This window comes from Bufo bufo, chromosome 1 (assembly GCF_905171765.1).
Source record: "Bufo bufo chromosome 1, aBufBuf1.1, whole genome shotgun sequence".
NCBI lineage: Eukaryota > Metazoa > Chordata > Amphibia > Anura > Bufonidae > Bufo > Bufo bufo.
The window spans coordinates 23,757,192-23,901,370 of record NC_053389.1 but is presented as its reverse complement, the minus strand read 5'-3'; the positions used below and the strand labels follow the sequence as shown (position 1 = coordinate 23,901,370).

Below are 144,179 nucleotides of genomic sequence, written 5' to 3'. Positions count from 1 at the left end.
CCATTGAATAACTCAGGTAGTTGATTTTTAAAGTGGAAAAACACTTTTAAACTTTAATCAGAACTCTGCTTCGGTTCAGAGGTTCTAGACGGGACCGAAGTCGAGTTCGGTTTCAAGTTTTAAAGTGTTTTTCAACTTAAAAAATCAACTACCTGAGTTATTCAGTGGTGTCTCGCGCAACTTCATGAATAACTAACTTTGGCTCCTCGGAGCCCATACATTCTAAGACTGTACGTAGATTAATCACTGTACAGTATTAACCCTAAGTTTTAAACGAAGCGACTTCGGATGAAGCCTCCAACACTCACTGCCCTCGACACCAACAATGGCCTAACAGACCTGCACATTACACCGCCCCGCGGATCTGTGAGGAGCAGCATTTACCGCTACAAGGGGACTCCCTGTACAATGCTTTAACCCTTTTCTGACCACCCAAAGTAAATATACAGTCCTGATCAAAAGTTTAAGACCACTTGAAAAATGGCAAACAATCCTATGTAGCATGGCTGGATCTTAACAAGGTTCCAAGTAGAGCTTCAACATGCAACAAGAAGAAATGGGAGTGAGACAAAACATTTTTTGAGCATTCAATTTAACTAAAATAACGAATAAACTGAAACAGGCTGTTTTTCAGCTGATCAAAAGTTTAGGACCACACCTCCAAATAAAAACTAAACCCCCCCCAAAACAGAAATACAACTTCCAAACATGAACTCAGTAATGAGTAGCTCCGCCGTTATTGTTTATCACTTCCATAATTTGTTTCGGCATGCTTAATGCAAGCGTTTCCATGAGGTGAGTGGGAACATTTCTCCAAGTGGTGAAGATGGCCGCACGAAGGCCATCTACTGTCTGGAACTGTTGTCCATTTTTGTAAACTTCCCTTGCCATCCATCCCCAAAGGTTCTCAATTGGATTTAGATCAGGGGAACACGCAGGATGGGCCAAAAGAGTGATGTTATTCTCCTGGAAGAAGTCCCTTGTCCTGCGGGCATTGTGTAGAGTAGCGTTGTCCTGTTGAAAAACCCAGTCGTTGCCACACAGACGAGGGCCCTCAGTCATGAGGAATGCTCTCTGCAACATCTGGACATAGCTAGCGGTCGTTTGAGGCCCCTGCACTTCCTGAAGCTCCATTGTTCCACTGAAGGAAAAAGCACCCCAGACCATTATGGCGCCCCCTCCACTGTGGCGTGTAGAAAACCTCTCAGGTGGGATCTGCTTGTCATGCCAGTAACGTTGGAAACCATCAGGACCATCAAGGTTACATTTTTTCTCATCAGAGAATAAAACTTTCTTCCACCTTTGAATGTCCCATGTTTGGTTCTCTCTTGCAAAGTCCAAACGAGCAGTTCTGTGGCGTTCAAGGAGACGAGGTCTTTGAAGACGTTTTTTGTTTTTGAAGCCCTTCAGTCTCAGATGCCGTCTGATAGTCATGGGGCTACAGTCAGCACTAGTAAGGGCCTTAATTTGGGTCGAGGATCGTCCTGTGTCTTGACGGACAGCCAATTGGATCCTCCGGCTCAGTGCTGATGACATTTTTTTGGGTCTTCCACTTGACTTTTTTGTTCCATAACCCTCAGGATCATTTAACTCCTTTCCGACCGCCTAACGCACGGATGCGTCCTGGCGGAGGTCGATTCATTCCTCCTGGACGCATCCGTGCGTCATCTCGCGAGACGCGAGATTTCCTGTGAACGCGCCCACACAGGCGCGCGCGTTCACAGGAACTGCAGGTAAGCGAGTGGATCTACAGCCTGCCAGCGGCGATCGTTCGCTGGCAGGCTGCAGATGCGATTTTTTTAACCCCTAACAGGTATATTAGACGCTGTTTTGATAACAGCGTCTAATATACTTGCTACCTGGTCCTCAGGTGGTCCCTTTTGCTTGGATCGACCACCAGAGGACACAGGCAGCTCTGTAATAAGTAGCACTACACCTCCCCTGTCACTTATTAACCCCTGATCACCCCATATAGACTCCCTGATCACCCCCCTGTCATTGATCACCCCCTGTAAGGCTCCATTCAGACGTCCGTATGTTTTTCACGGATACATGGATCGGATCCGCAAAACACATACGGACGTCTGAATAGAGCCTTACAGGTGGGTGATCAGTGACAGGGGGGTGATCACCCTATATAGACTCCCTGATCACCCCCCTGTCATTGATCACCGCCCTGTAAGGCTCCATTCAGACGTCCGTATGTTTTTTACGGATCCACGGATACATGGATCGGATCCGCAAAACACATACGGACCTCTGAATGGAGCCTTACAGGGGGGTGATCACCCCATATAGACTCCCTGATCACCCCCCTGTCATTGATCACCCCTATGTAAGGCACCATTCAGACATTTTTTTTGGCACAAGTTAGCGGAAATTTATATTATTTTTTTAGTTTTTTTTTCTTACAAAGTCTCATATTCCACTAACTTGTGACAAAAAATAAAATCTCACATGAACTCACCATACCCCTCACGGAATCCAAATGCGTAAAATTTTTTAGACATTTATATTCCAGACTTCTTCTCACGCTTTAGGGCCCCTAAAATACCAGGGCAGTATAAATACCCCATATGTGACCCCATTTTGGAAAGAAGACACCTCAAGGTATTTTGTGAAGGGCATGGTGAGTTCATGTAAAATTTTATTTTTTGTCACAAGTTAGCGGAAAGGGAGACTTTGTGAGAAAAAAAATATATATAAATTTCCGCTAACTTGTGTCAAAAAAAGAAAATTTCTATGCACTCGCCATGCCCCTCATTGAATACCTTGGGGTGTCTTCTTTCCAAAATGGGGTCACATGTGGGGTATTTATACTGCCCTGGCATTTTTAGGGGCCCCAAAGCATGAGAAGAAGCCTGGGATCCAAATGTCTAAAAATGCCCTCCTAAAAGGAATTTGGGCCCCTTTGCGCATCTAGGCTGCAAAAAAGTGTCACACATCTGGTATTGCCGTACTTAGGAGAAGTTGGGCAATGTGTTTTGGGTTGTCATTTTATATATACCCATGCTGGGTGAGAGAAATATCTCGGCAAAAGACAACTTTTCCCATTTTTTTATACAAAGTTGGCATTTGACCGAGATATTTCTCTCACCCAGCATGGGTATATGTAAAATGACACCCCAAAACACATTGCCCAATTTCTCCTGAGAACGGAGATACCAGATGTGTGACACTTTTTTTGCAGCCTAGGTGGGCAAAGGGGCCCACATTCCAAAGAGCACCTTTCGGATTTCACAGGGCATTTTTTACACATTTTGATTTCAAACTACTCCTCACACATTAGGGCCCCTAGAATGCCAGGACAGTATAACTACCCCACAAGTGACCACATTTTGGAAAGAAGACACCCCAAGGTATTTCGTGATGGGCATAGTGAATTCATGGAAGTTTTTATTTTTTGTCACAAGTTAGTGGAATATGAGACTTTGTAAGGAAAAAAAAAAAAACATTTTCCGCTAACTTGTGACAAAAAATAAAAAGTTCTATGAACTCACTATGCCCATCAGCAAATACCTTACGGTGTCTACTTTCCGAAATGGGGTCATTTGTGGGGTGTTTCTACTGTCTGGGCATTGTAGAACCTCAGGAAACATGACAGGTGCTCAGAAAGTCAGAGCTGCTTCAAAAAGCAGAAATTCACATTTTTGTACCATAGTTTGTAAACGCTATAACTTTTACCCAAAGCATTTTTTTTTACCCAAACTTTTTTTTTTTTATCAAAGACATGTAGAACAATAAATTTAGAGAAAAATTTATATATGGATGTCCTTTTTCTTTTTTTTAATTTTACAACTGAAAGTGAAAAATGTCATTTTTTTGCAAAAATTTAGTTAAATTTCGATTAATAACAAAAAAAGTAAAAATGTCAGCAGCAATGAAATACCACCAAATGAAAGCTCTATTAGTGAGAAGAAAAGGAGGTAAAATTCATTTGGGTGGTAAGTTGCATGACTGAGCAATAAACGGTAAAAGTAGTGTAGTGCAGAAGTGTAAAAAGTGGTCTGGTCATTAAGGGGGTTTAAGCTAAGGGGGCTGAGGTGGTTAAAGGGTTTCTACCACCAGAAATACTGTTATGTAGCTGACTGATATAGCGATGCGCTAATGTCAGCACTACATAACAGTATGTTTCTAACATTAGTCCCTGCAGCCATTTTTGTAAAAAATGCACTTTTATTATATGCTAATGAGCCTCTAGGTGCTATGTGGGCGTAAAATCAGCACCTAGAGGCTCTGTCCACTCACCCATTATCCCGCCCAGGTCCTCTGTTCTGCCTGCCCCGCTCCTCTTGATTGATGCCACTGTTCCCTGCATCGTTGGTGAAATCCTGCGCCTGCGCCGTTCACTTAGGCGCAGTGAGTGAAGGCCGCTCTCCTGTTGCCGGCTTCCTCACTGCGACGTATCCGGCGCAGGCGCAGTGAGGAATCCGGCACCATCATTCACTCACTGCGCCTAAGACAGAAGTTAACGGCGCAGGCGCGGGATTTCGGCAACGATGCAGTGGACCGTGCCATCAATCAAGAGGAGCTGGGCGGGCAGAACAGAGGACCTGGGCGGGATAATGGGTGAGTGGACGGAGCCTCTAGGTGCTGATTTTATGACCACATAGCACCTAGAGGCTCATTAGCATATAATAAAAGTGCTTTTTTTTAACAAAAATGGCTGCAGGGACTAATGTTAGAAACATACTGTTGGGATTCGAACCCGTGACCAGCCACATCCCAGGCGGTAGCCCTGCTTACTAGGCTACCGTCCTCTCTGGACATTCCTCCCTGAAACCTATTATGTAACCTCAGTCTTGCCAAGCCTTGCTCATCACCCTTGATTCCCCACACCTGGTACTTCCCTATATAAGTCCAGCCCCGTGCACTCTAGCTTGCTGATTATTGAGCTCCTGAGCCTTGATCAAGCTTCTCCTCATCTGCTGCTCTTCCTACTACTGGAAGTCCACTGCTGACCAGGAATTGCCTACCGACTACTCTTCTGCTTTGTCCCTACCTACTGAACTGCTACCACCGTTGCCATCCGGATTGTCTGACCACGCTTACTGCCGCCTGCCCTGACCCACCGCCTGCCTACCGACTACGCCTCTGCCAGACTTCCTGCACCTACTACCTGCCTGCGGTCCTTGCCACTGGGCTCCACTCCTACCTCCAGCCAGCGGTCCTCTGACTCAGGTGAGCCTGTAGGACTGTTGAAGAATAATCAGCCACATGGCAAGGCTGTTCTTCTCTCTCGTGCAGTAGCCTGGCTACACCCTCTCTTATCTTCACCAGCAGTGGAAATAGAACTAGACATCTTGAACAGCCCAGCCAGAGCACTCCTTCTAGGACATAAACAGGTCCTCCCAGGTTCATTGTCTCACTACCCAATTATTAAAGATACTATTGAGGCATGGAAGTGGCTCTCCTACTCTCATTGCTCCATCCCATTCCCATCTCCTCTACTATCAGTAAAGGATGTCTTAAATACGGCCCCAGTTACTTTGAGAACTTCGACTTCCCAAAGGATGATGACCTCCTCAACCTCTATAGTCTCTCTGGCACTACCCACGGGAGAGTGGATGGACTTAGAAGCCACAAATGCTCTGCTTAACCCTCATCCGCGGGACTTTCTTTCTGTTGCTTATCTCAGAGCTTACCTAAATCAACATATCAAACTGGGTGATTTAATGCGCCCTCTGGTATGGATTGAGGCATTGATATCCCTTCACCCTGCACCCAGAAAGCTTACCTCACAGATGCATGCTTAAACTCCTTCACTGTATTTGCAGCTACCACTTCTGCAGGAAGGCTATTCCATGCATCCACTACTCTCTCCGTAAAGTAATACTTCCTGATATTACTTTTAAACCTTTGCCCCTCTAATTTAAAACTATGTTCTCTTGTAGCAGTTTTTCTTCTTTTAAATATTCTCTCCTCTTTTACCTTGTTGATTCCCTTTATGTATTTAAAAATTTCTATCATATCCCCTCTGTCTCGTCTTTCTTCCAAGCTATACATGTTAAGGTCCTTTAATCTTTCCTGGTAAGTCTTATCCTGCAATCCATGTACCAGTTTAATAGCTCTTCTCTGAACTCTCTCCAAAGTATCAATATCCTTCTGGAGATATGGTCTCCAGTACTGCGCACAATACTCCAAATGAGGTCTCACTAGTGCTCTGTAGAGCGGCATGAGCACCTCCCTCTTTCTACTGGTAATTCCTCTCCCTATACACCCAAGCATTCTGCTAGCATTTCCTGCTGCTATATGACATTGTCTGCCTACCTTTAAGTCTTCTGAAATAATGATCCCTAAATCCCTTTCCTCAGATACTGAGGTTAGGACTGTATCACAGATTTTATATTCTGCTCTTGGGTTTTTACGCCCCAGGTGCATTATCTTGCACTTATCAACATAAAATTTTAGTTGGCAGATTTTTGACCATTCCCTCTAGTTTTCCTAAATCCTTTTCCATTTGGTGTATCCCTCCAGGAACATCAACCCTATTACAAATCTTTGTGTCATCAGCAAAAAGACACACCTTACCATCGAGGCCTTCTGCAATTTCACTGATAAAGATATTAAACAATATGGGTCCCAGAACAGATCCCTGAGGTACCCCACTGGTAACAAGACCTTGGTCTGAATTTACTCCATTGACTACAACCCTCTGTTGCCTGTCCCTCAGCCACTGCCTAATCCATTCAACAATATGGGAGTCCAAGCCCAAAGACTGCAGTATATTGATAAGCCTTCTATGTGGGACAGTATCAAAAGCCTTACTAAAGTCTAGATAAGCGATGTCTACTGCACCTCCTCCATCTATTATTTTAGTCACCCAATCAAAAAAATCAATAAGATTAGTTTGACATGATCTCTCTGAAGTAAACCCATGCTGTTTTTCATCTTTCAATCATGGGATTTTAGATGTTACCCAATCCTCTCCTTAAGTATGGTTTCCATTAATTTCCCCACTATTGATGTCAGGCTTACTGGCCTATAGTTGCCCGATTCCTCCCTACTACCTTTCTTGTGAATGGGCACAACATTTGCTAATTTCCAATCTTCTGGGACGACTCCTGTTACCAGTGATTAGTTAAATAAATCTGTTAATGGCTTTGCTAGTTCACCGCTGAGCTCTTTTAATAGCTTTGGGTGTAACCTATCAGGCCCCTGTGACTTTTTTTGTATTGATTTTAGACAGCTGACTTAGAACCTCTTCCTCTGTAAAGACACATGCATCAAAAGATTCATTAGTCTTCTTTCCTAACTGAGGTCCTTTTCCTTCATTTTCCTTTGTAAAGACTGAACAGAAGTATTCATTGAGACAGTCAGCTAGTTCTTTATCTTTTTCCATATACCTTCCTTCTTTTGTTTTTAATTTGGTAATTCCTTGTTTTAGTTTCCTTTTTTCATTTATGTATCTGAAGAATGCCTTATCGTCTTTTTTCCCTGATTGAGCTAATTTCTCTTCTGCCTGTGCTTTAGAAGCTCTTATAACTTGTTTGGCCTCTCTCTGCCTAATCTTGTAGATTTGCCTGTCATCCTCGTTTTTTTTTTTTTTTTATAATTCCTAAATGCTATCTTTTTGTTTTTAATGATTTTGGCCACTTCTGCTGAGTACCACAGTGGTCTCTTCCTTTTTTTGCTTTTACTGACAAACCTAATGCAATTTTCTGTTGCCTTCAATAGTGCCTCTTTTAACCACCTCTGGACCGCCGAACGCAGCGACGCGTCCTGGAGGTGGTTGATTGATTCCTCCTGGACGCATATATGAGTCCTCTTGCGAGACGCAAGATTTCCTGTGAACGCGCGCACACAGGCGCGCGCGTTCACAGAATCGGAAGGTAAGCGAGTGGATCTCCAGCCTGTCAGCGGCGATCGTTCGCTGGCAGGCTGGAGATGTGATTTTTTTAACCCCTAACAGGTATATTAGACGCTGTTTTGATAACAGCGTCTAATATACCTGCTACCTGGTCCTCTGGTGGTCCCCTTTGCTTGGATCGACCACCAGAGGACACAGGCAGCTCAGTAATATGTAGCACCAAACACCACTACACTACACCCCCCCTGTCACTTATTAACCCCTTATTCACCCCTGATCACCCCATATAGACTCCCTGATCACCCCCCTGTCATTGATCACCCTCCTGTCATTGATCACCCCCCTGTAAGGCTCCATTCAGACGTCCGTATGATTTTTACGGATCCACTGATAGATGGATCGGATCCGCAAAACACATACGGACGTCTGAATGGAGCCTTACAGGGGAGTGATCAATGACGGAGGTGATCACCCCATATAGACTCCCTGATCACCCCCCTGTCATTGATCACTCCCCTGTAAGGCTCCATTCAGACGTCCGTATGATTTTTACGGATCCACTGATACATGGATCGGATCCGCAAAACACATACAGACGTCTGAATGGAGCCTTACAGTGGGGTGATCACCCCATATAGACTCCCTGGTCACCCCCCTGTAAGGCTGCATTCAGATGTCCGTATGTTTTTTACGGATCCACGGATACATGGATCGGATCCGCAAAACACATACGGACATCTGAATGGAACCTTATAGCGGGGGGATCAATGACAGGGGGGTGATCACCCCATATAGACTCCCTGGTCAACCCCCTGTCATTGATCACCCCCCTGTCATTGATCACCCCCCTGTAAGGCTAAATTCAGATGTCCGTATGTTTTTTTACGGATCCACGGATACATGGATCGGATCGGCAAAACACATACGGACATCTGAATGGAGCCTTATAGGGGGGTGATCAATGACAGGGGGGTGATCACCCATATAGACTCCCTGGTCACCCCCCTGTCATTGATCACCCCCCTGTCATTGATCACCCCCCTGTAAGGCTGCATTCAGACATTTTTTTGGCCCAAGTTAGCGGAAATTTTTTTTTTTTCTTACAAAGTCACATATTCCACTAACTTGTGTCAAAAAATAAAATCTCACATGAAGTCACCATACCCCTCACGGAATCCAAATGCTTAAAATTTTTTAGACATTTATATTCCAGACTTCTTCTCACGCTTTAGGGCCCCTAGAATGCCAGGGCAGTATAAATACCCCACATGTGACCCCATTTCGGAAAGAAGACACCCCAAGGTATTCCGTGAGGGGCATATTGAGTCCATGAAAGATTGAAATTTTTGTCCCAAGTTAGCGGAAAGGGAGACTTTGTAAGAAAAAAAAAAAAAAAATCAATTTCCGCTAACTTGTGCCAAAAAAAAAGAAATTTCTATGAACTCGCCATGCCCCTCATTGAATACCTTGGGGTGTGTTCTTTCCAAAATGGGGTGACATGTGGGGTATTGTTACTGCCCTGGCATTTTAGGGGCCCTAAAGCGTGAGAAGAAGTCTGGGATCCAAATGTCTAAAAATGCCGTCATAAAAGGAATGTGGGCCCCTTTGCGCATCTAGGCTGCAAAAAAGTGTCACACATCTGGTATCGCCGTACTCAGGAGAAGTTGGGCAATGTGTTTTGGGGTGTCATTTTACATATACCCATGCTGGGTGAGAGAAATATCTTGGCAAAAGACAACTTTTCCCATTTTTTTATACAAAGTTGGCATTTGACCGAGATATTTATCTCACCCAGCATGGGTATATGTAAAATGACACCCCAAAACACATTGCCCAACTTCTCCTGAGTACGGCAATACCAGATGTGTGACACTTTTTTGCAGCCTAGGTGGGCAAAGGGGCCCAGATTCCAAAGAGCCACTTTCGAATTTCACCGGTCATTTTTTACAGATTTTGATTTCAAACTACTTCTCACGCATTTGGGCCCCTAAAATGCCAGGGCAGTATAACTACCCCACAAGTGACCCCATTTTGGAAAGAAGACACCCCAAGGTATTTCGTGATGGGCATAGTGAGTTCATGGAAGTTTTTATTTTTTGTCACAAGTTAGTGGAATATGAGCCTTTGTAAGAAAAAAAAAAAAAGAAAAAAAATCATAATTTTTTGCTAACTTGTGACAAAAAATAAAACATTCTAGGAACTCGCTATGCCCCTCACGGAATACCTTGGGGTGTCTTCTTTCCAAAATGGGGTCACTTGTGGGGTAGTTATACTGCCCTGGCATTCTAGGGGCCCTAATGTGTGGTAAGCAGTTTGAAATCAGAATCTGTAAAAAATGGCCGGTGAAATCCTAAATGTGCTCTTTGGAATGTGGGCCCCTTTGCCCACCTAGGCTGCAAAAAAGTGTCACACATGTGGTATCGCCGTACTGAGGAGAAGTTGGGCAATGTGTTTTGGGGTGTCATTTTACATATACCCATGCTGGGTGAGATAAATATCTTGGTCAAATGCCAATTTTGTATAAAAAAAATGGGAAAAGTTGTCTTTTGCCAATATATTTCTCTCACCCAGCATGGGTATATGTAAAATGACACCCCAAAACACATTGCCCAACTTCTCCTGAGTACGGCAATACCAGATGTGTGACACTTTTTTGCAGCCTAGGTGGGCAAAGGGGCCCACATTCCAAAGAGCACCTTTCGGATTTCACTGGCCATTTTTTACAGATTTTGATTTCAAACTACTTCGCACGCATTTGGGCCCCTAAAATGCCAGGGCAGTATAACTACCCCACAAATGACCCCATTTTGGAAAGAAGACACCCCAAGGTATTTCGTGATGGGCATAGTGAGTTCATGGAAGTTTTTATTTTTTGTCACAAGTTAGTGGAATATGAGACGTTGTAAGAAAAAAAAAATCATCATTTTCCGCTAACTTGTGACAAAAAATAAAAAGTTCTATGAACTCACTATGCCCAATCGCGAATACCTTAGGGTGTCTATTTTCCGAAATGGGGTCATTTGTGGGGTGTTTGTACTGTCTGGCCATTGTAGAACCTCAGGAAACATGACAGGTGCTCAGAAAGTCAGAGCTGCTTCAAAAAGCGGAAATTCACATTTTTGTACCATAGTTTGTAAACGCTATAACTTTTACCCAAACCATTTTTTTTTACCCAAACATTTTTTTTATCAAAGACATGTAGAACAATAAATTTAGAGAAAAATTTATATATGGATGTCGTTTTTTTTTGCAAAATTTTACAACTGAAAGTGAAAAATGTGATTTTTTTGCAAAAAAATCGTTAAATTTCGATTAATAACAAAAAAAGTAAAAATGTCAGCAGCAATGAAATACCACCAAATGAAAGCTCTATTAGTGAGAAGAAAAGGAGGTAAAATTCATTTGGGTGGTAAGTTGCATGACCGAGCAATAAACGGTCAAAGTAGTGTAGGTCAGAAGTGTAAAAAGTGGCCTGGTCATGAAGGGTGTTTAAGCTAAGGGGGCTGAGGTGGTTGAGTAGTCCCATTTCTCCTGGACTCCAATGAAACTGTTCCAATCTGATAGGGACTCGTATACCACTAATCTAATTTTAAAAAATTCAGTTTTTCTAAAATCTAAAACTTTTGTTTTTGTGTGGTGTGACTCAGTCACTGTACTTATAGTAAACCACACTGACTGGTGATCAACAGATCCCAAGCTTTGCCCTACAGTAATATCATATACCAAATTCCCATTTGTGAATACTAAATCTAAAATGGCCTCCTTCCGGGTTGGCTCCTCAACTACTTGCTGTAGAGATAATCCCAGTAGGGAATTTAGAATATCTGTACTCCTGGCAGAACTAGCTATTTTGGTTTTCCAGTTTACATCTGGAAGATTGAAGTCTCCCATAATGATAACTTCCCCCTTCAATGTCATTTAAGCTATTTCCTCAACTAGTAGATCATCTAATTCTTGGCTAGGTGGTCTATATATCACACCTACACGAGTTACCTTATGATTATCAAGCTGCAAGGTAACCCAAACTGACTCTAAATTGTTCTCGCTAACTTGTATCAAATTAGATTTTATGCTATCTTTCACATACAGGGCCACCCCTCCCCCTTCTTAACTTCTCTGTCTTTCCTGTATAGAGAGAACCCTGGTATTGATATATCCCAGTCATTACTACCCTTGAACCACGTCTCAGTAACAGCCACTACATCTATATTCTCAGATGCCATTATAGCCTCAAGTTCATTGATCTTATTCCCTAAACTGCGAGCATTTGTAGACAAGACTCTGAGCTTGTCATTTCTTAACCTTTATGCAACTGGCATCTTCTGGCATTGTTCCGGGGGGCAGTCGGACTGCTGGATTATCACTCTTTTGCCCCCCTTTCCTAGTTTAAATGTTCCTTAGCAAATGACGCAAGCAGGGAGGTTTTAAAACCCTGGTCCTGCCCATTTTCACAGTTCACTGCCCATACCCCTGAAGACGCCAAGTGTTTGGCGAAACATGTCAGGGGCAGAGATTAATATATGTCACATTTTAGCCAGCTGATGCCTTGCAAAATAACAAGTCCAGTCAGGATCATACAATGAGCATATGGTGAACGCTAGGAGAGCTGCCACTACCTGCAGGTAGTGTACCGTGATACAAACAGTGCACACTAAATAGAGTCTGGAGATCCAGCACTCAGATAGTGGAGTCAACTAGGTAGCCTATGGTATAGACTGCATCTCCAGTGTTTTTACAGCCACAAATAGACGTTACCAGCCATAATGCAGACACAGCTGATAGTTTTAAATGTGTATTAGGTCTAATTAGTGTATTTTTAATGGATAAACAATAAATGTTAAATTTTAGATACGCTTATAACACGTGTCAACCCAGAGACAACCACTGGTCCTAGTGACCAATTGTAAATATTTTGTTTCTTATGTCTCAACACGTGTGAGAGGGTTAAATGTAAATTTATAGAACCTGAAATAAAAGCACAACAATTCCTGCACAGAACCAGGTCTGCCATTGCAAAGAGGGGAAAAGAATTTAGACAAACAAATCTTACTTGTTTAGATTGTATGCAATATAATTGGTGTCTTCCCAGGATATGTGGCTGCAGGGGCAGTTCACCTGGGTACCGCTCAAAGAGTAAAGTATATGTAACGAAGGGGAGCAGTAACAATTTAAAATATAACTTTTAATATGTCTATTCTCCCAAGAGGGAGTAAAAGACCCCTTACAAACAAAAAAACACAAAAGACAGACAAGGCCCCTGGAGAGAAGTGCCACGTGTGTATAGCTACGGACACATCCAGGTGCCATCCTCCCTAGGCCTGTGGTAGTTGACACGAGGGCCTAAGATGGAGGACGCATGTGATTCCTAGTGTCTATACGGATAAGACGGTAGGAAGTCAGGTGATTAAGAAATGGAAAAGTCTTACCAGATCTTAAGGAGGCCTCACTTGGATAACCGCATGTAATGGGTTAATGCAGGAGGAGGTCACATGGAGCAGGTAGGTACTCCATCAGATGTCCATGGGTAGGAGAAAACAGACATCTGAGGTGTCCAGACGGCCAGGTACTAGAGTAGCCTCAATAAGAAACTAGCCCTAGTGCCTCCCTACTTGACCTATCCTGGCCCTAGTGACCTAACACGGGGTCCGTGCCCCGCAAGGGGTGGTCCCGTCTGGAACCTAGCCCTGATATGGAAACCCTAGGTAACCCTATCAAAAGGGTGACTAGGGGCAGGATGCTATGTATCAGGGCCGGAAAAGATACTAAGTTAAACAGGTCTCAAGGACCATAATAAGGTAAGCACAAAAGGTGCGTGTCTGATATGTCAGCGTGTCCCGACGCGTTTCTTAATATAACATATCTTTAGTGCATATATTTAAACCAGAGGCCCCAAAAGTCATCAGGGGACACGGGGCTTAAGGCTCCTGTCAGTCTGTATAATGCCACTGTAATGAGTAACCCAGTGTAGCAAACATATGGGGGTATTTATTCAAAAGAAGTTACTCCACATAGAAAGAGACTAATGACAGTGTGAGGCATGTGAATGGTTTACCTGAAAAAAAAACATAGACAAAAAGCAATGCAAGTGAATATCTAAGTCTAGGTACCCATGCTGCCCACAAAGTGGTGGGTGCGAGTAAGTACTCACATAACTGCTGGAGTGGTGTCGGCCAATGTCCAGAGTTGGCGGCATGGAGATTCACCACGTCCGTCCTAGATTGCACGCCTAGCTAGTGTGCATTGGCGCGCTGTATTTCAATAAAGAACAGGGGAGAGACGCCGGTCAGTGCGCCTGCGCCGAGTATGACGTCGCCCCACGTGACCGGATCAAGTCACATGATCGGGCCAGACGGGGGTGCGGCGTTCCCACAAGGCGCATGCGTCAGAGGAAACGGCGATGTCGGGTAAGGCCGAAGGGGAGGCACTCATTGTGACGCAACTGCGTCAACACGCCTACCAGGCCGCCCGATGGGCGCGACTAAGAGGGGGGGAGTGAACATAGGTCCCTCGAACAGCCCCAAAAGCGAGGCGCCGCTTGTAGCATACAGGGAGTGCAGAATTATTAGGCAAGTTGTATTTTTGAGGATTAATTTTATTATTGAACAACAACCATGTTCTCAATGAACCCAAAAAACTCATTAATATCAAAGCTGAATATTTTTGGAAGTAGTTTTTAGTTTGTTTTTAGTTTTAGCTATTTTAGGGGGATATCTGTGTGTGCAGGTGACTATTACTGTGCATAATTATTAAGCAACTTAACAAAAAACAAATATATACCCATTTCAATTATTTATTTTTACCAGTGAAACCAATATAACATCTCAACATTCACAAATATACATTTCTGACATTCAAAAACAAAACAAAAACAAATCAGTGACCAATATAGCCACCTTTCTTTGCAAGGACACTCAAAAGCCTGCCATCCATGGATTATGTCAGTGTTTTGATCTGTTCACCATCAACATTGCGTGCAGCAGCAACCACAGCCTCCCAGACACTGTTCAGAGACGTGTACTGTTTTCCCTCCTTGTAAATCTCACATTTGATGATGGACCACAGGTTCTCAATGGGGTTCAGATCAGGTGAACAAGGAGGCCATGTCATTAGATTTTCTTCTTTTATACCCTTTCTTGCCAGCCACGCTGTGGAGTACTTGGACGCGTGTGATGGAGCATTGTCCTGCATGAAAATCATGTTTTTCTTGAAGGATACAGACTTCTTCCTGTACCACTGCTTGAAGAAAGTGTCTTCCAGAAACTGGCAGTAGGACTGGGAGTTGAGCTTGACTCCATCCTCAACCCGAAAAGGCCCCACAAGCTCATCTTTGATGATACCAGCCCAAACCAGTACTCCACCTCCACCTTGCTGGCATCTGAGTCGGACTGGAGTTCTCTGCCCTTTACCAATCCAGCCACGGGCCCATCCATCTGGCCCATCAAGACTCACTCTCATTTCATCAGTCCATAAAACCTTAGAAAAATCAGTCTTGAGATATTTCTTGGCCCAGTCTTGACGTTTCAGCTTGTGTGTCTTGTTCAGTGGTGGTCGTCTTTCAGTCTTTCTTACCTTGGCCATGTCTCTGAGTATTGCACACCTTGTGCTTTTGGGCACTCCAGTGATGTTGCAGCTCTAAAATATGGCCAAACTGGTGGCAAGTGGCATCTTGGCAGCTGCACGCTTGACTTTTCTCAGTTCATGGGCAGTTATTTTGCGCCTTGGTTTTTCTACACGCTTTTTGCGACCCTGTTGACTATTTTGAATGAAACGCTTGATTGTTCGATGATCACGCTTCAGAAGCTTTGCAATTTTAAGAGTGCTGCATCCCTCTGCAAGATATCTCACTATTTTTGACTTTTCTGAGCCTGTCAAGTCCTTCTTTTGACCCATTTTGCCAAAGGAAAGGAAGTTGCCTAATAATTATGCACACCTAATATAGGGTGTTGATGTCATTAGACCACACCCCTTCTCATTACAGAGATGCACATCACCTAATATGCTTAATTGGTAGTAGGCTTTCGAGCCTATACAGCTTGGAGTAAGACAACATGCATAAAGAGGATGATGTGGTCAAAATACTCATTTGCCTAATAATTCTGCACGCAGTGTAAACTACAGCTAGGGGGGGTGGAGCTGAGCAAGGATAATTAGTTTAGGAACCTAGTAGCTACTACACCAATCATCCCCCAGAGGTGAGATATTAACCCCTCAATTATGTGACAGAGTGGGACATTTTGGTGGGCTAACGTCCTAGCTGAACTGGAAAATAAAAGAGATGGGCAGCCAAACAAGAGGACATAATATTGCAAGCTCAAGAGAGCTAGATAGAACACCATGAATGGAAAAGTGCACAGGACTGGCGCAGCTCCATTCATGTATAAAGCCAAACTTGACAGATGCAACATATAGTGAAGGAAGATCATATATAGCAACCAAAGTGTAGTTGTTCGTTAAGGCCATGGGGGTGGGATGTATTGAGTTTAAAGATCCACCAGCATTCGCGCTGGAGGATCCGTCTATCCCAATCACCCCCACGAAATGGCTTATTCACCCGTTCAATTCCCATAAACTTGATGGCAGAGGTACGGCCACCGTGTAGAGAAAGGACATGTCGGGCTACCGGCGTGTCCCTTCCATTACGGATATCTCCCAAGTGCTCACCCATCCTTTTTCGGTGGGAGGAGACAGTGGTGTTCGGAGACACACCTTGTAAGTCTGTCGGACACGTTGCCCTTTGGTCCCGCTACATAGATGACATATTTGTCCTGTGGAGCGGGACCGAAGGGCAGTTTGATAGCTTCGTCCAGGAGTTGAACACTAACTGTATCGGACTGAAGTTTACCTCCTCCATCATGAGGGATAACCTCCCCTTTTTAGACATTGCCATCTCTAGGGATGACGTGGGCGGGTTGAAAACCACGATATATCGTAAACCAACGGCAACGAATTCACTTTTGAGGTGGGATAGTTGCCATCCCGCGCCACTCAAACGGGGTATTCCCTATGGGCAATACATTCGTCTTAGACGTAATTGTTCGGAATTGAGCGAATTCAAACAACAGGCATCGACTATGAGAGCTAGGTTTTTAGAACGGGGCTATCCAGATAAAATATTAAAACTGGCATATCAAAAGGCTTTGGCACGTAGTAGAACCACTCTCCTTCATCCCTCAAAACGTCCCAGCATAGTCTCAACAAAAATAATAAGGCTTATTGGCACCTTTGACTCGGCCGCAACCCAAGTGAAAGACATTCTGGGTCGCAACTGGGAGACCCTTTTGATGGACCCGGACCTAGCCGAGATCCTGAGCCCGCACCCCTCAATAACATTCAGAAGGGGGGCCAACCTAAGGGACAAATTAGTACACAGCCATTTTAGTCCCGCTGCGACCCAAGGGACATGGCTGGATAAAAACACCACGGGCTGCTACAAGTGCGGCCACTGTAGTTTCTGTGAATGGTTGGTCAAGGGCAAATCCTTTGCGGCGAACCCTCCGGATAATGCCCACACGATCAAACAGTTCATCAACTGCCGTAGCGTAGGAGTGATATACCTACTCAGCTGCGAGTGTGGCCAACGCTATGTGGGCAAAACCCGGAGGGAACTCCGAAAAAGGATGGGCGAGCACTTGGGAGATATCCGTAATGGAAGGGACACGCCGGTAGCCCGACATGTCCTTTCTCTACACGGTGGCCGTACCTCTGCCATCAAGTTTATGGGAATTGAACGGGTGAATAAGCCATTTCGTGGGGGTGATTGGGATAGACGGATCCTCCAGCGCGAATGCTGGTGGATCTTTAAACTCAATACATCCCACCCCCATGGCCTTAACGAACAACTACACTTTGGTTGCTATATATGATCTTCTTTCACTATATGTTTCATCTGTCAAGTTTGGCTTTATACATGAATGGAGCTGCGCCAGTCCTGTGCACTTTTCCATTCATGGTGTTCTATCTAGCTCTCTTGAGCTTGCAATATTATGTCCTCTTGTTTGGCTGCCCATCTCTTTTCTTTTCCAGGTCAGCTAGGACGTTAGCCCACCAAAATGTCCCACTCTGTCACATAATTGAGGGGTTAATATCTCCCCTCTGGGGGATGATTGGTGTAGTAGCTACTAGGTTCTTAAACTAATTATCCTTGCTCAGCTCCACCCCCCCTAGCTGTAGTTTATGCTACAAGCGGCGCCACCTCGTTTTTGGGGCGGTTCGAGGGACTTATGTTCACTCCCCCCTCTTAGTCGCGCCCATCGGGCGGCCTGGTAGGCGCGTTGACGCAGTTGCGCCACAATGAGTGCCTCCCCTTCGGCCTTACCCGACATCGCCGTGTCCTCTGACGCATGCGCCTTGTGGGAACGCCGCACCCCCGTCTGGCCCGATCATGTGACTTGATCCGGTCACGTGGGGCGACGTCATACTCGGCGCAGGCGCACTGACCGGCGTCTCTCCCCTCTTCTTCATTGAAATACAGCGCGCCAATGCACACAAGCTAGGCGTGCAATCTAGGACGGACGTGGTGAATCTCCATGCCGCCAACTCTGGACATTGGCCGACACCACTCCAGCAGTTATGTGAGTACTTACTCGCACCCACCACTTTGTGGGCAGCATGGGTACCTAGACTTAGATATTCACTTGCATTGCTTTTTGTCTATGTTTTTTTTTCAGGTATACCATTCACATGCCTCACACTGTCATTAGTCTCTTTCTATGTGGAGTAACTTCTTTTGAATAAATACCCCCATATGTTTGCTACACTGGGTTACTCATTACAGTGGCATTATACAGACTGACAGGAGCCTTAAGCCCCGTGTCCCCTGATGACTTTTGGGGCCTCTGGTTTAAATATATGCACTAAAGATATGTTATATTAAGAAACGCGTCGGGACACGCTGACATATCAGACACGCACCTTTTGTGCTTACCTTATTATGGTCCTTGAGACCTGTTTAACTTAGTATCTTTTCCGGCCCTGATACATAGCATCCTGCCCCTAGTCACCCTTTTGATAGGGTTACCTATGGTTTCCATATCAGGGCTAGGTTCCGGACGGGGCCACCCCTTGCGGGGCACGGACCCCGTGTTAGGTCACTAGGGCCAGGATAGGTCAAGTAGGGAGGCACTAGGGCTAGTTTCTTATTGAGGCTACTCTAGTACCTGGCCGTCTGGACACCTCGGATGTCTGTTTTCTCCTACCCATGGACATCTGATGGAGTACCTACCTGCTCCATGTGACCTCCTCCTGCATTAACCCATTACATGCGGTTATCCAAGTGAGGCCTCCTTAAGATCTGGTAAGACTTTTCCATTTCTTAATCACCTGACTTCCTACCGTCTTATCCGTATAGACACTAGGAATCACATGCGTCCTCCATCTTAGGCCCTCGTGTCAACTACCACAGGCCTAGGGAGGACGGCACCTGGATGTGTCCGTAGCTATACACACGTGGCACTTCTCTCCAGGGGCCTTGTCTGTCTTTTGTGTTTTTTTGTTTGTAAGGGGTCTTTTACTCCCTCTTGGGAGAATAGACATATTAAAAGTTATATTTTAAATTGTTACTGCTCCCCTTCGTTACATATACTTTAGATTGTATGCACCTCCAGATTACCTCCTGAATATCTCCAATGCACTTGCAGACCAGCACTTGATTAGACCAGCACTTGATTAGTAGTGATGTCGCGAACATAAAATTTTCAGTTCGCGAACAGCGAACGAGAACTTCCGCAAATGTTCGCGAACTGGCGAACCGGGCGAACCGCCATAGACTTCAATAGACAGGCGAATTTTAAAACCCACAGGGACTCTTTCTGGCCACAATAGTGATGAGAAAGTTGTTTCAAGGGGTCTAACACCTGGACTGTGGCATGCCGGAGGGGGATCTATGGCAAAACTCCCATGGAAAATTACGTAGTGGACGCAGAGTCGGGTTTTAATCCATAAAGGGCATAAATCAACTAACATTCCTAAATTGTTTGGAATAACGTGCTTTAAAACATCCAGTGTGTGTATACGATCAGGTATGATGTTGTATCGATCAGGTAGTGTAAGGGTTACGCCCGCATCACAGACATTGACAGACCAAACTCCCCTTTTAATGCACCGCAAACAGTTCATTTGCACAACCGCAAACTCCCCATTTGCACAAGGTTGGATACCAAGCTAGCCACGTCCCGGTGATGTCATTGAAGGTTTCTTCCTCCACCCAGCCACGTACAACACCAAGGGTCCCCGAAAGGTCAATTGAATTGATTTTTCGAACGGGGAGATGGTTAAAAAAACGCTGGCTCCCTCCCCTTTGTTTTTATCCACGGTGACTGCGTCTGCGCCGTGCAATTTACTGTCACACCCGATATGAGTGGTATTTTCTGTAGTACTATTCTCATCAGTTTAATCCCTCTAACGTCCCCGACTCCCCAATCTGGGGGCCATTTATTAAACAGATTTTTCGGACGGGGAGATGGTTAAAAAAACGCTGGCTCCCTCCACTCTGTTTTAATCCACGGTGACTGCGTCTGCGCCGTGCAATTTACTGTCACACCCGATATGAGTGGTATTTTCTGTAGTACTATTCTCATCAGTTTAATCCCTCTAACGTCCCCAATCTGGGTGCCATTTATTGAATAGATTTTTCGAACGGGGAGATGGTATCAGTGGTTGGCACTGGCAGTGGGCACACTACAGTCAGTGGAAGCGGGCCTGACACACACTGGCAGCAGGCAAGCAACTGAAATTACACTAAAGTGTAAAAATTAAATGCCTTATTTATCGGCAAGCTACTGTGCCACCCGGTATGAGTGGTTGGCACTGGCAGTGGGCACACTACAGTCAGTGGAAGAGGGCCTGACACACACTGGCAGCAGGCAAGCAACTGAATTTAGACTACTGTCTAAAAATTAAATGCCTTATTTATCGGCAAGCTACTGTGCCACCCGGTATCAGTGGTTGGCACTGGCAGTGGGCACACTACAGTCAGTGGAAGCGGGCCTGACACACACTGGCAGCAGGCAAGCAACTGAATTTAGACTACTGTCTAAAAATTAAATGCCTTATTTATCGGCAAGCTACTGTGCCACCCGGTATCAGTGGTTGGCACTGGCAGTGGGCACACTACAGTCAGTTGAAGTCGGCCTGACACACACTAGCAGCAGGCAAGCAGCTGAAATTACACTAAAGTGTAAAAATTAAATGCCTTTTTTAAGCAAAGTCCTGTGCCACTCGGGATGACAGGGGTGGGCACTGGCAGTGGGCACACTACAGTCAGTTGAAGTCGGCCTGACACACACTGGCAGGCAACTAACCTTAGATTAAAGTGTAAAAATGAAGTGCCTTTTTTTTAAGCAAAGTCCTGTGCCACACGGGATGACAGGGGTGGGCACTGGCAGTGGGCACACTACAGTCAGTTGAAGTCGGCCTGACACACACTAGCAGCAGGCAAGCAGCTGAAATTACACTAAAGTGTAAAAATTAAATGCCTTTTTTATGCAAAGTCCTGTGCCAGCCGGTATGAGTGGTGGGCACTGGCAGTGGGCACACTACAGTCAGTGGAAGTCAGCCTGACACACACTGGCAGGCAACTAACCTTAGATTAAAGTGTAAAAATTAAGTGCCTTTTTTTAAGCAAAGTCCTGTGCCACACGGAATGACAGGGGTGAGCACTGGCAGTGGGCACACTACAGTCTGTGGGCCTGCAGCTCCTCACACACAGGCAGGCCAGGCAACTGCAATATGTATATAAAGGAAAAAAAAAAAGCAGACTAATGTTGCAGCCCTAAAAAGGGCTTTTTGGGGTGCTGTCAGGACGCTGTCCTTACAGCAGAGATCAGATGAGTCTTTCAGGACTGGAGTGGACACTGAATTCACTAGCCTAGCTATCGATTTCCCAATTAAATCAGCAGCAGTTACAGTCTCCCTCCTCTCACTAAGACTGCAGCTTCAGAATGAATCTAAAATGGATGCTGTGCAGGAGGTGGGAGGGTCTGGGAGGGAGGGTATGCTGCTGATTGGCTGGAATGTGTCTGCTGACTGTGAGGTACAGGGTCAAAGTTTGCTCAATGATGATGTATAGGGGGCGGACCGAACATCGCATGTGTTCGCCCGGCAGAGGCGAACGCGAACAAGCTATGTTCGCCGGGAACTGTTCGCCGTCGGATAGTTCGGGCCATCTCTATTGATTAGCAGCCTTTCACGGCTTTTTTGCTTTATTAGCAGCCTTTGAACTACTTTCACGGTTTATTGCTCGGTCATACAACTTACCACCCAAATGAATTTTACCACCTTTTCTTCTCACTAATAGAGCTTTCATTTGGTGGTATTTCATTGCTGCTGACATTTTAACTTTTTTGTTATTAATCAAAATTTACAGAATTTTTTGCAAAAAAATGAAAATTTTTACTTTCAGTTGTAAAATGTTTCAAATAAAACTACATTTATATATAAATTTTTTCTCTAAATTTATTGTTCTACATGTCTTTAATAAAAAATAAAATGCAATAAGTGTATATTTATTGGTTTGTGCAAAAGTTATAGTGTTTACAAACTATGGTACAAAAATGTGAATTTCCGCATTTTGAAGCAGCTCTGACTTTCTGAGCTCCTGTCATGTTTCCTGAGGTTCTACAATGGCCAGACAGTAGAAACACCCTACAAATGACCCCATTTCGGAAAGTAGACACCCTAAGGTGTTCGCTGATGGGCATAGTGAGTTCATAGAACTTTTTATTTTTTGTCACAAGTTAGCGGAAAATGATGATTTTTTCTTTTTTTCTTACAAAGTCTTATATTCCACTAACTTGTGACAAAAAATAAAAACTTCCATGAACTCACTTTGCCCATCACGAAATACCTTGGGGTGTCTTCTTTCCAAAATGGGGTCACTTGTGGGGTAGTTATACTTCCCTGGCATTTTAGGGGCCCTAATGCGTGAGAAGTAGTTTGAAATCCAAATGTGTTAAAAATGCCCTGTGAAATCCTAAAGGAGCTCTTTAGAATTTGGGCCCCTTTGCCCACCTAGGCTGCAGAAAAGTGTCACACATGTGATATTGCCTTACTCAGGAGAAGTAGGGCAATGTGTTTTGGGGTGTCTTTTTACATATACCCATGCTGGGTGAGATAATCATCTCTGTCAAATGACAACTTTGTATAAAAAAATTGAAAAAGTTGTCTTTTAGAGATATTTCTCTCACCCAGCATGGGTATATGTAAAAAGACACCCCAAAACACATTTCCCTACTTCTCCTGAGTACGGCAATACCACATGTGTGACACTTTTTTGCAGCCTAGGTGGGCAAAGGGGCCCAAATTCTAAAGAGCACCTTTAGTATTTCACAGGGCATTTTTAACACATTTGGATTCCAGATTTCTTCTCACGCATTAGGGCCCATAAAATGCCAGGGCAGTATAAATACCTCAAGGAATTCCGTGATGGGCATGGTGAGTTCATGGAAGTTTTTATTTTTTGTCACAAGTTAGTGGAATATGAGTCTTTGTAAGAAAAAATAAAATAAATAAATCATTATTTTCCACTAACTAGGAACTCGCCATGCCCCTCACGGAATACCTTGGGGTGTTTTCTTTCCAAAATAGGGTCACTTGTGGGGTATTTATACTGCCCTGGCATTTTAGGGGCCCTAATGCGGGAGAAGTAGTTTGAAATCCAAATGTGTTAAAAATGCCCTGTGAAATCCTAAAGGTGCTCTTTAGAATTTTGGCCCCTTTGCCCACCTAGGCTGCAAAAAAGTGTTACACATGTGGTATCTTCGTACTCAGAAGAAGTAGGGCAATGTTATTTTGGGTGTATTTTTAAAAGTCAACTTTTCCCATTTTTTTTATACAAAGTTGTCATTTTAGAGAGATATTTCTCTCACCCAGCATGGGTATATGTAAAAAGACACCCCAAAACATATTTCCCAACTTCTCCTGAGTACGGTGATACCACATGTGTGACACTTTTTTGCAGCCTAGGTGGGCAAAGGGGCCCAAATTCCTTTTATGAGGGCATTTTTAGACATTTGAACTCCAGACTTCTTCTCACGCTCTAGGGCCCCTAAAATTCCAGGGCAGTATAAATACCCCACATGTGACCCCATTTTGGAAAGAAGACACCCCAAGGTATTCCATGAGGGGTATGGCGAGTTTATAGAAGATTTTTTTTTTTGGCACAAGTTAGCGGAAATTGATTTTTTTTTTTTTTTTTCTCACAAAGTCTCCCTTTCCGCTAACTTGGGACAAACATTTAAATCTTTCATGGACTCAATATGCCCCTCAGCGAATACCATGGGGTGTCTACTTTCCAAAATGGGGTCATTTGTGGGGTGTTTCTACTGCCCTGGCATTTGAGGGTCTCCGCAATCATTACATGTATGGCCAGCATTAGGAGTTTCTGCTATTCTCCTTATATTGAGCATACGGGTAATGAGATTTTTTTTTTCGTTCAGCCTCTGGGCTGAAAGAAAAAATAAACGGCACAGATTTCTTCATTCGCATCGATCAATGTGGATGAAAAAATCTCTGCCAAAAAAAAAAAAGGAGGGGAAAGGCGTCTGCCAGGACATAGGAGCTCCGCCCAACATCCATACCCACTTAGCTCGTATGCCCTGGCAAACCAGATTTCTCCATTCACATCAATCGATGTGGATGAATAAATCATTGCCGAGATTTTTTTATTTTTATTTTTTATATACAAAGTGATTGCCAAAGCATATGAACACCGCGCCCCTCAGCTCATAAGCCTCGGCAAACGTATCTTTTTTACTGCAGAGGAGAAATCTCATCTTGCAGCGCCTCATACACAGACTTTTGTGTAATCTGACAGCAGCGCAATGCTTCTGTCAGAATGCACATCAGTGCTGCAGCTGGTTGATCGGTTGGTCCACCTAGAAGGCAAAAAAAAAAAAAGGAATAACCAGGCCGCAACGCAATAAATTTATTAACATTAAGTTTATATAACATTTGAACGGAACATTAACTTTTATAAACTTTATTTAACTTTTTGAACAGAACATTACCTCTTTTGCTTACCGGTGTTTTTTTTTTTTTTACCTTTATAGGACAAACCTCTCCTTCCCCATGGGACAATGTGCAAAGCGCAAATCGCCCAGAGATGTGGCGAAGTACATTATGCCCTTTTTCCCAGGTGAAAGGAGAGGTTTGCAGCAGCTGTGAGTGAAAGGGCCCTAACAGCCCTGTGTGCCTGTCCTTTGTAACGCAATCCCTATGCTAAGTGTACCTGTGTGTGGTACTTCCGGAAACACTCCCCTAAGAATAGGGCAGGGTGGTCAGGGCAATCAGTGACAAAAAATAAAAACTTCCATGAACTCACTTTGCCCATCACGAAATACCTTGGGGTGTCTTCTTTCCAAAATGGGGTCACTTGTGGGGTAGTTATACTTCCCTGGCATTTTAGGGGCCCTAATGCGTGAGAAGTAGTTTGAAATCCAAATGTGTTAAAAATGCCCTGTGAAATCCTAAAGGAGCTCTTTAGAATTTGGGCCCCTTTGCCCACCTAGGCTGCAGAAAAGTGTCACACATGTGATATTGCCTTACTCAGGAGAAGTAGGGCAATGTGTTTTGGGGTGTCTTTTTACATATACCCATGCTGGGTGAGATAATCATCTCTGTCAAATGACAACTTTGTATAAAAAAATTGAAAAAGTTGTCTTTTAGAGATATTTCTCTCACCCAGCATGGGTATATGTAAAAAGACACCCCAAAACACATTTCCCTACTTCTCCTGAGTACGGCAATACCACATGTGTGACACTTTTTTGCAGCCTAGGTGGGCAAAGGGGCCCAAATTCTAAAGAGCACCTTTAGTATTTCACAGGGCATTTTTAACACATTTGGATTCCAGATTTCTTCTCACGCATTAGGGCCCATAAAATGCCAGAGCAGTATAAATACCTCAAGGAATTCCGTGATGGGCATGGTGAGTTCATGGAAGTTTTTATTTTTTGTCACAAGTTAGTGGAATATGAGTCTTTGTAAGAAAAAATAAAATAAATAAATCATTATTTTCCACTAACTAGGAACTCGCCATGCCCCTCACGGAATACCTTGGGGTGTTTTCTTTCCAAAATAGGGTCACTTGTGGGGTATTTATACTGCCCTGGCATTTTAGGGGCCCTAATGCGGGAGAAGTAGTTTGAAATCCAAATGTGTTAAAAATGCCCTGTGAAATCCTAAAGGTGCTCTTTAGAATTTTGGCCCCTTTGCCCACCTAGGCTGCAAAAAAGTGTTACACATGTGGTATCTTCGTACTCAGAAGAAGTAGGGCAATGTTATTTTGGGTGTATTTTTAAAAGTCAACTTTTCCCATTTTTTTTATACAAAGTTGTCATTTTAGAGAGATATTTCTCTCACCCAGCATGGGTATATGTAAAAAGACACCCCAAAACATATTTCCCAACTTCTCCTGAGTACGGTGATACCACATGTGTGACACTTTTTTGCAGCCTAGGTGGGCAAAGGGGCCCAAATTCCTTTTATGAGGGCATTTTTAGACATTTGAACTCCAGACTTCTTCTCACGCTCTAGGGCCCCTAAAATTCCAGGGCAGTATAAATACCCCACATGTGACCCCATTTTGGAAAGAAGACACCCCAAGGTATTCCATGAGGGGTATGGCGAGTTTATAGAAGATTTTTTTTTTTGGCACAAGTTAGCGGAAATTGATTTATTTTTTTTTTTTTCTCACAAAGTCTCCCTTTCCGCTAACTTGGGACAAACATTTAAATCTTTCATGGACTCAATATGCCCCTCAGCGAATACCATGGGGTGTCTACTTTCCAAAATGGGGTCATTTGTGGGGTGTTTCTACTGCCCTGGCATTTGAGGGTCTCCGCAATCATTACATGTATGGCCAGCATTAGGAGTTTCTGCTATTCTCCTTATATTGAGCATACGGGTAATGAGATTTTTTTTTTCGTTCAGCCTCTGGGCTGAAAGAAAAAATAAACGGCACAGATTTCTTCATTCGCATCGATCAATGTGGATGAAAAAATCTCTGCCAAAAAAAAAAAAGGAGGGGAAAGGCGTCTGCCAGGACATAGGAGCTCCGCCCAACATCCATACCCACTTAGCTCGTATGCCCTGGCAAACCAGATTTCTCCATTCACATCAATCGATGTGGATGAATAAATCATTGCCGAGATTTTTTTATTTTTATTTTTTATATACAAAGTGATTGCCAAAGCATATGAACACCGCGCCCCTCAGCTCATAAGCCTCGGCAAACGTATCTTTTTTACTGCAGAGGAGAAATCTCATCTTGCAGCGCCTCATACACAGACTTTTGTGTAATCTGACAGCAGCGCAATGCTTCTGTCAGAATGCACATCAGTGCTGCAGCTGGTTGATCGGTTGGTCCACCTAGAAGGCAAAAAAAAAAAAAGGAATAACCAGGCCGCAACGCAATAAATTTATTAACATTAAGTTTATATAACATTTGAACGGAACATTAACTTTTATAAACTTTATTTAACTTTTTGAACAGAACATTACCTCTTTTGCTTACCGGTGTTTTTTTTTTTTTTTACCTTTATAGGACAAACCTCTCCTTCCCCATGGGACAATGTGCAAAGCGCAAATCGCCCAGAGATGTGGCGAAGTACATTATGCCCTTTTTCCCAGGTGAAAGGAGAGGTTTGCAGCAGCTGTGAGTGAAAGGGCCCTAACAGCCCTGTGTGCCTGTCCTTTGTAACGCAATCCCTATGCTAAGTGTACCTGTGTGTGGTACTTCCGGAAACACTCCCCTAAGAATAGGGCAGGGTGGTCAGGGCAATCAGGACAGAAATAGCGGGTGTCACGCCTTATTCCACTCCTGCTACAGACACGACATTTTTTTTCGGGGTGGCGGTCGGTTTGAGGTACCAGCAACGACACTGGGGAAATGTCGCTCGTGTAGACGGCTCACTACACTGGTGGTTGGGGCCACGGAACCTCCTGGATACAGGAGGTTCTCGATGATCTCTTTCTGAAATTTGAGGAAGGATCCTGTTCTCCCAGCCTTACTGTAGAGAACAAAACTATTATACATAGCCAATTGAATCAAATATACAGACACCTTCTTATACCAGCGTCTGGTGCGTCGGGAAACTAAATAGGGAGTCAACATCTGGTTATTGAAGTCCACCCCTCCCATGAGCGCATTATAGTCGTGGACTGAGAGGGGCTTTTCAATGACACGGGTTGCTCGTTCAATTTGGATTGTCGTGTCTGCGTGAATGGAGGAGAGCATGTAAACCGCGAGCAGTTCTTCGTTACACAAGGCAGCCCTCTCCCCCCTTGCAAGACGGGTGGTAACGAGCCACTGGGAGAAGCCCCGGCGACTAGGTCGCGCGGTGCCACAGCAGTCAATCTGTTCTAAAAACAAATGCCTGAAGAGGGGCACACTTGTGTAAAAATTGTCCACATAAAGATGGTACCCCTTGCCAAATAAGGGTGACACCAAGTCCCTGACTGTCTTCCCACTGCTCCCGAGGTAGTCAGGGCAACCGACCGGCTCCAGGGTCTGATCTTTACCCTCATAGACACTAAATTTGTGCATATAGCCTTGTGCGTATAGCCTGTGGCCCTTTCACAGAGCTTATACAATTTGACCCCATAAAATGTATAAGGGACTCGTCTATGCAGATGTTTTGCTCAGGGGTATACAAATCTGAAAATTTGGTGTTAAGGTGGTCTATGAGGGGCCGAATTTTGTGGAGCTGATCAAAAGCTGGGTCGCCTCTGGGACGAGAGGTGCTGTTGTCGCTAAAGTGCAGGAAACGCAGGATGGTCTCAAATCGTGTCCTGGACATGGCAGCAGAGAACATGGGCATGTGATGAATTGGGTTCGTGGACCAATATGACCGCAAGTCATGTTTTTTTGTCAGGCCCATGTTGAGGAGAAGGCCCAAAAAAGTTTTAAATTCGGAAACTTGGACGGGTTTCCACCGGAAAGACTGGGCATAAAAGTTTCCCGGGTTGGCGGCTATAAATTCAGTGGCATATCGGTTTGTTTCTGCCACGACTAAGTCCAAGAGCTCTGCAGTCAAGAACAGCTATAAAAAAAACAGTGCCGATCCGATCTGAGCTGTCTCAACCCGAACTCCAGACTGGGCGGTGAAAGGGGGAACTACTGGTGCGGCTGAAGTTGGGGGCTGCCAATCAGGGTTTGCCAGCACCTCAGGGACTCTAGGGACTCTACGAGCCTGTCTGTGTGGTGGCTGCGATGGGGGAACTAATGCACGTGCCACCGTACCAGCTTCAACTGCCCTTCTGGTGCTCGCCACTTCACCATGTTGTACGGCAGTGCTGGTACTAGGTCCAGGATGGGCTGCGCTGCTGGTGTATGCCTCACCACGTAATCCGACAGCGCCAGCCCCACTCTGCTGCCCTTGAAGCGGATCCTGCGCAACCTGTGGTCTAGCAAACACGGGGCCGGGTACGCCTGGTGGTATCAGGGACCTCAACCTCCTCGTCCGAACTTTGGGTCAGACTGCCACTGCTTTCTACAGGCTCATATTCTGACCCGCTGGATTCGTCAGATGAGGGTTCCCATTCCTCAACCGACTGGGTCAGAATCCTGTAGGCCTCTTCAGAAGAATACCCCCTGTTTGACATTTGGACTACTAAATTTAGGGGTATTCCCTGAGACTACCCAAGAAAAAAAGCAAGCCTGTCTTACAAATGGGAGGCTAGCAAAGTACAGGAAGCCACTGCGATTGATAAAAAATATCAAAACAGATTTTTTTATCCCCGCAGTGCGTGTAAAGTGAATGTGCAGTGATCAAAAAATAAATACATTTTTGTCACTGCGGCGGGGCGGGCGTGATCGCCGCAGCGCTTGTAAAATGATTGTGCAGTGATCAAAAAATAAATACATTTTTGTCACTGCGGCGGGGCGGATGTGGGTGAACGCACGTCTGGGCGACCGATCAGGCCTGATCGGGCAAACATTGCGTTTTGGGTGGAAGGCGAACTAAAGTGACACTAATACTATTATAGATCTGACTGTGATCAGTTCTGATCACTTACAGATACTATAAAAGTACCAATGCTGATTAGGCTATTTTCACACTTGCGTTCGGGGTTCCGCTTGTGAGTTCCGTTTGAAGGCTCTCACAAGCGTCCCGAACGCATCCGTACAGCCCCAATGCATTCTGAGTGGATGCGGATCCGCTCAGAATGCCTCAGTCTGGCTCCGCTTGGCCTCCGTTCCGCTCAGCAGGCGGACACCCGAACGCAGCTTGCAGCGTTCGGGTGTCCGCCTGGCCGTGCGGAGCCAAACGGATCCGTCCAGACTTACAATGTAAGTCAATGGGGAAGGATCCGTTTGAAGATGACACAATATGGTGCAATTTCAAACGGATCCGTCCCCCATTGACTTTCAATGCGTCTGACTAACTTTCACACTTAGTTTTTTTTCTGAAATATAATGCAGACGGATCCGTTCTGAACGGATACCATCATTTGCATTATAGGAGCGGATCCGTCTGTGCAGACACCAGACGGATCCGCTCCGAACGCAAGTGTGAAAGTAGCCTTAGCGATACGCTAATTAGCGAATCAGTGACTGCGGTGCGGTGGGCTGGGCGCTAACCGACGCTAACTACCTAACAAAGGGGCCTAAACTATCCTAAACCTAACCGTGAATACTAGTGGAAAAAAAAAGTGACAGTTTACACTGATCACTTTTTTCCCTTTCACTAGGTGATTGACAGGGTTGATCAAGGGGTTAATTGGGGTGATGGGGGGGGGGGTGATCTGGGGCTAAGTGTAGTGTTTGGTGTACTCACAGTGATGTGTGCTCCTCTGCTGGGACCAACCGACGAAAAGGACCAGCAGAGGAGCACAGAAGCCATTTAACACCCTATATTTATAAATATAAGGTGTTAGATGGCTTGTGATTCGATTTTTTTAAAATCACCAGCCTGCCAGCGACGATCATTGGCTGGCAGGCTGGTGACGAAATACTCCTCTAACATTTGCCGGCCCGCAATGCGCATGCGCGGGCCGGCTCTGCCTGAAATGTCGCGAGAGGACGCGCCGGCGCGTCCAAGAGGAATAAGCATGGGATATATGGGAGCTTGCCGAGCTCCAAAGCCGCCACCAAGTTACGGCCATTATCAGACACAACCATGCCTGGTTCTAGGTTGAGTGGTGAGAGTCACAGCTCAGTCTGTTCTCTTATCCCCTGCCACAACTCTGCCGCCGTGTGCTGTTTGTCACCTAGGCAGATCACCACGGCCTATTGCCGCTTCCCCACTGCAGTGCTACACTGCTTCCAGCTACCAACTAATGACTGACTGGTGCTGCACGCGGATACTTCGGAGGTGGAAGTGGAGGAGGAGGCGGAGGAGGAGAAGTGGGTGTTGGAGCCACTAACATAGGGGGTGGCGGAAACCGTGATGGAATTGGGGCCCGCAATCCTTGCCCCAGGGTACGAGTCGCTCCTGGACTCCACAACATTCACCCAGTGTGCCATCAGGGAAATGTAGTGGCCCTGGCCGAAAGCATTTGTCCATGTGTCCGTGGTTAAGTGGACCTTCCGAGTAACTGCGTTGATCAGGGAACATGTGATATTAAGGGACACATGTTGGTGTAAGGCTAGCACGGCACACCTTGAAAAATAGTGGCGGCTGGGGACTGCGTAACGAGGGACGGTCACCAACATCAGGCTGCTGAAGACCTCAGTGTCCACAAGCCTAAATGGCAACATTTCAAGGACCAGTAATTTGGAAAGCTGCGCATTTAGTGCTATGGCCTGTGGGTGGGTCTGGGTATTTGCGCTTGCGTTCAAATGCCTGGGGTAAGGACATTTGGATGCTGCGCTGGGACAGGGAAGTGGATGTGGTCGCTGATGGTGCTTGCAAAGGTCCAGGTGCAGGGCGGGAGGCATCCAGGCCTGCGCCTTCGACAGGGGATAGGCCAGCACGTAACATAGGAGAAGAAGAGGAGGCATTGGTGTGACCCGCAGACACAGATTGTGGACCCAGGCGTTCGGCCTACCTATTAGGGGATTTGGGGGATTTCTGTAAACTGCTACACCAGGGTAATAAATATTAAGATTTGTTTTGCTGTTAACCCTTGTTGTATCACAGAAAAATAATGGACTAAAATGAAAAATCTGCAAAAACAAATTTTTAAATATCACCTCCATTTTGTATTAATTAATGTGGAACTCCTAAAGGGTTAAAAGAGTTTATAAAATCAGTTTAGACTAATTTGAGGAGTGCAGTTTCTAAAATGGATTTATTTATGGGTGGTTTCTATTATGTAAGGCCCTCAAAGTTACTTCAGAACTGAAATGGTCCTCAAAAAAGTGGGTTTTATAAATTGTCTTGAAAATTTGATTCTAAAATTCTACGCCTTCAAATATTCCAAAAATAAAATAAAATAGACATAAAGTAGACATGTGGTGAATCTTGATGAATCACTATTTTTTGAGGTATCACTACCTGTCTTACAAGCAGAGAAATTCATATTAGAAAATTGCGAATTTTTTAAACATTTTCATTAAATTGTCACTTTTTTTTATAAATAAAGAAAAAAAAATATGGACACAAATTTACCTTACATGAAGTGCAATGTATCTCGGGAAAACAATCTCAGAATTGGTTAGATAAGTAAAAGCGTTCCAAAATTATTAGCATGTATGTAAATTGACACATTTCTGATTTGCAAAAACAGGCCCGAGCAGGACAATGAAAACTGGCCTGGGGTAGAAGGGGTTAAAGTGGGTTATTATTTATTTCAAAGCGCCATTAATCCCACAATAACATAGGGATACATAATATCAAAATACAATAAACATGAAACTATAAAGGTACTTTCACACTTGCGTTGTTGGATTCCGGCAGGTAGTTTGGTCGACGGCGTTGCCTGCCGGATACGGAAATCCATATGCAAACGGATAGCATTTGCATCCGGATTCGGGTACGGATACGGCTGACAAATGCATTGAAATACCGGATCCGTCTCTCCGGTGTCATCTAGAAAAACGGATCCGGTATTTTTCCCCCCACATTTTTAAAGGTCTGCGCATGCGCAGATCGGATCCGTCAATGCGGCACTAATATATTTAAATGGAAATTAATGCAGAATCCGACATTCCGGCAAGTGTTCCGGAAATTTGGCCGGATAAAAAAACGCAGCATGCTGCGATATTTTCTTTGTCCAAATACCGTGAAGATACTGAACGGATTGCTTTCCATTCAGAATGTATTAGGACAAACTGATGCATTTTTTTCCCGGTATTGAGCCCCTAGGACGGAACTCTATACCGGAAAACTTTAACGCTAGTGTGAAAGTACCCTTAACTAAATGGCACAGGTGGGGGGGGGGGGGGGGGGGAGGACCCTGCTCGCTAAGGCTTACAATCTACAAGAGGGTTAACAAGAACCTGAGATATTGATGGATATATTCTAGTTTTCCATGCTTCCATGGCCATGGCAATCTCTCAGTCATATCTATGTGCAGCACCACTACCCATTCTTCATTTATGGCCCCCAGCACCGGGCATGTCACACAGATATCTGCCTAGTCATTTCACTTCTCTGCATCCCACCGATCCTCCAGCTGTGACATTGCTTCCCACAGGACAGTGTCTCGCTCAGACCGGAGAGAAGGCTGGCACACTGCTAGGATTTATAAATATCTTCTTTTTTTTTTTTCTTGGAACGGTGACATTTTCTTTTTAACGGCTTCGTAGCACATTCTTCATGTGTATACAATCCTTATCTGCTGCGTCTAGTTATGGCGGAGAGCGAGCCTATGTCAGATAAATTACGTAGCAATTTGCACGACCAGTAAGTCCTTGGCACTGCAGCCTCCTGTGCATTTGTTATTTCCCATTTTATTTTGCCTGGGATTTATTATATATAAAACAAACTTTTTTTTGTTTGTTACTGGGGGGAGATTTCATTTCATCAACGTAATTAAGATCCTCCCATGTTCCACCCAAAAACCTTCTCATCACGTCCTGTCTTCAGGAGCAGAACCATGAGCTCCCTGTATGGAATCCTCTGCCTCCTCTCGGCTCTTGCAGCAACAAGTAAGTGAGACCTGAATTAGTTGTCTTTTCCTATTTAGTTGCTTTGTTTTATGGATTTATTCATATTATTATCAATGATAACAGTCATGCGTTGGACAGATCTTCCCTTTCTCCCGATCATGGTGTGAGCTGGGATATACTGAACATTATTCTCAGACGCCACTGATCTCATTAACAAAGCAAAATAAAGAAATGTAATGGCAAATTTTGTAATAAGTGACCAGTGTGCTGACTGTTTGACATCTTTTTTAGGTTGCTCTAACTGTTATGCGGGTATTTCTATAATGACACGATGCCCAACCAACAACAACGCTTGCCCATCAGGAGAGGAGTGCCCAGGTGGTACTGGTGAGTAATATCTCCCTCAAGGCTCTGTTCTGGTGCAGCAAACCCCTGAGGGCAGACAAAGCGGAGAAGGGGAATGGCGGTAGCTCTGACTAGATGATGATTGATGCTTAAAACACTCAACATAGAGAAAACCGACTTCATTCTCTTTCCCTCATATCATTCAAGCCCGTCACCATACTTGTTAATCGCAGTTATTGGCTCCACACTTTCTACCTTCACCCCTAAGCCTATATCACCTCTTACAGCCTCCACAAACATTTCTCATATATGGTCCTTCCTCAATCCCAAATCATCTAAAGTGCTAGTGCATGTCCTCATTATCTCCCGACTAGACTACTGCAACATCATCTTCGGTGGCCTCCCATCTCACACTAGTCTATCCCTTCAATCTATGTCCCCAGGATTATCTCCATAGAGCCAATTACATGTTATTGGAGGTCTCCTACAGCAGGTCAGAAATATACCATTGTGCAAATTATGACTGCTGTAGTTTTGCAAAAAAAAAAAACACTTTTATATGTTTGCAAATGAACTGTGAAAAGAGCCCAAGAGGAAGCAACATAGTGAACCAGTCACAGAGTAGAGCGGATGGCAACAGCAATGGCGGTAACAGCACAAGATGGTGGCAGTAGGAGAAGATGGCAACAGGTGTGTGGCATTAGGCAGGTGACAGCATTAACAGGGCCGGTTCCAGGTTCATGTGGGCCCTTGAGCAATAAATCTCAGTGGGCCCCCTTTTGGCATTTTTATACATTTAACCCTGTTGCTCCCACACTGTATAAAGACCCCCAGTGGCCTATATACAGTATAATGACACCCCAATGCCCTCACACACAGTGTAATAACCCCCAGTGGCCCTCCATTCAGAATAATGACCCACAGTCACCCCCGCCATTCATAATAATGACCCTCAGTGGCCCCCAAACTGGGGGTCATTATACTGAATGGAGGGTCATTGGCGATCATTATACTAAAAGGAGGGCACTGGGGTCATTATACTATGTAAGAGTCCTACTGTTAAAGGGGTTGTCCTCTTTTTACTACTGATGACCTATCCTCAGGATAGGTAATCAATATCAGATCGGCTGGGGTTCTCCGGCAACCCCGACAATCAGCTGTTTGAAGAGAGGGCAGCGCTCATATGAGAGCTGCCTTCTCTGCTCTGTTCACCTGCTTGTCGTAGAATTTGCAGTGATGAACAGGTAAACAGAGCAGAGAAGGCAGCGCTCATACAGAAAAAAAAAAAAAAGCGGACAACCCCTTCAAAGACATACTTGGAAAACATTACATACAGTGCTACAGAACATACAGGGTCATACAGCACCACATACCTCTTCCATCCAGGGACTTCTCTTCTCTGATGTAGATATTCTGTTTCCTCTTCTTCTCCTGTCAGACCACACCACTATGGTGACTTCTTTCAGCTGCACCTCGTCTCTGCAGAGTTTAACAAATAGACATCTTACTTTACGACTTTTCCATCACCCTCCCACCTTCTCAACACCCCATCCTGCCACCCCCAATACTGTGTCTGCTGTGCTTCCCAATACTTTCCTGCAGAAACAGTCTCCCTGAAAATACTGGTACCACACCCCTTTATATTGTGTGCTAGTACAAAATTCCCCCCTTCCTTTCAGATCAGACCCTAATATAAAACCCTAAATGAGATCCCCCCCATCTCAGACCAAACCCCCTTTAGACCTCTATGTCAGACCCCATATAAGACCCCAGTTTTAGACCTCAGATCAAACCCCCATTAGACCTCCATGTAAGACCCCAACCCAATATCAGACCTCAGATAAGACCCCCATTAGACCTCCAGACTCCCACTAGACCTTCAAGACCCCCATTATACCTCCAGACCCACATATCTGACCTCCATTAGACCTCCAGACCCCCAATCAGACATCCAGACCCCCCATAGACCACTCCAGACCCCCCAGTCAGACCTCCAGACCCCCCATAGACCACTCCAGACTCCCCAGTCAGACCCCCAGACCCCTATTAGACCTCCAGACCCCCCATAGACCACTCCAGACTCCCCAGTCAGACCTCCAGACCCCCCATAGACCACTCCAGACTCCCCAGTCAGACCTCCAGACCCCAACCCCCCATTAGAACTCCAGACCCCCATATCTGACCCCCCATTAGACCTCCAGACCCCCAAATAAGACCCCCATTAGACCTCCAGACTCCCACTAGATCTCCAGACCCCCATTATACCTCCAGACACACATATCTGACCCCCATTAGACCTCCAGACCCCCAATCAGACATCCAGACCCCCCATATACCACTCCAGACTCCCCAGTCAGACCTCCAGACCCCCCATAGACCACTCCAGACTCCCCAGTCAGACCTCCAGACCCCCCCAGTCAGACCGCCAGACCCCCCCCCCCCAGGTAGACCTCCAGACCCCCATTGAGACCTCTCCAGACCCCCCATTAGACCTTCATATCAGACCTCAGATCAGACTGTAAAATAATAAAGTAACTTACCTCTCCTGCCGCCACTATCCCTGTCCTGGCTTTCTTCTCTTCTCAGGGCCCACGCTGCAGTCACCTGACCTCCTGCAGCATCAGGTCAGAATGCGCTCTGTACGTCCTGACGCTGCAGGCAGCCAGGACACAGCAGCGTTGGAACTGAGAAGAGCAAGAAGGAGGAGGGGTAAGTACTGTACAGCGCTCACAGCGCTTCTCTCCCCCTCCTCCTGCAGACTAGTGAGAGCTTCCATTATGCAGACTATGCCGGCGCTCCAGCAATGAGCGTTTCTATCTGTATTGATGGAAGCGCTTATAGCAGCACAGTGGAAGCGGGTGTGCCAGGTGCCGACGCCAGCCCTGAGCAATAAAATAGTGGCTGAAGCAGGTGGGCAGAAGTAACGGGCCATTTTTCACAATGTTCTGGTGTGGCAGCACACTGCAGTCAGAACAATTCTGCCAGAATGATCTAGTCTAATGCATCAAGCACCAGTGTGTGTAATCCTGGCTGATCCACGGCTGATCCACGCCTGATTCACTTTTACAAAGGATAATCTCTCAACATTTTGTATTGAGTTCTTCTTGGGGTGACTATGGCCCCCGCCGCACTGTGCACCCACTCCAATGCCACACTGCTGGCCAGGCAGAAAAGCTTGTCCAGGACAAACTAGGTCAGTTGCAGCCACAAATCAAGTTTGGCTGCCTTGTAGAGACTCAAGACTTAAGTTGCTGCTGATGGAGCTGGTGCTGGTCCTGCCGCCCCACCCCCTGCAGCATTCATAGCAGTGGAGCGTAAGCTCAGGGCATCTCCCCTGAAAGACCTTCGTTATGATGGGCGATGGCACACATAGGCAGCGACCAACCGACTACATAGGATATCTTGATAGTAATTGAGATTATCATCCCTCTCAGTAGGTGGAAAAAAGGCTCCCATTTTGGCCCTGTAGGGGCCATAATTTGGCTGTTACTATACAAGCAACTGAGCATGCATCTGTCCATTTGCATAAGGTCCTCATGCTTCTCATCGTCCTCTCCTGTCACTTGGGCAGATAACTCACCTGTATACAATTCCTGGATGTTAATGTCCTCATCCTCCTCCTTGGCCAGTTCAGCCTCCATAGGGCCCAGGTGGCCATGAGATGTAGGTGCCACGTCTCCTGTCCACTGGCCAGTCAGATTTATCAACATCTGCTCAGGACGTGAAGGAGTGGAATGACATCATTCATCCTGTAGTCCTTTGGCCTCCTCAAAGGGCCTGAACAAACAGCATGTGTCACGCATGATTTAAAAGTAAAAGTAATGGTAAAGGTTTAAAAGTAAAGGTTTAAAAGTAAAACTAATATCAGGAAGTATTACTTTACTGAGAGAGTAGTGGATGCATGGAATAGCCTTCCTGCAGAAGTGGTAGCTGCAAATACAGTGAAGGGGTTTAAGCATGCATGGGATAGGCATAAGGCCATCCTTCATATAAGATAGGGCCAGGGGCTATCCATAGTACTCAGTATATTGGGCAGACTAGATGGGCCAAATGGTTCTTATCTGCAGACACATTCTATGTTTCTATGTTTCTATGATCTGCCACTGGCTAACATATAAGTTACACAGGGGAGTACTCCTGTCCACCTGCATTATCAAGAAATCATTCATAACCTTATTCTGCTTTAATAGTCGGTCCAACATGTGAAGGGTGGGGTTCCAACATGTGGAAATGTCACATATGAGGTGATGTTGGGGAACACCATTCTGCCTTTGCAGCTCAAGGAGGATGTGTTTTGCACACTAATAGTGACTGACGTGCATACATAGTTTACTGGCCATTATCAAGACATCTTGCAGTTGGATGGAAGACTTCAGGAACAGGGTTACAACCAGATTAAAGACGTGTGCCATGCATGACTGCTGGATGACTCTGACAGCTCTATCCTGTTTCTGCGGCTGCTGCTACCACCACCTCTTCTTTTGCCATTACTTCTGCTGGTTCCAACAACATTTTAGCCACTGTCCGTTGTTTTGGAGGGCCCTGGTACCTCTTTGTTAGACATACTGTACAGTAACTTTATATGTAAATAAGTTATTCAATATCAATAACAGTAGTATTGGACACCATATTCACCCCAATTTAAGAATCAAAGTCTTATCTATGAAACAAGGTGTACACCCCAATGACAGTTAAATTGGCTTAATCACCCCAATTTGAAAATGAAGGCATAATAGAATTGCTTGTCTAATAAACAAGGTGGACACCCCAATAGCAGCTATATTATTCAGCTTATTCAGCTCAATTTGAGAATCAAGGCCTAATGGAATTGCTTATCTATTAACCAAGGTGGGCACCCCGAAAACAGTTATATTACATAGGTTATTCAACCAAATTTGAGAATGAAGGTATAATAGAATTGCTTATCTATTACTCAAGGTGGGAACCCTGATATCAGTTATATTAGACAGCTTATTCACCTCAATTAGAGAATGCAGGCATAATATAATTGCTTATTAAGCAAGGTGAACACCATTTAATTAGATACTTCTGTACCAGACTTATAGATGTACAGTACATGCAGTGACATAGGGTTTGGGGAGGCGGTTGCCCCTGGTGTCAGGCAGTAGAGTAGATTCCTGACCCCCTGCAATTCAGCCTCATAGGCTTCAGGCCACTAGGCCAGACATCTATGAGGCAGTAGAAGGGCACAGGCAGGTAGGGACCTGCGACTCACAATATAACATGACATTCCTAGGTCATGTGGTTTAAAAGCTGGTGTGTAGCACTGGCAGGCTGTAAGCAGAGAAGGAGCGGCCCAGATTTTTCCCCACGAGTACAAGGCAGGGATGGCTTTTTGGGATAAATAATGCTGGCTAGGAATCTTCTTGCGAGGCTGATCGCACACCATTAGCTCCCTAAAGACAGCAGATTCAACTACATGGTACAGCAGCAACTGCACCATCAGCAACTTGGCCAGGCGGGAATAAAGCTTGTGCATCATCGGATTTCTGGGTATCTAGAGTAGTTTACTGGCCGCGTTTTTCATTATCGATTTCAGACAAGGAAGCAGAGCGGGAGGAGGAGTCTGAGCGGGAGAAGTGGAAAAGAAAGATGAAGATGTGAAAGACATCATACTTCCCCCACAAGAGGGATCGGTAGAAGGAGGAAACAACTGCTATGGTGGCTGGCTGCCACCTCTGTTTGCCAATGGGATGTGGTGATGCCACTTTATGTGGTTCAATGGAGTTGTGGTACTTACATTTGTGTCTGCCGGCCCACATTTTACTTTGTGCTTACACAAGACAATGCTGTTATCTCCCAGGTCCTATCCAGCACACAATCATCCTCAAGGCCCTCATCCTTCCTTTTGCTTCTATCAGACTTTGGGATATCATGGTGGGATCTTTGGCACCCCTCTCCTGCTCTTCAACGACTGTCAATGTCACTGTCCGAACTCCAATAGAGCGGCTATAGAGGCCACTAATACTACTACTACTACTACTACCACGGACACGACTAAGCCTTGGGTCTGCAGCCTCCACCTACTCTTCAGGGCAGTACAAACACTGACTGCTTTCACACAAGTCATCAACAAGCAGACTTTCTTGCTTATCTGCCATTGTGCATGGTGGGGTTTTCTTGGCGCTTCTTCGGAAAAAATAAGGTGCCCCTCTAATAAGGGGCAGTGAAGACTGGGGGACTCCACTGAAAGCCTTCTTTGGGGCTGCAAGGAGGAGAAGCAGGAGGAACGCTGTGACTTCTGGCTCCACGGCATGGTGTCCAATACTGACATCACCTCCACGTGATCATGCTGTGACTCTTTCTCCTGAGCTATAATATTGCGCCTTTCAAAAGCCAGAAGGGACAACTGTGGCCGACTACTATTACTACTACTACTTCTGACCGGATAGTTTGTGCTGCTACTACCCCCATTCTGGCTCTGGGTCTTCTGTTTGGAACCCTTCCATAGCCCGAACATGTTTCGGCCTGTTAGATAATGTTGTGCACTATCCTGTTTATTGGTGTAGTAAATGCATATATACAGTAAAGACCAAAAGTTTGGACACACCTTCTCATTCAAAGAGTTTTCTTTATTTTCATGACTATGAAAATTGTAGATTCACACTGAAGGCATCAAAGCTATGAATTAACACATGTGGAATTATATACATAACAAACAAGTGTGAAACAACTGAAAATATGTCATATTCTAGGTTCTTCAAAGTAGCCACCTTTTGCTTTGATTACTGCTTTGCACACTCTTGGCATTCTCTTGATGAGCCGCAAGAGGTAGTCCCCTGAAATGGTTTTCACTTCACAGGTGTGCCCTGTCAGGTTTAATGGGTGGGATTTCTTGCCTTATAAATGGGGTTGGGACCATCAGTGGCGTTGAGGAGAAGTCAGGTGGATACACAGCTGATAGTCCTACTGAATAGACTGTTAGAATTTGTATTATGGCAAGAAAAAAGCAGCTAAGTAAAGAAAAACGAGTGGCCATCATTACTTTAAGAAATAAAGGTCAGTCAGTCAGCCGAAAAATTGGCAAAACTTTGAAAGTAAGGGCTATTTGACCATTAAGGAGAGTGATGGGTGCTGCGCCAGATGACCTGGTCTCCACAGTCACCGGACCTGAACCCAATCAAGATGGTTTGGGGTGAGCTGGACCGCAGAGTGAAGGCAAAAGGGCCAACAAGTGCTAAGCATCTCTGGGAACTCCTTCAAGACTGTTGGAAGACCATTTCAGGGGACTACCTCTTGAAGCTCATCAAGAGAATGCCAAGAGTGTGCAAAGCAGTAATCAAAGCAAAAGGTGGCTACTTTGAAGAACCTAGAATATGACATATTTTCAGTTGTTTCACACTTGTTTGTTATGTATATAATTCCACATGTGTTAATTCATAGTTTTGATGCCTTCATAGTCATGAAAATAAAGAAAACTCTTTGAATGAGAAGGTGTGTCCAAACTTTTGGTCTGTACTGTATATGCTGCTAATTTGAATATAATGAACAACCCAAAAACAATAAAATAATTGATTATAAATATGTGACTATAGGCAAATGGATTTGGGTCTAAATTTGTTATCAGTGATGAGCGACAGGGGCAATATTCGAATTTGCAATATTTCGCAAATTTTTGTGCGAATATTCGTCATATATTCGCAAATTCGAGAATTCGTGTTTTCCAGTCATTATTTTCTTGATTGCGAAAATCGGCAATCAGAAAATTTGCGATCAGCACTACTCCTAAAGTCAAATATATTACAGCCTTCTCATTGGCCCACAAGCAAGAAGCAGTGAGGGATCATGGGTACTGATGAAAAAAATCTAGAATATTTTGCGATTACGAAGATATAGCACTATATTCTAGATATTCGCGAATTCTCGAAGTGCCAGTATTTGCAATAAAAATTTGCGATCGCGATCAACACAATTCGCTATCACTTCCAGATACTTTTGTGTGCTGCCCTATTGGTGTAGTAATCACGTATATATTGTGAGGTGTAGCTTTCTTTCCGGGATCATCCTCACAAATACCTTCGCAGACAACAGGTTTTTCATGTCCCAACTCGTGCTTTATTGCGACACAAGCACAAGCAAACGATACAAAACAAAATGAAAGCCTGCCGGCTATGCACTACCTAAACACAGTATATCCCTGACTCACCTAAGTCACCGTTCACATACACGTGAACCCATGCGACTTTCCCCAGCCTAATGTCAATCAGCCTCCTGGCTGTTTCAACACCGGTGTCTTTTGGAGAATTGTTGTCTAGTCGTCCGCCCGACGCTGACCATGCGACCTTTTTCCCTAGGCGTCGCAGGACCCCCCAAACCTCAGGCTAATCCCAGCCTCGTGGTCTCTCAGCGCTTTCAGCTCAGACCACACACAGAACCACTCCAGGCTTCTGTACAACAGAAGACACACTCCTCTCACTTTGAGTACAGCTTTATGCTCCGTTGATTGTGGCACCTGTTGCTGCCTCAGCCCTGACCACTGATAATAAAGATATAGATAATCCTGCCATTCCTCTCTCCTAACAGCCATGAGGCCTGTCACTGTCTCACAATATGTTGCTAGTTTGAATGTAATCAGTTTCCAATAAAAACTAAAATTGATTGGAAATATGTTTCTGAACACAGAAATAAAGGGAAACCGATTTATGCCTAAATGTGTTATCCCTCACAGATACTTTTGTGTGCTGGCCTGTGTATTGGTGTTGATCACCTACATAAAACAAGTCCTAAAAAAAAGATTCTAACAATGTGGAAATAGAATTCATGGAAGCTGACAATTGAGGCTTGATGAGTAAATAGAATTCACAGAGGCCTGATGCTCAATTTCTCATTATTACTCACATGTGGATTGCTGCCCTACCCTGTGTCTTCCACTAATGAAATATTTATGCTGGTTAAATTAAATTTAATAAGTCCTAAAACTTGACAGAGGCTTGACGCTCAATTTCAACTTAACACACATAGGTAGATTGCTGCCACATCATGGGTATCGCGGTAGTAATCATATATATATATATATATACTGCTTAATTAAATGGAGATCCACCCAAAAAATATAATTGCAACAGTGTGGAAACAGAAAATTTGTAAACGTCCGACTAAGTCTTGACACTCAATTTCCACTTAACACACACAAGTAGATTTCTGCCACACCATGGGTATTGCTGCAGTAATCATGTATATACAGTACAGACCAAAAGTTTGGACACACCTTCTCATTCAAAGAGTTTTCTTTATTTTCATGACTATGAAGGCATCAAAACTTTGAATTAACAAATGTGGAATTATATACATAACAAACAAGTGTGAAACAACTGAAAATATGTCATATTCTAGGTTCTTCAAAGTAGCCACCTTTTGCTTTGATTACTGCTTTGCACACTCTTGGCATTCTCTTGATGAGCTTCAAGAGGTAGTCCCCTGAAATGGTCTTCCAACAGTCTTGAAGGAGTTCCCAGAGATGCTTAGCACTTGTTGGCCCTTTTGCCTTCACTCTGCGGTCCAGCTCACCCCAAACCATCTCGATTGGGTTCAGGTCCGGTGACTGTGGAGGCCAGGTCATCTGGCGCAGCCCCCCATCACTCTCCTTAATGGTCAAATAGCCCTTACTTTCAAAGTTTTCCCAATTTTTCGGCTGACTGACTGACCTTTATTTCTTAAAGTAATGATGGCCACTCGTTTTTCTTTACTTAGCTGCTTTTATCTTGCCATAATTTCTTGACTAACAGTCTATTCAGTAGGACTATCAGCTGTGTATCCACCTGACTTCTCCTCAACGCAACTGAGGGTCCCAACCCCATTTATAAGGCAAGAAATCCCACTTATTAAACCTGACAGGGCACACCTGTGAAGTGAAAACCATTTCAGGGGACTACCTCTTGAAGCTCATCAAGAGAATGCCAAGAGTGTGCAAAGCAGTAATCAAAGCAAAAGGTGGCTACTTTGAAGAACCTAGAATATGACATATTTTCAGTTGTTTCACACTTGTTTGTTATGTATATAATTCCACATGTGTTAATTCATAGTTTTGATGCCTTCAGTGTGAATCTACGATTTTCATAGTCATGAAAATAAAGAAAACTCTTTGAATGAGAAGGTGTGTCCAAACTTTTGGTCTGTACTGTATGTTGCTCAATTAAATGGAAACCTCCAAAAAATGTAAATTGTGACCATGAGGAAACTTAAAATATATAAATGGATGACTGAGGCTTGACGCTCAATTTCAACTTAATACACACAGGTAGATTGCTGCCACACCGTGGGTATTGCTCGAGTATCAATGTAATGTATATACATTATATATACTGCTTAATTATATTGAACCCCACAAAAAAGGATTTTTATAAAAATTGGGGGAAAAATGAGTGTTTGCTTGCAGGTATCTGCTTTTGAGTTGCACTTGCACTTCTGATAGCAGGCACAGCCAGGCACACCGTCCCTGGCTCCCTAAGATTGTTTTTCCTGGCAGAAATTCTAATACCTAACCATCTTCACTCACAGCACAGCACAGCACAGAAAGGCATTCTTCTAGGACCCTCACTGCCTCATGCATCACTAATTGGCTCATCCAGGCTGTCTGCGAGCCTGTGAGAAAATCAGGTCAAGCCCACCCCCCACTTCCTCTCAGGGTGATGTGAGGTATTTTTTTCCCCCTGACATGTGCCCTAAAATGGTCACTACACACCATTTTAGTGGATTTGTCTGAAATGAACTTGGAAAGATTCAGGTTCATCTGCCATCCAAAGAATAGCAAAGTTCAGACAGAACTCAGTTTGGTTGCTCATTCTTTGAGCTCATTCAGGTAAAGGTATGTGTTTTTTAAGGATCCGCAAAACACGGCGGTGTACATCATGCATTTTTCAGAACGCACACAGCAATGCCTAGAAGAGCCTATTCTTCTCCTCAATTGCAAACAAGAATAGGAGATGCTCTAACTTTTTTTGCAGGGCCATGGAACGGAAGTACGGATGCCTAAAGCACACAGTGTGCTGTCGACATCTTTTGCGGCCCCATTGAAATGAATGGGTCTGCATCCATTCCGCAAAATTGATTAAGGGCTTTGATATAGCTGCTTCTACAAAATACTGATTGAGGGCTGCGACATACCTGCTTCCACAAAATACTGATTGAGGGCGGCGATATACCTGCTTCCACAAAATACTGGTTAAGGGGTTTGATATTCCTGCTTCCACAAAATACTGATTGAGGGCTGCAATATACCTGCTTCCACAAAATGCTGATTGAGGGCTGCGATATACCTGCTTCCAAAAAATACTGATTGAGGGCTACGATATACTCGCTTCCACAAAATACTGCTCTTCTCTAGGGACTTAGACTCAGGGTAATTTTGAAAATGACAGGCCGTTCAGTAACAGGCTGTTTCGCAGGGATGGTAGGGGTCGGGCAGGTGCACCAGGCCGGAGCCTAAGTGGGAAGTTGGAGAAGGCGCATGCGATTACTTCAAAGGGCGCACCAGAGTTGATTGAGTGGCCCGCTCACCCTTCCGCTTCTGCACCCTCCTCATCCTCTGTATCTGCACCCTCCTCACTCTCTGCTGTGTGCACCCCCAAAGACACCACCACCACCACCTTAGACCCTCCACTCGAGTCAGAGGAATTATTTTCCCATCCATTCCCAGACCTTACTGATGCGCAGCCATTCTTGACATCAGATGAGGAAGAGGAGGTAGCAATGGCTGCCACCCAGCGGTCTGACGACAGTACCCATATCAGCCCAAGGAGGGAGGTCCCCACTGTTGCTGCCTACTCTGAGATCTAAAATGTCAGTGGTGGTGAAGGTGACGATGATGACGTGACGATGGACGTCACATGGGTGCAAACACGAGAGGAAGAGGAGGGGAGTTCAGAGGGAGAGACGGAGCAGCAGAGAGGGAAGAGAAGAAGGAGAAGCAGGCAGAGCTCGCATGGCACAGGAGGCAAAAAGCAGACTGCAAATGTATCTGGAGTGAGCCATCCACCATGCACATTAACTTCAGGTGCTACCAGGATGCCGGCACATGGCTCCGCAGTGTGGGCTTTTTTTAACGTGTCTGCTGCTGACAATAGTGTTGGCATCTGCAGCCTGTGCTGTCAACACATAAATTGCGGTATGCCCAACACTCACCTAGGGACGACCGCCTTAAGAAGGCACCTGGCCTCCCATCACCGAGCCCAGTGGGAGCAACGCAGTCAGAACCCACAAGCCACACTCGCGGCGCTCCATGTCCTGCCTCTTCTCCTCTCTCCTCCCATTTGTCCTCCACTCCACCTTCCACTGTGCCGTTGTCGCGTTCATCTGGCAGAAGGCAGGCTTCCGTGGCCCAAATTTTCGAGCATAAAAAGTTGATGACTTGGATAACCCTCTTGCCCAACAGCTGACCGCTGGCTTCTCGGAACTGCTAGCCAACTACTGCCATATAAACTGATAGACTCGGAGTCCTTTAGAAAATTTGTGGCCATTGGCACACCACAATGGAAGGTCCCCGGAAGGAAACATTTCTCCCAGAAGGGCAACCCTGAACTATATGGCAACGTTCAGCGGCAAGTTAATATATCTCTGGCACACAGTGTCGGTGCCAAGATACATCTGACCGCAGACATGTGGTCTAGCAAACACAGGCAGAGAAGGTACTTAACTTTTACTGCCCACTGGGTGAACCTTCTGATGGCCTTCAAACATGTAACCCGTGGCTCCCGTGTGGATTTGGTGTTACTGCCAAGGATTGCATGCAGGCCTGCCTCTTCTTCTCCTCCTCCGTCTCCTCCTCAGCTAACTCCTTATTTTCCACTGCTACCGCCTATTCTGCTGCGCCCCCCCCAAGCTCCTCATAACCTATTTGACATCCCAGGTGAGACGTTGCCATGCTGTTGTGCCTGGAAGCCAAGAGCCACACCTGTCCTGCACTGCTTTCAGCTCTGCGGTCACAGGCCAATCAGTGGCTAACCCCACTTAATTTGACAGTTGGTAAAGTGGTGTCGACAACGGTGCCAATCTGCTGAGCGCGCTGAAACTTTAGGAGTAGTGCTTATTGCAAATTTTCATATTGCGAATTGTTTATCGCAAATTTTCCAATTGCTGATTTTCACAATCAAGAAAACAATGACTGGAGATCACGAATTCGCGAATATATGACAAATTTTTGCCTAAATATTCGCGAAATATCGCAAATTCGAATATTGCCCCTGCTGCTCAGTGGCTGCTCATGCTCAACACATGCAGACTTCTGCAGCCATTTGATGAGATCACCAAACTGGTCAGTCACAGCCAGGGCACCATCAGTGACATCATACCTTATGCCTTCTTTCTGAAGCGTGCATTGCGTCATGTAATTGATCAAGCCATCGAGGAGCAGGAGCTGGAAGATGAGGAAGTCGTAATACTGAATGAATTCCCACGGGGTCTACTCCATCTGAGACAAGCAGGAGTCTTAAGAGGAGGATAGTGGCTGGGGAGAAGAGGAAGAGGAGCAAGAAGAGCAGGCATTGAGGGGGACTTTAAACTTTTCGGGGACCCCTGGTGTTGTCCGTGGCTGGAGGGAGGAGACAGAGGACAACATGCTCCTGGGAGATGAGCAGGAGCTAGTGTGCTCCACCGCTTCCAATTTAGTGCAAATGGGGGCCTTCATGCTCCAGTGTTTGAAGAGGGACCCCCCCTATAAAAGCATAAAGGGCAAGCACCAGTATTGGGTGGCAACGTACTTAGACGCCCCGGTACAAACACAAAATGGCGGACATGTTACCAGCATCACAGAGGGCTGTCAGAATGCAGCATTTTCAGGCCTTGCTGCGAGAGATGCTGCATTCTGCTGTTGCGGGCACTGGCAGAGGAAATTCCATACACAGCGAAACAGTTGCGGGTAACAATCCTACCGCACATGCAAGAGGGCGGTTTAAAGATGTGTTGGTCACTTCGGATATGAGATCATTCTTGCAGCCAACATCGACAGCCGCCCTCCGGATCCAGCCTCAGGGAATGCCTAGACTGACAGGTGTTTGACTACATCGGGTTAACGGCCTATGTGAACGCTCTGAGAAGCAAGGTACCCTTGGACTACTGGGTGTGCAGGCTTGACCCCTAGCCAGAGCTGGCACAATTTGACATGGAACTCTTGGCTTGCCCCTCGTCGAGTGTCCTATCCGAAAGGAAGGTCAGCGCAGCAGGGTGGATCATGACCGATAAGTGCACTCGCCTAGCTCACGACAGTGTGGACTACCTCACATTTCTAAAAATGAATGAGGCATGGATCTCGGAGGAATTCAACACCTGTGATGACCGCGTGTAATAGAATTTTCTCATGCCAGCCCACATATATTCACCACGACCCAGAACAAAGAATGGTCCTTATCTTATGTATATACAGCACCATATAAAGCCTTTTCTGTCCAGTGAATGCCTATTTTTGGGAGCCTCTACTCCAGTGGCCTACAGTAAAAAACAATTCCAGTGACCGCCTAATGTACCTCCAGCCACATAATTACAAGTTCTTTTCTTTTAGGTCAATGTCTAATTTTGGGGGCCTGTACTGGCCTACAGTAAAATCTGTATCCAGTGACCGCCTAATGTACCTTCAGCCAACTAATCACACGTTCTTTTCTGTCAGGTTAATGCCTAATTTTTGTGGCCTGTACTGGCCTACAGTAAAATTTTTATCCAGTGACTGCGTAATGTACCTCCAGCCACATAATCACAAGATCATTTCTGTCAGGTGAATGCCTAATTTTTGTGGCCTGTACTGGCCTACAGTAAAAATTTTATCCAGGGACCGCCTAATGTACCTCCAGGCAAATAATCACAATGTCAAGTGCCGGAGGTCCCGGGGGTACCTTCAGGATGCATTGCGAGCAAGGCGTGGACAAGGCATCGCAAAGAAAGGGCATTCCCCCTCCGGGGAACACATGGAACCCTCTTCCGAAGGTGAACCTGGAGCCAACTGGAGCCGACTAGGAGCGCAGCCATCTTAACATGAACATAGAATAGAAACATGAACAGGCAAAGTGAGGTACAAGACATGGAACGGAACAGCAGACAACAATGCAGAACCAGGCAGCCCATACCGAGATGTAGATGGCAGGACAAAGCAAAGGCAAAACCTGGCAAAGCAAAACATAGGCAGACATGACAGAGCCAAAAGTGCATGACACCCACCGCGCATGGACAAGGACAGACATGAACAAAGACATAGCAGGGTACAGACACCCTCAAGGCATGGCATGGTGTGGCATGGACAGGAAGAGCAGAAACATAGCAGGGTACTGGACAGTCTGAATTAACAGTACTGACCCCCAGAATGCACACGAGAACAGGAACAGACTGAATTAACAGAACTGACCACAAGAGATGCAGACTGAGCCCTGAACCTCCACGGCGAAAGACAGAAGTAGCAGCCTAGCGAGCGCACCTAGAAGGACACACCCAGAAAACGAAGAGGGAGAATGACCCCATCAGAACCAAGCAGGAGGTACCTAATCAGGTCAGGGGTGAGAGGGGGCACAAACCACGTCATGGCGATCTGCATCTTGGCACACAAGTTCTGTTCTGTCAGGTGAATGCCTAATTTTTGGGGCCTGTACTCCCGTGGCCTAAAATAAAATTTATCTAGGCTCCAGCAGGGCACATTTTTGAGAATTTTCCTTTAAGACACATAAAAATGGCCCCTGATTCAAATACATATTTTTTGTGGGAATTGTTGCCAATGATCCACCTCTGGTATGTCACTGTCCATGTTGTGGGACTATTTGTGCACTTCTAGTAAGTATTTGGTGGCTGCAAATATGACCTGAAGGTTTTTCAGGTTCGCTTGCCATTAAAGTCAATGGGGCCCGCCACGAACGAGTGTGGTATGTGAACATTTGATCGCGAACGTGCATTCGCTTTCTTGAATCGTCCCGGCTAATGTTCGTCCATCACTACATATAAATACAGTCATGTGAATGAGCCTTTAGTCTACGGTGTCCTGTAAAAAAAAAATTATATCAAATACATGTAGGTTGGCTCAGAAATGAATCAAATAGTTATTTGCTAAAGCCCCATTGCTAAAACTGGAAAATTGGCCTGCTAAGGAAGTGCTGTAAACACTCTGATAATAAAGCCACACTGCATACACATTTATATATTATATTGTGACTGGCTAAGTCCTGTCCAGCACTGTGCTAAGGGGAAGTTGTCTGTGAAGGTTCTCATTTATCCAGGTCATGGTATATCTGTAAAGAATAAATCAAGGCAACTGGACGTACTGTAGATTTCTTGAAAACGTTTCACTCGTTCTTCCAACAAGCTTTCTCAATTCTGAGGGGAAGTTGTTCGGGAAGGGGGAGAAATTTAAAAATTTGCTATTAGTGTCTAGTCAGGTCTAGTTATATCTCTGAATGAGGTCATACATTGTAAGGTCCCCTGCACACAGGCATCTGAGCTGCTGTTTTTTGTCACACAAAAAAACCCACTATAGAAACAACTTGCATTTTTTCCTATTACACATACGGATTTTAGGACTTTGTAGCCAAACTATAGTCTAGTTGGAATGTGATGATCATCTCCATCACTGCATGACAATGCTTGACTTGACACATATGATGAAAAGGGGAGTGGGAGCAAAGCTGTGCCCTGCTGCAATTGGGGACAGGATGCTGTCCATGGAGGAGTTGGCAGAAAGGACAGATAAGTGTCTAGTGGTGGACCCAGGTTGAAACCAACAATGAAGTGACAAAAGTCCAGGCCTTGTTGCTGTTGTGCTGCCTCGAAAAAACATTGACCCAGTTGGCCGTGAAAGACATGTACTGTACCTGCCAATAACAGCAGCTCCAGATGTCCACAATGGCATTCACCTTGAGCATTGCAAATATAGCAAGGAGCGACCTATGTTCTCCGCTATGTAAAGGTACAAGTCAGGGAGGACTTTTTGGGAGAAATAATGCTGGCTCGGTATGTTCCAGAGAGAAGCAAATGTCATCAGCTCCCTAACTGGACAGACTAGGTAGCAGACTCCACTATATGATTCGACAGCGACTGCACCACCAGAAACTTGGTGAAGGAAAAATTAAGCTTGTGTACCATCGGATTGCTAGGAGTGTAAAGTTTTTTCTTGGCCACACATTCCATTAGCTGTGGCTAACATTGGGGTAAGGGAGTCTGAGTGGGAGAAGCAGAAAGTGATGATGACTATGTGAAAAACACTGCACTCCCAGTGGATGCAACCTGAATCCCGCAAAAGAAACCAGCAGAGGAGGAAACCCTTGTCATGGTAGCTGGTGGCTACCTCTGTTTGCCAATAGAATGGGATGATTCCCCTTTGTGTGGTTCAATAGTGCTGTGGTGCCTATGTTTGTGTTTGTTTCCCATAGCTTATTTTACTCTTTCAGAGCTTGCACAGGGCAATGCTGCTGTCTTCGGGCAGCATGGAAAAAACTGCCAGACAGCAGATTTATGCACAAAGCAAGCTGCTACTGAGCTTGCCATAGCCCTGGCACTTTTTGAGCCTGCAGCCCTTTTAATATCTGTGGTATGTCCAGTTCTTGAAGCAAAACTGGCCCTGGCAGTGCTTTTATAGGTTCTGGACATACTTCAACCCTGCTCTTTATTGCTAAGAGCACCCTGATCCATTTCCAACACACAATAGTCATTATAGTCCTCACCCTCCTCGTCACTTTTATATTTATGGTGGGATCCTTGATTCCCTTTCCGCCTTCTGACTTTGTGTTTTCTCAGAGTGCCACTGTTGCTACCATTGCACATACAATCACCACTACCACTACAGGTGCTGCTACTACCACCACCAACACAGCTATTCATGGGGTCCCCCATCTCCCCTTGAACCTCCTTCTCAGGGTAGTCCAAAAGCTGACTGCTCTCACACAAGTCATTAACAGACAGACTCTATTAACTATCTGCCAGAGTGTGTGGTGGGGTTTTGTGGTTTCTTCTTTGGAGAGGTGCCACATTAGGAGGGGGCAGTAAAGACAGAGACAACACCATTGACAGGCTTCTCTGGGTCTGCAAGAAGGAGGAGCAATATAAATACTATGACCCCTGGCTTTAAGGCACTGTGTCAGACTCCTCCGCTTTAATATTGTTGCATCTTTCAGAAGACAAGGAGAACTGTGGCCTACTATTACTGCCTAGATTGCTAATGCTGCTATTACCCACATTCTGGCTCTGAGAGGACATGGTCTGGCCCTGGGTATTTTGTTTGGAGCCCTTCCATATTCCAGATAATTGGCCTAATCTAAACAGTCACACAAAGTTTAGAACGATTTGCAAGTCTGTTTTATGAAACTTAAAGACACAGAGGCACAAGTAAATTTCCTACCCTTTCTACAAACACAATGAATAAACTATTTCTAAAACTATATCTATTTTTTATTTACTGTGGGAACATTGCAGTAACAGATTTGGGCCTAATGTCTTCTTGTGCGTTCAATTACACAGACTCAGAATAAGAAGGCTTTCTCTAGTATAAAATACAAGTTGTGATTAGAGATGAGCAAATCTAAGCTGACGAAGTGGAATTCGATCCGAATTTCCGGAAAAATTTGATTCTGAACGAATGCAAATTTCCTTGCGCTTTGTGGTAAGAGGCCTAAATGTATCTGGCGCAGGAAGAGGTCGCAGCAGAGTAAGGGGGCATAGCAGCAGGAGTTGTAGCGAGAGTCCTGAGCTCCCGGTGTCATCTAGCGGTCGTGTCTTGTCCAGCAACCCAGTGTTTTTTTATTGGTTAACTCGGTCATCCACTTCATCCCAAGTGACATTAGACACCCCCAGCCAAGAGTCAGTAGGTTGTCAGACACAACCCTTAGTTGGCATGGCCCGGGAGCAGACCCAGTGCCCTCACCTGTCCTCAACCTGCCTCTGTCCTTTGCTGTTCCCTAAGCCAGAGAAGTTATGTATTCTGTGGCCTCAGCTCCACTATACAGCAAGGACGAGCTGCTACAGCAAGGACAGTCAGCAGCAAATGGCCAGCCATGATCTGGAGGAGACATCTGCCGCTTCCTCCGCTAGGCGGGCAAGTAGTGATGAGGAGAGCGGCGTGGGAGGTGGTGTTGCGAGCGGTCAGGCTCCTTACCCAGAGACCATTGACGAGGACATCAGTGACGTGCAGACACTACTCGATGATGATGAAGCCGATCACACTTAGGAGCCGAGTGAAGAAGGGGCTTCATCATCATCATCATCAGGAGAAGAGGGTGGCAGCTTGCCCGTGAGACATTGGCTGAGCCAGCAAGTTGGTAGGTGGCAGAAGTGGGAGGTCGGGAGCCAAACGGGCACTGGGTAGACCACCCGCTTTGCAGGAGCCTACCTGCCCGAAAAGGAGTGTTCAACGGGGTCACGGAAGCAGCGGCACTAGCAGTCAGTCAATGCGGAGTGTTGAAGGTAAAACCAGCTACTCGGCGGTGTGGCAGTTTTTTCTCAAGCTGCCGGAGGAGGTTAACATGGCCATATGTAGAATATGTGGGCAGAAGGTGAAGCGCGGCCAGGTTGCCAATGTTGGCACCACAGCCCTGCATCAACATATGCAGCGTCACCATAAAGTGGCCAGAACCGTAGCTCCAATGTGGTGGTCCAGCCTGCCGCAGCAACCACTGCATCACCCAGTGGCACACCGCACCCGATTTCAGTCAGTCAAGCCTCCACCACCTCAGCCGAAGGGAGCTGTCTGTCCTTCCCATCATCTGCTGGTCCTGATGCTCCTGCTCCTCCTCGTCAGTCATTCCATCAGCAATCGATTACTGAAGCAATTGCCAAGAGATAGCAGTACGCATGCACTCATCGAACGGCTCAGAAGCTTAATGTGCTCCTGGCTAAGTTGCTGGTGCTGCAGTCCCTCCCTTTCCAAGTGGTGGACTCTGCACCTTTCAGATAAATAATGGCTTGTGCTAAGCCGAAGTGGACAGTCCCAAGCCATCATTTCTTTTCCCAAAAGGCAGTACCAGCCCTGCACAAATATGTAGAACAGAAGATGGGCCAGTCCTTGAGTCGGTGTCTGCCAAAATGCACGGTAGCTCCGACGTGTGGAGCTGTAACTACGGTCAGGGACAATACGGCCTACTGGGTGAATGTGGTTCCTGCACAGCCACACCAGCAACTTGGCCAGGTGACACCACTCCCACCTCCACATTCTCACGCCCCTGGTCCTGCGACAACGTCCACCTCTGCCTCCTCATCCTCCACTGTGTCCCCAGCCTGCACAGCAGGGACAATTCACAGTGCCCCTCCAGCATACCACATGTGCAGGGCACGGCGGTGTCACGCTGTTCTACACCTGGTTTGCCTGGGTGAACGGAGTCACACAGGGGAGGAACTTAATAAAGAAATAGATTCCTGGCTTTCTCTGCGACAACTGAAAATCGGAACCATGATGACCGACATGGTGTCGGCGCTGCGTCAAGGAGCGTTATTTGTCAGTCGCCAGGACTACGGGATGAACAATGTCATTCCACTGCTTCATGTCCTGGAACAGATGCTGGTAAATATGTCTGGTCAAGGGACTGGAGACATGGCGCCTACATCTCATGGCCACATGAGCCCTGTGGGGCCTAAACTGGAAGAGGAGGAGGAGGGTGAGGACATTGGAGTTCAGGTAATATGTAGCAAAATGAATGGTTTTTCCACTCAGGTGACAGAAGAGGCAGGAGCAGCTGGAGGAGCAAGAGGGAGATGAGGAAGACAAGGCAGAGGACCCAGGCACATCGTGGCAGTATGTAGTGGAGATGGAGGCAGGGAGTCCCTCTGAGTCACTTGCACAAATGGCACGCTGCATGCTCACTTGCTTGCGTAGTGACAGATGAATTGTCACCATTCGGCAGAGGGATGACTTCTATCTCTCTACCTTGTTGAATCCTTGCTACCGGTCCAAAATGGGGGCCTTTTTTTACACCCACTGTAAGGGAGGACAAACTGAACTACTACAGAGACATCTTATGTGGTCAGTTGGCTGCTGCCTTTCTGCGCCATTGTCCATCCTCTTGCAGGTCTGACCGGGGGATACCTTTGTGCTCACGTTTCACTGTCATGGCTGCTGGGGAGGGGTGGGGTGCCAGGAGCAGTAGCAGCTCCATCAGCAGCAGCCTGAGTCTAGAGTCGATGATGAGCAGCTTTCTTCAACCGTATAGTGAAGAAACTACTCGACTGCAGCAGGTAGACCTAGAGCAGAACCTGAACCAGCAGGTGGTGGCATACTTTGAGTGCACCCTGCCAGCCATCATTAAAGATCCAATGGACTACTGGGCAGCCAAGCTGGATTTGTGGCCGCAACTGTCCGAGTTTGCCATGGAAAAGCTGTGCTGCCTGGTCAGTAGTGTGGGATCAGAGCGGGTGTTTAGTTCGGCGGGGGCCATAGTTACCCCAAAAAGAACTCACCTGTCCACCCAGAACGTAGAGAGACTTACTTTTGTCAAGATGAATCAGGCGTGGGTCAGCCAGGATTTCCACCCACCAATGCCTGATGCATCAGATTAGATCATCCATCTCCACACTATGTCACCTTGCCACTCTGTGGCCTCCTGATGCTGCCATGTCTACACTATGTTACCGTGCCACTCTGTTGTATCATGTTGCTGCTGCCAACTCCACACAATGTCACCTTGCCACTCTGTGGCCTCCTGATGCTGCCAAGTCCACACTATATAACTGTGCCTCTCTGTTGTATCATGGTGCTGCCATCTCCACACTATGTCACCGTGCCACTCTGCTGTATCATGCTGCTGCCATCTAGACAGTATGTTACTTTGCCACTCTGTGGCCTCCTGATCCTGCCATGTCCACACTATGTCACTCTGTGGGACCCTGATGCTGCCATGTCCACACTATATAACCGTGCCACTCTGTTGTATTATGCTGCTGCTGCCATGTCCACACAATGTCACTATGCCACTCTTTTGTATCATGCTGCTGCTGCCATCTCCACACTATGTTACCTTGCCACTCTATGGCCTCCTGATGCTGCCAAGTCCACACTATGTCACCTTGCCACTCTGTGGCCTCCTGATGCTGCGATGTCAACACTATATAACTGTACCACTCTATTGTATCATGCTGCTGCCATGTCCACACTATGTCACCTTGCCACTCTGTGGCCTCCTGATGCTGCCATCTCCACACTATGTCACCATGCCACTCTGCTGTATCATGCGGCTGCTGCTGCCATCTCCACAATATGTCACCTTGTCACTCTGGCCTCCTGATGCTACCATGTACACACTATATAACCGTGCCACTCTGTTGTATCAAGCTGCTGCTGCAAAATGTGTAAAAACAACACCAATATGATGCTCTGGAAAAAAAAAAACATTGCTTAGCAGCAGCAGAAGGCATTATTGCTGTAAAATGCTTCTGCTATAATGCAATACATTTAGCACGGACAGATATGATGCACTCGGAAAAAATGTACACTCACAGTTGTACACAATTACTCAGCAATCAGCACTGCAGCACAACGTTGTACTAGAAATAATCTAGCAATAAGCCTATGTAGAAACTTTAGGTTTAGAAAAAAGCACAGCTAGGGTATTTTTCTGTTCAAATGAGAAAAAAAACTCAAACGTGGCTGCCTTCTGCACCTGGCCTCAGCTCCTCACTGCCAGAAAGTATTCCCTGATCAAAGTCCCTATTATAAACAGTTATTACAGTATGTCTTTCCATTCTGTTCCTACATTGTGGTCTTCTATTTGTCCTTTTAGGGCACCTCCTTGGCTGCTGCAGCACATATTTGCTCATCCAAGCTGTGTGTCAGCCCTTGAGCCAAACATTGCAAGCCTTCCCCCACTTCCTTTTAAGGTCAAGTGAGCACCCTTCTCCTTCCTCCCTCGTGAGTTTCTCACCAACATGTTCGGTAAAATGGCACATTGCGCCGTTTTACTGGATTCATATGAAAAATTTCGGGTTCACCTTGCAGATACATTTTTGGGAAGTGGTTTGCTCATCTCTATTATCTATCTACACCAGCGACACCCTGTGCTTGTGACTTTGTAAATGCAACTGCAACAAAATAGCAAACTTTCTTAAAAGGGCACGTGGTGAGGGCAGGTGGAAGGAGAGGCTGGCGGGGCCCAGAACGTTTGTCTTCATGTACACCTTTTTTCTGGCCTAAACAAAAGGCAGCACACGGAGTACTGGAGGATGCACCTAATATAGGACAAGGTCTGTGTCTTGCCATCCATGAGGTGTATCCTCCAGCAGCACAGGGGATTCTACGCCAATATTGATAAATCTTCCCCAATGTATTTTATGTGATATTGTTTTTTATGTAATTTCTGGTGTAGTAATGTCTTTTGGCTCTAGAAATGAGGAAGTGTGAATGCTGCTTTTTCACTTTACAGGGTTTTCCAGTGATGATCTATCTCAGGATAGGTCACCAATATCTGACAAGTGAAGGTTCAACTCCTGACATCCCTGTCAATCAGATGACAGAAGGAGCTGAAGCACATAAAAAAGAACACTACTCTGTACATTGTGTAGTGTCTGGGAAATATATTTGTTAGCCAGAGTTTCTCCCAACCTGGGGGACCTGTCCTGTCCTGTATTACATATTAGGACCCTAGACCTGCGGGTACTACTATGGCATCTGCAGTTGTTTTATATGTTATGTGAATGCAATGACATGCAATTAGAGATGTCGCGAACATAACATTTTCCGTTCGCGAACGTCGAACGCGAATTTCCACAAATGTTCCCGAACGGGCGAACCGCCATAGACTTAAATAGGCAGGCGAATTTTAAAACCCACAGGGACTCTTTCTAGCCACAGTAGTGATGGAAAAGTTGTTTCAAGGGGACTAACACCTGGACTGTGGCATGCCGGAGGGGGATCCATGGCAAAACTCCCATGGAAAATTACGTAGTTGACGCAGAGTCGGGTTTTAATCCATAAAGGGCATAAATCACCTAACATTCCTAAATTGTTTGGAATAACGTGCTTTAAAACATCAGGTATGATGTTGTATCGATCAGGTAGTGTAAGGGTTACGCCCGCTTTACAGACATTGACAGACCAAACTCCCCTTTTAATGAACCGCAAACAACCGCAAACAGTCCATTTGCCCAACCGCTTTGCCGATCTCCAGTTGGGCAGGACCACCATATATGTAAAAAGGTGCCTCTCTCCTTGAGACATCTCCAGCACAAATCTGATGTGGTGCTATACATTTGGCTTAATCTGACAGGTGTAAGGTACCATCTGGATATTACTTTATATGTGTTTTCTTGAATATTAGAGCATCTTGAGGACAGTTTTGGTGATAGTAGTATAGCTTTGGAATCTTCATTTGTGAATTGGATATTTAAAATTCTTTCCCATTCTTTCAAAAAGTAAAGGGATTTTGGTGTTTCTTTTTGGAGTAAATTCCTACTTATCGTGTGTATAAGTTTTTTAGGGGTCTGTGATTGAAATATTAATTTTTCAAACCATGAGGGTTCCCTAGTCTGGGAGTCTTGTGACATAGCCAGTTTAAGGGATTTCGCTATGATGTTGTGATGGAGACTATTTAGTTGAGATGTGTCAAACCGTTCCCTCATAGTTTGCAAGTTTAATATGACTCCATCTGGGTCTAAGAGGTCAGAAGGAGCTAAATTACTGTTGCGTACTTGTGCTGGTAGGGTTGTATAGCCTTCTCTAATTGTGATGAGGAGGTCATTAAAGTTACTTAGGTGAGAGGGAAATTTTGAGCATGTATCTCTCGGGTGTTTTGTTTTCCAGGCTGATAATGTGGCGTGAACTAGGATGTTATCTTTATTTATAATAGAAGTATTTTGTGGGTTTGTGAAGACTAGAGCTTTTAGAGGATATCTTGTTAGTTATTTTTCTAATGAAATCCAAGTTTTGTGTTTTGGGTGTCTCACCCAATCTATAATTCTACTGAGGTGGACAGCTGTAATGTATCTATCTAAGGAAGGGAGGCCAATCCCTCCTTTGGTTGTGGGTAGTTGAAGAATGTTATGGGAGATCCTCGGTTTTATATTTCCCCATATGTAATTAGAGCATATTTTCTTGAAAGATTTCAAAAAATGTTTTGGAAGTTTGATTGGGAGCACCTGTATGAGGTATGTAAGTTTAGGCAGAATTAAGGTGTTGAACATATTTTTCCATCCTAGCCATGATATAAAGGTGGGTTTCCAGGAGCTCAGCATATTTGGTATGGAATTTATAAGTGGAGTAAAGTTTAAGCTAAATAACCTATTGAGGTCGGGAGGGATGTTAACACCTAAAAATTTCAGTGAACTTTTGGTCCATTGGAAGGGCGAGTCTTTCTCTAGATATTTAAGAGCATTATGGGAATAAAATAAGCCCATCGCTTGTGACTTTGAGATATTAATTTTAAAATTGGATATTTCCCCAATCCTATCTAAGGTATCATTTATAAGGGGAAAAGCTTGTTTGGGATTTGAGACAACCATCAAGAGGTCATCTGCATACGCAGCTTGTTTTATCTCCAAGTCACCACAACTTAGTCCTTTAATTCCAGGATTTTGCCTTATAGCTTGCAACAGAGGTTCCATTGATAAAATAAAAAAATAAATAATAAAGGGGATAATGGGCAACCCTGTCTAGTTCCAATATTAATATGTACTGCTCAGGACAGAATGTCATTTACTTTTATATAAGCGCATGGGGAGGCGGACATTGAAAAGATAGCTTTAATGAATGTAATTGGAAATCCAAATTTTTCCAGGGTACTAGTGATAAAGGGCCAAGCCACTCTATCAAATGCTTTTTCAGCATCTGTCCCGAGCAGTACAATAGGTGTTATATTCTTTTTGGCTAGAGAAATAGCATTAATAATTTTGTACATACCGTCTTTCCCTTCTCTGCCTAGAACAAAGCCAGTTTGATCAGGGTTAATCAAGTCTTGGAGTAGGGATTTTATTCTGGCTGAGAGGATTCTAGCATAAATTTTAAGGTCTAGGTTCAGTAAAGAAATGGGTCTGTAGCTAGAGCAAAGTGTTTGGTCTTTTTGGGGTTTGGGGATTAGCGTAATATGGGCACTTAATGTTTGGGGAGTGAAGGGTGTACCCATTAGTGCTGCATTATATACTTGGACCATATGGGTGACCAGAATGTCTTTGAAAGTTGCGTAATATATGGCTGGAAGGCCATCTGGGCCTGGGGATTTCCCTTTGGCGATTGTTTTCAGGGTATCCATGACCTCTTTATCTGAAATTGGAGCGCATAGTCTGAGTTTCTGGTCTTCATTGGTTTTTGGTAGTTTAAGTTTACTCAGGAAGTCAGGAGTAAGTTTGTTCTTATCTTGTATGGTCATATCTGGCTCAGCTGCATTAATGTTGTAGAGTTAAGAATAGAAGTCATGGAAAGCCTGAGCAATAGCAGTGTCATCTCTATGTAGTAGCTCTCCACATGTTTTAATAGACGCTATCCTAGATTTGTGTTTTTGTTGGCGTAGCAATGCAATCATAAATTTGGAAGATCTGTTGCCATGGGCAAAGAATTTTTGTTTTAAAGCTAAGTATAATTTTGCTGATTGAGCATTGAGATGAGTCTTCAACTCCTCTCTAGCCATATTGAGTTTTTCTAGGATGTCGCTTTTCCTAAGACGTTTGTGGTAGCACTCTACCTTAGAGATTCTAGAGAATAATTCATTCGTCTTTTTTTGCCTTGCTTTATTTAGGTTTGACGCAAGGGAAATGAACTCTCCCCTAATTACTGCTTTGTGTGCTTCCCATATAAATTGTGGGGACGTTTCTCCTTGCGTATTATCTGTGAAGTAATCTTTTAGTTTTTTATTTATGGCAGAGTATATATCTGTAGAGCTGAGTAAGGTTTCGTTCAGACGCCAATTAAAAAATTTGGGTGAAGAGTTAGGTGGCTTGAAGGTGAGGAAAACTGGTGCATGATCCGAGTGTAGAATAGGACCTATTTTAGTTTCTGTGCAAAGATGAAGGATGTTAGTTGGGAGGAATATGTAGTCTAATCTTTGGTAGGATTTGTGTGGGGCAGAGAAGTGGGTAAAGTCTTTTTCTTTTGGGTTGAGTGCTCTCCACATATCAACCAAAGAACTTTTGTGCAAGGATTTTTTAATGGACTTTAGGGATCTATTTGGAAGTGTCACATTGAAATCTCCAGCTACTATAACTAGCCCTTCTCGGAAGGCTTCAATTTCTGGCCAAAATTTGTCAAACCATTTCTTTTGTGCAGTGTTGGGGGCATAGATATTGACCAAAGTGTATAATTGAGAATAAATTTTCCCTTTAACCATTAAATATCTCCCTTCTTCATCTGATATGGTGAGTGTGTGTAGGAAATCTATGTTTCTGTGGATTCCTATACTAGTTCCGGATTTGTTGGAGGCTGATGATGAGTTATAGAACCAAAGATTGTATTTTGTCTTTGATAGCACTGGTGTTTTATTATGTTTAAAGTGAGTTTCTTGTAGGAATATTATGTTGGCCTTTTCTTTGTTTAGTTGGTTAATGATTTGACTTCTCTTCACAGGAGACTTAAAGCCTCTAACATTATAGGTAGCTACTCTAAGTTCCGCCATGAGGAGAAGTGGGTATGAGATCTTGTGCATATATTTTACTCACTAGTGAAGTGCTCCATTTCGCTCCTACTAGGTAGTCACATCTTCTGGAAACAATCGATGGTACTTTGGGTACAGGGGTGAATGAGGATGAGGATGAGGGGAGGGGTAAAACCATTCTAAATACATAGAAAACAAAATAATGGTTAGACATAAACAGTGCATTTAGCAACCATTCCCAGAAAGACATCCCTAATGAGAGAATGAGTGGGAACGTAAAAATTATAGGTCCAAAGGAGACCTAAGGAGATAATTTAAGTTTTAGAAACAAACTTTTAAGTACATATCATGTATGGCACAGGTTGTGTTATGTAATATACAGGCGTGGCCAAAAGTTTTGAGAATTACATAAATATTGGAAATTGGAAAAGTTGCTGCTTAAGTTTTTATAATAGCAATTTGCATATACTCCAGAATGTTATGAAGAGTGATCAGATGAATTGCATAGTCCTTCTTTGCCATGAAAATTAACTTAATCCCAAAAAAACCTTTCCACTGCATTTCATTGCTGGCATTAAAGGACCTGCTGAGATCATTTAAAAAAAAAAAAATATTGGTTTGAGTGTTTGAAACTAGGGATGAGCAAACCCGAACTGTATAGTTCGGGTTCGTACCGAATTTTGGGGTGTCCGTGACACGGACCCGAACCCGAACATTTTCGTAAAAGTCCGGGTTCGGTGTTCGGCGCTTTCTTGGCGCTTTTTGAAAGGCTGCAAAGCAGCCAATCAACAAGCGTCATACTACTTGCCCCAAGAGGCCATCACAGCCTTGCCTACTATTGGCATGGCTGTGATTGGCCAGTGCAGCATGTGACCCAGCCTCTATATAAGCTTGGGTCACGTAGCGCTGCACGTCACTCTGCTGATTCAAGTATAGGGAGAGGTTGCAGCTGCGACGTTAGGGCGAGATTAGGCAGATTAACTCCTCCAAAAGACTTCATTCTGTGATCGATCTGCAGCTGTGGATCATTGAAGTGCTAATATCGACTTGCTCACTTTTTTGAGGCTGCCCAGAGCGTTTTTAGATCACTTTTTTCTGGGGTGATCGGCGGCCATTTTGTGGCTTGTGGTGCGCCAGCACAAGCTATCACCAAGTGTATTTAACCATCAATAGTGTGGTTATTTTGTGCTATATCCTACATCTGGTGCAGGCTGAGCCTGTGTCACCGAAGTGCATTTAACCATCAACAGTCTGGTTATTTTTTGGCCATATACTACATCAGGGGCAAGTTGAGCCTGTCACCCAGCGCCTAAAAAATAGACCTGACATTTCTATTCAACCAAATCTGCACTGTTTTAGCTGGTCAAGTTATTTGTAGTGACCGTAAATGCACACTTTTTGTTCTGGGTTGAAAAACTATTCCCAAATTTGCCATTCTCAAAATAACTAGTTTCTGCTATATGAGGCCTACTTTAAATCTATCCCAAAAAGGATATCTTACATTGAAGGTGCTGATAGTGTCATTCAGAAAAACCTAAGACACACGCTACCGTGCAGATATACCTTTAATCACAGAATTAGACTTGTATCTGCACAGTAGCGTGTGTGTTAAGTTTTTCTGAATGAGACTATCAGCACCTTGAATCTAAGATATCCTTTTTGGGATAGATTTAAAGTAGGCCTGATATAGCAGAAACTACTAATTTTGAGAATGGCAAATTTGGGAATAGTTTTTCAACCCAGAACAAAAACTGTGCTTTTACGGTCACTACAAATAACTTGACCAGCTAAAACAGTACTGATTTGGAGGAATATAAATGTCAGGTCTATTTTTTAGGCGCTGGGTGACAGGCTCAACTTGCCCCTGATGTAGTATATGGCCAAAAAATAACCACACTATTGATGGTTAAATGCACTTGGGTGACACAGGCTCAGCCTGCACCTGATGTAGTATATGGCCAAAAAATAAACAGACTGTTGATGGTTAAATGCACTTCGGTGACACAGGCTCAGCCTGCAGCTGATGTAGGATATAGCAAAAAATAACCACACTATTGATGGTTAAAAGCACTTGGTGGTAGCTTGTGCTGGCGCACCACAAGCCACAAAATGGCCGCCGATCACCCCAGAAAAAAATGATATAAAAATGCTCTGGGCAGCCTAAAAAAAGTGAGCAATTCAATATTAGCACTTCAATGATCCACAGCTGGAGATCGATCACTGAATTAAGTCTTTTGGAGGAGTTAATCTGCCTAATCTCGCCCTAACGTCGCAGCAGCAACCTCTCCCTATGCTTGAATCAGCAGAGTGACGTGCAGGGCTACGTGACCCAAGCTTATATAGAGGCTGGGTCACATGCTGCACTGGCCAATCACAGCCATGCCAATAGTAGGCAAGGCTGTAATGGCCTCTTGGGGCAAGTAGTATGACGCTTGTTGATTGGCTGCTTTGCAGCCTTTTCAAAAAGCACCAAGAAAGCGCCGAACACCGAACCCGAACCCAGACGTTTACGAAAATGTTCGGGTTCGGGTCCGTGTCACATCCGTTCGGGTCCGTGTATACAGTTCGGGTTCGCTCATCCCTACTCTCTAGTGGCTTATGATCAGTCTCAATGTTAATAATATTTTTTCCATGTAAGTACTGATTAACCACCTCAGCCCCCAGTGCTTAAACACCCTGAAAGACCAGGCCACTTTTTACACTTCTGACCTACACTACTTTCACCGTTTATTGCTCGGTCATGCAACTTACCACCCAAATTAATTTTACCTCCTTTTCTTCTCACTAATAGAGCTTTCATTTGGTGGTATTTCATTGCTGCTGGCATTTTTACTTTTTTTGTTATTAATCGAAATTTAACGATTTTTTTGCAAAAAAATGAAATTTTTCACTTTCAGTTGTAAAATTTAGCAAAAAAAACGAGATCCATATATAAATTTTGCTCTAAATTTATTGTTCTACATGTCTTTGATAAAAAAAAATGTTTGGGTTAAAAAAAATGGTTTGGGTAAAAGTTATAGCGTTTACAAACTATGGTACAAAAATGTGAATTTCCGCTTTTTGAAGCAGCTCTGACTTTCTGAGCACCTGTCATGTTTCCTGAGGTTCTACAATGGCCAGACAGTACAAACACCCCACAAATCCCCAATTTCGGAAAGTACACACCCTAAGATATTCGCTGATGGGCATAGTGAGTTCATAGAACTTTTTATTTTTTGTCACAAGTTAGCGGAAAATGATGATTTTTTTTTTTTTTTCTTACAAAGTCTCATATTCCACTAACTTGTGACAAAAAATAAAAACTTCCATGAACTCACTATGCCCATCAGCGAATACCTTGGGGTGTCTTCTTTCCAAAATGGGGTCACTTGTGGGGTAGTTATACTGCCCTGGCATTCTAGGGGCCCAAATGTGTGGTAAGGAGTTTGAAATCAAATTCTGTAAAAAATGACCAGTGAAATCCGAAAGGTGCTCTTTGGAATATGGGCCCCTTTGCCCACCTAGGCTGCAAAAAAGTGTCACACATCTGGTATCTCCGTATTCAGGAGAAGTTGGAGAATGTGTTTTGAGGTGTCATTTTACATATACCCATGCTGGGTGAGAGAAATATCTTGGCAAAAGACAACTTTTCACATTTTTTTATACAAAGTTGGCATTTGACCAAGATATTTATCTCGCCCAGCATGGGTATATGTAAAATGACACCCCAAAACACATTCCCCAACTTCTCCTGAATACGGAGATACCAGATGTGTGACACTTTTTTGCAGCCTAGGTGGGCAAAGGGGCCCATATTCCGAAGAGCACCTTTCGGATTTCACAGGTCATTTTTTACAGAATTTGATTTCAAACTCCTTACCACATATTTGGGCCTCTAGAATGCCAGGGCAGTATAACTACCCCACAAGTGACCCCATTTTGGAAAGAAGAGACCCCAAGGTATTCGCTGATGGGCATACTGAGTTCATGGAAGTTTTTATTTTTTGTCACAAGTTAGTGGAATATGAGACTTTGTAAGAAAAAAAAAAAAAATCATCATTTTCCACTAACTTGTGACAAAAAATAAAAATTCTAGAAACTCGCCATGCCCCTCATGGAATACTTTGGGGTGTCTTCTTTCCAAAATGGGGTCACTTGTGGGGTAGTTATACTGCCCTGGCATTCTAGGGGCCCAAATGTGTGGTAAGGAGTTTGAAATCAAATTCTGTAAAAAATGACCAGTGAAATCCGAAAGGTGCTCTTTGGAATATGGGCCCTTTTGCCCACCTAGGCTGCAAAAAAGTGTCACACATCTGGTATCTCCGTATTCAGGAGAAGTTGGGGAATGTGTTTTGGGGTGTCATTTTACATATACCCATGCTGGGTGAGATAAATATCTTGGCCAAATGCCAACTTTGTATAAAAAAATGGGAAAAGTTGTCTTTTGCCAAGATATTTCTCTCACCCAGCATGGGTATATGTAAAATGACACCCCAAAACACATTCCCCAACTTCTCCTGAATACGGAGATACCACATGTGTGACACTTTTTTGCAGCCTAGGTGGGCAAAGGTGCCCAAATTCCTTTTAGGAGGGCATTTTTAGACATTTGGATACCAGACTTCTTCTCACGCTTTGGGGCCCCTAAAATGCCAGGGCAGTATAAATACCCCACAAGTGACCCCATTTTGGAAAGAAGACACCCCAAGGTATTCAATGAGGGGCATGGCGAGTTCATAGAAAAAAAAAAAATTTGGCACAAGTTAGCGGAAATTGATTTTATTTATTTTTTTCTCACAAAGTCTCCCTTTCCGCTAACTTGGGACAAAAATTTCAATCTTTCATGGACTCAATAAGCCCCTCAGCAAATACCTTGGGGTGTCTTCTTTCCAAATTGGGGTCATTTGTGGGGTGTTTGTACTGCCCTGGCATTTGAGGGTCTCCGCAATCATTACATGTATGGCCAGCATTAGGAGTTTCTGCTATTCTCCTTATATTGAGCATACGGGTAATGAGATTTTTTTTTTCCGTTCAGCCTCTGGGCTGAAAGAAAAAAATGAACGGCACAGATTTTTTCATTCGCATCGATCAATGTGGATGAAAAAATCTCTGCCAAAAAAAGAAAAAGGAGGGGAAAGGCGTCTGCCAGGACATAGGAGCTCCGCCCAACATCCATACCCACTTAGCTCGTATGCCCTGGCAAACCCGATTTCTCCATTCACATCAATCGATGTGGATGAATAAATCATTGCCGGGATTTTTTATTTTTATATATACAAAGTGTTTGCCAAAGTATATGAACACCGCCACCTCCTCAGCTCATATGCCTCGGCAAACATATTTTTACTGTAGAGGAGAAATCTCGTCTTGCAGCACCGCATACACCGACTTGCGTGTAATCTGACAGCAGCGCAATGCTTCTGTCCGAATGCACATCAGTGCTGCAGCTAGTCGATCGGTTGGTCCACCTGGAAGGTAAAAAAAACAAAACAAAAAAGAAAAAACCAGTCCGCAACGCAATAAATTTATTAACTTCAGAACAGAACATATTAACTTTTTTTTAACTTTTTTAACTTTTTTACTTACCGGTAATTTTTTTTTTGTTTCGTTTTTTTTACCTTTATAGAACAAACCTCTCCTTCCCCATGGGACAATGTGCAAAGCGCAAATCGCCCAAAGATGTGGCGAAGTACGTTATGCACTTTATCCCAGGTGAAAGGAGAGGTTTGCAGCAGCTGTGAGTAAAAGGGCCCTAATAGCCCTGTGTGCCTGTCCTGTGAGATGCAATCCCTATGCTAGGTGTACCTGTGTGTGGTTCTTCCGGAAACACTCTCCTAAGCATAGGGCAGGGTGGTCAGGGCAGTCAGGACAGAAATAGCGGGTGTCACGCCTTATTCCACTCCTGCTACAGACACGACATTTTTTTCGGGGTGGCGGTTGGGTTGAGGTACCAGCAACGACACTGGGGAAATGTCACTCGTGTAGACGACTAACTACACTGGTGGATGGGGCCACGGAACCTTCTGGATACAGGAGGTTCTCGATGATCTCTTCCTGGATTTTGAGGAAGGATCGTGTTCTCCCAGCCTTACTGTAGAGAACAAAACTATTATACAGCGCCAATTGAATTAAATATACAGACACCTTCTTATACCAGCGTCTGGTTCTGCGGGAAACTAAATAGGGAGCCAACATCTGGTCATTGAAGTCCACCCCTCCAATGAGCGCATTATAGTCGTGGACTGAGAGGGGCTTTTCAATGACACAGGTTGCCCTTTCAATTTGGATTGTCGTGTCTGCGTGAATGGAGGAGAGCATGTAAACGTCACGCTTGTCTCTCCATTTCACCGCGAGCAGTTCTTCATTACACAAGGCAGCCCTCTCCCCCCTTGCAAGACGGGTGGTAACGAGCCGTTGGGGGAAGCCCACGCGACTAGTTTGCGCGGTGCCACAGGCGCAAATCCATTCTAGAAACAAATGCCTAAAGAGGGCCACACTTGTGTAAAAATTGTCCACATAAAGATGGTACCCCTAGCCGAATAAGGGTGACACCAAGTCCCAAACTGTCTTCCCACTGCTCCCCAGGTAGTCAGGGCAACCGACCGGCTCCAGGGTCTGATCTTTTCCCTCATAGATCCGAAATTTGTGGGTATAGCCTGTGGCCCTTTCACAGAGCTTATACAATTTGACCCCATACCGGGCACGCTTGCTTGGGATGTATTGTTTGAAGCCAAGGCGCCCGGTAAAATGTATTAGAGATGTTTTGCTCAGGGGTATACAAATCTGCAAATTTCTGGTTGAAATGGTCTATGAGGGGCCGAATTTTGTGGAGCCGGTCAAAAGCTGGGTGGCCTCTGGGACGGGAGGTGGTGTTGTCGCTAAAATGCAGAAAACGCAGGATGGTCTCAAATCGTGTCCTGGACATAGCAGCAGAGAACATGGGCATGTGATGAATTGGGTTCGTGGACCAATATGACCGCAATTCATGCTTTTTAGTTAGACACATGTTGAGGAGAAGGCCCAGAAAAATTTTAAGTTCAGAAACTTGGACTGGTTTCCACCGGAAAGGCTGGGCATAATAGCTTCCCGGGTTTGCGGTTATAAATTGTGTGGCATACCGGTTTGTCTCTGCCACGACTAAGTCCAAGAGCTCCGCTGTCAAGAACAGCTCAAAAAATCCCAGTGCCGAACCGATTTGAGCCGTCTCAACCCGAACTCCAGACTGGGCGGTGAAAGGGGGAACTAATGGTGCGGCTGAAGTTGGTGACTGCCAATCAGGGTTTGCCAGCACCTCAGGGATTCTAGGGGCTCTACGGGCCTGTCTGTGCGGTGGCTGCGACAGGGTAACTACTGCACGTGCCACCGTACCAGCTTCAACTGCCCTTCTGGTGCTCGCTACTTCACCAGGTTGTACGGCAGTGCTGGTACTAGGTCCAGGAAGGGCTGCGCTGCTGGTGTATGCCTCACCACGTGATCCGGCAGCGACAGCCCCACTCTGCTGCTCTTGAAGCGGATCCTGCGTAACCTGTGGTCTAGCGACACGGGGCCGGGTACGCCTAGTGCTATCAGGGACCTCCACCTCCTCGTCCGAACTTTGGGTCAGAGAGCCACTGCTTTCCACAGGTTCATATTCTGACCTGCTAGATTCGTCAGATGAGGGTTCCCATTCCTCATCTGACTGGGTCAGAATCCTGTAGGCCTCTTCAGAAGAATACCCCCTGTTTGACATTTTGGACTACTAAATTTAGGGGTATTCCCTGAGACTACCCAAGAAAAAAAGCAAACCTGTCTTACAAAGGGGAGGCTAGCGAAGTACCAGAGGCCGCTGCGGTTGATAAAAAATATCAAAACTGATTTTTTTATCGCCGCAGTGCGTGTAAAGTGAATGTGCAGTGATCAAAAAATAATAATTTTTTGTCACTGCGGTGGGGCGGGCGTGGGTGAACGCACGTGTGGGCGACCGATCAGGCCTGATCGGGCAAACACTGCGTTTTGGGTGGAGGGCGAGCTAAGGTGACACTAATACAATTATAGATCTGACCGTGATCAGTTTTGATCACTTACAGATACTATAAAAGTACAAATGCTGATTAGCGATACGCTAATCAGCGAATAAAAGTGACTGCGGTGCGGTGGGGTGGGCGCTAACTGACGCTAACTACCTAACCAAGGGGCCTAAACTATCCCTAAAACCTAACAGCCAATACTAGTGAAAAAAAAAAAGTGACAGTTTACACTGATCACTTTTTGTCTTTCACTAGTGATTGACAGGGGCGATCAAAGGGGTGATCAAAGGGTTAATTGGGGTGCAGGGGGGTGATCTGGGGCTAAGGTGTAGTGTTTGGTGTACTCACTGTGAAGTCTGCTCCTCTGCTGGATCCAACCGACGAAAAGGACCAGCAGAGGAGCAGAGAAGCCATATAACAGATCATATTTACTAATATGATCTGTTATATGGCTTGTGATTTGATTTTTTAAAAATCAGCAACCTGCCAGCGACGATCATTGGCTGGCAGGTTGCTGATGCAATTGTCCTCGAACTTTTGCCGGCCCGCGATTAGCATGCGCGGGCCGGCTGTGACCGAAATCTCGCGTCTCGCGAGAGGACGCGCCGGCGCATCCACTCGGAATGAAACAACCACCTCCAGGACGCGTCTGTGCGTACAGCGGTCCGGAGGTGGTTAAACTTATGGCATGCATATACAATGGCAAGACATTCCTTTTCAATCTGGGCATATCTTTGTTCTGTTGAAGACCGTGTACGTGATGCAAATGTCACTGGCTGACCTCCTTGCAAAAGTGTTGCTCCAAGACCTTTTTCACTGGCATCACATTGGACTGTTACTTCTTCATTGACATTGTAGTATCTCAAAACTGGATGTTTAGTAACAATATCTTTTATTTGCTTGAGGGCTTCATCATGGCTGGATTGCCAGGCCCACAAGCTGTCCTTGTCTGTCAGTCTGCGTAGTGGTTCACATACATCCGAAAGATGTGGTAAGAATTTTGAAAGGTAGTTTACAAACCCTAGCAGTCTCTGAACTGCTTGTAGATTGTCAGGCTTTGGTACCTCTAAAATTGCTCTGACTTTTTCTGGATCAGGACGCAGGCCTTCTGCTGTGAGTAAATGTCCCATGTATGGTACCGAAGATAGCCTCAATCTCAGCTTCTTTTTATTGAATTTTTGGTTCAGCTTTCGTGCTCTCTCTAAGAGTCCAATCAAATTCTTGTCATGATCCTTTGTGGCCTCCTCTGTAGTGTCACCACAGCCATACACCAATATATCATCTGGAATAACTTCCACTCCGGGCAGGCCTTCTACTGCTTCATGTTGTCTACGTTGATATTCTTCTGGTGCAGTAGCAATCCCAAAAGGCATGCGTAGCCATCGGTAACGCCCAAAGGGAGTCCAGAATGTAGTGAGATAACTGCTTTTACTTGCCAGAAGCCATCCTTAGCATCTAAGACAGAAAATACTTTTGCATTTGATAAACTTGGCAGGATTTCCTCTATAGTGGGCATTGGATAATGTGAGCGTTTTAGTGCTTTATTTAAGTCTTTGGGATCAATGCATATTCGCAGCTTGCCTGGTTTCTTAACAGCAACCATACTACTTATCCATGTCGTAGGTTCTATGACCTTTTTTATCACTCCCAGTGTCTCTAATCTCTCTATTTTCGCCTTTACGTCTGCTTTAAGTGGAGCCGGCACTCTACGTGGTTGGTGTTGAACAGGAGGTATTGCTTCATCTATTTCTAGGTGATACTCTCCAGGTAGACACCCTAGTCCTTTGAAAATGTCTCTATATTCAGTTGTGATCATTTCATAAGAAAAGGGTGAAGTTGTAGTTGTTTGCTGGTCATCATGTAATAATATATTATGTTCTACATTCAGGGTAAGGAGGCCCATTATCTGACATGTTTCTGCTGAGAGAAGTGGTTTGTGTTTACCTTGGACAACTTGGAATTGCAGTGTATATGTTTTATCTTTATATGTACAATTTAGATTACATTGGCCCATAGGTATCATATAGGTATCATTGTACCATTTTAATTTGACATTACTCTTCTGTAATGTTGGCTTTCCTTCTTTAACAATTTTGCAATAGTCTTTGTATGTCATAAGGTTGCAGGTGGCCCCACAGTCTGACTGACAGTGTAACCGTTCCCCTGCTTCTCTGTCAGTGCTGAGTTCTAGTGGTACAAACCACTGTGCTCCCGGACTGCTTACTGCTCCTATCTGATGAATAATAGTGAATACTGATTCTTCTGAGCTGCTGCTCTTGATCTGTGCAGCCATATGTATTCTGCCATTTGCTTTCTGCCTGCATACTCTAGAAAAATGGTTTTGCTTTTTTCATTTACTGCAGGTTTCTCCATATGCAGGACAGTGGTCTCTGCCCCAGGGGTGGTTGTTTCCACAGTATCTACATCTGATTGTTTTTACTTTGCTTTCTTTCATGGGCTTTTTATATGTTCTAGCGGTATAATGTACGGCTTCAGTTTCACTTTTGCTTTCTTGCATTGCTTGTATTTGCATTTCTGTAAGTTCATGGCTTCTCCACATGTCCATGGCTCTCTACAGGTTCAGGTCTGGTGCTCTGAGCATTCGCTTTCTAGCATTAATGTCTTTTGATCCCAGAACTATTCTGTCTCTGATAAGTTCATCATGTAATACTCCAAACTCACATGTAGCGGCGAGCTGCCTCAGCCTAGTCACATACTGATCTATAGTTTCCAATGGGCCTTGGTTTGTGGTATTGAATATGTACCCCTCATATATGATGTTACGTGAAGGCATAAAATGGCTCTGTAATGCATCCAGAGTTTTCTCTGTGTCCTGCTTGTCGGCATCAGAGAGTGAGAGGTGCTGATGAATCCGCAGACCGTCTCTCCCATCACTGAGCGCAGTGTCGCTATCCTTACCTTGGGGTCTTTCTTATCAAGTTCAGTTGCCACCTCATAATCTTCCCACTGGTATTTGAAATATGTCCAGTTAACTGCCAGGTCCCCATTACAGTCCATGGGAGACGGCACAGGGAAGTTGTTTGCAGCCATTTTCTGTAACACGGTGTGTCTCTTATTAATAAATTACCAGAGAAACTATTCTTGTTGGTCTTTTGTTCTGATATTAGGACTTTAGTGGTTTCTAAAACACCAAAGCCCCGTCCACTTCTGACACCATGTTTCCTGAGGCGATCTGAGGTAATTCAACAAACTTTATTCAGACACAAACAATATGACAAAGGTTAACAACTGTCATATCTATATAGCCTACAGGTGGCAGTAAACATGTTAACATGTATCACTCCTAACAGGCTCTAAGGCGCTGATGTTAGTCAGATGCCTCGGTGTGATGCGAAAAGGTCCCCAGGGCCCGGAGTTGGTGTAATGCCTGTATTTGCAGGGCAAGAAGGAATGATTCCTCTTACCGGTAAAGCGATCTCTCTCCGATGGTATCAGGAGTACTCCTTGTGTTAGGCCCTGTTATCGGGTTGATACTGATCACCGTGCAGGTGGGAGCTGTAACGTGAGTCCGAGGCTCGGCACTCCAGCTAGGCCGCAGATGAATTCCGGCTATCAGTGCTCTTATATGTCCGAGAGAGGACTTAAAATGATCAGGCTGATATATGTAGTCCAGCAGAACAGATTTGGTGTGTCTTGCAACCTTTATATTGCCTGGATGTCGCAGGATAGAGATTCAATCGCAGGAGCTCTGGGTAGACGCTTCCTCCCTGTTCGGCTGTTGGCCACGCCCCCCGTCTTCAGAAATAAGTACTTTTATAATATGCAAACGAGCCCCTAGGAGCGGGGGAGGGGGGGGGCGTTGCTCCTGCCCCTAGAGGCTCCATTCTCGCAACTCTTGACACGCACTGCTAAAGTTGATTGACAGGGCCAGACATCGTTGGTCTCCTCCAGCCCTGTAAATCCGGCGCCTGTGCCGCCCTGTTTAGTATTCTGCCCAGGCGCAGTGAGTGAAGGACGCTCGCCTGCTGCCAGCTGTCTTCACTTCCGGGGAGCACTGTGACCTATTCAGCGCAGGTGCAGTGAGGAAGCCAGCAGCAGGCGAGCATCCTTCACTCACTGCACCTGCGCGGAATACTAAAAGGTATGGCGCAGGCGCGGGATTTACAGGACTGGAGGAGACCAACGATGTCTGGCCCTGTCAATCAACTATAGCAGAGCGTGTCAAGAGGTGAGAGAACGGAGCCTCTAGGTGCAGGAGCAACGCTCCCCCTCCTGCACATAGAGGCTCGTTTGCATATTATAAAAGTACTTATCAATAACGGCGGCACACTAAGATGTCACTAATACAGTTATGTTCAGCTGATATTAGCACATCGCTAATGTCAGCCAGCTTAATACCCATTTTTTTGATGACAGAAACCCTTTAATTACCTCCACAATTCGTACCTCTCACTCCCGTCTTCAAGAATTTTCTCGAGCTGCACTTACTCTCTGGAATACTCTGCCCTGGAATATTAGGTCAATTCACAACTTCTCCACCTTCAAACGTGCCTTAAAAACACATCTCTTCAGGCAGGCTTATCAAGCTACCTATAACGAGTAAACCTCTCCCCCACCAACTCCTCCGGCCTGAACCCGATCCTCCAACAGTCCCAAACCTGAAGCAGATCGGCCGGCACCACTCCTGTCAGTTCAATAATGGCTCGAATACTACTTATCACAATCAACTACCTTATCTGTCACTCCCAATTCCTCATAGATTGTAAGCTCTTGGAGTAGGGCCCTAAATCCTAGTGTTTAAAGGGTCTCTGTCACCTCCCAAACAGCAATTTTCAGTATTGGACTTAATATAATTGCTAATGTACGCAGATTCCATATATACCCCTCTTACCTCTGGCTGTGCTTTAAATTCTTTAAAAATAGTACTTTTGTGATATGCAAATTTCTTCACTACCAGCAAGTTGGGCGGTTACTTGCTCGTAGCCGCCGCATCCTCGGTCTAAAAAAACGCCCCCTCCTCCACTTGATTGACAGGGCCAGCAAGCGCTCTCCTCCTCCCGCTGGCCCTGTCTGCAGCTAAAATCCTGCACCTGCGCCGTACTGGTCCTCATTCGGCACAGGCGCTCTGAGAGAAGGACGCTCTCTTGCCCACTCCTTCCTCATTGTGCCTGCGCCAATTACGTCAGCCTACACCCGGAAAAGAAGCATCGCTTCTTTTCCGGGTGTAGGCTGACGTCATTGGCGCAGGTGCACTTAGGAAAAAGTGGGCAAGCTAACGTCCTTCTCTCAGAGCGCCTGCGCCGAATGAGGACCGGTACGGCGCAGGCGTAGGATTTTATGGGCAGAGAGGGCCAGCGGGAGGAGGAGAGCGCTTGCTGGCCCTGTCAATCAAGTGGAGGAGGGGGCGTTTTTTTAGGCCGAGGACGCGGCGGCTACGAGCAAGTAACCGCCCAACTTGCTGGAAGTGAAGAAATTTGCATATCACAAAAGTACTATTTTTAAAGAATTTAAAGCACCGCCAGATGTAAGAGGGGTATATATGGAATCTGCGTACATTAGCAATTATATTAAGTCCAATACTGAAAATTGCTGTTTGGGGGGTGACAGAAGCCCTTTAAGTTGTATTTTAGGCAGTTACTTTTGTTTTGTACATGAACCCTATGAATTTGTAAAGCGCTGGGGAATATGATGGCGCTATATAAATAAATATTATTATTATTATCTTATAGTGGACACCTACAGTCACAGATACTATAGTAAAGTCCTAGGGAAAGGAAGCCAGAGAGAGACCCCATCAGCTAGCAGGTTTTTCAGTGTATTGCTAAAAGTTCTTTGTTTAACCCTCTGTGCCTGGTTCCTTTCTCCATCATCTTTCGCACTGCATTGAACCCCTGGGAGCAACAGCCTGAGGTAGGACACCGCAACACTACATCAGGGTCACTACCACTCCCATCCTCTACAACTGCTCCCCAGGGGCTCCTTGCACATACAGTGCATTTTTGTGAATGGAGATTGGCTAATACCTCCTGTAGAGGTGCTGCAGGGAAGTTGAACTTGTGCTGTTAGGTTCCCCACAGATTACAGCTGATCACTGGAGCGCCCAGCAGTGGGGCACTTTGTGATCAGCCTCTTGTCAGAGTCCTTCTAACCAATAGTTCCAAAGTGGAAAACCTGTTAAAGAATTTCTTTTATAATTTTGGAAAGAAAAAAAAAATTGTTATGTTTCTTTGTAGGTGGAAAGAATGCTGTATTTTTGGGCAAGCCACGTGCATGGACATCTGAATGCAACCCCTTGGACAGCACGAGCGCGCAGCAAGAAAAAATGAGGATAATCAAATCACAATGTTTCCCGATTCAATGCAATAATTATAGTCCTGCATGTAAGTCATCTATTTCTGTCTTTTTATACATATACTTGTAGTTTGGCAAAGAAAATAGTTCCTTGACTCTAGGGCTCCAGGTTTACTAGCACAGCCCCTTTCACACGAGCGAGTTTTCTGTGCGGGTGCAATGTGTGACGTGAACGCATAGCACCCGACTGAATCCTGACCCATTCATTCCAATGGGTCTGTGTATATGAGTGTTTTTTTTTTTACTCATCACTTGCGTGAAAAACGCAGCATGTTTTATATTCTGAGTTTTTCACGCAGCCCTGGCCCCATAGAAGTGAATGGGGCTTCAGTGAAAAACGCATTGCATCCAGAAGCAGGTGCAGATGAAATGCGTTTTTCACTGATGGCTGCTAGGAGATGTTGTTTGTAATCCTTCAGTTTTTTATCACGAAAAACACATCGAAATGCATTACGCCTGCGCGGAAAAAACTGATCAACTGAACGCAATCACAGAGAAAACTGACTGAACTTGCTTGTAAAATGGTGCAAGTTTCCCTGAACGCATCTGGACCTAATCCATCACGCTTGTGGGAAAAGGGCCTTAGATTCCACATACTGCGCCCTTCTTACCTTTCCTGTTGACTTGACATATTGTGAGATGAGCGAAGCAAGATGACCGGTTTTAAAGAAATAATTTGTGTGACTCTGTAAAGCTTCTGCGAGTTGCATAAAAGTTTTATGTTTTTTATGCCTTGTTATCTGGCACCACTCATCTTGGTAAATAAGGACACATGTCCACATAAAGATGGAAGGTAAGAAAGGAGACAAATCTACACTGAACAAAAATATAAACGCAACACTTTCGGTTTTGCTCCCATTTTGGATGAGCTGAACTCAAACATCTGAAACATTTTCTACATACACAAAAGACCCATTACTAGAGGTGGGACAAATCCAATTTTTTAAAATCCGAATCACAAAAGGTTCTCGAATCTATCGAATCTTTCGAATCTCGAATCCTACGAATGATGTACATAAGAATTGTGTGAACAGTGTAAGAAACAAAGTTATCCAAACACTTATAGGGGGATCTGTGGATGACACTGCTATGGGGGGGATCTGTGGATGACACTGCTATGGGGGGGATCTGTGGATGGCACTGTTATGGGTGATCTGTGGATGGCACTGTTATGGGTGATCTGTGGATGGCACTGTTATGGGGGATCTGTGGATGGCACTGTTATGGGTGATCTGTGGATGGCACTGTTATGGGGGATCTGTGGATGGCACTGTTATGGTGGATCTGTGGATGGCACTGTTATGGGGATCTCTGGATGGTACTGTGATGGGGGGGATCTGTGGATGACACATATGCATCTTATGCTATGTGCCATCCACAGATTCCCCCATAACAGTGTCCCTGCAGTGTGAATGACCCCCAATACAGGTGCTGGGGGCCGGCATCTGGATTAGTAATGACAGCGGGGACCGGTGCAGTCCCTGTATTCTAATGCACCGGCCCCGATCACTGTTGTATAATCTTAATCTTGTCTAACCTGTAGGCATTGTTAATAATAATCATCTGTAATCCAGCTGCATTACTTACATCTAAGTTCCGTAGCAGGGAGGAGGCAGGCAGGCCGGGAGGACGGGTGGGCGACGCGTCACTTACTACGTCATGCACCTGCCCCGGGAGGACGGGTGGGCGACGCATCACTCACTATGTCATGCACCTGCGCCCACTTTATGAATGAACCAGGCAGCGCGGGCACGTGACATAGTGAGTGACGCGCCTCTCTCCTACAGCTGGATTACAGATGATTATTATTAATAATGCCTACAGGCTAGATAAAAAAAAGATTATACAACAGTGAGCGGGGCCGGTGCATTAGAATACAGGGACTGCACCGGTCCCCGCTGTAGGGATTCGTCAGATTCGAATTTTACAAAATAGGTCGGGATTCGAGTCCACGAATCCCTCGAATCTTGTAAGATTCAAGGGATTTGTGGATTCGACGGATTCGTCGTCCCACCTCTACCCATTACTCTCAAATATTGTTCACAAATCTGTCTAAATCTGTGTTAGTGAGCACTTCTTCTTTGCCGAGATAATCCATCCCACCTCACAGGTGTGGCATATCAAGGTGCTGAAAACCAGTCAGTATCTGCTGTTGCCACTATTTGCCTCATGCAGTCCAACACATCTCCGTCGCATAGAGTTGGTCATGTTGTTAATTGTGGCCTGTGGAACGTTGGTCCACTCCTCTTCCATACCATAGCTGTGCGAAGTTGCTGAATATTGGCAGGAACACGCTGTCATATACACCGATCCAGAGCATCCCAAAAATGCTCAATTGGTGACATGTCCGGTGAGTATGCTGGCCATTCAAGAACTGGGATGTTTTCAGCTTCCAGGAATTGTGTACAGATCCTTGCAATATGGGGCCGTGCATTATCATGCTGCAACATGAGGTGATGGTCGTGGATGAACGGCACAACAATGGGCCTCAGGATTTCATTGCGGTATCTCTGTGCATTCACAATGCCATCAATAAAATGCACCTGTGTTCGTTTGCCATAACATACGCCTGCCCATATCATAACCCCACCGCCATCGTGGGCCACTCGATCCACAACGTTGAAGTCAGTAAACCGCTCACCCACACCACTCCACACATGCTGTCTGCCATTTGCCCTGAACAGTGAAAACAGGGACTCAATGTGAGAATTTTCCCACTCAAGTCACCGGAGACGGCTTATGGTAGAGAAATGAACATTCATTTCACAGGCAACAGCTCTGGTAGACATTCTGCAGTCAGCATGCCAATTGCACGCTCCCTCAAATTTTGCGATATCTGTGGCATTGTGCTGTGTGATCAAACTGCACATTTCAGAGTGGTCTTTTATTGTGGGCAGTCTAAGGCACACCTGTGCAATATTTATGCTGTCTAATCAGTACCTTGATATGTCACACCTGTGAGGTGGGATGGATTATCTCGGCAATTTCAACAGATTTGTGAACAATATTTGAGAGTAATGGGTCTTTTGTGAATGTAGAAAATGTTTCAGATCTTTGAGTTCAGCTCATGCAGAATGGGAGCAAAACCGAAAGTGTTGTGTTAATATTTTTGTTCAGTGTATGTTGTTTTATAACGTTGTCAACTATGCTACTGTCTCACTACAGTGACTCGGCGGATCACTGCTATAAGGGTTAATTATTAATTGGATCACTTCTAGAAGGGATAATAATTAATTGGATCACTGCTAGAAGGGTTTCTACTGGCCACCTTAACCCATAGCGCCGTATATATATGGCGTTATGTGCCTTCGTGTGTATGGAGCGGGCCTCTGCAGCGGGCCCACTCCATACACAGCGGTTGCTGGCTGCATCATAAAGCTGACACCCACGCCTCCTCTGTTATTTAACCCCTCAGGTGCCACGATCAACACTAATCGGGGGACTTTTGAGTGACGGCAGAGCGTTGTGGCTCCTTCTTCCTTCCGATCGGAGCCCCAGCAGTGAAATCGCAGTGCTACAATCGGTTGCCATGGCAGCCTGGACGCTGCTGAAAAGTTCCAGGCCTACCATGGCTTTCTCCATACTGAGCTATGCACGAGGCACGGCTCAGAATAGGGACTGTAAAAATCCTAATAGAGATCTATTAGGGTGAATAGGAGACGGGATCAAAAGATCCCAGGTTCTAGCCCCTAAGTGGGCTAATATTTATAAAAAAAATAAGTGAATTTTTTTTTTTTATTAAAAAAAATATATACAGTATATTAAAAGTTTAAATCACCCTCTTTCCCAATTTTACCTATAAAATATATAAACAATAAAAAAAAATTAAACATATTGGGTATCACCACATCCGAAAATATCTGAACTATTAAAATATAAAAAAAAAAATCTTGTGCGGTGAACGCCATAATGAAAAAAAATGAAATACACACGATTTGCCATTTTTATTGTCATCTTGTCTCCCAAAAAAATGTAATAAAGGTGATCAAAAAGTCTTACATACTACAAAAATTGTACCAATAAAAACGACAGTTTGTTACACAAAAAACAAGCCCTTAGGCTGCGTTCACACGGGCGAGATTTCCGCGCGGGTGCAATGCGGTAGGTGAACGCATTGCACCCGCACTGAATCTGGACCTATTCATTTCTATGGGGCTGTTCAGATGAGCGATGATTTTCACGCATCACTTATGCGTTGCGTGAAAATCGCAGCATGCTCTATATTCTGCGTTTTTCACGCAACGCAGGCCCCATGGAAGTGAATGGGGTTGCGTGAAAATCGCAAGCATCCGCAAGCAAGTGCGGATGCGGTGCGATTTTCACGCATGGTTGCTAGGTGACAGTCTATAAACTGTATTACTTTCCCTTATAACATGGTTATAAGGGAAAATAATAGCATTCTGAATACAGAATGCATAGTACAATAGGGCTGGAGGGGTTTAAAAAAATAAACTCATTAACTCACCTTCTCCTCTTGATCTCGAAGTTCCCGGTCTCTTCTTTACTTGAGTTGTGGGCTAAAGGACCTTTGAGTTGAGTTTACTGATGAGTTGTGGGCTAAAGGACCTTTGGTGACGTCAGATCTCATGCTCCAATCACATGGTACATCACCACGGTGATGGACCATGTGATTGGAGCATGAGATCTGACGTCACCAAGTGAATGGGTCCGTATATGTGATGCGGAGAGCATATTGCGTACCCGCTGTTTGAGGGCCGCAATATGGCCACGGCGGTCCTGTGCATGAGGCTAAGAGTTTTCTGCATTTTCTAAGTTATGCTTGTGATTTCCACAGCTGTACATGAGTTAACTAGCTAAGTGTTTTTTGCCCTACTCAGTAGGTGGAAGGCTGTCCCATCGATATTGGGAGTAAGGGAAAGGGGAGGCGAGGGACACCATTGAGACAAAAGAAGGTGATGTTCACTGGTAGTAAGTCCTTGTTGTATAAGATAGATGAGCAGAGTGGTGGAAGACGAGGCAGCAACCTACTAAAGAGAATTAAACAGACTTCATTAATCAGCGTGAGACTGTGATAAAATGTAAAGAAAGAAAGGTGTGAGGCGCCAATATACACCGAGTGCCCACATAGAAAGTTACTAAGTGGTAAAAACGCTAGGGATGCTTATAAAAGTGATAGACTCGTTTATCTGTTAACCAGCCAGAAAACTTGGAGTTAAAATTACAGTATACCGCATGGAATACTTCACCAGGAAGATAAACTCAAGACACTTGCATCCCTCACCTCCGAGGTCGCCTATAGAATACCAACCACCCGTCCATTCAGCAAGATGGATCAGAGGACTCCAATAAAAGGAAAGTAGTTAATGAGGAAATAAGCTTGACGTGTTTCGGGGATTACCATAGAGGTCCCCTTCCTCAGGACCATATAAAATACATAAAATGACTTACATATATACAGTTGCAAGAAAAAGTATGTGAACCCTTTGGAATGATATGGATTTCTGCACAAATTGGTCATAAAATGTGATCTGATCTTCATCTAAGTCACAACAATAGACAATCACAGTCTGCTTAAACTAATAACACGCAATTAATTAAATGTTACCATGTTTTTATTGAACACACCATGTAAACATTCACAGTGCAGGTGGAAAAAGTATGTAAACCCTTGGATTTAATAACTGGTTGAACCTCCTTTGGAAGCAATAACTTCAACCAAACTTTTCCTGTAGTTGCAGATCAGACGTGCACAACGGTCAGGAGTAATTCTTGACCATTCCTCTTTACAGAACTGTTTCAGTTCAGCAATATTTTTGGGATGTCTGGTGTGAATTGCTTTCTTGAGGTCATGCCAAAGCATCTCAATCGGGTTGAGGGCAGGACTCTGACTGGGCCACTCCAGAAGGCGTATTTTCTTCTGTTTAAGCCATTCTGTTGTTGATTTTCTTCTATACTTTGGGTCGCTGTCCTGTTGCAACATCCATCTTCTGTTGAGCTTCAGCTGGTGGACAGATGGCCTTAAGTTCTCCTGCAAAATGTATTGATAAGCTTGGGAATTCATTTTTCCTTCGATGATAGCAATCCGTCCAGGCCCTGACGCAGCAAAGCAGCCCCAAACCATGATGCCCCCAAAACCATACTTCACAGTTGGGATGAGGTTTTGATGTTGGTGTGCTGTGCCTCTTTTTCTCCACACGTAGTGTTGTGTGTTTCTTCCAAACAACTCAACTTTGTTTCATCTGTCCACAGAATATTTTGCTAGTACTGCTGTGGAACATCCAGGTTCTCTTGTGCAAACTGTAAACGTGCAGCAATGTTTTTTTGGACAGCACTGGCTTCCTCTGTGGTATCCTCCCATGAAATCCATTCTTGTTTAGTGTTTCACGTATCGTAGATTCGCTAACAGGGATGTTAGCATATGCCAGAGACTTTTGTAAGTCTTTAGCTGACACTCTAGATTCTTCTTCACCTCATTGAGCAGTTTGCGCTGTGCTCTTGCAGTCATCTTTACAGGACGGCCACTCCTAGGGAGAGTAGCAGCAGTGCTGAACTTTCTCCATTTATAGACAATTTGTCTTACCATGGACTGATGAACAGCAAGGCTTTTGGAGATACTTTTATAACCCTTTCCAGCTTTATGCAAGTCAACAATTCTTAATCGTAGGTCTTCTGAGAGCTCTTTTGTGCGAGGAATCATTCACATCAGACAATGCTTCTTGTGAAAAGAAAACTGGTGTGTGTTTTTTATAATGCAGCTGTAACCAACACCTCCAATATCATCTCATTGATTGGACTCCAGTTGGCTAACATCTCACTCCAATTAGCTCTTGGAGATGTCATTAGTCTATGGGTTCACATACTTTTTCCACCTGCACTGTGAATGTTTACATGGTGTGTTAAATAAAAACATGGTAACATTTAATTCTTTGTGTGTTATTAGTTTAAGCAGACTGTGATTGTCTATTGTTGTGACTTAGATGAAGATCAGATAAAAAATTTTGACCAATTTGTGCAGAAATCCATATCATTCCAAAGGGTTCACATACTTTTTCTTGCAACTGTATATAGTTATAGGTATTGGTAATCTGGTCCCCCATGTGCATCCACGCGGAAGTTGGTCCACATTACTTCCGATCCGGATGTGTCACTTACGGTTCGGAAGTGTCAGCTGATGCGTTCCAGCGCTGGATCGCATATACTGTTCACAAGCACAAATAACAGGAGGGATCGAGTTCAAATTATACTAATGGAGGCATCAAAAAGGCAGGACTTTGGGGGCGTGGCCTAACCGCCGATGTAGAGAGACGCATGGCGCTGAGCTCCTGGACAGTATCCTGCATTTAATCGCTCACCCGCTTCCTACCTTTGATCTAAAGCCTCCCTGAACGCTGGGGTTTACTCCGGTCACGATATGACCCGCCAAAAGCAGAGGGAGAAGGAGAGTAAAGACGGCGGCACGGACACGCCGACCAAACAAAATGGCGCCATGCAAAACACTAAGCTTTCTGATGTGGCGGCGAAGCTGGGGAACTTTGCCCGTACCCCAGCAGCTGCAGCGACTGACTCGGAGTCTGATGCTGAGATGTCCGGTGAGGCTGGGGGAGCGGAGCCCCTGGAAGCGGCCTCATATGCATCTGTAGCAAGGCTGAAGGTGGGTTCAGAGTTGCCACCAGAAGCGGCGCCCATTTCCGAACCCACAATTGCAGACGTGTATAAGATGGTGGCACAATGCAGTACAGCCCTCACGTCTCTGAATGCCAATATGGGAGGCCTTAAGGAGGAAGTTTTGTTGATAAGACAAGATATGCGGCAGTTTAAAGAAAGAGTGGGGGAGTTGGAGGGTCGCGTTAGTGACATGGAGGATCAGCTACCGCCTGTTAAAAGGGACTTACAACGTGTTATACATAACGTATCCCTACTTATATCAAAATCTGACGACTTGGAAAACCGTCTAAGACGGAATAATGTGCGATTTATTGGAATACCGGAGCGCACTGAGGGCTCAGACCCTGTCTCATTTATGGAAAAGTGGCCGGTGGACACTATTGGGAAAGAAAAGTTATCCCCACTCTTTGCAATAGAACGGGCACATCGGGTGCCATTTCGCCCGCTGCCTCTGGGGGCGCCTCCGAGACCTCTCCTGATTAAGGTCCTACATTACAGGGACCGGGACGCCATACTCAAAGCAGCCAGGGACAACCCTGACATTCAAATTGGCGATAGCCGAATTCTCATGTTCCCGGACTTTTCTGCCGAAATACAGAAGAGGAGAGCGAAATTTTTAGAAGTAAAGAAAAGGTTGAGATCACTGCAGTGGCCTTACTCCATGTTGTATCCGGCAAAGCTTCGGGTGGTGGCGAATGGATCCACGCACATGTTTGAAGATCCGTCTGAGGCAAGTCAATGGCTGGACACTCATGAAAATGATCGGCGTGGCAACAATACCTGATGAGACGGTGATATCTCTGCTGGAACTGTTCTTGTTTTACTAGTGTCTCTTAACCACCTCAGCCCCCAGTGCTTAAACACCCTGAAAGACCAGGCCACTTTTTACACTTCTGACCTACACTACTTTCACCGTTTATTGCTCGGTCATGCAACTTACCACCCAAATGAATTTTACCTCCTTTTCTTCTCACTAATAGAGCTTTCATTTGGTGGTATTTCATTGCTGCTGACATTTTTACTTTTTTTGTTATTAATCGAAATTTAACGATTTTTTTGCAAAAAAATGACATTTTTCACTTTCAGTTGTAAAATTTTGCAAAAAAAACGACATCCATATAGAAATTTTGCTCTAAATTTATAGTTCTACATGTCTTTGATAAAAAAAAAATGTTTGGGTAGAAAAAAAATGGTTTGGGTAAAAGTTATAGCGTTTACAAACTATGGTACAAAAATGTGAATTTCCGCTTTTTGAAGCAGCTCTGACTTTCTGAGCACCTGTCATGTTTCCTGAGGTTCTACAATGCCCAGACAGTACAAACACCCCACAAATGACCCCATTTCTGAAAGTACACACCCTAAGGTATTCGCTGATGGGCATAGTGAGTTCATAGAACTTTTTATTTTTTGTCACAAGTTAGCGGAAAATGATGATTTTTTTTTTTTTTTTTTTTTTTTCTTACAAAGTCTCATATTCCACTAACTTGTGACAAAAAATAAAAAGTTCTATGAACTCACTATGCCCATCACGAAATACCTTGGGGTCTCTTCTTTCCAAAATGGGGTCACTTGTGGGGTAGTTATACTGCCCTGGCATTCTAGGGGCCCAAATGTGTGGTAAGGAGTTTGAAATCAAATTCAGTAAAAAATGACCTGTGAAATCCGAAAGGTGCTCTTTGGAATATGGGCCCCTTTGCCCACCTAGGCTGCAAAAAAGTGTCACACATCTGGTATTGCCGTACTCAGGAGAAGTTGAGGAATGTGTTTTGGGGTGTCTTTTTACATATACCCATGCTGGGTGAGATAAATATCTTGGTCAAATGACAACTTTGTATAAAAAAATGGGAAAAGTTGTCTTTTGCCAAGATATTTCTCTCACCCAGCATGGGTATATATAAAATGACACCCCAAAACACATTCCCCACCTTCTCCTGAGTACGGAGATACCAGATGTGTGACACTTTTTTGCAGCCTAGGTGGGCAAAGGGGCCCATATTCCAAAGAGCACCTTTCGGATTTCACTCGTCATTTTTTACTGAATTTGATTTCAAACTCCTTACCACACATTTGGGCCCCTAGAATGCCAGGGCAGTATAACTACCCCACAAGTGACCCCATTTTGGAAAGAAGACACCCCAAGGTATTCCGTAAGGGGCATGGCGAGTTCCTAGAATTTTTTATTTTTTGTCACAAGTTAGTGGAAAATGATGATTTTTTTTTTTTTTTTTTTTTTTCATACAAAGTCTCATATTCCACTAACTTGTGACAAAAAATAAAAACTTCCATGAACTCACTATGCCCATCAGCGAATACCTTGGGGTCTCTTCTTTCCAAAATGGGGTCACTTGTGGGGTAGTTATACTGCCCTGGCATTCTAGGGGCCCAAATGTGTGGTAAGGAGTTTGAAATCAAATTCTGTAAAAATTGACCTGTGAAATCCGAAAGGTGCTCTTTGGAATATGGGCCCCTTTGCCCACCTAGGCTGCAAAAAAGTGTCACACATCTGGTATCTCCGTATTCAGTAGAAGTTGGGGAATGTGTTTTGGGGTGTCTTTTTACATATACCCATGCTGGGTGAGAGAAATATCTTGGTCAAATGCCAACTTTGTATAAAAAAATGGGAAAAGTTGTCTTTTGCCAAGATATTTCTCTCACCCAGCAGGGGTATATGTAAAATGACACCCCAAAACACATTCCCCACCTTCTCCTGAGTACGGAGATACCAGATGTGTGACACTTTTTTGCAGCCTAGGTGGGCAAAGGGGCCCATATTCCAAAGAGCACCTTTCGGATTTCACAGGTCATTTATTACAGAATTTGATTTCAAACTCCTTACCACACATTTGGGCCACTAGAATGCCAGGGCAGTATAACTACCCCACAAGTGACCCCATTTTGGAAAGAAGACACCCCAAGGTATTCGCTGATGGACATAGTGAGTTCATGGAAGTTTTTATTTTTTGTCACAAGTTAGTGGAATATGAGACTTTGTATAAAAAAAAAAAAAAAAAAAAAAAAAATCAGCATTTTCCACTAACTTGTGACAAAAAATAAAAAATTCTAGGAACTCGCCATGCCCCTCACGGAATACCTTGGGGTGTCTTCTTTCCAAAATGGGGTCACTTGTGGGGTAGTTATACTGCCCTGGCATTTTCCAGGGGCCCTAATGTGTGGTAAGTAGGTAAATGACCTGTGAAATCCTAAAGGTGCTCTTTGGAATATGGGCCCCTTTGCCCACCTAGGCTGCAAAAAAGTGTCACACATGTGGTATCGCCGTATTCAGGAGAAGTTGGGGAATGTGTTTTGGGGTGTCATTTTACATATACCCTTGCTGGGTGAGAGAAATATCTTGGCAAAAGACAACTTTTCCCATTTTTTTATACAAAGTTGGCATTTGACCAAGATATTTCTCTCACCCAGCATGGGTATATGTAAAATGACACCCCAAAACACATTCCCCAACTTCTCCTGAGTACGGCGATACCAGATGTGTGACACTTTTTTGCAGCCTAGATGCGCAAAGGTGCCCAAATTCCTTTTAGGAGGGCATTTTTAGACATTTGGATACCAGACTTCTTCTCACGCTTTGGGGCCCCTAGAATGCCAGGGCAGTATAAATACCCCACATGTGACCCCATTTTGGAAAGAAGACACCCCAAGGTATTCAATGAGGGGCATGGCGAGTTCATAGAAAAAAAAAATTTTTGGCACAAGTTAGCGGAAATTGATATTTTTAATTTTTTTCTCACAAAGTCTCCCGTTCCGCTAACTTGGGACAAAAATTTCAATCTTTCATGGACTCAATATGCCCCTCACGGAATACCTGGGGGTGTCTTCTTTCCGAAATGGGGTCACATGTGGGGTATTTATACTGCCCTGGCATTCTAGGGGCCCTAAAGCGTGAGAAGAAGTCTGGAATATAAATGTCTAAAAAATTTTACGCATTTGGATTCCGTGAGGGGTATGATGAGTTCATGTGAGATTTTATTTTTTGACACAAGTTAGTGGAATATGAGACTTTGTAAGAAAAAAAAAAAATAATTCCGCTAACTTGGGCCAAAAAAATGTCTGAATGGAGCCTTACAGAGGGGTGATCAATGACAGGGGGGTGATCAATGACAGGGGGGGTGATCAATGACAGGGGGGGTGATCAATGACAGGGGGGGTGATCAATGACAGGGGGGGTGATCAATGACAGGGGGGGTGATCAATGACAGGGGGGGTGATCAATGACAGGGGGGTGATCAATGACAGGGGGGGTGATCAATGACAGGGGGGGTGATCAATGACAGGGGGGGTGATCAATGACAGGGGGGGTGATCAATGACAGGGGGGGTGATCAATGACAGGGGGGTGATCAGGGAGTCTATATGGGGTGATCACCACAGTCATTGATCATGCCCCTGTAAGGCTTCATTCAGACGTCCGGATGCGTTTTGCGGATCCGATCCATCTATCAGTGGATCCGTAAAAATCATGCGGACGTCTGAATGGAGCTTTACAGGGGTGTAATCAATGACAGGGGGGTGATCAGGGAGTCTATATGGGGTGATCACCACAGTCATTGATCACGCCCCTGTAAGGCTTCATTCAGACGTCCGGATGCGTTTTGCGGATCGGATCCATCTATTAGTGCATCCGTAAAAATCATGCGGACATCTGAATGGAGCTTTACAGGGGGGTGATCAGGGAGTCTATATGGGGTGATCACCACAGTCATTGATCATGCCCCTGTAAGGCTTCATTCAGACGTCCGGATGCGTTTTGCGGATCGGATCCATCTATCAGTGCATCCGTAAAAATCATGCGGACATCTGAATGGAGCTTTACAGGGGGTTGATCAATGACAGGGGTGTAATCAATGACAGGGGTGATAACCACAGTCATTGATCACGCCCCTGTAAGGCTTCATTCAGACGTCCGGATGCGTTTTGCGGATCCGATCCATCTATCAGTGCATCCGTAAAAATCATGCGGACATCTGAATGGAGCTTTACAGGGGGTTGATCAATGACAGGGGTGTAATCAATGACAGGGGGGTGATCAGGGAGTCTATATGGGGTGATAACCACAGTCATTGATCACGCCCCTGTAAGGCTTCATTCAGACGTCCGGATGCGTTTTGCGGATCGGATCCATCTATCAGTGCATCCGTAAAAATCATGCGGACATCTGAATGGAGCTTTACAGGGGGGTGATCAGGGAGTCTATATGGGGTGATCACCACAGTCATTGATCATGCCCCTGTAAGGCTTCATTCAGACGTCCGGATGCGTTTTGCGGATCGGATCCATCTATCAGTGCATCCGTAAAAATCATGCGGACATCTGAATGGAGCTTTACAGGGGGGTGATCAGGGAGTCTATATGGGGTGATCACCACAGTCATTGATCATGCCCCTGTAAGGCTTCATTCAGACGTCCGGATGCGTTTTGCGGATCCGATCCATCTATCAGTGCATCCGTAAAAATCATGCGGACGTCTGAATGGAGCTTTACAGGGGGGTGATCAATGACAGGGGTGTGATCAATGACAGGGGGGTGATCAGGGAGTCTATATGGGGTGATAACCACAGTCATTGATCACGCCCCTGTAAGGCTTCATTCAGACGTCCGGATGCGTTTTGCGGATCCGATCCATCTATCAGTGGATCCGTAAAAATCATGCGGACGTCTGAATGGAGCTTTACAGGGGGGAAATCAATGACAGGGGTGTAATCAATGACAGGGGGGTGATCAGGGAGTCTATATGGGGTGATAACCACAGTCATTGATCACGCCCCTGTAAGGCTTCATTCAGACGTCCGGATGCGTTTTGCGGATCCGATCCATCTATCAGTGGATCCGTAAAAATCATGCGGACGTCTGAATGGAGCTTTACAGGGGGTTGATCAATGACAGGGGGGTAATCAATGACAGGGGGGTGATCAGGGAGTCTATATGGGGTGATCAGGTGCTAATAAGGGGTTAATAAGTGACGGGGGGGGGTGTAGTGTAGTGTAGTGGTGCTTGGTGCTACTTTACTGAGCTACCTGTGTCCTCTGGTGGTCGATCCAAACAAAGGGGACCACCAGAGGACCAGGTAGCAGGTATATTAGACGCTGTTATCAAAACAGCGTCTAATATACCTGTTAGGGGTTAAAAAAATCACATCTCCAGCCTGCCAGCGAACGATCGCCGCTGGCAGGCTGGAGATCAACTCTCTTACCTTCCGTTCCTGTGAGCGCGCGCGCCTGTGTGCGCGCGTTCACAGGAAATCTCGCGTCTCGCGAGATGACGCACGGATGCGTCCAGGAGGAATGAATCAACCACCTTCCGGACGCATCCGTGCGTTAGGCGGTCGGGAGGTGGTTAATTGACACACTGTAATGCCAGATATAGTATTGTGGGATTATTCTACCTTTTCCTAAGAAGGGAGGTTTTATATGCTGGCTTTTCACTGGTTCTGTTTCACACTGTATGGGTTAATATGTGGTTGGGAGGGAGGTTGGGTGAGCCAACACATTGGCGCATCCAGGTTGTAGCGCATATACAATTTAGGCGCTTGCTTTATCACCTGTGCCTTTATTGTTAACCCATGACGGTTAGGTTCACTTTAAATGTTTACGGTGTACCCCTGTTTATTGGGTTCATGACTAGCAGAATGTTTAGGGTAGTTTGGGGACAGTTGGGAGGGGGGGGTGTAAAGGCAGGCTCTATTTTCAGTATTAATACTAGTGGGAGATTCTTCTGGGGTTGTCGGCACCAGACTCTGCATCTGCTTATGAGTTACCATGATGTCTTCCGTTAATATTCTTGCATTAAATGTGAGAGGAATGTCTTTGGCATCTAAACGATCAGCTATTTTCCATGCTATAAGGGATATACAGCCAGCTATTGTATGTTTATCTGAGACCCACTTGACTGCTGATAAGACGCATTTAGCACATAAAGCATGGTTGGGGTGTGAATTCCACTCTGCATACTCCACACATGCCAGAGGTCTTAGCATTTTAATGCATAAAGCTATTCCGTTTAGTGCCCAGGAGTCATATATTGATGATGATGGAAGATTTATATGCATAGACTGTCATAACTTTCAGTTTAGGATTATCTTAGTGGCGGTGTATGTTCCTCCTCCATATTCAGCTGAAATTATGAAGCTGATTATTACCTTTACATCTAAATTTCCGCTAGTCCCTATATTAATTGTAGGTGACTTCAATACCTATCTTAATGGCCTTTTGGATAAATTCCATAATGGGTCGGGAACATATACTGCCGCTCCTACCTCTCTGGCGAGATTGATGGGGGAGATAGATCTGTGTGACATATGGAGGACCATATACCCTGATCGGCGTCAGTATTCATGTTACTCAGCATCGCAAAGCTCCTTGTCCAGAATAGATTTAGCAATTGGATCCTTAACATTGGTAGCCCTAACAAAAGAGATCTCATATTTGCCCCGTAGTTTATCTATTTCATTCCCCATGATCGATTACCTTGGAGGTGGGGAGACACATATGTGCTCCTAGACCCATCTGGCGATTAAACCCATTTTGGTTATCAATAGTGGATACAGGAACTGATATCTCTAAAGCTATTACTGATTTTTTGTCTATTAATATAGGCTCGACATCAGGGGCTGTGGTGTGGGATATGTTTCCTGAGGCGGTCTGAGGTAATTCAACAAACTTTATTCAGACACAAACAATATAACAAAGGTTATAAACTGTCATATCTATATAGCCTACAGGTGGCAGTAAACATGTTAACATGTATAACTCCTAACATCCTCCCTTTCTTGTGAAATCAAGTAAAATATAACATAAGATGATTGGATACCACAATACATTCCAAAGGTGACAATGTTTTTTATAATGTATCTAGCATACAAAATCCTTATATCTTGTTGGTGTTCTAATAACCCTAGTTCTAGTACGTCTTGGTGTGGCAGGAGCTTCACATTGTTGCATATGATCATCTATCCCTGTTTCTTCGGGAGTTGTCTCATCTGGAGATGTACCTGGTGTAATCACTTCACTTATTTCAATGTCAGATTTGTCATCCGCAGTCCTCAGAAACTTCCTATTCCTTCTTGAAAATTCTCTTTTTATTGAAAAATATATATAAATAAAAAAGGAATACAAACTACAACATTATGTAGTAACATAGACATAGTGATTAGAATATACATAACAGCTTGAAGGACTGTCGATATAGACTTGAGCAGAGTACCACATACAAATGGCAGGCCAATAATAGATTCCATTTTTCATATATAGACAAGATAATCCTATCCCATAATACAAATATTGTGTATAGGTTACAGATGTATCCTACAAATATATAGAGCTCTTATAGTATGTCTAGTGCACATAATAACGCAGAAGTAAAGAAAAAAGGGGAGGGGAAGAATATGGGAAGAGGGATAAGGAATAGGAGGGTGGGAAGGACAAAAAGGGGGAACCAAAAACAACAATCCATCCATGACACTCGTTCATATGTAGCATATTAGGTATCTAAAGTGCATATTGAATGTGCTCAAATTCACAGGTAATATTCTATCAGAGGATCAGACATGTTCCAGAGCGCGTACCATTTAATGCGCAGATACACCATCTAACAATGAGTTCATAATATACCACTGCTAGTAGACCCGTAAGCTGTCTGGGTATTCGAAGGGACATCCCTAAACATGAGCCAGGGTGTCCAAAGCTTCACATATTTACTGTGATTCCTATCCTCCCAACTCGCCAGTTCCTCCATACGACAAATATGGTCCACCTTGTTCAGCCATGCCTCCACAGTGGGGGGTTCTGTGCGCAACCAGTGCTGCGGGATGAGCAGCCTTGCCGCCTGGAGTAATTGGGTGATTAAGCATCTTTTTGAGGGAGAGAAAGAGTTTGTCGGGAGCCACAGGAGCACCAGAGTAGGGGGCGCATCCACTGTAACATGTGTTATTTTCTGGATAGTAGATAAGACCCCTTCCCAAAATGGACGGATCCTAGGGCAAAACCAGAAGATGTGAGACAGAGTACCTGTATTTTCCAGACACCTCCAGCATTTATCGTCTTGTCTCATACCCCTGATAAACATCTGCTTTGGAGTCAAATACCACTGGGTAAGGACTTTGTATGTGTGTTCCTGTATCCTGGTGCACCTAGAGAAACCATGGGAGTGCACATGTATTCTCATAATGTCAGTCTCATTCAGATCCATCCCCAGTTCAGCAGCCCAATGCCTCAGGTATTGCGGTGTTCCAGGGGAGCGGGGATTAACCAAAGCCAAATAACACAGGGAAATCATTTTGCGTGGGACAGACTCAAATGTTAAGAGTTTCTCAAACCAAGACTGGGTAGGTTTATGTCTATTACTCTCTATTAGTGGTCTGGAAACTGAGTTAAGTTCTATCAGTTCTAGAAAATAATTTTTTTTTATAAGGTTGTGTAGTGGGTGTTGGTCAGATAGGTCACCCGAGGTCGCCCCCAAGAATTCCTCTGTTGTGAACTTATGTAGTTTATGCCAGGTCGTAGCTATTTGTTTGGTATTTGGCCGTATAGTGAAAGGAAGAAGTTCCGCTGGCATAGAGGGAGAGGGGTTATTTAAAAGGTTAAGTTTGCTATTTAACTGTTGAATTACTGAAGCAGTTCCCCTAAGCAGAACTTGCGACCTTAGATTAGAAGTAGTAAGACCCCATGGACCCGCTTTCTGAACAGGTGAGAGTTGGGCAAGTTCTAATTCACATCCCCAGGTTTGGTATTTATTGGCATGCAACTGAATCCATCTTTTTAAGTGAATCGCTTGATAGTATAGATGCGCGTCTGGTAACCCAAACCCCCCAGTGCTCCTCCTTTGTATTAGTCTGCTATGGGCCAGTCTAGCGGATTTCCCACCCCAAAGGAACGTTCTAAATAGCCTCCTAACCTGGCAAAAGAAGGATATAGGGAGAAAAATGGGCAGCATTTGCATTACATAAAGGAGCCTGGGCATAATGAAGGCCTTCAGAAGGTTCTTTCTACCCATCCAAGAGACATATGGGATTTTAAGCGAATGAAGCTGCTTCTGTACATCATTTAATAGGGGTTTAAAGTTCTAATTAAAAGTTTGGTCCAGATCTTCTGGCATTTTAATCCCTAGATAGGAAAGGTGAGAACCCTGCCAAATAAACGGGGTTGTGCCCTTTAAAGAGGAGATCATTTTGCTTGGCGCTGAGACGTTCATCGCCTCTGACTTCGTGTAATTAACTTTAAAGTTAGAGATCCTCCCATACAATTCGAAAAGGGATAGAAGATGCGGAAAGGCCTCGACGGGGTTTGTGAGCATAACCAGAAGATCATCCGCATACGCGGCATTTATAAATTCGACAGACCCATCCTTAATTGTAAGACCCTTTATACCAGGGTGTTCCCTAATAGCTTGCAATAATGTCTCCATCACCATGACATATAGTGTAGGTGACAGAGGACAGCCTTGGCGAGTCCCATTTATAATCGGGAACGGTTGAGATAATGTACCATTTACCCTTATACGGGCGCTAGGTTTATGGTAGAGAGACATGATGGCGTTTTGGAATTGTTCTGGAATGCCAAGTTTATGTAGGGTTTTCCTCATATAGCTCCAGCTCACCCTGTCAAAGGCCTTTTCCGCATCCACACCCAAAAGGACCAGCGAGGCCTTCTCTTTTTTAGCTAATTGCATTGCTGAGAGAACCCTACAAGAGTTCTGATTTCCCTCTCGTCCAGGCACAAGCCCGGCTTGGTCCGGGTGAATTAGCTTCGGCAGAAGGGGAGCAAGGCGAGAAGCCAACAACTTGGCCCATACCTTGACGTCTACGTTGAGAAGCGATATCGGCCTATAACTGCCGCATTGGTTAGGGTCTTTACCTGCTTTTGGGAGAATTGTGACCGTCGCTTCCAGAGATTGCCTATGGAGAGCAGAACCATTTAAGAGGGAATTACACCAAATGGCCATACGAGGGGTTAGGACAGATGATAATTTTTTACAATACCCCACAGAAAACCCATCAGGTCCAGGGCATTTCCCCATTGGCATAGAGCTCAGAATATTTGATATTTCTTCTATTGTGACTGGGGCAAGGAGTTGTTCCCTCTCCTTGGTGTCTAATTTGGGCAAATTAAGGTTCCTCAAGAACTTATCAGCTGCTTTTTCTAAATTAGCTTCTGTATCGTCATCTGGGCATTTGAGCCCATAAAGCTGACTATAGAACTTATGGAATTCTCTTGCAATATCTGAAGTTTTATGTAATAGCCTGCCATCTTTATCTTTAATTCCAGCTATATAGGAAGCGTCTTTTTTCTGTTTAAGGAGCGAAGCCATAAGCCTCGTCCCTTTGTCTCCATGAGCATAAAAACGGAACTGGGCATATTGGTAGGATTTGGCCTGGTGATAGTTAAGGTGATCTTTTAATTTTTTCCTAGTTAATGTTAGTTCTTGTTGGGCCTCTATAGTTTTGGACTTCTTATGCAGGGATTCTAAAGCTGTAATCTTCTCTAGCAATGTATGGAATGTTTTTTGTCTTTCTTTCTTTTTCCGACTACCCAGGGCAATCAGCTCCCCTCTGATGACCGCCTTATGCGTCTCCCAGACAGTAGTGACCGAAACGTCATCCGTGGTGTTCTCCTTAAAGAAGTGTTGTAACTTAGCTTCTATGTCCCTCAATCCCTCAACATCATCTAGCAGAGTCTCATTTATTCTCCATTGTCGAGATTGCTGAGGTAGTTCAGAGAACACCACGGATGTCGTGACAGGAGCGTGATCTGATACTGTCATAGGATCAATGGTGGAGTTACTCACCAATTCAGCGTGAGCGTCAGAGATGAAGATATAGTCTAGCCTAGAATAGACCTTGTGCGCGGCTGAAAAAAATGTGTAATCTAAGTCAGCGGGATGAGTCAGGCGCCAAGTATCTAATAAATGGGCCCTTGCTAGATGTTCATTAATCCTGCCAATAGCCGCCTGAGTCAACTGTGAGGAATGATCTGAAGCGTCTACTAGTGGGTTTAAAGCCACATTAAGATCCCCCCCTATTAAACAAATGCCTTCTGCAAAGGAAGTGAATTTAGACATTGTAGTCTTCAACCATAGGCCCTGACCTCGGTTAGGACTATATAAACTTGCCAGTGTTACCAGTACGGTCCCTATTTTACCTTTTACGAACATAAAGCGTCCCTCTGAGTCGGTCAAGGATGAGATAAGGGAGAAGGGAACCCTTTTGGAAATGGCAATCCCCGCGCCCCTGGAAGCCTTGGCATGGGAGCTGATGAACCACTGACTAAAGTAGGACTGGGGTAGTTTAGGAACATGACCTAACTTAAGGTGTAACTCTTGAAAGAAACAGACATCTGTGCGTCTCTTCTTTAGAAGTCTGATCACCTGTAAGCGCTTTTGGGGGGTATTAAATCCCCGTACATTAAATGGTCTACAATTAACTGTAGCCATCAGTGTAGTGAAATACGCATATGCGTGCATATAATAACATACGTGAGCATGGACAGAGAAACTGGGGAAACAAACATGGTAACGCCTTGCCTTGGGCAAGGACCTTTGATCCCTTTATCCAAAATTTTGTTAATAAATGCAATATGAACAGTACTGCAAGCAAAATGGGAACAAAGAAAATAAAAGAACTCCGTGCGGGAGCACAGGAACCACCGGTGACAAGGTGGGAGCAGGCTGACATACTCAGTATCAGACAGTACTGCTCCTGGCCACAAATCAGGGTTCCCCACCCCCACAAAGTGTGCTGACATTAGTATGCATGTGTGAACATAGCCACTCCTATAACCGCCTGAGAAAATCTGGCTATACATATCAGGGAATCACAATATACTGTATGCACCTACTAAATGACAACCTGAGAAAATGCATTACTTATATAATCTTTATGGTAAAAGCCCATAGCAACATAAAGTGAATGCAGCTTTCACCATCCACATAGGGAGCAATGACTTCCTTCCTCTTAAATGCGCTCCTTTAACATAATAAACATTAACTGAGGAGCTTGCATTTTAAACAACCCACATACAACCTGTGGAGAGTGTTCAAGTAATTCTTTGCCTTGCTACTTGGCCTTTTCTTGATGGCATCTTCAACCATCTGGAACTATCAGGGAGTTCTGGGAGCGGGACACCAGTGTCCGCTGAGGGCAGCCATGATGGGATATCTTGTGGTGTGGTGTTGAGCAGCTCCCATGCCGCCGGCAGATCACTGGGGATCCGGATCGTGCACCTTTTCCCTTCCCTGGAGAATGTGAGGCCAAATGGAAAAAGCCACTTAAAGGGGATCTTGCTCTGGCGTAGAATCTCAGTGACAGGCCGCAGGATTCTTCTTTTATTCAGGGTTGAGGGCGCGAGATCCTGGAAAAGTAGAATCTTGATTCCTTCATACTTCAGGTCACCCTTTTCTCTAGCCGCTTTAAAAATCGCAGCGGTATCTACGTACCGCAAGAGTCCGCAGACCACATCACGAGGGGGTTCTCCCTCCCTGGGTTTGGGCCGCAGAGAGCGGTGGATGCGCTCAATTGTGATTGCAGATGCTCCTTCAGAGCCCAGCAGGGATGTGAAAATGGCGGACGCTGCTGCAGCGAGATCCTCATGTGACACCGCTTCTGGCAAGCCTCTGAAGCGCACATTTTTGCGCCTGCTTCTATTTTCCTGATCTTCAATCAGGGCGTATGCATGATCCAGGGAAGACAGGTAAGCAGAGCTATTATCACCCAACGCTCGGGCATGATCCAGAATGGCCCCCTGTGTATTTTCTAGCCTCTCGACTCTATGGCCGATGTGCTTAATGTCCTCCTTTATCTCAGTGAGCTCCTGCATCACTGGCTGTATCGCTGACAGGAGTGCCTGTTGCAAGAACCGCTTTGAAATAGGTTCAGCCGCCTCAGCATGCCATCCCTGAGAGCCCTCAGTGGACGGGCTGTCTGCTCTTTCAGCCTCCTCTATGCCGTCATCAGGATCCGGCGGCGCCATCTTAGGTCGCTCAGCTACTGGAGCTGCAGCTCGCTTATAAAGTATTTCTCCATATCGGAGGGACCCCGATCCTGCTTGAGGGGTTCAGGCTTATCTTTGGGCAAGTACTTGCCGATTTTCCCCATATTTGTGCAGCCGATCAGGAAGCCGGTCAAGCTCCGCCTCCCTATTCCTTCTGTACAACTGTCCATTTGCTTCCACTTTATAAGATTGTGGAGCAACTTTCTCCAAACAAATACCTTGTCGCCAAATTTCATCTGTTGACGACGGTGATGGTTGTATTCGCACTGGCTGACCAATGCTTAGTTCAGGAAGTTCCTTGGCTCCTTTATCATAATATGCCTTTGCTTTTTGCGTCTTTCAGTTAGGTTCTCGATCACTCCTTTTATAACCTTTGGAAACAGCAGTTTCTGAGCAGTCGGAAGTAAAGTCCTGGTCCTTCTTGACATTAGCCGTTGTACAGGACTACTGCTGGTGCCTTCTGATGGGGTATTTCTCCAGTCAAGAACCGCTTTCCAGATATCCTTGTCATCTCGTTTAGCTTTCTTTATGAGTGTTTTTGCTATTTTTACAGTAGCTTCAGCTTTACCGTTGGACTGACTGTGATATGGGGATGATGTAAGATGTTCAAATTCCCACTCTCTACAAAATCGTGCAAACTCTGAGCTGACAAACTGTGGTCCGTTATCTGTAATTACAGAATCAGGGATTCCATGTCTGCTACAATGTGCTTTGCATCAATCTATAATTGTTTTAGAGGTGGTATCAGAAACTAAATCAATTTCCCAGAAATCTGAATAATAATCAACAATTATTAAGTAATCTTGTCCTGTTAAGGAAAATAAGTCCATGCCTAGTTTGCTCCAGGGTAGAGTGGGCAATTTGTGAGTCATCAGAGGTTCTTTTGTTTGTTTACGCATATACTCATTGCAAGTATTACAGTTCTTTATTGCCTCTATAATCTCTGGGCCCATATGTGGCCAAAAGATGACATCCTTGGCCTTGCGAAGGCATGCTTCTATTCCTAAGTGGCTAGAATGAGTCCTCGCTATCATTTCTGGGCGCATGTTTTTTGGTATGATGACTCTGTGTACTTTATACAGAATTCCATTTTGTATGCTTATCTCATCTCTAAAGCCCCAGTAGTCCCTGATACAAATCTGTATTTTTTCTTTTTGGTCTGGCCATCCTGTAAGAACAGTAGTTTTTAATGCTTGCAAGACTTCATCTTGTTCTGTGAACTTCTGAATTTGTTGTAGGCGCAAATCAGACACTCTTAGATATTCTGCAAAGTTTATCTCTTCCAGTTCCTTAGAAAAGGCATCCTCTGATTGCATCAAAAAAATCTCATAATCTGGGGTGTCCTTGTCCATTGTTTTGTGAGGTAATGCTGCTCTTGATAAGAAGTCTGCAATATACATTTCTGATCCTTTTTTGTAAACCACATTATGGTTGTATTTTTGCAACTGTAGCATCATGCGCTGTAGACGTTTTGGTGCTACTAGGAGAGGTTTTTTAAAAATGCTCTCTAGAGGCTTATGATCAGTCTCAATGTTAATAATATTTTTTCCATGTAAGTACTGATTAAACTTCTGGCATGCATATACAATGGCAAGACATTCCTTTTCAATCTGGGCATATCTTTGTTCTGTTGAAGACCGTGTACGTGATGCAAATGTCACTGGCTGACCTCCTTGCAAAAGTGTTGCTCCAAGACCTTTTTCACTGGCATCACATTGGACTGTTACTTCTTCATTGACATTGTAGTATCTCAAAACTGGATGTTTAGTAACAATATCTTTTATTTGCTTGAGGGCTTCATCATGGCTGGATTGCCAGGCCCACAAGCTGTCTTTGTCTGTCAGTCTGCGTAGTGGTTGACATACATCCGAAAGATGTGGTAAGAATTTTGAAAGGTAGTTTACAAACCCTAGCAGTCTCTGAACTGCTTGTACATTGTCAGGCTTTGGTACCTCTAAAATTGCTCTGACTTTTTCTGGATCAGGACGCAGGCCTTCTGCTGTGAGTAAATGTCCCATGTATGGTACAGAAGATAGCCTCAATCTCAGCTTCTTTTTATTGAATTTTAGGTTTAGCTTTCGTGCTCTCTCTAAGAGTCCAATCAAATTCATGTCATGATCCTTTGTGGCCTCCTCTGTAGTGTCACCACAGCCATACACCAATATATCATCTGCAATAACTTCCACTCCGGGCAGGCCTTCTACTGCTTCATGTTGTCTACGTTAATATTCTTCTGGTGCAGTAGCAATCCCAAAAGGCATGCGTAGCCATCGGTAACGCCCAAAGGGAGTCCAGAATGTAGTGAGATAACTGCTTTTAGTGTCCAGTTTTACTTGCCAGAAGCCATCCTTAGCATCTAAGACAGAAAATACTTTTGCATTTGTTAAACTTGGTAGGATTTCCTCTATAGTGGGCATTGGATAATGTGAGCGTTTTAGTGCTTTATTTAAGTCTTTGGGATCAATGCATATTCGCAGCTTGCCTGGTTTCTTAACAGCAACCATACTACTTATCCATGTCGTAGGTTCTATGACCTTTTTATCACTCCCAGTGTCTCTAATCTCTCTATTTTCGCCTTTAAGTCTGCTTTAAGTGGAGCCAGCACTCTACGTGGTTGGTGTTGAACAGGAGGTATTGCTTCATGTGCTTCTCTGTCAATGCTGAGTTCTAGTGGTACAAACCACTGTGACCCCCGGACTGCTTACTGCTCCTATTTGATGAATAATAGTGAATACTGACTCTTCTGAGCTGCTGCTCTTGATCTGTGCAGCCATATGTATTCTGCCATTTGCTTTCTGCCTGCATACTCTAGAAAAATGGTTTTGCTATTTTCATTTACTGCAGGTTTCTCCATATGCAGGACAGTGGTCTCTGCCCCAGGGGTGGTTGTTTCCACAGTATCTACATCTGATTGTTTTTACTTTGCTTTCTTTCATGGGCTTTTTATATGTTTTAGCGGTATAATGTACGGCTTCGGTTTCACTTTTGCTTTCTTGCATTGCTTGTATTTGCATTTCTGTAAGTTCATGGCTTCTCCACATGTCCATGGCTCTCTGTAGGTTCAGGTCTGGTGCTCTGAGCATTCTCTTTCTAGCATTAATGTCTTTTGATCCCAGAACTATTCTGTCTCTGATAAGTTCATCATGTAATACTCCAAACTCACATGTAGCGGCGAGCTGCCTCAGCCTAGTCACATACTGATCTATAGTTTCCAATGGGCCTTGGTTTGTGGTATTGAATATGTACCCCTCATATATGATGTTACGTGAAGGCATAAAATGGCTCTGTAATGCATCCAGAGTTTTCTCTATGTCCTGCTTGTCGGCATCAGAGAGTGAGAGGTGCTGATGAATCCGCAGACCGTCTCTCCCATCACTGAGCGCAGTGTCGCTATCCTTACCTTGGGGTCTTTCTTATCAAGTTCAGTTGCCACCTCATAATCTTCCCACTGGGATTTGAAATATGTCCAGTTAACTGCCAGGTCCCCTTTACAGTCCATGGGAGACGGCACAGGGAAGTTGTTTGCAGCCATTTTCTGTAACACGGTGTGTCTCTTATTAATAAATTACCAGAGAAACTATTCTTGTTGATCTTTTGTTCTGATATTAGGACTTTAGTGGTTTCTAAAACACCAAAGCCCCGTCCACTTCTGACACCATGTTTCCTGAGGCGATCTGAGGTAATTCAACAAACTTTATTCAGACACAAACAATATAACAAAGGTTATAAACTGTCATATCTATATAGCCTACAGGTGGCAGTAAACATGTTACCATGTATAACTCTTAACAGGATACCCTGAAGGCGTATGTCAGAGGGTTGTACATTAAGCACATTAGTGTTAGGAAATCTAAGAGTCGTCTTCTGGACAGGGAGCTATCAGATAGAGTTACGCAACTAGAAACAAGGAATATAGAACAACCCACATTGCTTAATGAAACGCAGTGGAAGGAAGCCCAGAAGCTTTTGGGGGAACACATACAAACCAGAGCAGACGATAAACGTTTATTTATGACCCAGAGATACTTTGCTGAAGGGGAAAGTGTGGGACACCTGCTAGCTACAGTGACTAGAGCACAAAATGGTCATTCCTGCATAGCCTCGCTCAGACAAACTGGTGGACAACTAATAACAGGAGACGAGAATATCCTGTGAGAATTTTACGCCCACTTTGGGGAGGTGTATAGGTCCAGACTGGTCACCACTAATTCCGATAGAGCTGGTTATCTTGAGAAAATTTATATCCCTGCCTTATCTATGGAGAATAGCTCACTTCTTGAAGAAGACATAACTCTGGAAGAATTGGAGATGGCGCTGAATTCCATGCCCAATGAAAAAGCACCTGGTGGGGATGGTCTTCCTGGGGAATTCTATAAAAAGCATGGGGAGCTACTACTTCCACATCTTTTAACGGTCTTTAAAGGTGCATACCGCGAAGGTAGATTGCCTTGTTCCATGAGAGAAGCTATAGTTGTGGTGATACCTAAGCCGGGCAAAGACCCTTCACTTGTGGACTCATATAGGCCCATCTCACTCCTGACTGTAGATGTGAAAATTCTGGCTAAAGTTTTGGCTAATCGATTGTGTAGGGTCATTCAATCTATTATTCATGATGATCAGTCTGGGTTCATGCCTGGAAAATCAACGGCGTTGAATCTTAGGCGCTTGTTCTTAAACCTACAATTGGAGGGGAGGGAAGGTCAGGATAGTAGAGCTGCGGTGGTCTCACTTGATGCTACCAAAGCTTTTGACAGCATTGAGTGGGAGTATTTGTGGGCGGTCATGACTAGGATGGGCTTCTATACTGTGAGCCCAGAGCTAGAATTAGAGTAAATGGTCAACTATCACCCACAGTTGCACTGGAAAGGGGGACGAGACAAGGCTGTCCATTGTCCCCCTTACTATTTGCGATAGCAATTGAACCATTGGCATGCCTTTTGCGATCTACTCCACTGATGAGAGGGCTAGTGAGGGGTTCTAGTGAGGAACGCGTATCTCTATACGCAGATGATATGCTAATTTATGTAGGTAATCTAGTGGATTATATAGATTCTATAATCTCTATAATATCGCAGTTTGGTGACCAGTCTGGACTTTTCATAAACTGGGAAAAATCAGTAATTCTCCCAGTATCTTCTCAAGTGCATACCACTTATGCTACTTTCTCTGAACTCAAGGTGGTGCGTTCTTTTAAATATCTTGGAGTAACTGTATCAATGAACCCTGCAGATTATATTCCTAATAATCTACTACCCCTCTTAGGGAAATTTAGAAGTAAGGTTGCTGTCTGGCATAAATTGCCTCTTTCTATGATCGGTAGAGGCAATTTGTTAAAAATGATATTCATGCCTCAGTTGCTTTATATTCTACATAATTCCCCCATATGGATCCCAGTGCACTAATTCCATAAAATACAACAACTGTTCCGGTTTTTTATTTGGAAAAATAATAGAGGAAGAATAAGATACAAAATCCTACAAAGGAATAAGGAAGACGGTGGTCTGGCTTTACCCAACCCTATGCTCTACTTCTTATCGGCCCAACTGCAACACTTCAAAGGGTGGGGGGTAATAGATGACATGGGAGGGAAGAGTGGTGGGTTGATAAGATGGGCTTCAAATAGGTCTCCCCCGCTGACAGCTATTGAAGGAGAAATAAAAGGGGAAGTGGGAAATATTCCGACCCTGCTACTTATGAGGAAAGTATGGAATAAGGCAAAGAGTATTTTAGGGATAACAGGGTTAATGAACATCTCGACTCTATGGCATAATCCCACACTTCAGGAATTGGATGACCTGAATGGATTCTCCCAGTGGAATAATAAAGGGGTATGGAATTTGGGCCATATCTATTCTAATGGAATCTTAAAACAATACCAACAACTGTGCTCTGAATTTGGGCTGCCCACTTCACAGTTTTATCGATATCTGCAACTTAGGCATGCTTTAGAAGCTCAATCTAAGATAGCCCCGGTGACATTTATATCAAATCAGACATTAAATATAGTGGTTGCTGCTGGATCAGTGAAGGGAACAATCTCCATGGTATATCAAGCCCTATTGGAGGACTTTCTTAAGGGATATCCACTAACAAGTAGGCGCCAGTGGGAAAGAGATCTAGGTGAACTCACGGATGAGCAGTGGACGGAGGTAGTGGAACTTACCCCTACTTTATCCCTTAGTGAGGCAGCACGTTTATCCCATCTGTATTTAATACATAGGGTGTACAAGACCCCAGTGTTTTTACATAAAATAGGTTACAGAGATAGCCCAGCCTGTCCTATGTAACACCAGCGATAACATAGTGATAAGTCTCTGAGTACAGATAATGTAGTAGATGTCACCTGCAGTCCTATGTAACACCAGGGATAACACAGTGGGGCAGCAGAACACACCCTCCACTCCCTCTGTCTGCTCGCTCTCAAACAGCACATGCACACAGGCAGTGCCGCTGTGGGGCTCGGGTTTAATATCCAAGCAGCGCTGCGCTCACAGCGCCATGAATGGACAGCAGGCAGGCAGTCATGTGACAGTGTCAGCAGATTCTCCTGTGCTCTGGTTGGCCATTCTGACGCTGTCTTAGACCACATTTACACGACCGTAGTGTTTTGCGGATCTGCAAATTGTGGATCCGCAAAACACGTACGCCAGCCCATGTGCGTTCCGCAATTTGCGGAATCTTTAGTCCACAGCCAGCTCTTCAAAAAGGGGTTAAGATTATCTCTTACTCTGGAGGACCTCTCCTGTCTTCTATTAAACAGACATTCCACCAATTAAAATGGACACTGGGTAATACCTGATTTCCCCTGCGGAGGCGCTGCTGAAAAATTGAATGCCCACAGAGCTGATTGCTGGAGGTCCCAGCAGAGGGTTATCCTGTGATCAGTTGTTGTTTTTGTCAAAGAACCATTAACAAGAAGGTCCAGTGGAGAGAGAACCTCTTTTAACTCAAAACTTTATGTTTATTTGCAGGTGATAAGATGGCTAAAATTTTGGCCTGGACATATAAATGTGCATCTAAATGTAACTTCTTGGGCAGCATGCGTCTACAGCAACTACAAATCAGCATGAGCACGTTATGTTATGGCCATCCCAACTGCCCTTCGATCGCCAATTGTGAGTCATATATTCCTGGCTATTTATATTTGTTCTGTACTTGTCATTTAAAAATGAAAACCAATTTTAGATTCCACATAAGTGAATTGACATTCTGATGTGCCCCTCTCTATCTTTCCTCTTGGCTCAACATATCCTGAGATAAATGGAACAAGATGGTCGGTTTTAAAGAACAAAACATGTCTGTCTAGCTCTGCAGGGCTTTGCAAGTAACCCGAAAGTTTTATTTTTGCAAGCTGATTATCTTGCATCACTTGTTCTGTCTTCATACACCTTCACACAGTAAACTCTTCCTGTTCTTTGTAGTCTAACTTGTTTATTGGTCAACAGGTTGTACACTGCGCGGAGTGAGAGATTGTACATGTGTGGTAAAACTACAAGAATACAAAAAACATGTAGAAGTATAAAGCATAGGATAGCATGTACTATAACATTTACAATGACAGTGCAACGGGTGGCCTCCACCTAGGGCCCTTTATATACTGTCCCAGGTTTAGTAGGCATGCTGAGTGGTATAGTGTGGCCTAAAATATCTCTGTGTGTCACGGTGCTCCTACCTGGATACCGCTGGACCCCAGGCTTTGGCCCTGAAGCAATAAATAGGGGGAATACTTGACGGATTTAAAGAAATAACTTGAGTCCAGACCTTGAGATAAAGTTCAACAGCAGCTTTACATGCATAAACATTTCTTCCAACAGTTTACAGGCTTTGTCTTGGTTCCAGCAGGCTTTAGCATTAAACTGGTAGGCAAACTCAACCCTGCTATATTTGTTTCTCTCACTGTAGCACTGACAGGCTGACTGGATAACGGCTTCTCCTTTATGCTGCCTTTCACTCTGTAGTCTGACTTATCTTCAGCCAAGGAACTTATCTCCTGGCTCTTGAGGCTTTAGGCTTTTGCCTCCATGGCTAGCAGAGCTTAGTCTTTTAGATCACTTGAATGGTCTTGGGGTGAGAAGGCCTCCATTAACTCACGGCTGTTGGAGGCGATTTTGTGCAACCTTAAATTAGATAGAGCGAGCATTTCTTGGGCCCTTTTCAAGAGACTAATTGCGGTCTCGTTCGTGGGTGTGGATTTCAAGCAGTCATCCACATAAAAATCCTTTTCCACAAAGGACCTGACATCCGACCCATACTTTGCTTTACCCTCTCAGGCTGAATGTAGATAGAGACTGCAGTGGAAGGACTGTTTACGAAGATGTGCACTCTTATTCGTTACTCTACAATGTCTTCACTGGGGTCGTAGTTATGGTACCAGAAGAACCTCAAGTAGTTTCTGTGTTCTTCCTTGACGAGGAAGTAGTGGAACATCTGTTGTACGGATGTAGTAGAGTTAAAACACATGGTTTATGAGACATGTTATCTAAACTAAATGCGTTAAAGGGAGTCTTTCACCTAAAATTAGTGATGAGCGGCAGGGGTCATATTCGAATTCGCGATATTTTGCGAATATTTTGTAGAATATTCGTCGAATATTCGCAAATTAGAATATTCATTATATTCTACGATTTTTTTTACTCGAAAAATCGGCAAGGTAATGATCATGTAATATGTTATCTATATTAGCTAAATTGCTCTATATTCGTTTTTTTTTTCCGAATATTTGCTATATTACTATAACTTTGTTTTTTCGAATATTCGTAATATTCCAAAACAAGAATATATAGCAATATAGTGAATATTCGAAAAAAATTCGAATTTAGAGCAATTTAGCTAATATAGTGCTATAATCTTTTTTTTTTATAGTTGTAATTTTTTTCCAATCTGAACTTCAGATGAGAAAAAAATTACAACTATTAGACAAAGAAGATTATAGCACTTGATTAGCTAAATTGCTCTAAATTCTTTTTTTTTTTGAATATTCACTATATTGCTATATATTCTTGTTTTAGAATATTACGAATATTCGAAAAAACAAAGTTATAGCAATATAGCAAATATAAAAAAAAAAAAAAAAACTAATATAGAGCAATTTAGCTAATATAGTGCTATAATCTTCTTTGTCTAATAGTTGTAAAAAAATCGCAATAAAAATTTGAAAATTCGCAAACAACACTACTCCTAAAGTCAAATATACTGCAGCCTTCTCATTGGCCCACAAGCTAGAAGCAGGGAGGGATCATGTGTACTGATTAAAAAAAAAATGGAATATTCGAAATTACGAATATATATCACTATATTCAAAATATTCGCGAATTTTCGAAATTCGAATATTCGTGGTCAACACTACCTAAAATGACCATTATAGAACACTAAGGATCTCCGCTAAAAAACACTTTTATTCAATATGTTAATTAGGTTCTGAAGGTGCCCAGGGGTGGCGTTCAAGCGTCCGGTGCCCAGGCCCCTCGTCGCTTTTCATACCAAATCCCTCCCCTTTCACTCCTCTGTCCCGCCCTAGGTTCTTCAGAAATCCAGCGCCAGCTCTGTTCAAAAGATTTGCCGTGCCTGTGCACTTCATTAACCATTATGAGCAGAGGCACAAGGCCGGCTAGATGTACGGGCCGGCACATGCGCATTAAACACTCTTGCGCCTCTGTCCTTAATGGGGAATGAAGTGCGCAGGCGCGGCAAATCCTTTGAACGGCGCTGGCGCTGGATTTCTGAAGAACCTAGGGCGGGCCAGAGGGGTGAAAGGGGAGGGATTTGGTATGAAAAGCAATGAGGGGCCTGGGCACCGGATGCTTGAACACCGCTCCTGGGCACCTTCAGAGCCTAATTACCATATTGAATAAAAATGTTTTTTAGCGAAAATCAGCGACGGACAGCAATATGGTAAGTAGCATTCTAATATGGGGACAATAATGGAGATCCTGGTGTTAGTGTTCTATAATGGTCATTTTAGGTGAAAGACTCCCTTAAATCAAACACCTTCAATTGCTTTTCAATGGCTTTTGTTTCAAGATAATGCGATGAGTTAAGAAATTTGAGTTAAGAGTTTGTGTGTTAACCCTGCTACATCTGTATGTCGGCCATAAATGCTACTGAATCTCTGCGGAAGCGTAGAAGTACCTCCATAAATCTGTTGTTGAGGTCTGGACAAGACAGTAAGACATAGTTTAGCAAGACACCTTCGCACCTGGCGCTTAAGTCAAATACTACTCTTATCTTCCTTGGTTTTTTAGGATGATAGACGCAGAATATGGCTAAGTACCAACACTCCTCGGAGTCTTGGAGCACGGGTGCAATTTCTGCATGGTTATTCTGAAATATTCTTTCCATGAAGGTAAAGAAATGTTCTTTTGTCTCTGGTGTCCTCTGAAGTTTTATTTGAGGGAGATAAATACGCTGTAGACAAGTTCTTTGTAGTATGGAGCGAACCTTAACTGTAAAGTTCGGGTCTGTACCAAACTTTATGATTTTGGGTACCTGGACCCAAACTCGAACTTTGCCAGAAAAGTTTGGGTTCGAGTTCGGTGTTCAGGCAATTAATAAAGCTTGTTGAAAGGCTGCAGGGCAGCCAATCAACAAGCTTTTAACTGCTTCCCGACCGCCTAACGCAGGGATGAGTCCTGGCGGCGGTCGATTCATTTCTCCTGGACGCATATACGCGTCATCTCGCGAGACGCGAGATTACGCTCACAGAAGGCCGGCGCATGCGCATTGCGGGCCGGCAAAAGTTAAAGGAGCGTTTTGTCACCAGCCTGACAGCCAATGATCATCGCTGGCAGGCTGGCGATTTTCAAAAAATCGAATCAGAAGCCATCTAAAACCTTATATTTATAAATATAAGGTGTTAAATGGCTCCTGTTCTCCTCTGCTGGTCCTTTTCGTCGGTTGGTCCCAGCAGAGGAGCAGACATCACAGTAAGTAGCCACCAAACACTTCACTTAGCCCCAGATCACCCCCCATCACCCCAATTAACCCCTTCATCACCCCTTGATCGCCCCTGTCAATCACCTAGTGAAAGGGAAAAAAGTGATCAGTGTAAACTGTCACTTTTTTTTCCACTGGTATTGACTGTTAGGTTTTAGGATAGTTTAGGCCCCTTGGTTAGGTAGTTAGCGATCGTTTAGCGCCCAGCCCACCGCACCGCAGTCACTGATTCGCTGATTAGCGTATCGCTAATCAGCATTGGTACTTTTATAGTATCTGTAAGTGATCAGAACTGATCACAGTCAGATCTATAATTGTATTAGTGTCACCTTAGTTCGCCCTCCACCCAAAACGCAGTGTTTGCCCGATCAGGCCTGATCGGTCGCCCACACGTGCGTTCACCCATGGCCGCCCCGCCGCAGTGACAAAAAAAATATAATTTTTTTATCACTGCACAATCACTTTACAAGCGCTGCGGCGATAAAAAGGGGCCCACATTCCAAAGAGCACCTTTAGGATTTCACAGGGCATTTTTTACACATTTTGATTTCAAACTACTTCCCACACATTAGGGCCCCTAAAATTCCAGGGCAGTATAACTACCCCACAAATGACCCCATTTTGGAAAGAAGACACCCCCAGGTATTTCGTGATGGGCATAGTGAGTTCATGGAAGTTTTTATTTTTTGTCACAAGTTAGTGGAATATGAGACTTTGTAATAAAAAAAATAAAAAAAATCATCATTTTCCGCTAACTTGTGACAAAAAATAAAAAGTTCTATGAACTCACTATGCCCATCAGCGAATACCTTAGGGTGTCTACTTTCCGAAATGGGGTCATTTGTGGGGTGTTTGTACTGTCTGGGCATTGTAGAACCTCAGGAAACATGACAGGTGCTCAGAAAGTCAGAGCTGCTTCAAAAAGCGGAAATTCACATTTTTGTACCATAGTTTGTAAACGCTATAACTTTTACCCAAACCATTTTTTTTTTACCCAAACATTTTTTTTTATCAAAGACATGTAGAACAATAAATTTAGTGAAAAATTTATATATAGATGTTGTTTTTTTAAAAAAAAAATTACAACTGAAAGTGAAAAATGTCATTTTTTTGAAAAAAATTCGTTAAATTTCGATTAATAAAAAAAGTAAAAATGTCAGCAGCAATGAAATACCACCAAATGAAAGCTCTATTAGTGAGAAGAAAAGGAGGTAAAATTCATTTGGGTGGTAAGTTGCATGACCGAGCAATAAACCGTGAAAGTAGTGTAGTGCAGAAGTGTAAAAAGTGGCCTGGTCATTAGGGGTGTTTAAGCTAGTGGGGCTGAGATGGTTAAAGTGTAACTGCCGTTCATTTTTTTTATTTTTTTTCTAATGTGTAGGGACAGTGACAGGGAACATTTTTGTAATGTACTTTATTTAGGGAAAACGTTTATTTTTAGTAAAAAAACAAGTCTGAAATGTCCCTTAGCAGCACTCTCTCAAATGTCAAATGAGCGTTGCTAAGGGCCATCCCTCTTCTATTAGCATAGAAGAGATCGGCTGTGCGGGAGCTGCGGGTCTCTGCCTGCCCTGCTCCGTCACAGCCTGGTGGGTGCAGGAGTCTTAAGCATGGCCAGCGCTGTCAGTGAGCTTTCCCCTTGCACTACAGGCGTGCGGACTAATGAAGCAGCCTCTGGGAGCGGTAAGCGCTCACTACAGGCAGTGCAGGGAGGCAGGGGGAAGCAGTTATATGCTATATAGGGACATAACTGTTTTGTTTTCAGGTCATATGCCTGCTACCGAAGATTCCTAAAAGTTTGGACAACCCCCCTGGGAGACCTATAGTCTCTGAAATTAATTCCCTTACCAGCAGACTTACAGAATATATAGACTTTTTCTTGCAGAAATACGCGACCCAGGCTCCCCCATATCTTAAAGATACAGACAGGGCCGTCTTTAACCCCTTAACGCAAAACACCGTATATGTACGGTGGGGGATGCATTGCCAGAATACATTCCGCCGTACATGCACGTCGGGATGATCGGGTGGGCACCGGAGAGGTGAGCGCCCGATCACTGCAGGGGTCCAGCAGTCCCTGGTAGCCGGGCCCCTGCTGTATCCAAACAGCAATGCTGGCGGATTAATCCCTTCTATGCAGCGGTCCGCGCTGACCGCGACATGGAAGTGGTTTGCGGTGGGTGAAGCAGCGCATCGAGTCCCCACGGTGCTGTGGCGGGGACTCGATGCGTGACAAGGCAACCCGATGCTGTGCAGAGGCTGCCCAATGCCCTGCACAGCTTCGGGACCTGCCTTTTACGAGTGCCGAGGAGAACTAGGCAACCTGTTTGTGTACTACTCAATGTAGTACACGAACAGGCAATGCATTACAATGCAGAATAAATAAAAGTGTTTTGAATAAAATAAAAAAGTTTCAAGTAAAAAAAATATATCACATGATCCACCCCATCCGATAGACACCATAAAAAATACAAGATAAAAACAGTGTAAAAAAAAGCCATTTTTGTCACCTTACATCACTAAAAGTGCAACACCAAGTGATCAAAAAGGCGAATGCCCCCAAAAATAGTACCAATCTAACCGTCACCTCATCCCGCAAAAAATGAGCTCCTACATAGGACAATCGCCCAAAAAATAAAAAACTATGGCTCTCAGACTATGGAGACACTAAAACATGATATTTTTTTTGTTTCAAAAATGCTTTTATTGTGTTAAATGTAAAAAAAAAAAAAAAGGTATACATATTAGATATTTCCGCATCCGTAAAAACCTGCTCTATAAAAATACCACATGACATAACCCGTCAGGTGAACAATTTTTTTTTCACCTTTATAAAAAGTGTAATAGCAAGCGATCAAAAAGTCATACGCAATGATACCCTACCTAAGAGAATCACCCAAAAAATACTGAGACTAAAACATGATTTTTTTTTTTGTTTCAAAAATGATATTAGTGTATAAAACTTAAATAAATAAAAAAAGTATACATATTAGGTATCACTGCGTCCATATAAACCTTCTCTATAAAAATATCACATGATTTAACCCCTCAGGTGAACACCGTAAAAAAAAATAAAAAAAAACACTGTAAAAAAGACATTTTGTCACATTACATCACAAAAAGTGTAATAGCAAGCGATCAAAAAGTTATACGCACCACAAAATTATACCAATAAAACCGTCATCTCATCCCGCAAAAAATGATGCTCTAGATAAGAGAATCACCTAAAAAATTAAAAAACTATGGCTCTCAGACTATGGTGACATTAAAACATGATTTTTTTTTTTGTTTCAAAAATTATATTAGTGTATAAAACTTAAATAAAATAAAAAAAGTATACATATTAGGTATCGCCGCATCCGTATCAACCTTCTCTATTAAGATATCACATGATTTAACCACTCAGGTGAACACCGTAAAGAGATAAAAATAAAAACAGTGTAAAAAAGTCATTTTGTCACCTTACATCACAAAAAGTGTAATAGCAAGCGATCAAAAAGTCATATGCACCCCAAAATTGTACCAATCAAACCGTCATCTCATACTGAAAAAAATTTCCCCCTACATAAGACATTCGTCCAAAAAATATATATAAACTATGGCTTTTAGAATATAGAGACACAATTATTTTTTTCAAAAATGCTTTATTATGTAAAACTGAAACAAACAACCCAAAAAAGTATTCATATTTGTCGTGTCCATAACAACCTGCTCTATAAAAATAGCTCATGATCTAACCTGTCAGATGAACGTTGTAAATAACAAAAAATAAAAACAGTGGCAAAACAGCTATTTTTTTTGTTACCTTGCTTCACAAAAAGTGTAATATAGAGCAACCAAAAATCATCTGTACCCTAAAATAGTACCAACAAAACTGCCAGCTTATCCCGTAGTTTCCAAAATGGGGTCTGTAACGGATCACCTGGCACCCCGACTGAGTGCCTCCGTTGATGGGTGCTCCTAGCGTTTCCTGAGGTTTCCAAGCACTCTGGCAGACACCACAATCACCGAACCGAAGAATCATATAAATCCTCTCAAGCATATGAATGCTGTAGACAGTTGAATAGGAAACCATACGAATAGATTTACACTCCTAGCAGTCAAACTGGAACAGCATACCATAAATCCTCCCCCAAGGATGAGACGACACTTCACTTGGAGGGTTAAAACAGGAACTAATTTTATTTAGACATAGCACACCTACTTTAAACCCCCCAACAGCCTCATTTACATACAATAGGGCACATAGATGACTATGGTACAAGGAAAGGGGGGGCCAGACAATAGCAAGGGCTGATGGGAGATGGAGGAGGGACAGAGCAGCTAGATTACTGGTCTCCCAGTGTCCCTGAGACAACACCTTGCTGGGGGAAACAATGGGACAGGAAAAAGGGGGAGGAGAAGAGGCACAGAAAAGCAATTCCTTTAACATAGTAAACATTACAGTAAGAGCAGAGATATACAGTTTACAATACATAGCAATACAATTTAACCAAACCCATAATAACATACATAATATTTAAGACAGCCTGAATGCAATCTGCTACACAGTCTTAAAGGGGCATTGTTCCTAAAAGTCATAATATGTCCACGGATGGCCATTAAAGGGCCAGTAGCAGCAATATAAAATACCACATGCCCAAATTGCATTCAAACGTACCAATTTACCAGGGGCCATAGTCAGCAGGTAGGAGGCGGGTAGCCAGGCCTCTCCAATGCTCAGTGGTGAGGCGGGTTCCGCCACATTTCTCCCCTTTCCCATTGAGACTATCCAGACTCCAGACCTCCAGTCGGTCTGGGGCTCTGATAGTCAGCCGGCCTTTCTCAAAGGGTGTAGTCGTCCCTATGGCCCCCTGCCACTTGTGCCCAGTTGTAGATCCATGGCTTGGGGGGAAGGTAACCAGGGTGCCCTCTCCCCTGGTTGAACAAAGCTGTTGCTGGGGGGGAAGGGGTAACAGGCTCCTCTCTCTGCGCCACCCTCCCTTGTTGTAGGGGAAAACAGACTGCCTCTCCTTCCAATACATTGTCCTGTTGTTGTGGACCAGGACAGACTGTCTATATCTCCAGTGGTGCAGGTACAGAGACTACGGTCCCATCTGCACTGTTGTGGGGCTTACTGTCTCGCCTTGGTGTGCTAGGCTGCCGCTGGGGAGAGGGGGTAACAAACTCCTCTCCCTTACACACTTTCAGCCGCTGGGGAGATGGGGTAACAGGCTCCTCTCCCTGAACCGTAGACTGCCAGTGGGGAGAGGAGGTAACAGGCTCCTCTCCCTGCGACACCCTCTCTTGTTGTAGGGGAAAAACGACTGTCTCCCCTTCCAATACTTTGTCTTGCTGTTGGGGACCAGGACAGACTGTCCCTATCCCCAGTGGTGTAGGTGCAGAGACTACGGTCCCATCTGTACTGTTGTGGGGCTTACTGTCTCCCCTTGGTGGGCTAGGCTGCAGCTGGGGAGGGGGAACGAGATTCTCCCCTCCCGGTGAAATATTATGCCGCTGGGGATCTGGGCCAACTGCCCAGCATCCCTGTAGGACTGGTAGAGAGACCGCAGTCCCATCTCCACCTGCCATCTGTGGGTCTTCCCCGGACCAGTCGATAAGGTCCCTCATTTCTGGGGCTGGTTGGGGAGTAGGAGGTATTGAATGCAGGTCTCCTGATGACGGGCTTAGTTGTTGGGGAGGGGGAACGAAACTCTACGCTCCCAATGGTGTACAGTCCATAAGCCCCATCAGGTTAGAGACAGGCGGTGTCACTTGATCATATAAGTCCGCATAATTCTGTTCGATCTCCCACTGCTCTGGTGGTACTTGCAGGGTATAGGGTAAATGACTGGAGCTGAACAGGTGCTGGTAATCCTGCTCCAGTTCCCATTCCTGGACAGCCAGTTCAATCAGGTCTGGCCTTAGGTCTTCGGCCATAGGGAGATCCTCCACGGCCTCTCTGTAGTCAAATATGTCCCAAAGCCGTGATTCTGCCGCACTCCCAAATTCCGGTTCTGCAAAGGTCCCCCATAATAAGCCAGGGCCATTATAATCCTTGCCCTCGGGTTTGTCAAATTTGGCCATTCCGGGAACCCGCTGAACCGCGTACCAACGTAGCGCTTGGTATGCATCATCGAGACCCAGTTGCCTCCATGCCAGTGAATTAAGTTGCATCACCAATTCCTCCTGGGCCTGTTCTCCCAGCATAGGTATCCGTAGGGCCACTCTGGCTTGTAATCGCTGCTCCTTGCTGGGAAGACCCTCACCTCGCCAACGCTGGACACCTTCTAGGGTTTCTTCCCACATCTCTTGTCGGGCGCTCTCTCTGCAGTCCAACCTGGTTGCCTCTCCTATTGGCTTGACCAGTGGTGCCCAGAGGTTCTGTAACCTCCAGTTAAATTAATTTTCTACCTCGAGCGTTGTCCAGGGACTCGCTGGTTCTATGCCGCTCCATAATAATTCCTGTGTCTCCAGGGTGTTGTTCCTCTCACACCAGGACGCCATCCCACTGCTTGCCACCAATGTAACGGATCACCTGGCACCCCGACTGAGTACCTCCGTTGATGGCTGCTCCTAGCGTTTCCTGAGGTTTCCAAGCACTCTGGCAGACACCACAATCACCGAACCGAAGAAGCATATAAATCCTCTCAAGCATATGAATGCTGTAGACAGTTGAATAGGAAACCATACGAATAGGTTTACACTCCTAGCAGTCAAACTGGAACAGCATACCATAAATCCTCCCCCAAGAATGAGACGACACTTCACTTTGAGGGTTAAAACAAGAACTAACTTTATTTAGACATAGCACACCTACTTTAAACCCCCCAACAGCCTCATTTACATACAATAGGGCACATAGATGATTATGGTACAAGGAAGGGTGGGGCCAGACAATAGCAAGGGCTGATGGGAGATGGAGGAGGGACAGAGCAGCTAGATTACTGGTCTCCCAGTGTCCCTGAGACAACACCTTGCTGGGGGAAACAATGGGACAGGAAAAAGGGGGAGGAGAACAGGCACAGAAAAGCAATTCCTTTAACATAGTAAACATTACAGTAAGAGCAGATATATACAGTTTACAATACATAGCAATACAATTTAACCGAACCCATAATAACATACATAATATTTAAGACAGCCTGAATGCAATCTGCTACACAGTCTTAAAGGGGCATTGTTCCTAAAAGTCATAATATGTCCACGGATGGCCATTAAAGGGCCAGTAGCAGCAATATAAAATACCACATGCCCAAATTGCATTCAAACGTACCAATTTACCAGAGGCCATAATCAGCAGGTAGGAGGCGGGTAACCAGGCCTCTCCAATGCCCAGTGGCGAGGCGGGTTCCGCCACAGGGTCACTTGTAGTTTCTACTCTAGGGGTTCTTTAGGGGGTCTTCAAATGTGACATGGCAAGTTAAAATTATCCCAGTGAGGGGGGCGGAGCCAGCGCTTGATCCGGATGGACGTGTAGAGCGCTGCTCTCCTGCCTGCATATCCCTCAAAGCACCTCATTTTAAGCCCACCAAAGCCAGAAATGGTGAAAATCGGGGGCCAAAAGCCCACTGACCAGCCAGGAGGCAGCTGCTCCCAAAGTCAAGCAGGAGAAATTGAGAAATTTATGAAAAAAGCTGCCGCTGCTACTGGGAGCCGAGAATCTAAGATGGCGCCCGGCACCCCACGCTCCGGTCATAAACAGCCAGCCGCTGCGGGAGTGAACAGGTAGGAGATGACCCCAGTGAAGCGGAATGCCTACCAATCTCTAGAGCCTTTCTGAAAGAAGCGCTAGCAGAAGCCCTGGGCCCCATAAGTGTAGACATCTCTTCTATAAAAGAAGACGTCAGGCACATAGGTAGGAGAGTGGAGGCCCTAGAAGAAACACAGGCCACAATCCTCCAACACCAAGGAGAGGTGTCTTCTAGCATGTCGCTAGCACAGTGCCACCTAAATGCCCTATACACAGCCATGGAGGACCAGGAGAATAGAAGCAGGCGTAACAACCTGCGTTTCAGAGGGATACCTGAGACCGTCATGGCAGTAGATATTCCTGAAACGGTAATCCATATATGCCTTAAGATTCTGGGCCCTGACTCGGCACATGAAGTCCTGCTTGAGCGGGCACACAGAGCCCTTAGACCTAAACCAAGGGACAACGAACCGCCCAGAGATATAATATGCAGGTTTTTACACTTTCCTGTGAAAGAAGCTATTCTGGCCGGCGCGAGGAGCTCTACCTCAATAGAATGGGAGAATAACAGTATTTCCATTTATCAAGACCTGTCACAGTCAACTCTCAAAAAGCGCAAAGCTTTAAAACCTCTCACAGATTGGCTTAGGCAGAAAAGAATCATCTATAGATGGACATTTCCTTTTGGTTTATCCTTCCTTCATGATGGCCGTCGCATTCATGTCTCCTCATTTACAGACCTGGACAAGACCTATGATCTCCTTCAGCTGTCTCCATTGCCTATTGCTAACTGGGACATGGTCCAAAATCTGAACTCTTTACCAGAATTACCCAAGACCATCCCCTGGGAGCCCCAACGCACCCCAAGGCCACAAAGAAACGGCAGAAGAAGAGATTCCTTCTCCACCCCAAAGCGTCTCTCCATGGCGGACAGCTAGATAGCCCTATTTTCTTTTCCTTTTTCCTCTTTCTCTTTTTATGATTTAGGTGACCAAGAAAATCGACTAATGGGACGTTACACAGCTGAGCCTCTATTTTAAACTTAATGTTGTGACTACATGCTATGTGCTTGGTGTGGAGCTGGGTCCGCTATATTTTCGGGCCTTGCTCTTCACTGAGTAACAGACGTAGAGACAGTAGGGATTTCTCTTCTGAGTTTTCCCATCTGCTTGAATGCCAGGATAGTCATGATGTAACCAAATTTACTTTGTTTTTGCACCTATCTTTTCCCATTTACTTAGGATCTACTACATTGAGAAAGTCAAATGAGCCACCTTATCTACATATTTTCCTTTTCTTCTCTTTCTTTTAAATATTCCAGGCTGTCTTCTTCATCTTGGCTGAATAACTACAGATATAGCCTTCTTTTCTTAACCATCACCCGGTTTCCCCATGAGAGACCGAATCTGAAAACTGATGTAACTATCAAAAGGATCCCCATCCTTCACCCACTACTATTACCACTTAATCTCAATATGTTTTGGTATTATTACTAACCTAGAGGGAAAGTGCTTCTGGGTAAAATACCCTTTCCCCCCTTACTGGTTCTGTTATCTCTGGCAAACAGAGTATGTATACACCCTGCCTTGTCAGGATGATACTTAACTTCTCATTGTTTTTATTTAAATTTTTTGGTTCTTGTTATATTTGTTCTTACCTTGACAGGTATTTAAGAAACAATTCTACATCCTTTTCAATATGGGAACAGAGTCCCCCGGCGGGAGAGAAGGATAGTGGAGGGAAAAATCTGAGGAGAGGGGCGTCTTGTGGGTCCTCTCGTGGCTGCACTCTCCGCTTCACGATATATCTGGTTTGCCAACTATTTAATTATATTATCACCTACGGCGTGTGGTCTTCCCATCCTACTAAAATACTATGGCGGATTTTAAATTAGCCTCATATAATGTAAAAGGGCTGAGATCCCCTTCAAAAAGGTGCCAGATCTTATCTCTCCTACACAAGGAAAAATGCTCAGTACTATTTCTCCAAGAGACACATTTTAAACATAACAACTATCCTAATCTTTCCTTTTCCAGATTCCCTTCCTGGTATCATTGTGGAGCCGGGGGTGCAGCCTCGAGGGGAGTCAGCATAGGTTTCCGCAGAGGCCTTCCATTTCAATACAAGTCTCATATCCAGGACCCAGAGGGTCGATATTTAATCCTTAAAGGCCTGGTAGGACAGTCTATGTTCACATTTGTAAATATTTATGCTCCAAATACTGACCAACTTATCTGGCTTAATAATATATTTTCTTTAATAGAGCAGCATAGAGAGGGCTTCCTGCTTGTCGCAGGAGACTTTAATATTGCTTTCAACCCTCTAATAGATACATCATCTAAGAAATCCCCTATCCCCGCAAAAAATCTCAGACTAAGGCTTATTGCACACGACAGTATATTTTCACGGTCCGCAAAACGGGGTCCCGTTTTTCCGTGATCAGTGACCGTTTTTTCGTCCGTGGGTCTTCCTTGATTTTTGGAGGATCCTCGGACATGAAAAAAATGTCGTTTTGGTGTCCGCCTGGCCGTGCGGAGCCAAACGGATCCGTCCTGAATTACAATGCAAGTCAATGGGGACGGATCCGTTTGACGTTGACACAATATGGTGCCATTTCAAACGGATCCGTCCCCATTGACTTTCAATGTAAAGTCTGGAGTCCCTTTTATACCATGGGATCGGAGTTTTCTCCAATCCGATGGTATATTTTAACTTGAAGCGTCCCCATCACCATGGGAACGCCTCTATGTTAGAATATACTGTCGGATATGAGTTAGATCGTGAAACCTCATTTCCGACAGTATATTCTAACACAGAGGCGTTCCCATGGTGATGGGGACGCTTCTAGTTAGAATATACTACAAACTGTGTACATGACTGCCCCCTGCTGCCTAGCAGCATCCGATCTCTTACAGGGGGCCGTGATCAGCACAATTAACCCCTCAGGTGCCGCACCTGAAGGGGTTAATTGTACTATCATATCCCCCTGTAAGAGATCAGGGCTGCCAGGCAGCAGGGGGCAGACCCCCCCCCCCCCTCCCCAGTTTGAATATCATTGGTGGCCAGTGCGGCCCCCCCCCTTCCTCCCTCTATAGTAATAATTCGTTGGTGGCACAGTGTGCGCCCCCCCCCCCCCCTTCCTCCCTCTATTGTAATAAATCGTTGGTGGCACAGTGTGCGCCCCCCCCCCCTTCCTCTCTCTATTGTAATAAATCGTTGGTGGCACAGTGTGCGCCCCCCATTGGCCCCCCCTCCCTCTATAGCATTAACAACATTGGTGGCCAGTGTGCGGCCTCCCATCTACCCCCCCCCGATCATTGGTGGCAGCGGGTTACTAGCAATAGTACAATAGTAAAAGATTCATACTTACCTGGGATCTCTGTGTCCGGCCGGGAGCTCCTCCTACTGGTAAGTGACAGTTCATTTAGCAATGCGCCGCACAGACCCTGTCACTTACCAGTAGGTGGAGCTCCCGGCCGGACACGAACATCGCAGCAGCAGCCAGCAGCAGGTAAGTATGAATCTTCTACTATTGTACTATTGCTAAGTAACCATGGCAACAAGGACTGTAGTAGCGTCCTGGTTGCCATGGTTACCGATCGGAGCCCCAGCGATTAAACTGGGACTCCGATCGGAACTCCGCTGCCACCAATGATGGGGGGGGGGGGAGATGGGAGGCCGCACACTGGCCACCAATGTTGTTAATGCTATAGAGGGAGGGGGGGCCGATGGGGGGCGCACACTATGCCACCAACGAATTATTACAATAGAGGGAGGGGGGGGGCGCACACTGTGCCACCAACGAATAATTACAATAGAGGGAGGGGGGGGGCCGCACTGGCCACCAACCTATTATTACAATAGAGGGGGGGGGGGCCGCACTGGCCACCAATGATATTCAAACTGGGGAGGGGGGGAGGGTCTGCCCCCTGCTGCCTGGCAGCCCTGATCTCTTACAGGGGGATATAATAGTACAATTAACCCATTCAGGTGCCGCACCTGAAGGGGTTAATTGTGCTGATCACGGCCCCCTGTAAGAGATCGGGTGCTGCCAGGCAGCAGGGGGCAGTCTTGTACACAGTTTGTAGTGTATTCTAACTAGAAGCGTCCCCATCACCATGGGAACGCTTCTGTGTTAGAATATACTGTCGGTTCTGAGTTTTCACGAAGTGAAAACTCAGCTATGAAAAAGCTTTTATGCAGACGGATCTTCGGATCCGTCTGTATAAAAAGTAACCTACGGCCACGGATCACGGACACGGATGCAATCTTGTGTGCATCCGTGTTCTTTCACGGACCCATTGACTTGAATGGGTCCGTGAACCGTTGGCCGTGAAAAAAATAGGACAGGTCATATTTTTTTCACGGCCAGGAAACACGGATCTCGGATGCGGCTGCAAAACGGTGCATTTTCCGTTTTTTCCACGGACCCATTGAAAGTCATGGGGTCCGCGAAAAAAAACGGAAAACGGCACAACGGCCACGGGTGCACACAACGGTCGTGTGAAAGAGGCCTTATACATACTACACTACACAACCTGGGAATTATAGATGTATGGCGTTGCCACAACCCAGATTTAATAGATTACTCTTTTTATTCGCCCCCGAATAATTCATATAGCAGAATTGATTACATCCTAGTCCCAAAGGAGAAGCTACAATACTGTACTGCACCCAAAATAGGAGACATAACCATATCAGACCACTCTCCAATTTTTTGTACTATATCCCCAGAAATAAAAAGTGATAGACAACCTAATTGGAGATTCAATGAATCCCTACTGAGTAACACAAAACATACTGCCCAAATATCCTCTTACTTAGAAGAATACTTCATAATTAACAACACCCCTGAAGTAAGTCCTGAAGCTATCTGGGACGCTCATAAAGCCTATATACGCGGTAGATTGATCAGCCTGTGCTTATTCTTAAAGAAAGAATCAGAGAAGAAACTCAACACCCTGCTTTTACAAATCCACCAGGTGGAAAAAGCCCATAAACAAAGTTTGGTGGCACAGAGAACTCTCTTCTCTTAGAACTCAGCTGAAGAACCTTCTGAATGAGCGTTCAGCTAAATTTTTCCTGTCTGCTAAGCAGAAGATCTACGCTCATGGAAATAAAGCTTCAAAATATGTTATGAGCCGTATTAAACAGAGAAGGGACTCCCGCTACGTTCAGTCCATTAAATCCCCCCAGGGTGTTCAATTATTCAAAGCAGAAGAAATAGCTGAACAATTTAGACTATTTTACAAATCCCTATACAATCTTCCAGCCTCTAACCTCCCTGATCCCTTCTTAAGCAGAGAGAGCAATATCAATTCATTTTTGGAGACCCTTAACCTCCCAACATTAAATTCGGCACAACAAAAATCCCTGACCAAACCGTTCACTATCCCGGAACTAATCACTGCAATTAAAGCTACCCCCAGAGGCAAATGCCCTGGCCCCGATGGTCTCCCTATAACTTACTATTCATCCTTTCAAAGTATTCTACTACCCCACTTACTTCGTATCTGTAATCTCTCATTGGCCAATATACCACTCTCCTCTGACATGACTAAAGCAGTCATTACGATAATTCCCAAAGATGGTAAGGACCTCTCGGTCTGCTCTAACTATCGCCCAATTTCCTTACTTAATGTAGATCTTAAACTTTTAGCAAAAATGCTGGCCACTAGGCTCCAAAGCTTACTCCCTGAACTTATTCGACCTGATCAGGTGGGTTTTGTTAAAGGTAGGGAAGGCAAGGATAACACCACGAAAATTTTAGATGCCCTGTTCTACGCCTCACATAAATCTTACCCTCTGGTTTTGCTTGGCACGGACGCCGAGAAAGCATTTGATAGAGTGGACTGGACTTATATCAGATTAGCCCTGGCGAAATTCCAAATTCCTGAGCAATATATCAACTCTATATTCTCCATGTACACCTGCTCCTCGGCGTCCGTGTCAGTAAACTGACTTCTTTCCTCCCTTTTCCCCATTAGAAATGGAACGAGGCAAGGATGTTCCCTCTCTCCACTCATCTTTGTCCTTGTAATGGAATCCCTCCTTCAAGCCCTTAGGCAAGACGATGAAATTAAGGGCCTCATAGTGGAGAAACAAGAGTTTAAATTGGCATCTTTTGCTGATGATCTACTGATCATCACCACTAATCCACAGAGATCCATGCCCAGGATTCTCTCAATACTTGACCTCTTTGGCTCCCTTTCCAACTTTAAGGTCAATCCTTCCAAGTCCCAAGTTTTACATATAGGCCTTTCCTCCGCCAGTCTTGCCTCCCTCCAAATTAACTCCCCTTTCAATTGGCAAACCCAACAACTAACTTATCTAGGGATTAAACTGTCCTCCCATCTGCCTGATCTATTTCAATTAAACTATAAACCCCTCTTAGCCTCTATGATAGCTCAAATGGACTCCCTGGATTCTCCCTATCTCTCATGGTTTGGAAGGAAGAATATCTTTATGTCACTGATCATGCCAAAACTTACATATATGATGCAAGTTCTCCCTATTAATATCCCCAATTCATATTTTACTTCTCTAAACAAGCATGTCCGTAAATTTATTTGGCAAGGTAAAAGCCCCCGTATGTCCTTTGATACCTTAACTAAACCTAGAACTAGAGGAGGTATTGGTCTCCCCGATCCTAAATCTTACATGCAAGACATTCAGCTCTCTAGAGCTATTGATTGGATTAGGGAGCCCATACATAAATCCTGGCTCACATTAGAGACTGCTCTCCTTCCCTCCTCTCCCCGAGCCCTGTTGCTGGCTGACAGACTGCCCCCGACCCAATCCTCAATACCTAACCCTATTGTATGTAGCACTTTAAGGGTCTGGGGGGGTTTCTCGTCCATCAATGGAGCTCCAATACCTCTCACTTCACTTTTGCTCATAAAAGACATAATTAACCTGGCACCCAAAGAACTGAGAGAAAGCTGCCCGTTGCTCATTAGGTCCTCATTGATCTCCATAGCCCAATTCTTAGATACAGATGGGTGTATTATTTCTGACTCAGAAATATGCAAACTCTTGGGGACACAAATTCATAATCCCACCCTGTTACACTTCCTTAAGACTGAATTACTCAGTAGGGCTAAAAATCCCCATGTATCAGAGGAAACTAGATGGTTAGTGGAAATGCTAAGCAATAAAAGATACCCTCCTAAATCTATCTCCACAATTTATAAACACCTGAAATCCCCTACTTCCTTTGTTAAACCAGCAATAGTGGGCAAGTGGGAAAAAGATCTACAAAGATCACTGACCCCTCAAGAAACTTCAAGAATTTTAATCCTACAACATAAATTATCTAGGTGCATACAAATCCAAGAAAACAGCTACAAGATTCTTATGCAATGGTATAGGACCCCAGATAAAACCTATAGGTATAGTACAACAGCCACTGATCTGTGTTGGAGATGCCATAAAACCAAAGGAACCTTCTTACATATTTGGTGGACATGCGAAAAGATTAACCCGTGGTGGCACACAATCACCAAATTATGTAACCAGATATGTGAGTCGTCCCTCCCTTGCTCCCCTGAATTGACCCTGTTATCTCTAGGGATGGAGGGCCTGGGCCTTCATAAAAAATCCCTCTTTACCCTCCTTTTGGCAGCGGCTAGATTACTTTTACCTACCCACTGGCTATCTTCTGAAATCCCCAGTATTGAACACTGGACAAATAAAGTGGACCAAATATACAGATTAGAGGAAATTTCACATTGGGAAGCACATTCCAGACCTTCTTTCCTAAAAACTTGGACTCCCTGGAAACGTTACAGGAACTTTTCCTAGATATATAATTCTTGTGGCTATTTTTCCTAACCCCCCCTAGTACACCTCCTCAGATAGAAATTATTAACAATCCTTACCATTCCCCTCCATCCTCTTCCTCCTCCCCCACCCTCACACCTATATCATAGAATTGTGAACTTTATTTTCGCACCTTTATGCTTAACAAGACTTTGCTGCTAAGCTTACACTTCTTGCTGATACCGCCCTTTGGTTTCTTATTGTTATTTGTGACACCTTACATTGGGTGATTTTCGCTTATGCTTATGTCACTCGTATTGTTGTACGCTTTAACTATTAGAAAATGTACAATGCTTTGAAAAAATTGAAAACAATAAAAATTTTCAATAAAAAAAATAAAAATAAAATTATCCCAGTGAAATCTGCCCTCCAAAAACCATATGGCGTTCCTTTCCTTCTGCGCCCTGCTGTGTTTTTGACCACATATGGGGTGTTTCTGTAAACTACAGAATAAGGGCAATAAATATTGAGTTTTGTTTGGCTGTTAACCTTTGCTTTGTTAGCGGAAAAAAATTATTAAAATGGAAAATCTGCCAAAAAAGGTAAATTCTGAAATGTCATATCCATTTACCATTAATTCTTGTGGAACACCTAAAGGGTTAACAAAGTTTGAATACCTTGAGGGGTGTTGTTTCTAAAATGGAGTCACTTTTTAGGAATTTCTACTCTAGGGGTGCATCAGGGTGGCTTCAAATGGGACATGGTGTCAAATAAAACAGTCCATCGAAAACTGCCTTTTAAAAACCATATGGCGTTCCTTTCCTTCTGTGCCCTGTCGTGTGGCCATACAGAAGTTTTTGACCACATATGGGGTGGTTCTGTAAAATACAGAATCAGGGCAATAAATATTGATGTTTTTTTTTTGCTGGTAACCTTGCTTTGTTAGCGGAAAAAAAATATTAAAATGGAAAATCTGCCAAAAAAGTGAAATTCTGAAATTTCATCTCCATTTACCATTAATTCTTGTGGAACACCTAAAGGGCTAAAAAGTTTGTAAAATCATTTTTGAATACCTTGAGGGGTGTAGTTTCTAAAATGGGGTCACTTTTTGGAGTTTCTACTCTAGGGGTGCATCAGGGTGGCTTCAAATGGGACATGGTGTCAAAAAAACAGTCCATCAAAATCTGCCTTCTAAAAACCATATGGCATTCCTTTCCTTCTGCGCCCTGCCGTGTGCCCGTATAGCAGTTTACGACCACATATGGGGTGTTTCTGTAAACTACAGAATCAGGGCAATAAATATAGAATTTTTTTTGGCTGTTAACCCTTGCTTTGTAACTGGAAAAAATGGATTAAAACGGAAAATCTGCCAAAAAAGTTAAATTCTGAAATTTCATCTCCATTTCCCATTAATTCTTGTGGAACACCTAAAGAGTTAACAAAGTTTGTAAAATCAGTTTTGAATACCTTGAGGGGTGTACTTTCTAAAATGTGGTCATTTTTGGGAGGTTTCTATTGTGCAAGCCTCACAAAGTGACTTCAGACCTGAACTGGTCCTTAAAAAGTGGGATTTGAAAATGTTCTAAAAAATGTAAAGATTTGCTTCTAAACTTATAAGCCTTCTAACGTCCCCAAAAAATAAAATGGCATTCACAAAATGATCCAAACATGAAGTAGACATATGGGGAATGTAAAATAATAAAAATTTTAGGAGGTATTACTATCTGTTTTAAAAGCAGAGAAATAGAAATTTGGAAAGTTGCAAATTTTTCCAAATTATTAGTAAATTTGGTATTTTTTTATAAATAAAAATGAAATTTTTGGACTTAATTTTACAACTGTCATGAATTAAAATATATGACGAGAAAATTATCTCAGAATGACTTGGATAAGTAAAAGTGTTTTAAAGTTATCACCACATAAAGGGACACATGTCAGATTTGCAAAAATCAGTCTGGTCCTTAAGGTGAAAAAGGGTCCGGTCCTTAAGGGGTTAATATTGATTGGACTCTGGGCAAGAATTTACTTGGGCCCCCTGGATCCCGCCTTCCCACACCCTAGCATACAATCACGCCCTCCACCACAACACACACAAAATTACTGTAAATACTTACAGTTTTGAAGACTCCAGCAGGCTCAGGATCAGTGCTCTGGGCAGCTGGGCTCAGAGCTGGAAGTGGGCACCGCTCTGCAGTTCAGGAAGGACACCGGGACTCGGCTCACCCTAGCTTTGCAGTGCCTCCACGTGACGTCACGGCGCGCGGCGTACGCAAAGGGCAGGGGAGGTCGGGAGAAGGAGCAAGCAAGTATCCGTATTTTTTGCCCTATAAGACGCACCTAGATTTTAGAGGAGGACAATAATAAAAAAATATTTTCCATTACACCTCAGGTCAAAACAGCAGTCAGACCCCCAATGTTAATCAGACCTCAGCTGACAGCCCCAATCAGACCCCCAATGTTAATAAGACCCTCAATCAAACCTCATATCAGCCCCCCAATGCCATATATCAGCCCCCCAGCCTCATATATCAGCCCCCCAATGCCATATATCAGCCCCCCCAATGCCATATATCAGCCCCCAGCCTCATATATCAGTCTTCAGCCTCATATATCAGCCCCCAGCATCATATATAACTCCCCAGCCTTATATATCAGCCACCCAGCATCATATATCAGCCCCCAGCCTCATATATCAGCCCCCAGCCTCATATATCAGCCCCCAGCCTCATATATCAGCCCCCAGCCTCATATCAGCCCCCCATCCTTATATATCAGCCCCAAGCCTCATATATCAGCCCCCAGCCTCATATATCATCCCCCAGCCTCATATATCAGACCCCAGTCTCATGTCAGCCCCAACATCATATATCACTCACCAGCCTCATATATCAGCCCCCAGCCTCATATATTAGCCCCCCAGCCTCATATATCAGCCCCCAGCCTCATATATCAGCCCCCCATCCTCATATATCAGCCCCTCAGCCTCATATATCAGCCCCCAGCCATCAGCGCAAATAAAATAAATAAAGCACTTACCTCTCCTGCTCCTGGATGCCGCCGCTCCTTACCACCATCTATCTCTCTCTTCTTCCTGGCCCTCAGCTGTCGGCTGTGAAGGCTGCGCACAGCGTGAGGTCACACTCTGCGCAGCCCTGCACAGCCGACAGCCGAGGACTAGGAAGCAGTGAGTACAGAGCTTTCGCCGCTTCCCACTCCTCCGGTACTAATCAGCGCTTCCATAATGGAAGCGCTGATTAGTATTCCCCCATAAGACACAGGGGCATTATGGGGCAAAAAATACGGGGCTCAAGAGGCAGGTGCCTTGGGCCCCCCAAGAGCAAATGGGCAGCTGCCCCTTTTGCCCCATGTTAAAGACATCCCTGAGTATGTTTGAAATCAAAAGAAAACTATACATTGGTTTTAAAAATGTAAGTGTGGCAAACATTTGTATTCAGCCCCTGTACTCTGATACCCCTAAATAAAATCCAGTGTGATCACCTAATTAGTAAATATAGTCCACCTGTGTGTAATGTATTCTCAGTATAACTACAGATGTTCTGTGAAGACTTCAGAGGTTTGTTAGTCAAAGTTAGTGATCAAGCAGTATCATGAAAATCAAGGAACACAGCAGACAGGTCAGGGATAAAGTTGTAGAGAAGTGTAAAGCAGGGAGAGGTTATAAAAAAATATCCCAAGCTCAGAACATCTCACAGAGCACTGCTCAATTCATCATCCGAAAATGGAAGGAGTATGGCAGAACTGCAAATCTACCAAGACATGGCTATCCACCTAAACTGACAGCTCAAGCAAGGAGAGCACTAAATAGAGAAGCAGTCAAGGGGCCCATGGTCATTTTGGAGGAGCTGCAGAGATCCACAGATCAGGTGTGAGAATCTGTCCACAGGGCAACTACACTGCGTGCAGAATTATTAGGCAAATGAGTATTTTGACCACATCATCCTCTTTATGCATGTTGTCTTACTCCAAGCTGAATAGGCTCGAAAGCCTACTACCAATTAAGCATATTAGGTGATGTGCATCTCTGTAATGAGAAGGGGTGTGGTCTAATGACATCAACACCCTATATTAGGTGTGCATAATTATTAGGCAACTTCCTTTCCTTTGGCAAAATGGGTCAAAAGAAGGACTTGACAGGCTCATAAAAGTCAAAAATAGTGAGATATCTTGCAGAGGGATGCAGCACTCTTAAAATTGCAAAGCTTCTGAAGCGTGATCATCGAACAATCAAGCGTTTCATTCAAAATAGTCAACAGGGTCGCAAGAAGCGTGTGGAAAAACCAAGGCGCAAAATAACTGCCCATGAACTGAGAAAAGTCAAGTGTGCAGCTGCCAAGATGCCACTTGCCACCAGTTTGGCCATATTTCAGAGCTGCAACATCACTGGAGTGCCCAAAAGCACAAGGTGTGCAATACTCAGAGACATGGCCAAGGTAAGAAAGGCTGAAAGACGACCACCACTGAACAAGACACACAAGCTGAAACGTCAAGACTGGGCCAAGAAATATCTCAAGACTGATTTTTCTAAGGTTTTATGGACTGATGAAATGAGAGTGAGTCTTGATGGGCCAGATGGATGGGCCCGTGGCTGGATTGGTAAAGGGCGGAGAGCTCCAGTCCGACTCAGAGGCCAGCAAGGTGAAGGTGGAGTACTGGTTTGGGCTGGTATCATCAAAGATGAGCTTGTGGGGCCTTTTCGGGTTGAGGATGGAGTCAAGCTCAACTCCCAGTCCTACTGCCAGTTTCTGGAAGACACCTTCTTCAAGCAGTGGTACAGGAAGAAGTCTGCATCCTTCAAGAAAAACATGATTTTCATGCAGGACAATGCTCCATCACACGCGTCCAAGTACTCCACAGCGTGGCTGGCAAGAAAGGGTATAAAAGAAGAAAATCTAATGACATGGCCTCCTTGTTCACCTGATCTGAACCCCATTGAGAACCTGTGGTCCATCATCAAATGTGAGATTTACAAGGAGGGAAAACAGTACACCTCTCTGAACAGTGTCTGGGAGGCTGTGGTTGCTGCTGCACGCAATGTTGATGGTGAACAGATCAAAACACTGACAGAATCCATGGATGGCAGGCTTTTGAGTGTCCTTGCAAAGAAAGGTGGCTATATTGGTCACTGATTTGTTTTTGTTTTGTTTTTGAATGTCAGAAATGTATATTTGTGAATGTTGAGATGTTATATTGGTTTCACTGGTAAAAATAAATAATTGAAATGGGTATATATTTGTTTTTTTGTTAATATGCCTAATAATTATGCACAGTAATAGTCACCTGCTCACACAGATATCCCCCTAAAATAGCTAAAACTAAAAACAAACTAAAAACTACTTCCAAAAATATTCAGCTTTGATATTAATGAGTTTTTTGGGTTCATTGAGAACATGGTTGTTGTTCAATAATAAAATTAATCCTCAAAAATACAACTTGCCTAATAATTCTGCACTCCCTGTATTAGATGCGTACTCCACAAATCTGGTCATTAAGGAAGTGTGGCAAGAAGAAAGGCTTTTTGATAGCCATAAGAAGTCCCATTTGTACTTTGCCACAAGCCATGTACAGGACACAGTAAACATGTGTAAGAAGCTGCTCTGGTCAGATGAGACCTGAGACCAAAGTTGAACTTTTTGTCCTAAATGCAAAATGCTATGTGTGGAGAAAAACTAGTAACTCTGCATATCACCCTGAACACACCATCCCCACCATGAAATATTGCGGTGGCAGCATCATGCTGTGGGGATGCTTTTCTTCAGAAGGACATGGAAGCTGGTCAGAGTTCATGGGGAGATGAATGGCGCTAAATTCATGGCAATCCTGGAGGAAAACTTGGTAAAGGCTGCAAAAGACTTGAGACTTGGGTGGAGGTTCAACTTCCAGAAGGACAACAACCCTAAGCATACAGCCAGAGCTACAATGGAGTGGATTAGAACTGTATGTGTTAGGATGGCCTAGTCAAAGTCCAGACCTAAATCCCATTGAGAATCCTTCTGCAAAGGACACCACTTCCCCATCACATGCAGATTAACCCTACGCTGGATCAGTGACTTTTAAAGGAGGATCTATCACTGTTATTCAGCGGCCCATCCACTCACTTCCACTAAAAGGGCAGGCAGCTGAACAACATTGGAAGGTTCTCACTGTAATACTCCTGCATCTTCCCCTATCTGGCAGAAACATCCTGTAAGCCAGTGAAATTGCCTTTATCTAGAGGTGGGAGCTCTTGGACTGGCTACTTCTGCAGTATGTCAGTGCTGTTGCCACCCTTCTCTACTCACTAGATGGCACCACCTAAGGAGACAGCCTCACATTGCCTCATTGCAGATTTGCCCCTGGTTACTCCTCAGATGTATAGGTATCAGGAAAGAAGTAAAACTCATCCTTGAATGGCATCATAACATGATATGAACTGCAGCATTTCTTCCATCAGGCCATTTTACCATACACATACAGTAAGATTTTAATTTCTATCAACTTTTATTATTGGCTAAATGAACGAGAAATACAATTAACTGAATAGAGAAATTTAAATGGGATTTAAATCTGAGACTGCTATATGCAAGGCAGAAGACCTTAGCTCCAGGTTATAGCCTTTCCATATTTTTTTATTCTTAGAAAGTCAGTATATAAACAGCTGCAAGAAAAAGTATGTGAACCCTTTGGAATATTATGGATTTCTGCACAAATTGGTCATAAAATGTGATCTGGTCGTCATCTAAGTCACAACAATAGACAATCCCAGTCTGCTTAAACTAATACACAAAGAATTAAATGTTACCGTGTTTTTATTGAACACACCATGTAAACATTCACATCACAGGTGGAAAAAGTATGTGAACCCCTAGACTAATGACATCTCCAAGAGCTAATTGGAGTGAGGTGTCAGCCAACTGGAGTCCAATCAATGAGATGAGATTGGAGGTGTTGGTTACAGCTGCCCTGCCCTATAAAAAACACACACCAGTTCTGGGTTTGCTTTTCACAAGAAGCATTGCCTGATGTGAATGATGCCTCGCACAAAAGAGCTCTCAGAAGACCGACAATTAAGAAATGTTGACTTGCATAAAGCTGGAAAGGGTTATAAAAGTATCTCCAAAAGCCTTGCTGTTCATTAGTCCACGGTAAGACAAATTGTCTATAAATGGAGAAAGTTCAGCACTGCTGCTACTCTCCCTAGGAGTGGCCGTCCTGTAAAGATGACTGCAAGAGCACAGCGCAGACTGCTCAATGAGGTGAAGAAGAATCCTAGAGTGTCAGCTAAAGACTTACAAAAGTCTCTGGCATATGCTAACATCCCTGCTGTTAGCGAATCTACGATACGTAAAAAAACACTAAACAAGATTGGATTTCATGGGATGATACTACAGAGGAAGCCACTGCTGTCCAAAAAAAGATATTGCTGCATGTTTACAGTTTGCACAAGAGCACCTGGATGTTCCACAGCAGTACTGGCAAAATATTCTGTGGACAGATCAAACCAAAGTTGAGTTGTTTGGAAGAAACACACAACACTATGTGTGGAGAAAAAGAGGCACAGCACACCCACATCAAAACCTCATCCCAACTGTGAAGTATGGTGGTGGGGGCATCATGGTTTGGCGCTGCTTTGCTGCGTCATGGCCTGGACAGATTGCTATCATCGAAGGAAAAATGAATTCCCAAGTTTATCAAGACATTTTGCAGGAGAACTTAAGGCCATCTGTCCACCAGCTGAAGCTCAACAGAAGATGGGTGAGATGCTGTGGCATGACCTCAAGAAAGCGATTCACACCAGACATCCCAAGAATATTGCTGAACTGAAACAGTTCTGTAAAGAGGAATGGTCAAGAATTACTCCTGACCGTTGTGCACGTCTGATCTGCAACTACAGGAAACGTTTGGTTGAAGTTATTGCTGCCAAAGGAGGTTCAACCAGTTATTAAATCCAAGGGTTCACATACTTTTTCCACCTGCACTGTGAATATTTACATGGTGTCTTCAATAAAAACATGGCAACATTTAATTCTTTGTGTGTTATTAGTTTAAGCAGACTGTGATTGTCTATTGTTGTGACTTAGATGAAGATCAGATCACATTTTATGACCAATTTGTGCAGAAATCCATATCATTCCAAAGGGTTTACATACTTTTTCTTGCAACTGTAACATTGGTTTCCATTGCAAATACTACGTATTAGCTTTCTAAGTATACCAAAAATGGTGCTATCAATATGGTAAGACTATAGCCTGAAGGTAAGGTCTTCTTCCTTGCATATACTGTAGCAGTCTCAGGTTTGAATCCCACAAAACACTTGGAGAGGTCTTTCTTCAGTTCATTTTTGTCCACGTCATTTAACTTATAATAAAAGTTGATAGAAAATCTTATGTGTATGGTAAATGGCCTTATGAAAGTAATGCTTTATTAACTTTATTTTTACTCAACTTTACTTTTTCCTGATATCTATACATAATACTCTCCATATCTAGCTGAGGATCTATTTCTCTGTGTAAAGGCAAATTCTAAGCCAGAGCTGAGTGTCACATATGAGAAACATGATTACATCTTCTGCTTTTGTCCCCAGTGTGCTGATCTCTAGCCTTTTCAATGAAATGGAGAGGGGATTGTGCAGGGGTGTTACAAAGCAGCGCTCCAAGGATTCAGCCCCACCTCCTGGTTCACCATTTGCATATGAATACAAATGCAGATATCTAAGAAATATATCATATTAATCAGCATGATCACCACTACCAGACAATATGCCTGGTTTAATAGGGTTGATCATGCTGACAGAGGCTCTTTAAACTTCCCTTGGTTTCTGTATTCTTATACTTTTCTGCAGCACTGCAAGGGTTAACCTTTCCCTTTGTTCTGTGTCCAGCTGATTTTCAATGTGATTATCAGCCCTCCTACATATACAAGTCGGTTTGCTCCACCCTGTGCCTGAGCAATATGTCTCCACAGATATTGCCAGTTTCTGTTTGATTCTGCTAGTTTGCAAGTCCATACTAAAGAGCTATAATCCATTTGTCTTTGTGTGTACCGACTTTGGCCTGAGTCCTGGACTCTGCCTCTCTGGCGCCTGCCCTGACCCATGCCTGTTCACTGTGCTGATCCGGAGATGCCTGCCCTGACCTCTGAACTGAAATACGGATTTGCAAGAACTCTAATTTTTCTTATTTGTATCCAATTCCTGAGTACGACTATAGCCTGATCTCTTGGTACGTCACACTGGTGTCTCTGGTTCCCAAAGGTCAGCAGCCAACCACACTGGTTGGTTGGCAGAGTGGACCCATAACCCCGATCTTGACAAGGTGGTCCATCTAGTATTTCATAGGTACAGTAGAGCAGATACTTTTTTTGTGATGGGTAGATCTTGCTTTGGAAGTCCACTAGTGTCTATGTATTGCTTGCAAGTTCACTGATTTCACCTCACAGAAAAGATGACCACTGCCCAACAAGTTCTTTAGACAAAACTAAATGATTGTGCTTTCATTAGGCTCTAACAGAAGCACCACCCCTTTATCAAAGAGAATAGTGGCTTATGAGAGAACTACATATGTTCATGTATTAACAACATTTTATTTCTCTATCTCCTATCTGATTCTAGCGCTAACTGACAACTCTCCCCTCAATGGCCTGGTCTGCCCATCCTGCTTATCTGCTAACTCTACCTGGTGTCACACTGATGAAACCATACAGTGCAGAGGGGATGAGACTATGTGTCTTCTTCTGCAGACACTAGAATCAGGTATAATTTTTTATTTATTATTTCTTTTATTTTACTTTAAAGAAAAGCATTGACAAAGATTGAGATATCCTCTCCTGAACTAGTGAGCACAATTCTAACACAATTATGGGCTGTCTTTGTGTTAAGAAATAAGGAAGGACCAACATGCAGATATGTCCAATCTTACCTTTGCTTTGATTTGATTAAGGACCTCAATTTCACATGACACAAATTCAATACAATAATGTGACATGTTAACAAAACCCTTACCAGGCTGCAATGCATACCACAACCATTGGGTAGCCACACATATAAAATTAGAGATCTTGTGACAAAATTTTGAGAAATCATGTCTTTTTTGTTGTTAAGTTGGTCATCTCACACCACATGTCTCAGTGTATGAAGAGTCAAGAGCAAATGTCATGGACACATCTGTATGACTCATTTTCCATGCTACTTTTATTGGCATCACAGGCTCGCAACACAAGGGCCGACTGACTATATATATATATATATATATATATATATATATATTTATCTATTTAGTTAGTTTAGAAAGTCTTATTTCAGGTCTAATATTGTGTTAAATGAAAGTCCTTCTGTGGATCTTTGCAGGATCAATGTCAACTTCAACAACCTTTCGAGGGTGCGCAACAATGTCTATCTGTGATCTTGGCAGTCAGTCCCAAAATAAGACCGGATCATTCACTGAGGTTAAGATTAACTGCACGAGAGCCAGCACCAGCGGTAGCAACAGAGGCAGCATGAGTGACCATAAAGTCGTCTTGACTTCAGCCATTGTGTGTCTCCTGCTGAAATTACTCTTCTAGGATTTTTGGAGGAATGTGGCCGAAATAAATGACAAAGATGTATATATCGTAGTGTATTTCATATTGTTCCTTAATTCCTTTCATTGTCAGTAACTTTTTTACTAAACCGTGGCTGGAAATTATCTAAGTGCAGAAGTCATATAACAATTGTCTCCATCGAGAAGAAAGGAACTCTGGCAGTAGTAAGACACAAAACACAAAAAATTAGAGCTAGGCAAAGCATACAATAGGGCAGATATATTAAAGGGGTTATCCAGGAAAAGATATTTATGACTTATCCTCAGGTTAGGTCATTATCAGTATCAGATCTGTAGGGGTGTAACACCCAGAACCTCGACAATCATCTGTTAGAAGAGGTCTTGGGCACCGCAGCCTCTTATTAGCCCAGTCACATCACTCTATATCGGTCATGAGGCCTAATTGCACGACAGCCCTATTCAAGTCAATGGGATGGAACTGCAATTCCAAGCACTGCCACTATATGATTTACGGTGCTGTCCTTGGAAACCTTACAGGAGCCTTTATCCTGAGGATAAGTCATCATCTTTTTCCAGGATAACCCCTTTCACAAGTTTGAGCCTAGTAGGGGTGAGCGAATCCCATTTTGGATCCAAGATCCAAAGTTGATTTGTTCCCCAACTTCGTTTTAATGCTGTACAGAGACCTGTCTCCAAACAGCATTACAATGTATGCGCTGCGCAGAGGCGAATTGGTTAAATCCAAAGTTGCACGAGACTTCGGTGAAGAACTTCGGCCTTCGATTGTACAACTTTAAAAGCATTTTAAAACAGCAATCTGAAGGCTTTGGTTCTGAGGTATCAGTCGGTCCTGAAGCCGACTTCAGATTGCTGTTTGAATTTTTTTTTAAAGTTGTAGAATCGAAGGCCGAAGTTCTTCACAGAAGTGTCATGCGACTTAAGACTTAACGAAGTTTGCCTCTGCGTGAAACCCATACATTTTAATGGAAAGAGGACTCTGTGCAACATTAAAAGGAAGCTGGGGAACAAATTGATCAGGGGATCTTTTAATTGCTTCTAGAATTATACAGTCAGTGCTATACTGATAGTCACCAGCAGCCCGCGCCAAAGAGTCATGTCCTTCTAGGCTGGGACCTTCATTAGGCTTCAGACTGCTGTGCAGATACATTGGGATCCTGTGATGTCGTTTTTGGGATGCGGATTGAAGTCTGCTTCCTCTGTATATTGCTTAGTTGCCATGGTCGCTATTGACCAAGAAATCTAAGGGATTAATCACCTCAGATCAGCCCTTCTGCCTTTCTGGGCCGTTAGAGCAGGAGCCTGGCTTTTATGTGACAGCCAAACTTCTACTCTTTTCTGCAAGGGAGAGCGTAGACTGGGCTTCTGAAAAAGACAGCAGCTTAGCCAAAGGTCCACTAGTGACTGCTGTAAAAAGGTGTATGGGCGGTCACTAAGGAGTTAATAAGTGATATATGTTTTGAAACATTTTGTTGAGAAATAAACACCAATAGACATATATGTGGTCATTTATGAATCTGGTGTAAAGTAGAACAGGCTTAGGCTACTTTCACTCCTGCGTTCGGGTGTCCGCTTGTGAGCTCCGTTTGAAGGTTGTTCCTGTAATTTTCCAGGTTCACCAGCAGGCGGAGGCAACGCATTGGCCAAGTACAAGTCCCAGTTTAGTGAATCTAGGCTGGAATGGATTATTCCAGCTTAGCTCCCCCTCTGTGAACAGAGTGGGATGTTCCCACATCCTGCAGCATGGGTGGAGAAGGAAGTGAGAGTTAGTGTGCCAGCCACCCCTGTAGGGAAAGGCTGTGTGATAGCGTTCAGGAGATCCCCTGCATAGGGAAGACAGCAAGGATCTAGTCTCAGCAGAGACTTGATCATATCCCCAGTCTGAGCACCTTCAGCCTCTGCTGGATGAAGAAGCAAAAAGTACAACCTCCAGAATTCCAGGAAGAAAGCATCCCCTGAAAATCTCTGTGAGTTAAGTCCAGAGACCTAGAAGAAGCCATTCCCCCTCAGCTAGTCTCTCCCCACAAAGGTACAAAAAAGTGCAGAAGATAAATTCCTGTCACAATTACAGAGCTACCAAGCAGATGACTTATCCTGCAAGCTCCAAATTTAAAGAAGAAGTACATATTCCTGCCAACGATTGCTAAAACCTGCTGGGACCAGAGACCAAAGCTGAATACTGCTTCAATTCAAGTTATCTTCAGTAAAGAAACATTTGAACTTCATCTAAAGGTCTGGACATCATTTACTATGCAAAATTCCTCTATTACTCCTACTATCACTACACTCCAACTTATTGCAAGTGAGCCAGGAGTCCAGCCGTACCCAGGTAGGAGACATCGTTGACACAATTACCACTACCCTATAGAGACTAGAGATGTCGCGAACATAAAATTTTCCGTTCGCGAACGGCGAATGCGAATTTCCGCAAATGTTCGCGAACGGGCGAACCGCCATAGACTTCAATAGGCAGGCGAATTTTAAAATCCACAGGGACTCTTTCTGGCCACAATAGTGATGGAAAAGTTGTTTCAAGGGGACTAACACCTGGACTGTGGCATGCCGGAGGGGGATCCATGGCAAAACTCCCATGGAAAATTACATATTTGACGCAGAGTCTGGTTTCAATCCATAAAGGGCATAAATCACCTAATATTCCTAAATTGTTTGGAATAACGTGCTTTAAAACATCAGGTATGATGTTGTATCGATCAGGTAGTGTAAGGGTTACGCATGCTTCACAGTGACAGACCAAACTCCCCGTTTAACGCACCGCAAACAACCGCAAACAGTCCATTTGCACAACCGCAAACTCCCCATTTGCACAAGGTTGGATACCAAGCTAGCCATGTCCCGTTCCTTGTCCTCACTGATGTCATTGAAGGTCTCTTCCTCCACCCAGACACGTACAACACCAAGGGTCCCCGAAAGGTGACAACAAGCCCCCTGGGATGCCTGCTGTGGTTGGTCTTCCACCTCCTCAAAGCCACCTTCCTCCTCTGACTCCTCTTCTTCAGACTCCTCTCTCTGCGTTGCCTCTCTCTGCGTTATTATAAGGTGTGGAAAGTAGTACTATTCCTATCAGTTTAATCCCTGTTAAGTCCCCTATCAGGGGACGTGTATATGGAATCGATTTTAGGAACCGGGAGAAGAAAAAAGATGCTTGGTCGGTCCTCCTACGTCCAATTTGGGGGACTGCGCGTGCAATCTACTGTGCCACCAGATAGGAGCGGTGTGTTAAGTAGTACTATTCTTATCAGTTTAATCCCTGTTACGTCCCATATCAGGGGATGTGTATATGGAATCGATTTTAGGAACTGGGAGATGGAAAAAGATGCTTGGTCGGTCCTCCTACGTCCAATTTGGGGCACTGCGCGTGCAATCTACTGTGCCACCAGATAGGAGCGGTGTGTTAAGTAGTACTATTCTTATCAGTTTAATCCCCGTTACGTCCCCTATCAGGGGATGTGTATATGGAATCGATTTTAGGAACCGGGAGATGGAAAAAGATGCTTGGTCGGTCCTCCTACGTCCAATTTGGGGCACTGCACGTGCAATCTACTGTGCCACCAGATAGGAGTGGTGTGTTAAGTAGTACTATTCCTATCAGTTTAATCCCTGTTACATCCACTAGTATTATTATTATTATTATAAGGTGTGTTAAGTAGTACTATTCCTATCAGTTTAATCCCTGTTACGTCCTCTATCAGGGGACGTGTATGGAATAGATTTTAGACAACCGCAAAGAGTTGTCAATAGTTGACACACTCATGACATAAATTTTATACCTCTATGCGTCAATCTTGGTGTAGGGATGACTGTGCTCGTGCGCACGTTTGGGAGATTGCAGGCGATGTTTTTTTTTCAAATCCTATGGTCGTGCTGAGGTAGTTCAGTGACAGTTAAGTGACCCAGAAAACAATGATTCTGCAGTGTGGGCCCATTGTTGGCCTAGTAGGCTTTAATGATCACCTTAAATGATCACAAAGAAAATTAATGTTTTTTCTATGCAAAATTATCCAGCCGATCGCTTTTGGTCAGTTCACAATGAAGCAACGACCTTATCTCATCTGGTGTGTGCCAACATTGCCATTGCCAACACACTCATATAGGTGGTCGCTTTATTGTGATATGCAAGCCCCTTCACCACAACAAGGTAACGATCACGAAGGGGAATTGACACATGTATGTGCCTTTATTTTTGTTTGGTTTTTGAAGCCACAGTGCAGCACCAGAGGCCAGAAAAATTAGACATGTACACATGCCTGAAAAACTTGGTATTGTTGCAGCCGCTGCTGTATCAGCTGCCAGAAAATTTGATGTTTCCCAGGCAGAAAGTGCCCTAAAACATTGCGGCTTGAACCCTAGTTGGTGGCGGATAAGTCACCCAAGTCACCCGGCATTCAGAGATAAAATACAGCAGCGTGTAGACCATTTTTAGCCCAAGGCAGCTCATCTCATCAGGCCTTTTTTAGTCTAATGCATCGCCCACTGTCAGTCCCTTCGGGATCCATCCCTCATTCATCTTAATAAAGGTGAGGTAATCTAGACTTTTTTGACCTGGGCGACTTCTCTTCTCAGTGACAATACCTCCTGCTGCACTGAAGGTCCTTTCTGACAGGACACTTGAAGCGGGGCAGGCCAGAAGTTCTATTGCAAATTGGGATAGCTCAGGCCACAGGTCAAGCCTGCACACCCAGTAGTCAAGGGGTTCATAGCTCCTCAGAGTGTCAATATCTGCAGTTAAGGCAAGGTAGTCTGCTACCTGTCGGTCGAGACGTTCTCTGAGGGTGGACCCCGAAGGGCTGTGGCGATGCGTAGGACTTAAAAAGCTCTGCATGTCCTCCATCAACAACACGTCTGTAAAGCGTCCTGTCCTTGCCGGCGTGGTCGTGGGAGGAGGAGGATTACTTTCACCTCTTCCCCTGTTAGATTCCCGTTGTGCTGTGACATCACCCTTATACGCTGTGTAAAGCATACTTTTTAATTTATTTTGGAACTGCTGCATCCTTTCCGACTTGCGATAATTCGGTAACATTTCAGGCACTTTCTGCTTATACCGAGGGTCTAGTAGCGTGGACACCCAGTACAGGTCATTCTCCTTCAGCCTTTTTATACGAGGGTCCCTCAATAGGCACGACAGCATGAAAGACCCCATTTGCACGAGGTTGGATGCCGAGCCACTCATGTCCCGTTCCTCGTCCTCAGTGATCTCACTGAAGGTATGTTCTTCCCCCCAGCCACGTACAACACCACGGGTACCAGATAGGTGACAACGAGCACCCTGGAATGCCTGTTGTGGTTGGTCTTTCTCCTCCTCCTCAAAGCCACATTCCTCCTCTGACTCCTTTTCTTCACAATCCTCTTCCAGCGTTGCCGCAGGTCCAGCAAGCAATGCTGATAAGGCTGTTTCTGGTGGTGATGGTGACCACAACTCTTCCTCTTCACGCTCATCTACGGCCTGATCCAGCACTCTTCACAGGGCACGCTCCGGGAAGAAAACAAATGGTATGATGTCGCTGATGGTGCCTTCGGTGCGACTGACTAGGTTTGTCACCTCCTCAAAATGACGCATGAGCCTACAGGAATTGCACATGAGCATCCAGTAACGTGGCAAAACAATTCCCAGCTCCGCAGAGGCTGTCCTAGCACCCCGTCATACAAATACTCGTTGACGGCTTTTTCTTGTTGGAGCAGGCGGTCGAACATTAGGGGTGTTGAATTCCAACGTGTCGGGCTGTCGCAAATCAAGTGCCTCACTGGCATGTTGTTTCACGGGTGGATATCTGAAAAGTGCGCCATGGCCGTGTAGGAACGCCTGAAATGGCCACACAACTTCCTGGCCTGCTTGAGGACGTCCTGTAAGCCTGGGTACTTATGCACAAAGCATTGTATGATCAGATTACACACATGTGCCATGCACGGCACATGTGTCAACTTGCCCAAATTCAATGCCGCCAACAAATTGCTTCCGTTGTCACACACCACTTTGCCGATCTCCAGTTGGTGCGGAGTCAGCCACTGATCTACCTGTGCGTTCAGGGCGGACAGGAGTGCTGGTCCGGTGTGACTCTCTGCTTTCAGGCAAGTCAACTCCAAGACGGCGTGACACTGCAGTATCTGGGATGTGGAATAGCCCCTGGGGAGCTGGGGGGGTGCCGTTGATGTGGAGCAAGACGCAGCAGCAGAAGAGGACTCAGCCGAGGAGGTTATGGAAGAGGATGGAGTAGGAGGAGTAGAGGAGGTGGCAGCAGGCCTGCCTGAAAGTCGTGGCGGTGTCACCAACTCCTCTGCAGAGCCACGCATTCCATGCTTGGCAGCCGTCAGCAGGTTTACCCAATGCACAGTGTAGGTGATATACCTGCCCTGACCGTGCTTTGCAGACCAGGTATCAGTGGTCAGATGGACCCTTGCCCCAACACTGTGTGCCAGACATGCCATAACTTCCTTTTGCACAATCGAGTACAGGTTGGGGATTGCCTTTTGTGCAAAGAAATTTCGGCCGGGTACCTTCCACTGCGGTGTCCCAATAGCTACAAATTTTTGGAACGCCTCAGACTCCACCAGCTTGTATGGTAAAAGCTGGCGGGCTAAGAGTTCAGACAAGCCAGCTGTCAGATGCCGGGCAAGGGGGTGACTTTGTGACATTGGCTTCTTACGCTCAAACATGTCCTTGACAGACACCTGACTGTGGGCAGATGAGCAGGAACGGCTCAAGGCGAGAGACAGAGTGGCGGATGGTTGAGAGGGGGCAAGGAGGACAGCAGTGGTTGACGTGGCTGAAGATGCTGGACCAGGAGGAGGATGGCGGCTTTGAGTTTGTCTGCTGCTTGTACTCATTTGTTGATCCCATAGGCGATTGTGATGTGTGATCATGTGCCTTCGCAAAGCAGTTGTACCTAGGTGGGTGTTGGACTTCCCACGACTCAGTTTCTTTTGGCACAGGCAAATGGCATCGCTGTTGTCAAAGGCAGACACACAAAAAAAATGCCATTCTGCTGAGCTCTGCAATGACGGCATTCTGGTTGTGGCAACAGCATGCGTTGATTGGCGTGCTGTCTGGCTGACCCCGGGTGCTGATGCATGCTGTCTGACTGTGCCACTAGCTCCTTGCGATGACCTCCCCCTGCTTCCAACTAGTGTCCTCCTCCACTCTGTCTCCCCATCAGAACTTTCCACCTGTTCTTCTTCTCTGCGAGCGGGGCACCCACGTGACATCCACGGACACATTGTCATCATCAACCGCTTCACTTGTATCTGACAACTCAGCAAAGGAAGCAGCAGCAGGTACAACATCATCATCATCATCATCACACCGTACGTCCATGTGTGTAATGCTGCCTGACTGAGACATATCCCTGTTATCTACATCCTCTGTCAATAATGGTTGCGCATCACTCATTTCTTCCAACTGATGTGTAAATAACTCCTCTGACAGATCAAGTGAAGTGGCTGTGGTGCTAGTGTTGGTGGTGGCGGCAGGCGGGCGAGTGGTAACTTGAGAGGTGCCCGAAGCTGAGCTGGAGGAGGATGGTGCGTCAAGGTTCAAGGCGGAAGCTGTAGAAGATTAGGTGTCCTGTGTTAGCCAGTCAACTATGTCCTCAGAACTTTGAGTTCAGGGTACGTGGCCTCTGAACACTGGGCATTATTCTAGGGCCAAAGGGAATCACAGCACCACGACCACGACGGCCCCTGCGGGGTGGCCTGCCTCTGCCTGTCATTTTCTTTTAGATTAGTTAAGTTGTACTATGCGTGCAAGCTACTGTGACACCAGATATGAGTTGCGCTGAAGTGACACTATGCACTTGCAGCTGTGCCTTTAACACACAAACACGTGTGTGCAACTGACTGCTATTTATTCACAGTCAAAATTGTTGTTTTTTTTTAAATGGAATCGAATGTGACACCAGATATGAGTTGCGCTGAAGTGACACTATGGACTTGCAGCTGGGCCTTAAACACACAAACACGTGTGTGCAACTGACTGCTATTTATTCAGTCAAAATTGTTGTTTTTCTTTAAATTGAATCGAATGTGACATCAGATAGGAGTTGCACTGGTGACACTGTGCACTTGCAGGGCATGAAACACACGCGCGTGACGGCAACTGACTGCTATTATATTACAGTCAAAAAAGTGTTTTTATTTTAATAAATGCAAGCTACTGTGACACCAGATATGAGTGGTGGCACTTTGGCAAGTGGGCACAGTATACGCTGTGAGCCTGACACACACGCTGGCAGGCAACTGCAATTAGATTACACAGGAAAAAAAAAAGCAGACTGATGTTCTAGCCCTAAAAAGGGCTTTTTGGGGTGCTGTCCTTACAGCAGAGATCAGATGAGTCTTTCAGGACTGTAGTGGACACTGAATACACTAGCCTAGCTATCGATTTCCCTATTAAATCAGCAGCAGCAGCACTGTCCCTCCTCTCACTAAGAATGCAGCTTTCGAATGAATCTAAAATGGATGCTGTCCAGGAGGTGGGAGGGTCTGGGAGGGAGGGTCTGCTGCTAATTGGCTGGAATGTGTCTGCTGACTGTGAGGTACAGGGTCAAAGTTTACACAATGATGACGAATAGGGGCAGACCGAACATCGCATATGTTCGCCCGCCGCGGCGAACGCGAACAAGCTATGTTCGCCGGGAACTATTCATCGGCAAATAGTTCGGGACATCTCTAATAGAGACATTATGGGCCATTACACCACTCTGGCATTCCTAATCTGGGACGTGCGTTATAACACCTTGGAAGGGCCCTGGGATAGTACCCTGCACACACTGCAATTGGCGTCATGAACATGTATGGCGTCAGCGTACCTGTATCCTAGCCATTGCAGATATATGCCTTGGTTACCACTCGCAAAACTCATACGAACAATTCAGTTGTAAAATCATGGCATTTAAGCCTCACCCCCAGGGACACCCCAAATCCCTCTGGAAACACCCATTTTTTGGCAGGGGTTTGTGTTTGCCCCACCCATTTTCTGCCCCAAATATCATAAATTTGTGGGGACTAGTGATGAGCGAGCATGATCGGCAGAGTACCGTTTCGGCTCGAGCATCGCTATGCTCTGCAGATCTGAGCGCTCGGCAGAGTACCACATGTGCTCGAGCGTCATGCTAGAGTCTCCTCCCCGCACGTTTGGCGCCTTCTAAGCAGCCACTAAACATGCTGGTAAGTATTGCCATCACTGTAATGCCATTAGCCATGTTTTCTACTGGCATTACAGTGAATGGCTGGCCGGAACACGTCATCGGGTGCTACATAGCACCCGGTCACACAGGTTCGGCTCATTGCGAGTCAGGGAGAGCTGCTGTTAGGAAGGGACAGAGCGAGTGTAGGGAGATTGGGATCGCAAATTACTTTCTTTCTCAAGACGTTTCAAAGACCCAAAAGTCCTTTTAAGGACTACTGTATGTGTTGGCAGCAATTTAAAGTGCAGATTTGCACTTTTTTGTTTGTTTTAATTTACATTAAAAAAAAATTGCTTCATTGGCTTTCTTAATAGAAGGTGTCTGCAGTGACTTCAGACATCTGTGCAATACCTTCTGTGTATCAGGGGCATAGATAGGAAGAATATCAGTGAAAATAGCACCCAGTTTTTTTGTCTGCGGCAGAAACCGTTTAGCGCAGCGCATTGCATTTTATACCGTCTGAGTGCTTCAGGCCCATATATTTGGAGAAATTGAAAATCAGTATATATACACATTTC

The 144,179-nt window shown here is 44.5% G+C and overlaps 1 protein-coding gene across 2 annotated transcripts; it reads left to right on the top strand.

The window, feature by feature from the left end:
* Positions 1-33,783: 33,783 nt before the first annotated feature.
* On the top strand, positions 33,784-134,510 carry LOC120992361. 2 transcript variants are annotated; one of them, XM_040421291.1, is made up of 6 exons: positions 33,784-33,842; positions 34,095-34,190; positions 75,807-75,953; positions 104,518-104,661; positions 133,519-133,659; positions 134,254-134,510. In XM_040421291.1, exons 1-6 carry the CDS (start codon positions 33,791-33,793, stop codon positions 134,466-134,468), a joined length of 795 nt encoding a protein of 264 aa, XP_040277225.1. In that variant the 5' UTR covers positions 33,784-33,790; the 3' UTR covers positions 134,469-134,510. The 2 variants fall into 2 exon arrangements, with proteins under 2 accessions (XP_040277225.1, XP_040277235.1); XM_040421301.1 differs by lacking the exon at positions 75,807-75,953.
* The last annotated feature ends 9,669 nt before the right edge of the window (positions 134,511-144,179 follow it).

Coding starts and splice junctions, on each gene's coding strand:
- LOC120992361 (XM_040421291.1), top strand. CDS start 33,791: ATGAGCTCCCTGTATGGAATCCTCTGCCTCCTCTCGGCTCTTGCAGCA. Junction 33,843..34,094: donor CTCGGCTCTTGCAGCAACAA/GTAAGTGAGACC, acceptor CATCTTTTTTAG/GTTGCTCTAACTGTTATGCG. Junction 133,660..134,253: donor TCTGCAGACACTAGAATCAG/GTATAATTTTTT, acceptor GGATCTTTGCAG/GATCAATGTCAACTTCAACA.